At 52.0% G+C, this 128,649-nt stretch overlaps 2 protein-coding genes and 1 non-coding gene across 3 annotated transcripts; 2 read left to right on the top strand and 1 right to left on the bottom strand.

Moving 5' to 3' along the window:
- The first annotated feature begins 2,264 nt into the window (after nucleotides 1-2,264).
- F2RL3 (F2R like thrombin or trypsin receptor 3) lies at nucleotides 2,265-3,694 on the top strand. Its single transcript, XM_068981431.1, is given in 3 exon segments — nucleotides 2,265-2,383; nucleotides 2,650-3,647; nucleotides 3,650-3,694. Coding segments are annotated over 3 exon segments (1,149 nt in total). The 5' UTR covers nucleotides 2,265-2,277.
- A 6,450-nt stretch (nucleotides 3,695-10,144) lies between these two features.
- CPAMD8 (C3 and PZP like alpha-2-macroglobulin domain containing 8) lies at nucleotides 10,145-103,898 on the bottom strand. The gene is made up of 42 exons (XM_068980059.1): nucleotides 103,807-103,898; nucleotides 98,816-98,967; nucleotides 96,885-96,907; nucleotides 91,219-91,384; nucleotides 91,088-91,140; nucleotides 89,201-89,218; nucleotides 88,727-88,781; nucleotides 87,457-87,570; nucleotides 85,779-85,863; nucleotides 84,555-84,663; nucleotides 81,856-82,083; nucleotides 79,399-79,569; nucleotides 76,399-76,527; nucleotides 70,802-70,985; nucleotides 69,223-69,395; nucleotides 68,488-68,637; nucleotides 67,953-68,114; nucleotides 65,658-65,800; nucleotides 61,961-62,023; nucleotides 58,634-58,865; nucleotides 50,519-50,672; nucleotides 49,987-50,117; nucleotides 44,518-44,569; nucleotides 39,170-39,468; nucleotides 38,322-38,547; nucleotides 36,544-36,720; nucleotides 32,475-32,556; nucleotides 23,958-24,114; nucleotides 23,754-23,828; nucleotides 20,076-20,241; nucleotides 18,297-18,383; nucleotides 18,086-18,222; nucleotides 17,533-17,688; nucleotides 17,344-17,406; nucleotides 16,309-16,493; nucleotides 14,033-14,120; nucleotides 13,211-13,285; nucleotides 12,122-12,227; nucleotides 11,923-12,033; nucleotides 10,847-11,056; nucleotides 10,222-10,432; nucleotides 10,145-10,172 (listed from the first exon to the last, which is right to left on the bottom strand). The coding sequence occupies exons 1-42, from the start codon at nucleotides 103,896-103,898 to the stop codon at nucleotides 10,145-10,147; spliced, it is 5,478 nt and encodes a 1,825-aa protein (XP_068836160.1).
- TRNAG-UCC (transfer RNA glycine (anticodon UCC)) lies at nucleotides 15,736-15,808 on the top strand. The gene has a single exon. It is a non-coding gene; the product is annotated as a tRNA-Gly (tRNA).
- Nucleotides 103,899-128,649: the final 24,751 nt, after the last annotated feature.

Genomic DNA, 128,649 nt, shown 5'->3' with positions numbered 1-128,649 from the left:
ACCTGGTGCAAAGAGCTGATTCGTTGGAAAAGACCCTGATGCTAGGAAAGGTTGAAGGCAGGAGAAGGGGACGACAGAGGATGGGATGGTTGGGTGATGTCATCAACTCAACATGAGTTTGGGCAAACTCCGGGAGATAATGAAGGACAGGGAAGCCTGGCGATCTGCAGTCCATGGGATCACGGGGAGTCAAACATGACTGAGTGGCTGAACAACAACATACAGTATTTGTCCTTCCGTGGCTTCACTCAGCACAGTGTCTTTGAATGAAGTCCATCCATGCAGGCTGTGTCGGAATTTCCTTCCTTTTACAGCTACTATTCCGCCTTTTTTTAAGCATAAAAATTTAGTTTTTATGGAAAGTGATGCACAGTGCAGAAAGTTCCAGTAGCACAAAAAAGCACACGGAGAAAAGCAGGCCCCCAAGTCTCTCTCTGAAGGCAGCTGGCCTCCAGCATCCCCCAGGAGGTGCCTCCATGTGGCTCGTCGTCTTTCTGGGACAGCCGCCCTGAACCATCACATGCTGCGTCTGGGGGCCCTCTCCGGTGGTACAGGGCCGTTTCCATGGTGACTAGTGAGGGGAGGGGGAGTTATTTATGGGCACCTCCTACACCCGCCCCCACTGCCGGAAATTTCCCTGTACAGACGTCTTCCTGAGCGTGTGTATCTGCCATAAATTTCTAGACACGGAACTCCTGAGTCAAGCCACCCTCCTCAGGGCGGGGGAGAGCTGCCCTGGCCGCCCCCAGCTTCCCCTGAGCAGGCTTCCTGCTCTCTCCTGGAGGGGCGGCAGGGGGTCCCCATCCCCATTTTCCTGTGTGGTGAGAGTGTCCCCATCGTCACTGGTCACGTATGCTGTGAGACGCAGGCATGGGGCTGAATGTGTCACTGGTGTTGGAGGAAACTGCTCGGAAATGAAGGAGAGGCTCCTGGCTGTGACCCCTGCTCCCGCTGAAGCTCCCCAGGCCTCAGTATCCGCTCCCCCAACTCTGGGGCAAGGACCTCGGCATCTCAGCCTCCAGCTGCACTGACTCTGTCATGGACTGCTTGGTCATTTCCTGGCTGGTCCCCGTGTCCCCAGCTGTGTGGCTAGATTAGGGCTCGCCATACCAGGACACTGTCTCATCCAATCCCCTCTCCAACCCCGAGTTCATTTCTTCTTCCCTCAACCCCACGGCTCCCTCAGGATCCCCCTGCTCCCCGACCTTGCCCCCACCACCGTGGCCCAGCCCTGACCACACAGAGACCAAGAACCCCTAGGGCTGGTCCACCCCACGGTAGGATGGCACAGCCCCTTCTGAGGTCTGGAGGGGGGTCTCATTCAGGAGAGAGGAGCACCTTCCCCTCCCGGTGGGACACGGAGAGGTCTCTGGGGTGAAGGCCCGAAGGGAAGGGGTCTCGGGGTGCTCTCTGGGCTAGCTGGCCACCTCCCTCCAGCTCAGGCACGGCTGTAGCCCCTGGTCACACCTGGGACCCCAGGTGGAGGGTGGGCCCAGGACAGGAGAAGAAGGGGCTTTGAGAAGAGGAAGCAGGTCTCTCCCAGAGAGAGCCGCTGCTGGGCTCCCCTAAGACCCCAGGACTGTACGTGGTCGGCACTGGGGGCTCTGGCTGAAGACCAAAACCTCCTCAATAGTTATCCTCAGCAGACCCCAGGCCACCAGGCCTTCTGCTCTCTCCATCTCCCTCTGCATCTCGCTGGGGGCCTGTGCTGCGTTAGCCAGCATGACGTCAGGCAGCCCCCACAGAGGGCCAGGGGCATTTACGAGGGGTCCACTCCCCTCTTCTGACCTCTGACCTGGTGCCCTGCCTGCCAGAGCTGGGGGTGGGGATTTGGGAGGAGAGGGCTTCAGGAGGGGCCAAGGGCTCTTGACTAGGTGGGGAGGGATGACGTGCAGAGAGCTGGTTCCAAGAAAGGGAGGGACGTGGTTCCAGAGGGCTGGAACCGAGATGTGACCGGCCAGCAAGAAGTGGCCACTTGGCCCCCGGGGGGTTCCTAGGCTGGGCCGGGGCTGGAGGTGGGGGCTGCCGCCTGACACCCCCTCCTCCTCCATCTCACTGGCTGACCATCTAGAGCCAGAGTGAGCCCCGCTGCCCGATCTCCTGAGGCCAGGCCTGGAGCCGCCCACCCACTCGTGAGGACAGGGGCTGGCTTATCTCACACGGCCCTGTTAACTCCTCCACGGGCACTCAGGAAGTTGGGGGTGGGGGTCCAGCCAGGCAGGAAGCCCGAGGTCAGCCAGCCACAGCCCAGAGCAGTGAGCACCCAGCCCCACCAACATGTGGGTACTGTTGCTGCTGTGGCCTCTGGCCCTGGGGTTCAGCTTGGGTGACACCCAGACCCCCATCAGCTATGAGGAGGTGGGGAGCGCAGCAGAAGGCGATGGTGAGTGACCTCGGGCCCTGCCTTGGGGAGGGAGGTTGCCCAGAGCCAGCAAAGGAAAGACAGCGAACTAGGGGTAGGGGGGGAGTCCACAGGAGCTGGGGGTGTCTGTGTCTAGCTCTGTCCCGGGGGCTCCTGAGAACTGGGGCCCACTCTAGTTTCTCAGGAGGTAGCACCATCCAGTCGGGGAACCAGATGAGGGGTCGGTGGGTGGTGGGTGAGGGTGGTGATGCTTCTATCCGCTTCCCTCCGGATCGCTCTCCCCACAGACAGCACACCGAGGCCCCACCCCCGCGGCTTCCCAGGCCAGCCCTGTGCCAATGACAGCAACACTCTGGAGCTCCCTCCCAACTCTCGGGCCCTGCTGCTGGGCTGGGTGCCCACGAGGCTGGTGCCTGCACTCTACGGGCTGGTCCTGGCAGTGGGGCTGCCTGCCAACAGCCTGGCGCTGTGGGTGCTGGCCACACAGGTGCCCCGACTGCCCTCCACCATGCTGCTGATGAACCTGGCGGCCGCTGACCTGCTGCTGGCCCTGGCGCTGCCGCCACGGATTGCCTACCACCTGCGGGGCCAGCGCTGGCCCTTCGGCGAGGCCGCCTGCCGCCTGGACACGGCCGCGCTCTACGGCCACCTGTACGGCTCCCTGTTGCTGCTGGCCGCTGTCAGCCTGGACCGCTACCTGGCTGTGGTGCACCCGCTGCGGGCCCGCACCCTGCGAGGCCAGCGCCTGGCCAGCGGGCTCTGCGTCACAGCCTGGCTGGCGGCGGCTGCCCTGGCGATGCCCCTGGCGCTGCAGCAGCAGACCTTCCGGCTGTCGCGCTCCGACCACGTGCTGTGTCACGACGTGCTGCCCACCGGGGCCCAGGCCTCCTACTGGCGGCCCGCCTTCATCTGCCTGGCGGGGTTCGGCTGCTTCCTGCCGCTGCTGGCCATGGTGCTGAGCTACGGGGCCACTCTGCGCACGCTGGCGGCTGGGGGCCGGCGCTACGGCCACGCGCTGCGGCTGACCGCGCTGGTGCTGGCCTCCGCCGTGGCCCTCTTTGCGCCCAGCAACATGCTGCTGCTGCTGCACTTCTCAAACCCCGGCCCTGATGCCTGGGGGGACCTGTACGCAGCCTACGTGCCCAGCCTGGCGCTCAGCACCCTCAACAGCTGCGTGGACCCCTTCATCTATTACTTCGTGTCTGCCGAGTTCAGGAGCAAGGTGCAGGAGGGGTTGCTCCGCCGGGGACCTGGCACTGCCACGGCCTCCAAGGAGGGCGGCAGCCGGGCGGCAGCCGGGCGACAGGGACCCGGTCCTCCTCGCTCGTGTGACAGGCCCTTCACAGGCTGGATGAACAGGAAGGGAGTCATTCTGGGTTGAATAGGGTCCCCTCCAGATTCACATCCACTGAGAACCTCCCAAGGTGAGCTTATTCGGAAACAGGGTCTTTGCAGGTGTGATTAGCTAGAATGAGATCACACTGGAGTGCAGGGTGGGCCCTAAATCCAATGTGACTGGTGTCCTTATAAGAAGAGGATGCAGAGACACACAGGGAAGAAGGCCACTTGACAGCGGGGGCAGAGGTGGGGTGACGTGGCCCCAAGCAGGCTGCTGGCAGCGACTAGAAGCAGCCAGGGGGCAGCCTGGGGTAGTCTCCCTCAGAGGCCCCGGAGGGAGCAGCGCTGCCTACACCTTAATCTCGGATGTCTAGCCTCCAGAACTGCCAGAGAATAAACTTCTGTTGTTTGAAGCCACCTGGTATGTGGTACTGAGTTATGGAAGCCCCAGGAAAACATGGGGATTCAACGTAGGTTCCTGGGTCTGACCAGCTCCCTTGTGACTGGATCCAAGGTAGGGATGAGGCGAGGCTGATGCGGCCTTAAGACCTGCTGCAGGATCCCACCCAGGAGGGGGCTTGGGCCCCCGACAGCCCTGGCAACCAAGGAGGCTGGGAGCCCTGTTGGCGGTCCTTCTCATCCCCAGAAGCCAGGCTCCGGCTTTGGGATGGGCTTTATGGCTCTGAGGCCCCCCACTCAGCCCCCCAAAGCCTGGCGCAACCCATCATCGGGAGCCATGGGGCTCAGCCTCCCACTGTGACCCTGGTTACCAGACATCACCTCCTGCTCCTCACCTGTGGTCTGATTCCTGTCAGCTCCCCCGTGGAGCGGGTGGATAGGCAACAGGAGGACTTAGGCTGTGCACCCAGGCTCAGGGGGCTGCAGCTTTGCAAAACTCACCCCCCCCACCACCACTTGAAGGCTGCTATGAATCTAGTTGGGGGATACCACATGCGGAGGGGCGATCGCAGCCCCCCCCACATATAACCTGCTGCTCCCCACCCGGACAGGCAGCACGGGGCACGGTGTCGGGAGCCACTGAGGCATCAGCTGTGGGGGTAAGCAAGCCATCCCCAGAGGCAGCGGGAATGGGCATCATTTCTGGGCTCCCCACTGAGTTCATGTCTCAGGTCGGGGGAAGAGTGACCAGCCCCAGGACACACACACATGCTCGCACACATAAGAGGGAGCCTGGGACCGTGTGAGTAATGTCAGTGAAGCATATAGTGTCACTAACCTGGTATGATGACGTACCGGAGTATCCCGAGATGTTACCATTGGGAAAGTTGGGTGAAAGGGTGCGTGAGACCTCTGCTCTGTTGCTATGCTGCTGCTGTTTAGCCGTTCAGTTGTGTCCCACTCTTTGCCACCCCATGGACTGTAGCCACCAGGCTTCTCTGTCCATGGGATTTCCCAGACAAGAATCCTGGAGAGGCTTTCCATGTCCTTCTCCAGGGGATCTTCCTGACCCAAGGACAGAACCTCCATCTCCTGTATTGACAGGCAGGTTCTAAGCCCCCATATTGGAATGATTCTTTACAAATGCACTGAATTTATGATTATCTTGGGGTTTAGGTATTCCAATGCCTCCTCCCCATCCTCCTCGGAAAGGCTGGCCTGTGGATGAAGGGATGGAAGCAAAGGCCCAGATGAGAGCCAGCTTCAGCCGTTGGAGCTGCCCCTCAGCCTCCCCAGCCCACAGGAAGTTCAAGCCTCCCAGGCACTTGAAGCAAATGAGCTTTTATTACACCAGCGGCCTCCATGGCAAGTGGGCAACAGGGCCTTGGCCAAGGGAACTGTAACCTTGTAGGCTGGTGGGGGTCGGGGATCCCCAGGCTGGGCCGCCCGCTCAGGGTCTCTGTGCTGTCCCGAGATGAGCTGTGTGGGCTGAAATAAATACCACCGTGGAGGGAGAAGGCAGGCCAGCAAGGGAGGAGCAGCTCGGAGGCAGGTCTGCGCGCATGGCTTTGGTTGGTCCGGAGCTGGGTCACCCTCCCAGGTTGCTAGTGTGGGTGACAATCCTCCAGGTGGGGCCCCGGGAGAGCAGGGGTTCAAGGGGCGGTGAGGTCCAGAAGCAGGAAGATGAAAGTGCATCTTCTTAGAGCCCAGAACTTCCCCACAGACCCTGGTGCCATCCAGAGCAAACATTCAGGGGGCCCCTGAGGCTAGATGGGGCTGCAGGGACTGTGACAGATCTGGGGCAACTTGGGCTTCGGGTCCTGGGACTCAGCAGCTTGAGTGGCCCAAAGGGAGGCTCGGACTTCTGCATTTTGGAGAAGAGGGGCCTGTTTTGTTTCCGAGTTGCTGACGCTGTGTCCGAGACTTGGCCAGAGTCATGTCCCCTCAGAAACAGGCCTTTGGCCACGAGTCCTTCCCAGAGATGTCCCTTCTCTGGGGAGCAGCGCGTCAGGCTGTGGGAGCTCCTCCAGCTACCCAGCCTGTGGGCTACGGGGTGGGGCGCCTGGAGCTCCAGCTGCAGCTGGGGAGGAGGGGGAAGGGGCCTCCAGCCACCCCACTGACCGTGCTCCCTGCTGAGGTGGGGGCTGGGCCCCCGGGAGGCCCCATCCATCAGGGCAGGTCTCTGCCAGTCCACTTATCGGGTTCAGCTGGCAGCAGGGGTCACCTGGGGTGGGGTCTCCCAGCCCCAAGACAGTCAAGTCTCCTGTCGCTGGCCCTCTTCCAGCAGGCAGAGACCACAGCCTGATCACGTCTTCCAGCTTGGAGTTTTAGGAGGAGAAGCCACTCTGACTGATAGGAGAGAAGGGAAGATGCCTGTGGGCTGCAGGCCTTGGGGAAGGGGCTGTGGACCCCTCCCACGCACTGGCCGCCAAGGGGCACTCAGGATGGCTGCTTCCACCCACTGAGACAGGAGCACCCCCCTGGAATAGAGGTGGGGGTACATGGTCCAGCCAGGCCCCTCACAGTGGCGGGATGGGGTGCTCACTTTCGGTAAGAATGAGCGTAGCTTGCATGGAACCACCATTCAAATCGAGAACGTATCCGTGGAACTCGATCAGCTATGAAAAGCGAGGAACTGCTGATCCGGCACCAGCCGCGGATGGTGGTGTCAGTATTTCACTTTTCTCACTCTATTGAGTGAGAAAAAGCCAATCTCGAAAGGTTACGTACCCCATGATTTTGTTTACAAAGCAGCCCTGAAGTGACAAAATTATAGGGTGGGAGGACAGATGAACGGCTTGGGGGAAAGCAAGGTGGGTGTGGCTATAAAACAGCAGCTAGGGGGATCCTTGAGGTGATGGGCTGTCCAGTAGCTTGACTGTAGTCATGATTACAAAAAACTACAAGTGCTGAAAGGGGCTTCCCTCATAGCCCAGCTGGTCAAGAATCTGCCTGCAATGCAGGAGACCCTGGTTTGATTCCTGGGTCGGGAAAATCCCCTGGAGAAGGGATAGGCTACCCACTCCACTGTTCTTAGGCTTCCCTTGTCTCACCTGGTCAAGAATCAGCCTGCAATGCAGGAGACCTGGGTTCAATCCCTGGGTTGGGGAGATCCTCTGGAGAAGGGAAAAGCTACCCACTCCAGTATTCTGACCTGGAGAATTCCATGGACTGTATAGTCCATGGGGTGGCAAAGAGTCGGTCATGACTGAGCGACTTTCGCTTTCACATGTGTGGGAACTGCAGACTCAACGGCCACTGAATACACGTAAATGCGGTGAAATATGAGTGAGAAGGGCAGGCTGTACTGGTGTCAGTTTCCTGGTATAACACTGTATCTCGAATTCCTGGCCCTGTTACCAGTGAGGGGAACTGGATGAAGGGCGCCTAAAGCTCTCTCTGTTATTTCTTACAACTGCCTGGGAGCCTACGGTCACTTCAGATTTTCAAGTTTAATAAAAATCTCCCCTTCCATAATGAAAATAAAAGCAGATCTGTCTCAGAAGACACTAGAAAGAACGGGCAACACCCGGGAGACTTTAAAGGTGTTGTCATTTAGTCGCTAAGTCATGTCCGAATCTTTTGCGACCCCATGGACTGCAGCCCTCCAGGCTTCTCTGTCCATGGAATTCTCCAGGCAAGAACAGTGGAGTGGGTTGCCGTTTCCTTCTCCTGAGGATTTTCCCCACCCAGGGATTGAACCCGCGCTTCCTGCATTGATAGGTGGATTCTTCACCACTGAGTCACCACTGAACATATGACAATTATAGCACGAGGGACGGGAGGGGATAACACATGGACATAACCAGCTTCAAAGTGGCTACGTTTTGGCGAAATGGTTACCATACTCTCACCAAGTAGGCTGTGAAAAGTTTAAAGATATATATAGTTTGGTTCCTCAGAGCTACCACGATAACCGAATCAAAGTGGAATTCTATAAGATGGTCGGTTAATCCAAAAGAGGGCATGGAGCGGACATCCCTGGTGCTCCAGTGGTTAAGAATCTGCCTGGCAGGGGACATGGCTTCGATCCCTGATCAGGGAACTAAGATTCCACAGGCTGCGGAGCAACTAGGCCCACACACCACCCACCACTGCTGCTGCTGCTGCTGCTGCTGCTGCGTAGCTTCAATCGTGTCTGACTCTGCATGACCCCATAGACAGCAGCCTACCAGGCTCCTGCGTCCCTGGGATTCTCCAGGCAAGAACACTGGAGTGGGGTGCCATTGCCTTCTCCCCACCCACCACTAGAGAGTCCATATGCCATAACTACTGAAGCCCGAGGGCCACAGCTACTGAGCCTTCAAGCCGCAGCTGGAGCCTGAAGAGCTTCCATGCTCTGCAATGAAAGGGCCCCCACGCTGGAACTAAAACCCAATGGAACCAAATAAATGAATAAAAATTTTTGTTTAAATAAATTTGATTAGGAAGGAGAAAAGAAAGGTAGGGTGTGAACTGCAGCAGTAACCCTAAAGCCAGCTCTACCAGTAATTGCATGCGTGTGAACTAAACCCGGTGCCTAGTGCAAGATGGTACACCCTCAAGTCTCCAGGACTTTGGTAAGTCCTGGTAGAAAAGTTTTCCTACTGGTTTGCTGAGTGGGGATATATAAACCAGCATGGGGTGGAGAGACCCTTCCCACCCAGGAAGGCAGGGTTCTGAGGCTTGCCAGTGCAGCCAGCCTACAGGACCTGGCACTTACCTAAGCTGATAGATCATTCTGTTGTTTAAACCACTTGAGTTGAGTTGGCTCAAACCAAACGATTTGCCTCCTCCAGGAAGCCCCTTCCCAGCCTCCCCACACAGAGCTCTCTGGTGACATTTCCTCCATCCTTCCCTCAGGGGAACAGAGATTCTCTCCCTTACCAAACTCCACTTGGGTTCCTCTGAGCTCTTTTTCACCTCAGTCTCAAATTCTAGGCTTCCGTGTTCATCTTGACGCTGTCCAGCTGGAGCAAGAATCTGGCTAATATATCAATTTAGCCGGAACCCCATATCCTCCATATTGATCCCTCTTGATATCTGATTGGGTTCTTCATCCTGCCCTGCTCCGCCCCATCTCTCATGATCTCTCAATCAACCTGGCCTGCCATCAGCAAGAATAAGGTTCAGTCTCTTTAGCTAGAATATCCCCCCTCCACCCCCTATTGTTTCCTCTCAGTAATTTTCCATCCACTGACTCCCCTTCCCCACTCCTTGGCTATGCTTACTATGCTTAGTTGCTCAGTAGTGTCAGACTCTTTGCAACCCCACGGACTGTAGCCTACCAGACTGCTCTGTCCATGGGGATTCTCCAGGCAAGAATACTAGAGTGGGTTGCCATGCCCTCCTCTAGGGGATCTTCCCAACCCAGGGATCAAACCCAGGTCTCCCACGTTGCAGGCAGATTCTTCATCAGCTGAGCCACCAGGGAAGCCCAAGAATACTGGAGTGGGTAGCTTATCCCTTCTCCAGGGGATCTTCTCAACCCAGGAATTAAACCAGGGTCTCCTGCATTGCAGGCAGATTCTTTACCAGCTGGGCTACCAGGGAAGTGCCCCTTGGCTATAAATTTCACCCCCCACCTTTTTTTTTTTTTTTTTTTTGTATTAGATGTGTGTGCTTAGTTGCTTGGCTTAGTCAAGTCCAATTCTTCTTGACCCCGTGGACTGTAGACTGCCAGGCTCCTCTGTCCATGGGATTCTCCAGGCAAGAATACTGGAGTGGGTTGCCATTCCCTTCTCCAGGGGATCTTCCTGACCCAGGGATTGAACCCAGGTCTCCTGCATTGCAGGCAGATTCTTTACCATCTGAGCCAGATGGGTACAATTTTAACCCCACTGCAAGACTCCATAGCACCCCCTCTTGAAAAAAACATTCCTTGCGTCATGAATAACTTATTTAAAAGGGTGAATGGGTCTCAGGGACAGGTCTGTCATGAGGTTCAGTCCTTGGGAGGGCTTCTTAAGCTCACCCTATACATATAGGCTGCTCTCTGATACGCATCGAGTGGATGCAGGTCAAGGGAGAACAGGTTATCCACCTCATCTCCCAAAATCTTGCAGGTCAACCCTCCATCAGCAGCTCCCACTTCCTGCCGGGTTCCACAGTGGAGGGAGACTGGGGGCAGATCCAGCTCTCACCTGTCCTCTGCTTCCTTCTCCAAGTCCACCAACTCATGGCCAGCTGCCAGGCGCCCGGTGTCCAAGGGACCCAAGTCATACTCGTAGCTGTACAAGGCCAAGGCTGGTGTCGGCTGCTCTAGAAGGAAGGACTGAGTCAGTAGGGAAGGCACTGGAGGGGAGAGGATCTGAATGACCAACAGCCCAGGGGGCTTGAGGAAAGATGTGTGACCTAGAGCAACAGATAGGAGGTGAGGTCACAAGATGGGGAAGGGGACACAGAAATCAGAGATGAGGAGACTCAGAAAAGCACCAAGTTGGGATGGGGCTGGAGAAAGACTGATCAAGACGGAGGAGATGCAAAGGGTTCTTGTTGCTAAAACTCTTTAGCGACCCCATGGACTATAGCCCAACATGAGATTTTCCAGGCAAGAATACTGGAGTGGGTTACCATTTCCTCCTCCAGGGGATCATCCCCACCCAGGGATAAAAAACGTGTCTCCTGCATTGCAGGCAAACTCTATCGCTGAGTCACTAAGGAAGCCCAGGGCAAACGGACCCAGGAGATGGCATGATGGAGAAGATGGAGTGATACATTCCGGGACGAGGTGGAGCCCCCGAGGCCGGCCGTGGGGTGGGTCCTCACCAAGCGCGCAGCGGCCAGGGGGCGCGGGCTCCAATCTCACGCGGCTGCGGCAGGCGGCCTCCTGCAGGTGGCAGGCGCTGGCGTAGACAACGCCGTCGGAGCCGCACACCGGGTCCCCGCTGATGCTGCAGGCGCGGGCGCAGCCACAGCGCGTGACTGTCACCCCCTCCTCCGGAACGGCCACGGGACCCCGCTCTTCCGGGGACCAGCCTGGCGGGCGAGGCGAAGTTGTCAGGGCCCTGGGAACTCCAAGCTCCCCACTTGGCCCTCGCCTCTGCCTGGGCCTGGGATGGAGAAGTCCCTAGGGGCCAGAACCACGCTCCGCAGAGTGGAGACAGTGCCCGGGAAGCCCTGAGCCCTGACCTGGTGGAATTTCACGCGAGTATTTGCCTAGTATTTATGAAAACAAAATTTAAAAATAAAACTTTTGAACTAAATGCAACCTAAATTCATTTAAAGAAGTTTGGAAAATAAAGACAAGGGTTCCCAGTAACTCCACTCCGCCCTTCCCTGCCGCCAGTCTGCGCTCACGGCTTGGGTCCCCGCATCTGGCTTGTGGGGGAGGGGAGGCAAGGGCTCCGGCTTCTACGCCCGCCCCTCCCACCCGGCTAGACCCCGCCCCCCCACCCGGCTAGACCCCGCCCCCATCATTGCCCACTCCCGGCCCCGCCCCCTCACCCCTGCCCACACCCACCCTCTAGGCCCCGCCCCTCCTCGCTGCCATCCCCACCAGGCTAGGTCCCGCCCCCTCATCACGGCCCACACCCCCCTCTCCAGGCCCCACCTCTTCATTGCCCGCCGCACCTCGATGGGCTCCGCCCTCATCCAGCTAGGACCCCGCCCCCTTCCTCTGCTCACTCGCACCCCTCGAATCCCTGCTCCTTCCACCCTGCCTGCGCACTTCAACCCCCTCGGCTCAGGACGCACGCCCTTGACCGAGCCAGGCCTTCCTCCTTTTACCACGCTGTACGCTCCCCCGCCTGACGACTCCCTCCAAATGGGCAGCCCTCCCACAGGCCCACGGGTCGTGTTGGGGTGGCGGGTGCTCGGAAGGGGCAGTGGCCTCGCGCACTCACCGGGCCCCTGGGCCAGAGCGCGCTCCACTTCGTTGCACGCAGGCCCCGCGCACAGCTCCCGGGCGAGCGGGCTGCGCGCGCTGACATTGTAGAAGCGCGTGGCTTCGAAGGCTGGGGGACCAAGGGAGAAGGGTGACCAGGTGATGGGTGACAAGGTGAGGGACCGAGCTGGGGTTGCGGGTGGCGGACGTGGGCCTACCAGGCTCATAGTAGTCGTACACCAAGATGGGCAGCGCCGACGTCCTGCCCACGACGTGCTCCCGGAGCGCCCGGAACTGCACGCACGTCAAACACCGGCTGGGGATCTGCAGGGGCGGCGGGCAGGCTCAGGCTTGGCTGGGCCCATTAGGGCTGGAGACTGAGCTTCGGCCTCTGTGCTCTATGATGCCCCAAAGTGTGAACCCAGAACTGGTTGATTGCGGGGTGCCCCGGAGGCGTGAAACAGAAACCCGATCTTATTTCGATTTTGTGGGTTCTTCCACCCACGTGGGAAGTGTCTCAGCTGGTCTTTCATCTCCCACACTCACCATGCCAGATGCCCTTCCTCCCTGTGTGCGTGCGTGTGTGGGTTTGTGTGTGTACATTCACAATCTTGTGCAACCACTGTAGAACTTTTCCATCTAGAAAAATGGTACAGATGAACCTGTTTGCAGGGCAGGAATAGAGATGCAGACGTAGAGAATGGACATGTAGCCACAGAGCGGGAAGAGGAGGGCTGGACGAATTGGGAGACCAGGATTGACATAAATACACTACCATATCTACAGCAGATACTAGTGGGAAGCTCAGCTCAGTGCTCTGTAGTGACCTAGAGGGGTGGGATGGGGGGCAAGGTGGGAGGGAGGTCCATGAGGGAGGGGAGATATGTATACATACAGCTGATTTACTCCCTTGTACAGCAGAAACCAACACAACATTTATCCTCCAGAAAAAAAGAATAAAAGAAACAGCATCTCCATTTGCGCCCACTGCTTATCCCCCCAACCCTGGAAACCACCAGTCTGCTTTCTGTCTGTTCAACTCAGCATGTTTTTGAGACTCAGAAAGTCAGTGCTTCATTTTGACACCTGGATACTATTCCACACCTCTCCTAACTTTTTCCACCAAAGCAAGCTGGCTGGGGCACAGAGCAGGCAGCCGTGCCAACTCCGCATGGACTGACTCTTCCAGTTTCTTTTTTCTTGGTATGAGAGCATTGCCAGAACCATTAACAGGCCATGGCAGCTATGCCCTCACCAACGCGGCTGCTGTGGAGGACTCCACCCACCACTCCCCCAGCCCGCAGTACCTCATCAAAGTAGAAGAGCACTCTGCGGCCAGCCAGCTCGTACCTCTTCAGTGCCACGTGCTTGTCAAGGAGCAGCTGGCAAGGAAGCCAGAGTCAGGATCTGTCCAGCCCCTCTGCCCCCAATACTCTCATCCTCTGAGATCCAAGGGCCCAAGGTGGGCTGGACCCATGAGGAGCCGAGGCCCCAGAGGCTGAAGAGTTTGCCCACAGGCATCCAGCAAGCCCCCATGGGCTGGGCCAGGGGGGTGGCAGCCAGCACCCCTGAGAGGGCATTCAAGGCTGGGTATCACTGTCCTGAGTGCCTGCCTCCACTTCCCTGCCGCAGTCTCCCCCGATCAAGTCCCAGCCCCAGGCCAAGCCCCCGAGGCGCCCACTGAGCCCTGCCACCTGCTCCTGCTTCACCTGCACCATCCACCCCCCACCCCCCTCCAGGGTGCTCCACCCTCCCCACACTGCTGACCTCCTCGGCAAGGCTGCTCCCCCTCTTGGTGACCATCTCCCCGACATGCAAAATGGGGCTGGTCTCTCTTTAAGCGGAGGGTGCTGGCAAGTCTCCCTGGCTCCCCATGTCATTCCCAAAGTGCAAGCATCCTTGGCCGCATGGGTAACAGCACAGATGGCCCAGTGGGTGACACCTTCTGGGGGAGAGACCCAACCCCTCCCCACCTGCACCTCCGCAGTGGCCAGTCTCAGAGCACCAAATTTGCTGGGAGAAAGTAAGGCAAAAACAAAAGCACAACCCCACTTTATGAAGGGCTAGGAATCTGCAACCAGGGCAGGTCCACAGACCCTGCCCGGCCCCACCCACCAGCGCCCCCTCACCTGCTCCAGGCTCTCGACGTCCGCCCGGAACCCTGACAGCAGGGGCACCTCCAGGACCGCCATGTTGGAGGACCCTGCATGCAGCCACCTGTCAATGAAAGGAGACAAAGAAGGGCCCTTGAACTCAAGCCCCTCAGTGGAATTCCTGGTCCGCTCTGTCCCCACAGCCCTCCAGCCTGCCCCGGGTCTGGCTGCACAGACACCCTTGGCGGGGTCACTGGTCATTCCATTTCACGGTTGAAAGACTGAAGCCAAAAGGCCTTGCCAAGTGTTCTTGGCTTGACCTAGGTCAACCCTGAAGGAAATCAACCCTGAATATTCGCTGGAAGGACTGATGCTGAAGCTGAAGGCCCAATACTTTGGCCACCTGATGCGAAGAGCCAACTCATTGGAAAAGTCCCTCGTGCTGGGAAAGATTAAGGGCAAGAGGAGAAGAGGGTGACAGAGGTTGAGATGGTTGGATGGCATCACCGACTCAATGGACATGAGTTTGAGCAAACTCTGGGGGGTATTGACTGGGTGGTGCAGTGGTAAATATTCTGCCTGCCAATGCAGGAGACGCAGGAGGTATGGGTTTGATCCCTGGGTCAGGAAAATCCCCTTGAGAAGGGAATGTCAACCGACTCCAGTATTCTTGCCTGGAGAATCCCATGGACAGAGACGCCTGGTGGGCTACAATCCATAGGGTCACAAAGAGTCAGACACGACTGAGCAACTGAACAACAACCACCGTGCCTCCGGGGTGGGAAACGGCTCTGTGGGGCCACTGAGCCGAGGCTGCTCGCCAGTGCCAGCCCCGTTTCCCCTCCTGTGACATGGGGGAGGCAATGGGTAAATACTGCCTCTAGGGCCTGCTACGTGCCAGGCCCTCCCTGTGCTGGGTACTGGTGACAGGGAGGCTGATATTCAGTGAGGGCCCTGCAGACCATGGGCACAAGGGGATGGGATGACCAGAGCCCCTGGGATGGGCAGAGGAGGCTTCTATGGAGGTGGGGCCTAAGAAATGCCATACCCGGCTGGCACACGGTTAGTTTCTTCCCATCTGAGAAAGGAACAGAGGCGTCCCCAACAGACGTGCCAGGGCCAGTCCAGCTGCTTCTTGTTCCTCCACCCAACTGGATGGTGGGTCACAGCCCTGCTGAGTGGTACCACCCAAGTCTTACCGCGAACCAGAAATGGTTCAGGGACCTGCTACTCTGGGGCTTGGGCCCGGTTGGGCTTGTTCTTCAGAACCTCCCAAGTTGGGGGCGGCCTTGGACACATGAGGGTTAAGAGTTAAGGTTAAGGAAGGTGCCTGGGCAGCTCTGATGGGTTTCAGCTCCATGGCTACCAACCACCTTTGGGTTCCCCCATCATTGCCATGGCAACAAGCATCCTTTGTGGGCAGCTGCGTGCACCCTTACTTCCTGGGGACCCTCTGTGAACTGGTTCTAGGGTCACACCTGGGGCAGGTGGGTCATGTAAGGGCCACAAACAGCCGTCCCTCGCAGCCCCATCTGCCACTGGAGTCTGCGGCACCCATTCAGAATCACTTCCATTTACTCCACTCATCTGTAGCGTAAGCCTTTGATTGCAAAGGGATCCATTTAAAAGACACTCATCTTGAATGAAGATATTAACAGCTACTAACACAACAACCAATAAGGAAACAGGCAGCCCCTACCCATGAATATCTCTCTTTCAGAAAGCCCTGGGTAGGGACTTCCCTGATGGTCCAATGGTTAAGACTCTGCGCTTCCACTGCAGGGGGCACAGGTTAGATCCCTGCTCAGGGAGCTAAGATTCTGCATAAAGTGCGTGGGATGACCAAAATAAAATAGCCCTGGGTTATTTAAATAACTGACTACTTGGGTCACCCTGCCTTCCCCTTCCTGCACCCCAATTACCATTCTTATATTTTAAACTCACCAATAAAGAGTGAATCCACAAAACGTTAGGCACACCCCTCCCCTCAGATTTCAATAAAGGTAGAACCGCCAGTCCACGACTTCTCTCTCTCTACCAGTGACCTCACCGTGTGACTCCCAGGAGAGTCAAGTACCTTTCAGGACCTGTGAGTAAGAAATCTTGTCCTTCATAGCTTCCTGATGGGTGTTGCTGAGGTGTGTCTTGTAATCAGAATAAGGACCACGGGGGCTGGTCAGCTGCAACTTTGGCTCTAGTCGGGGAAACATCTATGGGGCCAAGTAAGACCCCCAGATGTTCCTAGCTGAGAGCATCACTCTACAGAACATCACCCAGGCAGGGGTGCCAGTCAGCGGGGCAGGAGGCCTTACCTGGTGCACACCTCCAGGGTCACCTGGTACTCTTGGTGATGCTGGTCAGCTGCTGGGTCATCATCATCAGCTGAGGAGGCAGGTGAGGGGGGTCGCTGCTGCTCAGCCTCAGGCTCCTGGAGGTTCACAAGCAGCTGGAAGGATGGCTTGGCCACCGGGTCGGGCACATTGTAGGTGACATCAATCTGGGGGATGGGGGAGGACAGAGGCTTAGGGGCCATAGGGGTGGAGAGGGGAAAGACAGGGGCAGGAGAAGGTGGGGGACAGCTAGAACGATGAGGCCAGTGATACTGGTGACAGTCCTGGGCATGGCCATCATTCCCTTTAATCCTGATAGTGTGGGTACAACCATCATCCCATTCTTCCACGTCTCAAGCCCAGGTGTGTCTGCATACCAGGCTCCCTCTCCTTTTAACTACTGTGTTGTCTGGGCTCCATTTTTCAGATGGAGAAGCTGAGGCTACAGGGGTCTCCTGTCTGACTTGCCCTCTGACCACTGACCAAAGCTCAGGAGACCAGTCGGCCCCACCCAGAACACAACTAAATCCTGAGCCTGCTGACTAAGGGGCCTCAGGGAGGGCCAGGCTGAGTCCGGGCTGGGCATCTGCATTCAGACCTGGCTGGGAGAGTAACCTTGAGCCACCAGGCAAGTCCCACAGTGGAGGGTGGAGCAGGGGGCTCTGCTCAGGGTCAGAGACCACCAAAAGGAGAATCAGACGCAGTTTCACCCAGGGGGACGCACTGCCATCCACCTTGGGTTCTGATGGGCAGTGGTGGTGTGGTTTAGTTGCTACGTCATGTCCGACTCTTGCTAGCCCGTGGACTGTAGCCTGCCAGGCTCCTCTGTCCATGGGATCCTCCAGGCAAGAATACTGGAGTGGGTTGCCATTTCCTTCTCCAGCATGGGTGACATCTCAGGGGGCTGACAGGCTGTCTCAGGGTGGTTCTCACACACACAGCCACCCCACCCAGCCTGCCCGGGTACTGAGCCCTCCGGCATCCCCTGGGAGCACTCCCCTTTCCCCGAAGCCTCACCTGCATCAGACAGCAGCCTTCACCCTTGGCACTCACAAACAGCCCCGTGGGGAGGCTGGGGATCTGGGGAGAGAAGGCGCTACAGTTCCCCTCCGCCCACCTGCAGACACACACGGACAGACAGACAGGCAGCGAGGAGGGGCCACTCTCGCCGCCCTGCCCCCCAACCCTGGTCCTGGGAACACACACCGCGGCCATCTGCAGAAGCTTCTGGTTGCCCCTGTGCAGCTCGAAGGTCTCCTGGTAGTCCAGGTTGGTAGAGGCCAGGGAGACGGTGAGGTTGACGTCACCCGCATAGGACAAGATGGCATACTCTGCCAAGGCCTGCAGAGCCACACAGGTGTCCTGGGGACAGAGCCGGAGACCAAAGTCAGCCCCAGAAGGTGCCTCCACCCTGTGCCAGAGGCCTGGCCCAAACTGGGGGTCCCATGGACCCTCACTGAGGCCAGGGACTCATGTGGCTGGAACGGAGAGCAGATCTGGTGTAGACATCCAGAGAACTGGGGACCCCAGGCAGCTGGGGGGCATCTCCCCTGAAGGAGGGGCTGGTCCCTACCCCAGAGCCTGCCGCATCCATCCCTCAGCCCCATCTTCCCATCCTCTCTTGGACTTCATGCTCCCAGAGGTGCAGGTAAGGAGCCATCCTAAGACTAGACGCACCGGGTAACTTCCTAGAGGGCTCTGAGTCCCGAGCCTAGGCCACCCAGACCTGAGCCCCTCCCTTTGGCTCTGCCTGGAGCACCTGAGTAGAAGAGAAGCCCCCGAGGGCGTTCCGCTGCTGGGACAGCCACTTCACCACGGGCAGGGCGGTGGCCACGTCTCCCAGGAGGGTGTAGGTCAGCAGGGCATAAGCTGTCATTTCCACCTCGGCCGAGACCACTGCAATGGAAGAGGCTGGCTGGGACCCAGGACCCAGGACCCAAAGCAGGCACTGGGGGTGGGGTGGCCAGTACCTGTCTGATAGACCCCATCACTGAAGCTTAGGAACGCATCCTTGTCCACATCCCGGGAACCCGTCAAGCTCCAGTGGGTCACCCCATCTGCAAGGCCAGAACAGATCAAGGCTGGACCCCAGTGGAAGACGGCACCAGGGGAAGATGGCGGAGACAGGAAGGGCCTGGGGGCTGCATCTCAGATCTGCAACGACAGGGTCAAATCCAGCCCCTCCCGCACCCCTGGTTGCTGCTGCTGCCCAGTCACTTCAGTCGCGTCCGACTCTTTGCGACGCCATGGACTGCGGCCCGCCAGCCTCCTCTGTCGATGGGATTCTCCAGGCAAGAACATTGGAATTTGTTGCCATGCTCTCCCTCCAGGGGATCTTCCTGACCCAGAGATTGAACCCATATCTCCTGCGTCTCTGGCACTGCAGGCAGATACTTTACCACTGAGCCCACCGGGGAAGCCCTGGCAGACATTACCAATCCATGGCTGCTTTTCTGAACCCCCAACAGACATCACTAATCAATGGCTACTCTTTTGCATCCCTGGCAGACTTCCTTTATCAATGGTCTCCCTTCTGGCTGGGGTCCTGATGCAGGCCAGGGGTTATTCTCCCTTGGGGCCCAGGAAGTCACTCCCTATTTCCAAAGACACCAAGGATTCTAAGCTCATGTGAGGTATAAAAAGCCCTCAAAACACAGAGAAATCAGCCCTCCTGGCCTCAGATCTTGAGCATTTAGTCCTAAGTTGACACCATCATTCAATTGGGTGTTTTTAGAATTTTGCTTTTTAAATAATTTTTTTTCTTCTTCTTCTTAAGTAGAGAAGGTGAATGGAAGCTTGATCCCAGTGCAGCTGCTGGGGAAGGCCAGAGGGCAGGGGGAGGGGACTGATTCTGGAGACATTCCAAGAAGTCACAGCTTGGTGACTGGGGCTCCCGAAACACAATGCGGAATCATTTTGTAGTTGAGGAGATGGACACCACCAGATGGAAGAGGCTTTCTGAGGTTCACCCAGCAATGGGGGGCAGGGTGGGGTCCGGCTGCAGCCCTCCCATGCCTCCCAGCACTCTGCCTGGGGATGGTTTCTAGGAAGCCGGGGGGATCTTCTACCAGGGATCCCTGAGCACTCTTCTCCCCAGGGGGACTGGGGTAGCATCCTCTGTTTCGTTAGGGAGGAAAATGATGCTCAGGCTCAAGCCACCTTATCAAATGAAGTCACTAGTAGATGCAATAATGAATGAGTAATAAATGAGTAAGGGCTTCCCTGGTGGTTCAGACGATAAAGAATCAGTCTGCAATGCAGGAGACCCAGGTTCGATCCCTGGGTCAAGCAGATCCCCTGGAGAAGAGAAAGGCAACCAACTCCAGCATGTTTGCCTGGAGAATCCCATGGACAGAGGAGCCTGGTGGGATACAGTCTATGAGGCAGCGAAGAGTTGGACACGACTGAGTGACTAACACACACACACATGGACTTCCCTGGTGGCACAGTGGTAAAGCATCTGCCTCCCAACGCCAGAGATGCGGGTTCAACCTCTGTGTGGGGAAGACCCCTGGAGAAGGAAACGGTAAGCCACTCCAGTAGTCTTGCCTGGGAAATCCCCTGGACAGAGGAGCCTGGTGGGCTACAGCCCATGGGTTAGCAAAGGAGTCAGACGCAACTTAGCAACTAAACAACAACAATAAATGTGTAAACAAAACAGAGTGAGCCAAGGACGCCTCCTTAGTTTCAAGCACATGTCCTCTAGCTGCTTCCTGGGGCCTGCTGGGGCGGTGGACAAGGGCACCTACCCTGGGTGATGGCCAGGCTGCGGAGTCTGCGCAGAGCGGCGGGGGCTGCAGGGCTGCGGAGCAGGGTCAGCGCGTAGGCAGTCAGGGCACTGCTGTAGGGGTCCGTAACCAGGGATGCGCTGGACTCCAGGAAGTGTCTGGCTTTGGTAATGGCACCCCTCTCCTCCTGCAGGGTGGGGTGGGGGTGGGGTGGGAAGTGGAGCCCTGGGAGGTTGCTCAGCCTTCACCGTGCAGACCACCCTCCCGAAAGTCCCAGGGGCATGCCTGGGGAAACCACTGGATGGCTTGCAGCCCCTCACTTTGTATACTTCTGGTGCATGATTGCCTACAGCCCCGGCTTTCAAAACCCCATTCCCTTTCGTTTATTAATATGTTGGTGCCAACTTTTTCCAGATGGAGTCTGAGCACTACCACTCAACTCAGAGATACTCGGGAGGAAGCGGGGAGAGCCCTGGCTGCCCTGCCCCATACCACACTATCATCAGGCTGGCTTCCAAGACCTCCCAGCTCAGGCCCACCTCATCCTCCAAGCCTCACCTCAATTGTCACCTCCTCTGAGAAGCCCACCAGCCCTGATCATGCTCCTGCCCCACAGTGTGAGCGGCTGGAGGACAGAAACCAAGTCCATTGTCCAGTGATGGCCTTAGTTCAGAGAAGCTGCCCAGCAATATAGGTTAAATGGAAAAATGAGTGAGTCAAAACATTCATGAATTTAAGGACTTCCCTGGTGGTCCAGTGGCTAAGACTTCACGTTCCCAAGGCAGGGGGCCTGGGTTCAATCCCTGGTCAGGGAACTAGGTCCCACATGCTGCAACTAAGAGATTGCATGCAGCAGTAAAAGATCCCAAAGGCTGCAAAGAGGACTGAAGATCCTGTGTGCCACAAACTAAGACCCAGTGCAGCCAGATAAATAAGTAAATACTGTTTGTTTGTTTGTTTTAAAGTGGACATTTCTTGTCTTGTGGATCTGGAGGCCAGAAGTCTGAGATCAATGTGTTGGCAAGGTCGGTTCCTTCTGAGGGCCACGGGCAGAGGATCCGCTGCAGGCCTCTCTCCTGGGCATCTTCTCCCTGTATCTTCACAGCATCTTCCTTCTCTGTGCCCTAATGTCCTCCTTTTCCCAGGATGCCAGTCATATTGGATGAGTACCCACCCTAAAGTCCGCGTTTTAACATGACTACCTCTACAAAGGCCTTGTCTGCAAATACAATCACATTCTGGAGTCTTGGGGCTGGATCTGTAGCTCCCCTTCATGGATTTGTATCTTGAAGCCTTAACCCCCCGTGATTGCGGTGCAGGGTGGGGTGGGGGGGGGGGCAAGCCGGTGCTTTGGGAGATTATTAGGTTTATTAGATGAGACCAAGAGAGTGGAGCTTCCCTGGTAGCTCAGCTGGTCAAGAATCCGCCTGCAATGCAGGACACCCCAGTTCAATTCCTGGGTCAGGAAGAATACCCACTCCAGTATTCTTGCCTGGAGATTTCCATGGACTGACACACACATGCAAGAGAGTGGAGTCCCTGGAATCTGTTAGACTGCTTATAAGGGAGACCACAGTGGTCTCTCTCTCTCTCTCTCTCTCCTTCTCTCCCCTCAACCTGTCCCACCTCTCTTCATGGTCATACACCAAGAAAAGGCCACACGAAGACACAGAGAGATGACTGACTACAAGTCAGGAAGAGACCCCTCATTAAAAACTGAACTGAAAAAAAAAAAAAAAAAGACTGAATCAACCAGAACACCGACCTTGGACTTTCCAGTCTCTAGAACCATCGGAAATGAACGTCTTCTAGGACACAGAAGCAACCTGAATGCCCACATATGGAGGAATGGGTAAAGGAGATGGGGTGCACATATACAGTGGAATATCACTCAGCCTTCAAAAGGAACATTTGCAGACACGTGGATATACCTAGAGACTGTCACACAAAGCGGGGTTAAGTCAGAAAGACGAAAGCAAATACCGTGTGCTAATACATGTATGTGGAGTCTAGAAAAATGGTGCAGATTAACCTATTTGCAAAGCAGAAACAGAGACACAGTGTAGAGAAGAAATGAATGGACACCAAGGGGCAAAGGGGGGGATGAACTGGGGGGCTGGGATTGACATGTACACACTATTACGTAGGAAACATAACAATGAGAACCTACTGTATAGCACAGAGAACTCTACCCAATGCTCTGGGGACCTAAATGGGGAGGAAATTCAAAAAAGAGGGGACACATGTACATGTGGGCTTCCCAGGTGGCGCTGGTGGTAAAGAACCGGCCTGCCAATGCAGGAGACGTGGGCTCGATCCCTGAGTCACGAAGATCCCCTGGAGGAGGGCACGGCAACCCACTCCAGTATTCTTGCCTGGAGAATCCCGTGGACAGAGGAGCCTGGGCCTACAGTCCATGGGGTCGCAAAGAGTCAGGCACGACTGAAGCCACTCCGCATGCGTGCATATGTATCTGTATAGCTGATTCACTTGCTGTTCAGTAGAAACTAACACAGCACTGTAAGGCAGCTACACTCTGCTGCTGCTGCTAAGTCGCTTCAGTCGCGTCTGACTCTGTGCGACCCCATAGACGGCAGCCCACCAGCCTCCCCTGTCCCTGGGATTCTCCAGGCAAGAACACTGGAGTGGGTTGCCATTTCCTTCTCCAATGCATGAAAGTGAAGGGTGAAAGTGAAGTCGCTCAGTCCTGTCCGACTCTTAATGACCATAAAGGTCTGTTGTTTAAGCCCCTGGTCTGTGGTATTTTGTGACAGCAGCCTGAGCTGACTTAGGAGTTGGGGTTTCGGGCAACCCAGTTCAACCTCTTAACACACGGCAAGTGAGGGGCCCTCTGGGCAAAGCATGTGGGACATGGAGGGTCTCAGGTCACAGCAAACTCTAAACACAGCCGTTACAAATCTGCATTGTGAAGCGGAAAAATCTGAGAAGCGCCACAAATCATAATTCATCATCAGAGGTTTTAGAATTGGCACAGATGTGAGGAATGGTGGAATCGCTAGCCTGGCGGCTGAGATCTGTCTGTCCTGGGAGCTCCCGCTGCAGGGGACATGCCACTCCCACTTGGGACAGCCTCACAGAAGTGACAACAACCCTGGAATTCCTTGGGACATCTAAGTCCTGCTGGGTCCAGTACTAACTGTCCCCAAAGGTTCTAGACCTTTCTCCCCCGAAGCATTCACAAGTTAATTTTTTTTTTTAATTTTTCGGCTGCACTGCATGGCATATGGGATCTTAGTTCCCAACCAAGGATCAAACCCAAGGCCCTGCACCAGGAGCACGGAGTCTTTACCTACAGAACCTCCAGGGAAGTCCCATCCAACATTTTGTACCGGGCTTCCCAAAGCCAGCCCACAGGCCACTGTCCAGAATAACGACTGAGCCTCCAATGATTCTCCAGATGGGGGCTGGGGGCTATGGACAGTCCTGGGAAGGCTCAAACTCAGGGGGACACGCATGCCCCTCATGACTACCGCCAGAATCTCTCATGCATCTGCTTAGGTCACAAGAAGTGGTAAGGTCACAGGAACTGTGACCATTGGAAAGCATGAAAATGTCCCATTAATGAGCAGAAGGAGGACAGCAAGGAAGAAATAGAAGCTGAAGACGGCCAGCCTGGCTGGCAAGGGGAAACTGCTCGCTCGCTCCTCCAGCCCAGCATCTCCCGGGCCCTGCACTTACCTGCGAGGCTGGGTCCACTTCCAAGAGCGCGGCCACCACGTAGGCTGTCAGTGGGACTGTGCCGTGGATCCCACCCTGTAAGAGGATTTGTGGGTCTCACCCCAACCAGAGGGGACAGCCTCCCAACCCCATTGGCTGCAGACAAACCCGGAGAGCAAGCGGAACAAGGCCAGGGCTCCCAGAATAGGCTGAGAGGCTGCTGACCTGAATGTCCTTGTTCAGAATCCTGCCCACTGCCGGGAAGGAGCCGTCTGCCTGCTGCTGCTGGACAATCCAGTCCTTGGCGGCTTCCAGCTCCAGAGGGTCGATGAAGATGAAGCTGCGAGCTTGGGCGAAGGACTTTAGGACAAAGGCCGTGAGCCTGAAACAGGACGGAGTACAGGCTCAGAGAGCCACAGGCTGGGCTGTCCCAAAACAAAGTCACCTCCCATGTGCCCACTGAGGGACTGTGGTACACTTCCCCACATCACCCAAGACTCTGCTTCCTTCTCTGTAAGACACCAGGGCCCAGTCTGCCCTGTTGTGAGCACTTGATGGAAGTGTGTGGGCACCCAGCAGGGCCTGATGATACAGCCTATCTTCCCTGTTAACTCCCTCCCACCTGGGAAGCACCTTTTTCTGAGCCTGTCAAGTGCCCCCCCCCAACCACCACGTGTGAGAGACCTTCCTTGTTGCTCCTCCATAACTATTCCCCAAGAGATCCCCAGTTTTTCTGAGAGATCCCAGGGAAAAACCAGTAATCAGGTACCCTGAACACTCGGGCTCCTCTGTAGCCCTAGTCAGCCACAGCCATGAGCATTCTAGTCCCCAGGTCTGCAAATGGCTTTGGAATGGGCACATGAGGTGATGCCCGGAGCAGCTGCAGCCATTTTGCTACCACAAGGAGAGCAGCCGCTGCGCTGAGGAGGTCCACAGGAACCAAGGGGAAGAACCAGGGGCCCAAGTGCACTGTCAGGCTGCCAGGCTGGCCAGTCCTGGAGACTCCTCAGCTCTGCGGTGTGAACTGATGTTCAGAATTCCTTTTTCAGTCATTTTTATGCTGTTTGCAGCTGAAAACATCCCACAAACCCGTTCAGTCACTCAGTTACCCAGGTCCTGAACGCAGAGTGATCCTACTTCCTTTCTTTACAGGATGAGGTCTTACTTGTTGTCCTCTCAGTATTCACTGAGAAGTCTTCTCAATGCTCAACCCAGGGGTGTCTTCTCAGAGGAAGCCTCCCAGCACTTCCACTAGCACTTAGCACCTCCACTCTTGGATGAGCTGGCTGCTTCTAGACTCCCAGGCCCTCCCTCTGTGTTTACCCTTATCTCTGCAGCCTGTCCCTTGTTTGCCCCACCCCCCAGCCCAACTGTTGCTGCTGCTGCTGCTGCTAAGTCGCTTCAGTCGTGTCCGACTCTGTGCGACCCCATAGATGGCAGCCCACCAGGCTCCCCATCCCTGGGATTCTCCAGGCAAGAACACTGGAGTGGGGTGCCATTTCCTTCTCCAATGCATGAAAGTGAAAAGTGAAAGTGAGGTCGCTCAGTCGTGTCTGACTCTTCGCGACCCCATGGACTGCAGCCTACCAGGCTCCTCCATCCATGGGATGTTCCAGGCAAGAGTACTGGAGTGGGGCGCCATTGCCTTCTCCCCAACTGTTGCTAGTGCACCCTGAATGGGAGATGACGGGGCTGGGGGATGAATGAATGAAAAAAAAAATGAACTCAGAAGAACCACCGGATGGAAACCAGGAAGCCAAGAGGGACACACAGCAGAACGGTCAGCAAGGGAAATGCCCCAACTCAAGATGGAAGAGGAGCCCATCCTCTTCAAAACCTAGTGGTTCCCCTACTTCACACCCATCAGGATGGCCGCTATCAAACAAAAACAAAACAACAGAAGACAGCAAGCGCTGGTGAGGATGCAGGGAAACTGGAACCCTTGCGCACTGCTGGTGGGGATGGAAAATGGTACAGCCACCGTGGGAAACAGTACGGTGATTCCTAAAATATAAAGGAACCTAGAATTATCATGTTGTTGCTGTCAAGTCACCATGTGATGTTAGCTTCTTTTGTGACCCTATGGACTGCAGCCTGCCAGGCTCCTCCTCTAGGCAAGGATACTGGAGTGGGTTGCCATTTCCTTCCTGACCCAGGGATCAAACTGGTGTCTCCTGCACTGGTAAGTAATTTCTTTACCACTGAGCCACCAGAGAAGCCCCAGAATTATCATATGATCCGGCAATTCCACTTCTGGGTATACATCCCAAAGAAATGAAAGCAGGGTCCCCAAGAGATATTTGCACACCCATGCTCCTAGCGGTATTATTCCCAACAGCCAAACTAGAAAAGCAGCCCAGTGCCCACTGACAGATAGATGGACAAGAAAAAGTGGTACTGAGATAGGAGGCAGATGGGCCCCTGCGCTGAGCAGCTGCAGTCAGTAAAATTGAGTACATTGGAGCTTGTTTCCCCCTGACATTTCAAGGAAAAAAGTCAATGGTAGGAGCTGAGCCCTGCTGGAGTGAAAAGATAAGGCGATCACATCTCTCATTCTTGAGGTCAGGAAGTCCTCCCTAGCTGCACATGCATGAAACAGCTCCTAGGGGGTCATAAAGGGAGGAGGCACTAACCCATAACCTCTGCTCCGTCAGGCTTCCAGAGACCCCCTCACTGGAATCCATTGTGGTTAAAAGACTCATGTGCACATCGGGAAGGGCCCTGGGTCAGGACAGATGTGGGAAGTGAAGCATGACTGGCCAGAGGGAAAAAAAACCCGGAAAACTACCCCCATGTAGGTGACTTAAATCACTTCTCTGGCACACTTCCCATCAAGGAGGATGCCCGCATCCTTCTTTGGGTGTGTATTTCTGCTTTGGTTCTGCTCTAAATAAATTGCTTCTTTGTTCTCTTTGCACATACTGTGGCTCCAATAAACTATGCCTGCTTCACAAACTCTCTTTGTGGAATTCTTTCTCCAAAGAAGATGAGGACTGAGGTCTTCTCACCTGCCAACATCAGTATATCCATACAATAGAACATTATTCAGCCTTGAAAAGGGAAGAAATTCTGAAAAATGCTAAAATACGGATGAACATTGAGGACATGATGCTGAGTGGGATAAGCCAATCACAAAAAGGCAGGTACTGTATGATTTCATTTATATGAGGCACTTAGAGTAGCCAGAATCAGAGGCAGAAAGTAGGATGGGGCTTCCAGGGTCTGGGGGGAGGCAAGCATGAGGGGTTAGCACTTAATAGGTATCAGTTCCAGAGAAGGCAATGACACCCCACTCCAGTACTTTTGCCTGGAACATCCCATGGACAGAGAAGCCTGGTAGGCTGCAGTCCATGGGGTCGCTAAGAGTCGGACATGACTGAGCGACTTCACTTTTACTTTTCACTTTCATGCATTGGAGAAGGAAATGGCAACGCACTCCAGTGTTCTTGCCTGGAGAACCCCAGGGACGGGGGAGCCTGGTGGGCTGCCGTCTATGGGTTCACACATAGTCAGACACGACTGAAGTGACTTAGCAGCAGCAGCAGGTATCAGTTCGGTTACTCAGTTGAGTCTGACTTTTTGCGACCCCATGGACTGCAGCACGCCACCCTTGCCTGTCCATCACCAACTCCCGGAGCTTGCTCATAACTCATGTCCATCAAGTTGGTGACGCCATCCAACCATCTCGTCCTCTGTCATCCCCTTCTCCTGCCTTCAATCTTTCCCAGCATCAGGGTCTTTTCCAATGAGTCAGTTCTTCGCATCAGGTGGCCAAAGTATTGGAGCTTCAGCTTCAGCATTAGTCCTTCCAATGAATATTCAGGACTGATTTCCTTTAAGATGGACTGGCTGGATCTCCTTGCAGTCCAAGGGACTCTCAAGAATCTTCTCCAACACCACAGTTTAAAAGCATCAATTCTTTGGTGCTCAGCTTTCTTTATGGTCCAACCCTCACATCCATACATGACTACTGGAAAACCATAGCCTTGACTAGATGGACCTTTATGAGCAAAGTAATGTCTCTGCTTTTTAATGTCCTGTGTTGGTCATAGCTTTTCTTTCAAGGAGCAAGTGTCTTTTAATTTCATGGCTGCAGTCACCATCTGCAGTGATTTTGGAGCCCAAGAAAATAAAGTCTGTCACTGTTTCCATTGTATCCCCATCTATTTGCTATGAAGTGATGGGACTGGATGCCATGATCGTAGTTTTTTGAATGTTGAGTTTTAATAGGTATAGACTTTCAGATTTACAAGATGAAATGAGTTATGAGGATGGATGGTGGTGATGGCTGCATAACAATATGAATGTATTTAATACCACTGAACTGCACACTTAAAATGGTTAAAATGGTAAATTTTATGTTATGTATATTTTAACACAATAAAAAAAAGAAAAAGAAAATCAAGTGACTTCAAGCTCTGTTTCTGCAAATTGTCAAGATCTGAAATATTAACCTTAAAATGTACTCCAAACCTACGAATCAGCTTGTCTTGGTCACTTTCTTTCCCAGATACCCCAAATCCACCCTCTTCCTTACACTCCCACGGCCCCTGTGTCAGCCTGGCACCTCATTGCTCCACCGCCCCCACCAGCCCGACCCTGTCCCATCACATGCTCCGTACACAGCAGCCGGAGGGAAATTTCAAACGCTGCAGGATCCAGACGGAACTTAGTTGCCTCTGCACTGGAAACTGTGAAATTCCCACATTCTGCTACACTGTTCTCCTTACTTTTCCAACTTAAATCACCAACAGGGATAAACAAACTGTGCTACATGCACACAGTTGAATATTATTCAGTAATAAAAAGAAACGCGCTATCAAGCCAGGATAAGACATGGAGGAAGTTCAAGTGCATATTCCTAAGTGAAAGAAGCAATCTGAAAAAGGCTGCATGCTCTATGATTCTAACTCTGTGACATTCTGGAAAAGGCAAAACTACGGAACTAGTGAAAGGACCAGCGGTGGCCAGGGGCTGGGGTAGGGAGGGATGACTATGCAGAGCCCGTGGGATTTTTAGGGCAGAAAATTATTCGGCATGATGCCTTAATGGTGGGTAGGTGACAGGGTACATTTGTCCAAACCCATAAACTATGCGACATGAAGGATGAACCCTAGTGTAAACAACAGGCCTCAGTTAACAATAAGGTAGCAATGCTGGTCCATCAATTATAACAAATGCACGTCATTAATGCAAGATGTTAATACTGGGGGAAACTGCATCTAAGGAAGATGGAAAGTTTGGGAACTCATTCTATCTACTAAAATTTTTCTATGAAACTAGAACTGTTCTAACAAATTAAGTTTGTTCGTTCAATATGCACATAGCCCAGCATGACTCCGGTTACAGCCATGCTTTGCACCAAGCCCTCTTGCTCCCTCTGGAATAACACCCAAACTCCTCTCTTGCTCATTCTGGCCCTGGCACCCTCTCCTCCCTTGTGGCAGGGATCTCATCCTTCCCTGTGCTGCCAGCCACACTGGCCCCCTTCTCGGGCTCAGACTTGTCAGGGCGGCCTCAGGGCCTTTGCACGGGCTGTTCACACCGCCTGGAATCCTCTCCCCTTGGATTTTCATACAGCTGTCCCCCATCTCCTTTGGAAAACCTTTCCTGACCACCCCATATAACTGTGTACCTCATCATACCCTATCCCCTCAACAAGTTTTATTTGCTTTATAGATATGAGAAATTATATACTTGACGTAGTAGCTTTAAACTATATCCACAAATGCCTTGCTTCTTCTCCTTTCAAGCAGTGGAACAGTATAGGCTGTACCTAGTGACTGGATTCATGGGGGTGACAGTATGACTCAGGAAACCAGATGATAAAAGCATGGGGTGCCCTCCTTACTTTCTCTCTTTGATTTTTATTCCAGGGGAAGTCAGCTGCCATGCTGTAAGGACATGTAAGCCACCCTATGGAAGGGTCTTCAGTGAGAAACCCAGGCCCCCTGTCAACTGCCATGGGGGAGGACCGACTGGGAAACAAATGCTCCAGCCCTAGTCAAGCCTTTCGATGACGGCAGCCCCAGCCAACACCATGACTGCAACCTTGGGAGGGTCGCGAGCCAGCAATGCCAGCTAATCCACGCCGGAATTCCTGACCCACGAAACTGAGACAATGAATATTTGTTGTTTTAAATTGCTATGTTTTGGAGGTAACTTGTTACACAGCAGTAGCCAACTATTACATCTCATGAAGGGTCTCTCTCTCTCTCTCTCGGAGGCAGGTACCATGCCTTTCTTGCTCCCTTGGAACTAGAACAATAGCCTGGCAAATATTAAACACTTGGATGAACAAATGAATAAATGAATGAATGCACATTGGATGCACAGGAACCTCTATAACAGAGCCTGAGTTTAAAGGGAGTTGGACTGGATCCCGGACTTCCCACTCAAGTATTTAGGTGGTGCTGGTCTAGTTGCTAAGTCGTGTGCAACTCATGCGACCCCATGGATTGTAGCCTGCCAGGCTCCTCTATCCATGAGATTCTCCAGGCAAGAATACTGGAGTGGGTTGCTATTTCCTTCTCCAGAGGATCTTCCCAACCCAGGAATCAAACCCAGGTCTCCTGAATTGCAGGCAGATCCTCTACTGACTGAGCTTTGCGGGAAGCCTTAAGTATTTAGGGAGTGGTGCTAACAAGGCATCCATCCCAGTGGGTACCTGGCACCATGATGAGCATCCTTACACCCTTATCCCGTTGCCTCCTAGATCCTGGTCTTGAGAGGGATGTGTGGTGAGGAAACAGAAAAGTTGAGCATCTGGTCTAAGGTCACACAGTTCACATAAGACTGAGACTGGGTTTGCTCAGCTCCAGGGTGGATGTCCCGTGTATTGCTGTTGCCCACGTCCTGTGCATCCAGCAACTTTGATCTATGAGGAGGTTTTACAAGGCCAAGGAGGAGAGGCAAACTGCTGGGTGTCACGTTTCCATGACCACAGCAGAATTCATTTTCTCTTGTTCAATGTATGCGAGAACTGTGGGAAGGCGTACACAGATCACAGCTCACTATTTCTGACTGGCGGAGGCCTCTTGGAACTGTCAGGACTTGGCCAGCTTTCAGAGAGTGACTCAATGACTTTAGCCATCCCTGAGAGTGGGTGGGGGCCTCTGCTTGCTAGAGCATGACTGTGGCCTTGCCTCAAGGACTGTCAGCAAGGCAGGGTCCTGGGACAGAAATGGGACAGACTTCTGGGGACTGGGGAGCTGAGCAGGTCACCAAGGCTGGGCCCCTCTGGAGCCAAGTGAGTGACTCTGCACTGCAGTGTGGGCTCAGCCAGCTGTGCCCCTGTGCCCCTGGCCCTGAGCACTGCTGCAAGGACCAGACACTTTCCATGCCCACAGGTGCTGCAGGTGCCATCTAGGTGTGGCACTGAGAAGGAGGCCCCACTAGAAACAGGAAGTTGGGGGCACCCTACTTCCTCAGTAAGCCCCAAAGTGGATGAGGCAAATCCCTGATGATGCCAAGAACTCCTGGGGAATAAGACACAGGTGTACACAGGTCCTCCCTGCCCTAGCTGATCCTGAAAGCCAGAGGAAGCCACCGACAAGGGAAACCTGACCCCAGAATGCGCCTCCTGAACTCTCCAACACAGCCTCAAGGCAGTGGTCTGGCCTCTCCCAGTCCATCCCCTCCTGCTCAGGGTAATCCCATCCCTGGGTCCAGTGGCCTCTGAGGAGGCTCAGAGAACCCAGGACTCATCCACAAGGGGCCAGAAAGCAGGGGTTCAGTTCCTGGGCACTGTGGCAGCAATAGCGGAAGCAGTAACAGTACCAGCCACTGCTTCCAGCTCCACCACACGCAGGCCAGGCAGACACCCCCCCACCCCGCCATCCCAACAAACCTCTAACCCCCAGGCGCTAGGACCATGGCTGTCTCCACTTTCCACACAGGCTCCTCATCACCCGGAAGTGAAAGTGAAGTGAAAGTCGCTCAGCCGTGTCCGACTCTTTGCAACCCCGTGGACAGTAGAGTCCGTGGAATTCTCCAGGCCAGAATACTGGAGCAGGTAGCCGCTCCCTTCTGCAGGGGATCTTCCCAACCCAGGGATCAAACCCAGGCAGAGTCTTTACCAGCTGAGCCACAGGGGAAGCCCACCACCCTAGGGACTGAGAAATAGAATATTTCCTGCCACATCGGTAAACAAGGATGCCACAGCCATCAGCCACTGCAGCCTTCCCAGTGTGAGCTGGTGAGCCCCGAGGGAACTCAGGAGGGAGAACAGCAGCAGCCGTCTAGCAGCCATCAGACTGTAGCCACTCCCTACGGTGAGCCCCGGGGAAAGAAAGCTCGGGAGGCGCAAACACAGGATGCTGGCACTGGCCCCAGATAGCTGCGGTGCATGTGAAAGAAACTGTCTCAGTGAGCCCAGATTCTTGTATCTTCCCACACACAGAAAAGGACTAAATTCCTCAACTTGGGTTTTTTGGTTTTCTTTAATTAATAATAATCTTCTGATGTTCACACACCTGCCCTTTGTTACAAAACTTCTATATAACCCAGCCCCTCCCCTTGCCTCCATGGAGCAGTTCTCTCAGGGTTACTTGAGATGTCTCCCGGGCCTGAAGCCCTAAAAGTTCCTGCCAAATAAAACATAACTCTCAACCTTTAGGTTGCATGTACTTTGTCAGTCGACAGGATCAAGCCCCTGGGGTCCTGGCTATGCTGTGCTGGACATGAGGCTGTGGCTTCACGTGGGGGAACCTCGGTAGCCGTGCCTGGGGAATGAGGACTCACCACATACTCCCCGACTCGTCCCGCTCTCCAAAAGCACTATAGGAGCCATCCTGGTGCCTGTAGGTCAACTGCCTCTGGTAGCCTGTGGGGCAAGAGGGGACAGCACCCTGGTGAATGGCTGGCTGGCCAACAATCTACCCCGGGACCCCCAAAACAATACCACACCCACATGGGGGGGGGTCCCTGAAACTGCCCCATGCACACATCTGAGGTCCTTGAAACTGTCTCACAACACAGCTAGGGTTCTTGAAACTGCCCCCCACCTATAGCTGGGGTCCTTGAAACTATCCCGCATGCACAGCTGGAGGGATTGAAACCTCTAGTTTATTTCTCTTTTGTTTCCTGATATCACCCCTTTATGACTCCTGGTAACACACTGGCCTTCAGTCAGGCCTGGTGGGGTGGGATGGTGAAATGCATTATCTCCAGGCAGGGCGCTTTGCCACACACCCTCACCCACCCCAGGACCTGAAGAGGTTGTTGCTGTATCCACTGGAGCCAGAGCTTGGTTTGCTCAGATCAGCAGGGGATTGAGGAGGACAAGAAGGAGGGAAGTCAGGGGGCTGGGGCCTCCAAAGCAGGGCCAGGCAGTTGGGCTTACTGTGAGGGCAGCAGGGGGCATGAGAGGAGGGGGTGAGGGGGCAGAGGTAGTAGGTGGATTGTGGGGTCTGGAGAGGAAGCAGACACTGGGGAGGCGGGACAGTCTAGGCGACCAAGACATGGGCTTGGACCGGGGGGTGGGGGGCGGGTGGCGACGGGCAGGGAGGGGCTCTGCAATATAGTCAGAGCTGCCTTAACTGAACAAGATGTGAAGAAAAAAAGAATGCAGAGGGCGCTAAACACAGCAGCCTGACCAGCAGGACGCACCGATCTACGTCCATGGAGCCCGGGGAAGAGGGAGCAGGAGCTCAGACTGGGGTGGACACTATCCCCCCCCATCACGTCCACCTGGAACCTCAGAACGTGACCTTACGGGGAATGAGGGTCTTTACAGATGGAATTACACTTCTGAATCGGGCTGTGCCCTAAACCCAATGACTGGTGTCCTCAGAGAAGAGAGGAAAACGACACAGAATCAGAAGGGCTTGTGACGATGGAGGCAGAGGGTGACGTGTGAGCGGACGAAGAGCAGCTGGCGTCACCAGAATCCCGCCAGGACAGTGTCCTGGGATAGCAGCTCCCTCAGAGCCTCCTGACAGAGTCAACATTGTTGACACCTTGATTTCAGTCCTCCAGCCTCCTGAATCATGAGGGAACTGAGACGTGGAACATTTCCTGCCGTATCAGTAACAAGGATGCCGCGGTCATCAGCCACTGCAGCCCTCTAATATGAGCTGGTGAGCCCTGAGAGCGCTCAGGGAGGACGACACTTGCCATCTAGATAGAGTCTACCGGCAGACTGCCACCGCTCCCTGCAGTGAGCCCCAAGGGAGCTCGGGATGTGCAAAACAGGATACTGGCCCCAAAGAGTTGAGATGCACATCAAAGGAATGATTTCCGTGAGCCCAAACTCTTGCATCGTCCCATACAGAGAAAAGCGCTAAATTCCTTAACTTGGAACGTCTGGTTTACTTTAACAATAATCTTTTGATGTTCAGACTACCCGCCCTTTGTTGTAAAACTTCTATGTAACCTGGCGCCTCCCTTCTAGGAGCTGCTCTCTCAGGATTACTGGAGATGCTGTCTCCGGGGCCTGAAGTCCTAAAAATTCCCACCAAGTAAAACATAACTCTCAACTTTAAGGTTGTGAATACTTTTCAAGTGGACAGAATAAAGTCCTACGGATCTACCCTACTCAGTTTGCAGTACTTTGTTATGGCAGCCCAAGGGAACCAACACCAGAGGTGTGTCGGAAAACCAGGGGGTGGGGGTCGATTTGGGGCTTGTTGAGTCTGAAAAGCTGTTGGGAAGAGGGGAGGTCCAGGCTGCCGCTCACCCCTATAGGTCATCACACTCTGGATGGCAGTCAAGGACCTGAGTCTGGATGGGTTCACTGAGGTGTGTGCCTGGCCTTCGGAGGCCAGGGCTAACCCACATCCTAGACTTTCACAACCTGCCAACTTGAGCCTTGCCCCTCCCCCTCCACCACGGACCAAGCAGACTTAAGGTTCCGGGCAGTCTGTGGTCAGCCTTCACAAAGCCAGACCTCTAGCCCATGGCAACCTCTGACTTCTCTTTCCATCTGAGAGTTGCACGTTCATCTTATTTTTCGGCTGTGCCCCATACAGCATGTGGGCTCTTAGTTCCCCAACCAGGGATTGAACCCGTGCCCCTGCAGTGGAAGTGCACAGTCTTAGCTACTGGACCAGCAGGGAAGCCCCTCGGAGAGCTATACATTTTTCATCGTTAAGTTTTTCCTTTCTCATCCATGAGGACAGATGGTTCTAGATCATCGGGACTGCCTTTGGAACATAATAACAGGGGACCACAACAGGCCAGGAGACAGGGACTCCAGATTTGTCTTAGGAATTGAGATTGTCACATGCCACTGTTTCCCCGTCTCACAGGGGCCAGCATCAACTGAGCCAGGCATTCTTGAATCGTTTTCGGTAAATTTCCGTGATTGTGATAGTGGTTTCTCGTCTCTCTCTGGCTTGGACTAGTGCCCTGCCTGCCCCTTGTGCCCCAGTCCAGAGGAGCCTGGGGTCTGAGAAGCCCCCACAACTTGCCCCTGTGAGGTCTTGGGCGCGTTTTCACTCCCAGGAGGCTCACTTTGCTCACCTGGGACACAAGGACCATTAGCACAGGGGCTGCAAGGAGGGAAACCCAGGGCAGCGTGGATGGAGCTGCACATGCCTGGCATGAGGCAGATGCCAGCTTCAGAGCTAGGTTCAGCCTCTCCATGCCTTCCTTTCACTTTGGCTCCAGTGTAAGGACAGAAGCAGAGCCCAGGAGGCCCCAGAATTTTGGTATCAACTGACTTAATGCCCTTGTTACTTGGGAAGGAGACAAAGGCACTGAGAAAAGCAGGTCCTACCCAGGGACACAGAATGGGAATCTCTTACAGAGCTGGGATGCCATCTCCAGCCTTCCCTCCTCCCGCTCCCTGCGAGGCTTAGGCGTGCAGAGGATAATTCAGGGCCCTCAGAGGTCCTGTACCCAACCGCCAAACAGGACTGTTCCTTGCCCAAAGGACTTGATTCATGGCAATGGAAGATGTCCAGTGCTGTGTTATTTATTTATGATGATGCTCACTTCTGTGTTATTTATCTATGAAGATGTTCAGTGTTGTGTTATTCATTTCTAAAGAAGTACAATGGTGTTTGTTTATTTCTGAAGTTCAGTACTGGTGGTTTACTTCTGAAGATGTTCAATGCTGCATTATTTAGGGGGGAAAAAACTGGAAATAAAATAAATAAATAAAACTGGAAATAAGAGGAGAGTTCAGTATGTCATGTTCCATTAACGCATGTGACGAAAACACAATGTAGCCTCCCAAAGTGATTACAAACTAAATCCATCCTAAGACCCAACAGTTTCACCTCACAGAAATTTGGATGAGTTTTCACTAAGTATGCAAAGAGGACAATTACCGACAGTACCATTCTAAAAGCCCTGAGTTGCAAATTGCTCCAAAGCCCATCTGCAGACATGCCGACTGCTGTCTCCACATAGTAATGGAGGTGAATGGACAACAGCTCCCCAAAGCCCAGTGGATGAATCTTATGCACACAGGACAGGGTTGAGGGGAGGCATGCCACAGGATGCTGTGTTATGAGACACCAAGAACAGCAAAGCTAACCTGTGCTCCTGGAGGGCAGAGGAGAGCCAGCATGATGGGAAGCTTATAGGGGTTTATTTTCTTCCCCAAATGTTTTTATAATGCTATTATATTGCTCTGGTTGTTCAGGAAAATTTACATTTTTAGAAGATGCTCTTCCTCTCCCCATGGCTGATTACCAGCAATCAGATCGGTTTCCCAACAGGTGCAGACGCCAGGCTCCGACTGACAGGGGCCAGATCAGGCCACCCAGACTGGCCTCTTTCAACATCTTTGCCTTCTTCCCTATCCTCTGCCCGTGGCATGTGGGCTGCGCCCAGTGTGTCCCAGGCTACTGCGCCCAAGTACCTTGCACTAGGTGGTCAGTGGTCTCCCTCTCCACCTCAGGGCTGAGCTGCCGGGTTTTCTGGAGATACTTCAAGACAAAGACATTAGGTGCAAAATGAATCATATTCTGCTCTCCGCAGCCGAAGGGAAGCCGGAGGAGGTTGCTGAGATGGTTCAGAGTTGGCCCCATGACGTCTCCTGGTGAGAAGGAAGAGGACGAATGGGCTGAGGACTGGCCTCATTCAATGCCCTGGCATTGTCCTAGGGACGACTTTCCTCAGAGGGAGCCCACCCCTGGCCTAACACCAGCCTCCCATTATCTGACTGCCAGGGCTGCCCTCTGAGACTGGGAGGCATCCTTGCCCATCCAGCCTGCTTGATCTCTTGGCCTTGGTGGACACTTGCTGGCCTTATCTTACATGCTTCCCTCCCTTCTTTAGTTGCAACTCAGGTGTTCTTTCTACCTTCTCATTATGCTCTTATTAGTAAACGCTTTTTCCTTTCTAGATTTTTAAATAGGTGCCGTTGAGACTATACATTTTCCTCTTAGCACAAATTTGGCTGCATCCCACAAACGTTAAGATGTCAATCCAGTCATTTGACTCCATTCCACATATTTTTTCTGACTTCCAATATGAAATGCGGTTTTCTCTTTAACCACGAGTATTGGGGTTTTTCATAAAGCTTTCTTATATGTGTGGTATTGTTGGTGTGCTTTTGAAAGTTCTTTTCTCCTGTTATTTCTGACTTACTGTGCTCTCATCCCTCAGTACCCTGTCCCCTCTCCCTGGCCTTTATGCCCCCAAATACTGCTGATACACTTCCTGGACCCCCTGCCGACTGCGCCTCCCTCCCTCCCTCTGCCCACTGAGGCTGCTGCTGTTCCTGCGGCCTCCTCCTGTGGCGGGGCCTGGCTGGCTACTTTCTCGCCGCCTTTTTCCGGGTTTTCCAGTTCTTTGCTACACTGCCATCCTGCTGCGCTGAAGCCACTGGCTGGCACACAGTTACCTGCCTGCATCTCCTCTCCATCCCTGCCCGTCTGTCTTCTCCCCTATGCCTATCACCTCAAGCTGGGCCATCATCCCCAGGGCCACATCTGAGTTGATTTCATGCTTCAGAAATCATAAACTCCAGCATCCTCTGACCCGGTGACAACCGCCAAGCTGCCCCAGGCCCCAGGGCTTCCGTCCTCTGATGTCACAGAGACCCAAGACCCCTCCTTCGTGTCTGTCTGCCTCTTCCTGGCCTTTCACGCCCTCCCCACCCTCCAGTTTCCAGCACTAGATGGGTCACATAGTCCCCACTTTCCACTCCTGTGCCTGGGCCACAGGGGACAATTCAGTGCTCAAGAAGTCCCTGGCCACAGCCTCTCACCCCTGCTCAGTAAGCGCTCTAAGCATTTGAAATGGTCCTGCCCCTCTCACCTGGACCCCCAGAGCCCCCACCCACCACCCCATACCTGGCTAACTTCACCTGGCCTTTCAGCCTGCTTGTATATCACCCCAGACACACTGCCCTCATGAAGTTCACCACACACCCCTCGGGGTCACCCCACAGAGGGCAAGGACCTGCCTCTTCCGCCAGACTTGAGCCCCCAAAGGACAGGCTTGGGGTCACCTCTGAGTCTGGCCCCAGCACCCAACACAGAGAAGACACTGGAAGTTGCTTGCCGGTCAGGCGAGTGGGTGTGTGGCTAAAAGCCCCAAAGGCACATGCCCCCCGCAAAACCCAGAATGAGAATGAACCGGAGGTGACACTTGCCCCCATCCTCCCCAAGCAAGGCTGCAGGGCAGACACACCTATGATGGAGGCGGCGGCGCGCTCAGACCCGGGGATGGCGCTGTGCGGGACCCCCAGGGTGAAGGCTTCGCTGTAGCTCTCATCTGCTTCCACCTTCCTCCAGATGCGGAACTCACCCACAGAACCCCAGCCAGTGGAGAAACCGATGAACTGGACCTCTGGCGGTTTGGGGAGGGTCCAGGCCATGATGACGGATTCATTGGATGGCTCTGGACCATGGCCAACCTGGAAGAAGAGGCCAAGGCTGCTGGGTGCTGGCAGGAAGCAGGCAGCTAGGTTCAGACATGGTCAGAGGCCTTGGCCACATTCACGGGGTGGGGTGGGATTCTCAAGGCATCAGCAATGAGAGAAACTAGAAACCACACTGTTCGTTGAACACCCAACAGAGACACAAGTGGGGCATCTGCAGGTTCCAAAGTCACTGGGCTCCCTGGAACCTTTGCATATGTAGCTCCCTCTGCTTGAAACAGCCTCTGCTTCAGTTTGCCTGGCGAACTCCTATTCATACTTCAAAACACCACCTGGCTATACCCCTCCTCTAGGAAGCTGTTCACACCTACTTCTTTTCTTTCCTTTGCTTGGCCCAGAAAGTATCCCGAGTCCTCATCTTACCTGCTCATACCCACTCCCTTTCTCCCTGGCCTCCCAGATCCCTGGGCACCTTCTCTGCCACAGCTCTCACTAGTGTTTTTGGAAGCAACGCCAAGTAGACTATAAGCAATTTGAGGGCTGCCTCGAGTTTTCCCCCTCTCTTCCCGCCTTGCTATCTCATCACATAGATCAGGAAGCCACAAGTGCCAGAGGACCAGGTGGTTCCCATGCCCGCCCCAGGCAAACCCAGTCATGCCTGGATGAGCCCGCTGTGCCAGCTGATCCAGAATGTTCTGAACTCATCCCAGGAGAGGATCTTGGCCGTGGGTGTGCTGGCCACCGGCTCACCCATCTTGCTGGTGGAAATCCAGGACCTGGTGTTCTGGTCCCCGCCCAGAACAATCTCGATCATGCCCGCTGTGTCCTGGGGCCCTGGGGACAAGGCCACGCGGGCATCGTTGTGGGCTCGCACGGCCACGTCGAAACGGGTGAGGCGCAGTGGCCGCTGCACGTACTGGAACTCGTACTTGTTGGGCGTGGAGATGTGAACTCTCTCTGGACAGAGGGAAGGAGATGAGGTGTTGAGGGGGCACCAGAAGCATCCTTCCTCCCCCTGCCCGTGCCCAGAGCTGAGCATCGGGACCTCAGGGGAGTGGTCCCCGTGTGGCTCCCCATGAAGCTGCAGGAAGCACGGTGGAGTGGAGCGGGTGTGATGACCTCTTTGTCAATAGAGCACAGAAGATGAAACACTCACAGAGATAAATCCTACGAAAGATGGGCAAGACCCGTACGCTGGGAACTACAAAATGCTGCTGAAACTAAAGATGCGAATCAGTGGAGAGCTAGACTGTGTTCGTGGGTTGGAAAATAATATTATGAAGACGTTAATTACCCCCCAAACTGATCTATAGATTCGATGTAATCCCAATCAAAATCCCAGCAGGGTCTTTTGAAGAAATTGCAAAGCTGATTTCAAAATTTATGTGGAAACTCAAGGATCCAAAAGAGTCAAAACAACTTTGATAAACAAGAAGGACTCACACCATCTGACACTGAGACTTACTCTAAAGCTATGGCAATCACAAGAGGGTTGCATCGGTGTCATTGCAGACAAATGCTCCATGGAACAGAAGAAGGAGTCCAGAAACGGACCCATACATGTATAAACAACTGATTTTCAACAAAGTTGCAAAAGCAATTCAACAGCAAAAGTCCTCAACAAATGATGTTAGAATAATGAACTCTCCAGATGAAGAAAAAGGAACGCTGATCCATACCTTGCATGGGCTCCAAGAGTTAACTTGAAATGGATTATTTTGAAATGGATTAAAATCTAAAAACTATAAAACTTTGGGAAGAAACTGTAGGAGTGGGCAAAGATATCTTAGCTACAACAAGAAAATATAATCCATAAAAGGAAAAAGTGATAAGCATCATTAAAATGAAAGCCTTCTGCTCTTTAAAAGACACTATTAAGATAATGAAAAGATACAGATGGGGAGAAATATTTTTGCAAAGCATTCATCTGATAAAGGACTTGTACCCAGAATACATTTTTAAATACTCTCCAAAACCAAATACAAATAAACAATTCAACTTTTAAAAAGCTAAAAGATCAGACCAGACACTTCACCCCTGCAAAAAATATTGATAGCAAATAAGCATATGAAAAGGTGCTTAATATCATGAGTCATGATGGAAATGCAAATTAAAACCATAGTGAGATACCACTAGATACCTATTAGAATGACTAAAATTACACAGACCATACCAAGTGTTGCTAAGAATGGGGCAGAACTGGCTTATCCAGTGCCTGTGGGAATGCAAAATAGTACTGTCATTTTGGGAAATGGTTTGACAGCTTCTTAAAAAGTTAAAAAACATACTTACTATATGCGTTAGCTATTCCACTTCTAGGTATCGATTCAAGAGAAAGGAAAACACATTACCACTCCCCTACTTTTTGTCTCTAGGATATTGACTACTCTAGAGAGATCATATAAGTGGAATCATACAGTATTTGTACACATGCCTTTTTAAAGATTTATTAGGGGGTGCATTTTAGAAGTCTTTATTGAATTTTACAGTATTGTTCCCATTCTAAGTTCTGGTTTCCTGTCTGCAAGGCATGTGGGACCTTAGGTCTCTGACCAGGGATTGAAGCCAAACCCCCTGCATTGGAAGGCAAAGTCTGTCCTAATCACTGGACTGCCAGGGAAGTCCTCATGCAGTGACTTTTAAAAATGTTTTTAATTTAAAATTTACTGAGATAATTATAGACTCATATGTGACTCTGCGTGTGTGCTTGCTAAGCTGCTTCAGTCATGTCCAACTCTTTGCAACCTATGGACTGTAGCCCTCCAGGCTCCTCTGTTCATGGAATTCTCCATGCAAAAATACTGGAGTGGGTTGCCATGCCCTCCTCCAGAGGATCTTCCAGACCCAGGGATCGAACCTTATGATTCCTGCATTGGGAGGCAAGTTCTTTACCCCTAGCACCACCGGAAAGCCCATATGTGACTCTAGGAAATAGCAAAGAGAAATCTTTGACCCAGTTTCCCCAAAGGTAGCATCTCGCAAAATTCTAGTATACTGTCATTACCAGGATACTGGTACTCTTAGAATCCCTTGATCTCATTCAGATTTCTCCAATTCTATTTGTGTGGGATCCCTCTTGTTGAACTTTTATCACCAGACTCACACCCTTTCTCCCCACCCCAACAACCACTAATATGACCACCATCTCTAAAATCTTGTCATTTTGACAATATTATAAAAAGGACCATTTATGTATTCTTTTAGGACTAATTTTTTTTTTTTTTACTCAATCCCCTTCATTTCAGTTGCTGCATATTATCAATAGTGTCTTTCTCTTTATCTCTGGTTCATACTCTGACATATGGACAGACCACAGTTTGCTTAACCCTTTACCCATGGAAGGACATCTAGGGTGTTTTCAGTTTGCGCTGTACACAGTCAGACACGACTGAGCGACCCCATGGACTGTAGCCCACCAGGCTCCTCTGCCCGTGGCATTCTCCAGGCGAGAATACTGGAGTGGGTCGCCATGCCCTCCTCCAGGGGATCTTCCCAACCCAGGATCGAACCCAGGTCTCCTGCACTGCAGGCAGAATCTTTACCGTCTGAGCTCCCAGCTGATATGAACATTTGTATACAGGTTTTGGCATGAGTGTAAGTCTTCGTTTCTCTGAAGAAATGCCTTAGAGTATAATTGCTAGTGGGTATGCTGACAGCATGTTGTTTTTTTAAGTCATCAAACTGTTCTAAGAAACCACAGGGGCTGTACCACTCTACATTCCCACCAGCAATGTATGATAGACCCAACTTGTCCACATCCTGGCCACCTTTTCACGTTGTCACTACTTTTTACTCATTCGGATAACTTACTGCATTTCAATTTGCACTTCTCTAAGAGCTTCCCTGGTAGCTTGGTGGTAAAGAATCCACCTGCCAGTGCAGGGGACATGGGTTCAATCCCTGATCCAGGGAGATCCCACATGCTACAGAGCAACTAAGCCTGTGTGTCAGAGAGGGGAACAGGCAGGAAGGCTAGGGGTACCCAAGAGGAGGAAATAGGTTGCACGTGTCAGGCGTGTCTTTTCTCTCTCTTCAGTGGCAGGAAGAAACAAACTACAAGTGTCAGACTTTTTTTCCTTCTCTATACAAAATTAAAAGGAGGTTTCTTTTACAATTCTGTGTTGCCAGGATGACGCCTGGTTCCACCTGAACTTAACTTTTCTCAAACCTTGAGCTAACCAATGCATTTTTCTTACAGAAATGTTTTTCTTAAGTTGCATTAATGAACTATGTATCTACCTGAGACTCTGCCTTTCTTCAAGCTGGTTCTGCCTAAGACTCAGAACTGATAATGGTTCAACAAACCAGCATGTTTTACTTATGGAAATGTTCTCTTAAGCTATGTTAATGAAACTGTGTATTTGCTTGGAAACCTGCCTTTCTTCAAGATTCATGTCAATTGTTTTATGGCTCAGGATGATTCACCTTGTGCGATGTTATCTCAAAATTTATGTGGTGGGTGAGGGGTCTGGTGCAACTTAGTTTCGAGACATTTCCTTTCTTTAATTAGCAGCTTGCGAATAGGTATATAACTTCTTGCTATAAACGAGCAAGGGGGCACTCTTTCTGCCCTCTTCTGATGCCTGTGTCAGAAGCTTTCTCTATCTCTTTTCTACTTTAATAAAATTTTATTACACAAAAGCTCTGAACAGCCTCACCGCTGGACCTGGATCAAATTCCTCTCCCCGGAAGGCCAAGGACCCCAGCGTCGTTCATGGCTCACAGCAGCAACCTTTCACCACAGCTACTGAGCCTGTGCCCTAGAGCCCGTGAGCCGCAGCTACTAAAGCTCCCTTCCCCAGACCATCAGTCCCTCCCTCGCAACAGGATAGGCCACCACCATGAAAAGCCAGCACACCACAACTAGAGAGGAGCCCCTGCTCACCACAACTACAGAGGAGCCCACTCAGCAATGGAGACTCAGCACAGCTAAAAATAAAGTGCAAGTCACTCAGTCGTGTCCTACTCTTGGTGACCCCATGGACTGTCCATGGAATTCTCCAGGCCAGAATACTGAAGTGGGTAGCCTTTCCCTTCTCCAGGGGATCTTCTCAACCCAGGGACTGAACCCAGGTCTCCCGCATTGCAGGCGGATTCTCTACCAGCTGAGCCACAAGGAAGTCCCCCAAAATAAAGTCATATAATTATTTACAAAATCATTTGAGCATATATGTGATGTCTTGCTATCTACTGAAAAGAGGGGAAGGGGGATGCCAAAAGGAAGCCTGGGTCCAGAGTGTGATGTGACTGCCTTGGCAATAGGGAGGTGGCACACCTAGGGGCTGGCATCACCTGGGGATTCCATCTCAGATCCTCTGCTCTGCCCCTTGGCAAAACCTGCCAGATGAGCGTCCAGTGCCAGGCCCAGCCCAAGCTCCAAAGTGGAGGGCTCTTTGAGCCGGGGTTGGATGGGGTAGGGTCAGACCCTCCCATAGGCAGCTCAGGCTCACGTTCCTCCCGGCACTGACATGGCCCCACCAAGGCAGAGGCATGCAAGTGTCTTTCTGTGGCCACTCCACTCACCGGGCATTTCGTACCCATTTCCAGATCACGAGCAGGCCCAATGTCAATTTCCGGGGATCAGGGTGGACCCCAGATCTCACACTTCCCGGAACCTGTCTTAATTTCTCACATCCTTCTCTGCTACCCCTGGGCTCTGGGTCACTCTCATTCTCCCAGCTTTCCCATGTTGTGACTCTAAGACCTCCCTTCCCCAGACCATCAGTCCCTCCCTCGGGACTCCAACTTCCACAGCCCCTTCCCCTGACGGCAATCTCTTTTCTCGTTGGCACCTGCAGTCAACCATCATGACGTGCTTACTTCCTGCCTGGCAGAAGCCCAGTCCTCACTCTGCCTTACATGTGTCCCTAGCTGGGACATTTCAGTAGCTTTGCTGTGGTGTCCCCAGCCCCAAGGCAGGACGGGTGTCCACTTGGCAGCAACGAAGTTGCAACAGTGTAGGTGTAAGGGCCAAAGTCTTTGGCAGGGTGGGCGTGGGAGACTCACCGTTGGGACAGAAGAAAGCGCTGTAGGTGTATGATCGGGGGGCTCCTTCAGGCTGAAACAGAGAAATGGGGAGAACTGAGCACCAGTGGAGGCAGTCACTGCACGGGCCGCTGTCCCACGGCTGCAGACGCGGAGCTGCAGAGTCTGGACCCCGCAGGACGATGCCACAAGGGCACAGAGATGGACCCAGGCTCCTACCTCCTGTGTGCAGACGGGGAAACTGAGGCTCGCTTCCCTTTCCCCCGGCTCTAGTCAAACTCATCAACCACACCTAGAGTGATCAGGCTTCTCACATCCCCGCCCCAACCTCCTGACCACTCCTTCCACCCAGATCCCAGCCCGGCTTCTCCCCTCTGGGTAAAGAACACAATGACTCAAAGGCTGCCAGGATCCGAGGCCCCGTCTGGCCTGTAAGAGCGCTGAGAACGGGGCTCCCAGGCCTGCCAAAGACGGGGGTCTCTGTCCCACCGTCCAGTCTCTGTCTCCTGTCCCTCACGCTCCTGCCCCCACCCCTTCTACGACATCACCCAGTAGGCAGGTGGCTTGTTCTCTTCAAAGGGAGCACTCAAGAACTTCCCTCGTGGTTCACCAGTTGAGAATCCGCCTGCCAATGCAGGAGACACAGGTTCCAGCTCTGATCTGGGAAGATTACGCAGGCCGCGGAGCAGCTAAACCCGTGCACCACAGCTCCCGAGCCAGCGCTCTGGAGCCCATGCACCGCGACAAGAGAAGCTGCCGAACGAGAAGCCCGGCCACTGCAGCTAGAGAAAGCCCGTGCGCAGCAACAAAGGCCCGGCACAGCCAAAAATGAACAATGTTTTTAAAAAGGGGGAGCACTCGAAATTTAATTTAACACCTTGCGGGGCTTCACCTGACCCGTGGGATTCCAACTTTTCCAGGTCTCCTTTCGCATTGTCAGCAGACTGGTGAGCTGGGGGCATTTGAGGTCAGACCTTAAAGGGTTAATCTTTGACCACTGCAGCCAGACATCCTCCTGGGGTCCCAATTTCTCCCACTGTGACGGTTCACTTTATTTGTCAACTCCAGACATCTGATCAAACGTTACTTCTGGGCATGCCTGTGAGGGCATCTCTTAAAAGAGCCAGCATTTGAATGGATGGACTGTGATGCCAATGGCCCTCCCCAGAGTGGGTAACCCCCAAACACTCCACTGAGGGTCCAAATACAACAAAAGGCGGAAGAGGGATGAATCCTCTCTCTGCCAGCCAGTCTTTGAGTTGGAGCATCGATCTTCTCTGCCCTTGACGCTCCTGGTTCTGTGGATTTCTCAGCCTCCATGATCGATTTCTCAGCCTCCATGACCTTGTAAGCTTCGCAGGTGGCGCTAGTGGTAAAGAAACTGCCTGCCAGTGCACAAGATGTAAGAGACACGGGTTCGATCCCTGGGTCGGGAAGATCCCCCGGAGAAGGTCATGGCAACCCACTCCAGTATTCTTGCCTGGAGAATCCCATGGACGGAGAAGCCTGGTGGGCTACAGTCCATGGGGTCGGAAAGAGTCGGACACAACGGAAGCAACTTAGCACACGTGATCGTGTAAGCCAACTGCTTATAATAAATCTCTTTCTAGAAGAGATTTATGTCCTGCTGGTTCTGTTTCTCCAGAGAACCCTAATCCACCCACTGCTGGCTGGGTGACCCAGGGCCACTCACTTAACTTCCCTGGGCCTCTATTTGTTATCATTGGAAGGACTGATGCCGAAGCTGAAACTCCAATACTTTGGCCACCTGATGCAAAGAACTGACTCATTGGAAAAGACCTTGATGCTGGGAAAGATTGAAGGTGGGAGGAGAAGGGGACGACAGAGGATGAGATGGTTGGATGGCATCACCGACTCTATGAACATGAGTGTGAGCAAGCTCCGGGAGTTGGTGATGGACAGGGAGGCCTGGCGTGCTGCAGTCCATGGGGTCACAAAGAGTCGGACATGACTGAGTGACTGAACTGAACTGAACTGAAGATGGAAGTGATGAAGGCATTGACCTTGATGTGAGGGTTAGGTGTACTTCAGACAGGGCTGGCGCCTTCTCGGTGCTACTGAACAGTCAGTTCTTGTTAGATCTTCTCATTGCCCTCCCTCCACCCCCTGCCCCCAGTCCTCTGCAGATGCTGCAAAGATGGGCATCATCCATCCAGGGATGACGAGTCCAGGAGGCACCTGTCTGGATCACATCCACTTCCCGCTATCAACCCGCCTCACGCACACAAGCCACAACCAGATGTCCCCACTGAGCAACTAGTTGACAAATCTTCAGCAAAATGGCCCATGGCTGGCACCAAGAGGCCAAGCACACCCTTGTGGATGACACCAACTGGACTGTCATCTCACACCCAGCACACCTGACATGGAGTCTGCAGGCTATCTGCTCAGCCACAGGCTCCAAGGTGAGCCCCCAAGGTTCTGCTTGGGCATCAGCAACCCCCTTACCAGTCTATCAGCTCAGTCTCTTGTTGGCAAAGAGGTTGTCACTGGACAGGGCCTGGCCATTGTAAACCCATGATAGCTATACAGTCATAAAAATGATTCACAACTCAGATGTCTACCGATGGGTGAACAGATACAGTGGAACATTACACGCCATGAAAAGGGATGAGGCACTGATACCTGCTACAATACAGGAGTTATATGTGGGGAAAGAGAGTCATCAGTAGGGCTAATACGAATATGAAAACAGTAGATTGTAGATACGGCTTCCCTGGTGGCTCAGCAGTAAAGACTCTGCCTGCGATGCGGGAGACATGCGAAGACCCCCTGGAGGAGGAAGTGGCAACCCACTCCAGGATTCTTGCCTGGAAAATCCCATGGAACAGAGGAGCCTGGCGGGCTACAGTCTGTGGGTTTGCAAGAGTCAGATACGACTGAGCGACTAAACTACCACACCATGTAAGCAGACCTCAAAAACACCATGCTAAGTGAAAGAAGCCAGAGAGGAAAGCCCACAGAGTGTATGATTCCATTTACACTCAATGTTCACAACAAGTAGATTCAGAGACAGCCTCTGAACCCTTCCTTTGGCGCTGAGCGTGGCCCCTGACCATCCAGGGTCTCCCGGACACACCCCCACCCCAGCATAGCCTTTGAAATAGCCAGTGGGGCTGCTCCTGGCCACTCAGCCCTATCTCCTCTCCCAGCTTAACTCAGAGGGGACTCTGGTGCCAGCCTCTTGCCTTCACGCTGCCCTGGCTTTTAGCTGATCCTGGCTTCCAATCTCCTTTGCCTCTGTGCTTGAGCCAGCTCCCAGTCAGGTTCCAAAACAAGGTCCCTGCGAAATGTCACTTTTCTTATCTCTGGCAGGACTTTTCTGCAACCTTATAGGACAATAACAGTGCTTCATTCTTGCCTGTTCTAGGGATTTATCATTCTGCATATTTCACATACATGGGATGGTACACTACGCAATCTTCGGTGTCTGGCTTCTTTCACTCAGCATAATGTTTTCAAGGTTCGTCTACATTGGAGCACAAATCGGTGCTTCATTGCTTTTCATGACTGAGTAATGTTCCATGATATTGCGAAACTGTATCCCCTTGCACCATGTTTATTGATTCATCAGCTGATGGACATTTCCTAAAACGGAAAAAGCATCCCTGGCTTAGGTCCAGGATCCCCCAGTTGAGCATTATAAATGCCTGGATGACAGCAGCTCCCATTTCTGTAGCACTCAGGCCAGGAACTCAAGAGATGCCTTCCACACACTCTCTCATTTAACTGCCCAGCAGTTCCCATTTGAACTCAAGGCTGTCACTCCAGAGCCCAACTCTGGCCAAGAGGGCAGACCCCCTTTCACTCCTGTGAGGCCTGTGAGGCTCTCCTCACGGCTCTGAATTATGTCGGCCTTCTTTTCGATTCTGTGAACTCCACTGAGACATGGTGGGGTGATCAAAGGCTCTCCAGCAAAAGTTCGAAAGGTCATAATCCCCTGAGCCAGCTGGGTTGCCGGGCGGGATGGCAGTGGCCCCTCTTCCACTTGACCCAGCACTCATGACGGTGCAGCCATCACCTCCTCCCTATCACGTGCCTCTCAGGAATGGCCTTTCTGTTGTATTCGGCCTCCAACCCGGTAGGTGGCATGTGACGTCTGGTCAGGGTCCATCGTGTAATACAGCGAGTGAACCGTGCACCCAGAGTTCCATGGTGGGACAAGATGGGAGAAGCCGCGCACCCAGCACTCCCTGTTGCATCAGTCTATTTCTTTAATTCATGCTCCAGTCTTTGCATTGACATTTCAGGGCTTCTGAGGGCTACATCATACTTCCCGTCTCCCAGAGCTGAGTGTATATCGCTGGACCAGCGGATGCTGCAGACATTGGATACAGCTGAGCAGTGTGAGTGGAAGGAACAGGAGAATCCTTCTCTGTGCATCTTAGAAATTCTTCTTGCAGAGGAAAGAGACAAGAGCTCCAGGCCTCCAGGTCAAAAGGAGGGCAGGCTGTGGCTCAGGAGTGTGCACAGGGCTTTGCAGCGGGTCACCGGGGATTTCTGCATTTCCTGTCGAGGCCATCCCATTCCTGTTGGCTCGTGGAGATCGTATGCCTCATCCGATGACACACGGGTCCCTGAGGACTCCATCACGTCATGTCAACAAAGCTGCAGCAATGACCCGTCCGCCTCTGGGAGTTCCGTCCAGCTCGCACATGACTCCTGGTGCTGATGGAAACCATTTGCGCTCAGCCCCACCAGGACCGCAGTGGAGGGAGGGCAGCTGTTTGCAGCTGGGCCACTCGGGAGGGGCAACACTCCGGGCTTCAGCCCTTCAGCGGGGCTGCCGCGTGCTCTCCAAGCAGCAATAAACAGGAGTCTGACCAGAGCTCTGGGCTCTAATGCATCTGAGCAGCCCAGAAAAGATGGGGCATCATTGTTCCCACAAGCCCAGCATTGTGAGATGAGATGCCACGTGCGTTCTCCAACCTCCCCCACGCTGTGGGGTGAGTGTGAGCACCCAATCCTTCAGAGCAGACTGGGAATCACAAGACACTCAATGAGCCCCAAGGACAAGTGGCAGATCCCAGATTCACAGCTGAGAGGGGAGGCGAGGCGGGGGGCGGTGGTGGTCTGGGCGCCCCGGCTGGAGGCTCTGCGTCCTTCCCGCGCAGGCATTCCAAGGACAGCCCTCCAAATGCCGGCTCACAGTCTCTACAATTGTCTATGATGAACGGGCAGCCAGGAGAGAAAGGCACGCCACCCTCCACTGCGATCGACCCCGGGAGTCAGGAGGACACTTCCCCGCAGCCTTTGAGAGCCCCACATCACCGCACCAACGCCTGTTCGGCGGCTTGAAGAGGGGATGGCTGCCACGGTCCTTCAGCCCCAGGCCCCAGAGCAGGACTGGTGGGGGCTGAGTGCAAATGGCTTCCCCTGGCTCGGGGAAGGCCCGCACACCCCAGCCCCTACCTCACCGGGGAGCCAATCAGGCCCTGGCAAGTACCTCGAGCAAGGACACGGGCTTACCTCGACCATCACACTGCGCCGGATGTGGTCCCTTCCGATGGGGACCCTTCTGTCAGCGTAATTCTCCTCTGGGGGTCTGACGGGCTTCCCATCCCGGCAGCAGCTCGTTTCTCTGTAAGCCAGAGCTTTGGCTGCGGAGATTTGAGTACTCGGTGCTGGTTCTCAAAACAGGACCCCATCCGGCGCTCTTCTGCCCCCCACTCTTGTCACAGGCTTCCCAGATATGCATGCACACATATGTGTGCGCATGATGCATGCTGCATGTATGTGAGTGCATAGATATGCATGAGTGCACACGTGTGCAAGTGTGAGTGCATGCTACGTTGGTGGGGCACTTTAAGAGCCTGGCTTCCCCCAGATGTGGCCCCCTACCTCCTGGTCACTCTGGACTGATCCAGACTCCCGCAGTAGCTCTCTTGTCCCTCAACCTCATGTTCTGCCCTACTGACCCTTCCCCCATGCCTGGATTCAGCACCTGGACCCCTTGGTGTCCTGGAGAGGAGAGATGCCCCAATAAGCACGTGGACCTCACCTGTGATGTTGCTGAGACCCAGGTCGCCAAAGGACAGAACCACCCACGTGGGCTCCGTCTCCCCGGAGGCCACACACGTCTTCTTGGTCAGATGGCGTTTGCCAGGATGTCCGACAAACTGGATGCCCTTGGGAACTGAGATCTTCACGTAGACCTGGAGAGGGGGTCAAGCATCCATGGTACCCAGAATCTGCACACCCTCCCAGCACGCCTCGCTGCCCACTACACTCCGTCCACCCTGGCAGCCTTCTCCCCAAACCACGCTCTCCATGAGAAACCCCCTTTGCATTTCTTATCAGAACCAACTACTCGGGCTTCCCTGGTGGTCCAGTGGTTAAGAATCCGCCTTGCAATGCAGGGGACACCAGCTCGATTCCTGGTCTGGGAAGATCCCACGTGACGCGGAGCAATTAAGCCTGCGTGCTGCAATTACTGGGCCCACCTGCAGCAACTGCTGAAGCCCTTGTGCTCTAGGGCCTGTAGTCTGCGCTGAGAGGCCAGCATCCTGCCGCTAGAGAGCAGCCCCTGCTCTTCCCAACTAGAGAAAGTCCACAAGCAGCAATGAAGACCCAGCACAACCAAACATAAGTAAATGTTAAGAAAAAAAAGAACCGACTCCTCAACATTGTCCTGCTGGGAGCCCCCTGCTTCCCTCAATCCCCCACACCCTCACTGGTCCAGCTCCCCTTGGAGACCAAGGTCGATTCAAGGGCTGCTTATCCAGCTCCAATCCTCCCCAGCCAAGGGATAAGAGAGGCCACTCCACACACAGGCCTCACAAAGCACTTCCTCTGACCCTCTCTCCAACCATGGAGGTCCACTGCATCCTAACAGAGCTTGGTGTACACACGTGCGTGCGTATGTGTGTGTGCCATGCATGCGTGCACCTCTGTGTGCACATCTACATGTGTAGCAGGCATGGCACTGCCAGACGTGTGAGTGCACGCATGTAAAGACAAGCGTCTCTGCACATGTGTGCAAGCATACCTATCTACACGCGTGTGTGCACACCACGTATCTATCTACGTGCATGTTGTGTGTACAAGTGTTTATACCCCTCGACCTACAACATGCTTTTTGCTCCGCATTGACTTGTCCAACCAGTAGACACACAGCACCTAGTGGGTTCAGGCGCCCTCCTAGGAATTCAAGAGACAGATCTGAGCAAGACACATGAGTGACGCCTGAGCCTCAGTGCACCTAAGTCACACATACAGTCAAATGCGTACAAGGAAGCTTTACAGCAGCAAGTGTGACAAGTGTTTGAATACGGCCTACGGGCAGGCCCAGCCAGACCTGAATGAGAACGGTTGGTCCATTTGGGGGTTCCTCCATCCCCCTCAAGACACCATTCTTCCAGAAAGTTCTTCCAGGGAGGAAAGAAGAAATTCAAGCATCAAGTATTGATGTAATCCATTTTCTGGGTCCTGGGAGGAACTAACTGTCCAGGCTGAAGGGTGGGATCGGCCTGTTTTCCTGGAACCTCCAGACCAGCACGAGGGAAGTGTGAGTGTTAGTTGCTCAGGCGTGTCTGACTCTTTGTGACCCCAGGGACTGTAACCCACCAGGGTCCTTGTCCATGGGGCTCTCCTGTTCCTAAAATTGAACACATGGACACACCTGTTGCCCAGCAAGGATGCCTTCTTCCAGCCAACAGGCCAGCCACCAGGGCATGATCAGAGCTGGAATGGGTACCTGGGGGCCTGCCTGCAGTCCAGGAGAGAGCTTCCCTCGGGGGCCAGCCTGATTAGGAACCAGCCTACACTTATTCCAGCTTTTTGAGACTGGAATCCTATTCCTCCTAACCAGGTGTGGTCAGTCACTCAGTCGTGTCCACCTCTCCATCTCTGAGACCCCCATGGACTGCAGCCCACCCAGATCCTCTGTCCACGGGATTCTCCAGGCAAGAATAGTGGAGTGGGTTGCCATGTCCTTCTTCCCAACCCAGGGATGGAACTGCATCTCCTGCATCTCATCTCCTGCATTAGCAGGCAGATTCTTTACCACTGAGCAGTGGGAAGCCCCCTCCCAGTGATAAACCACATAAAAAGGGTGAATGAAGGCTTCCCTGGTGGTCCAGTGGTTAAGAATCTGCCTTGCAATGCAAAGGACCCCAGGTCCATCCCTGGTCCAGGAAGACCCCATAAGCTGCTGGGCTTTTAGCCTCTCTACCACAGCTACTGAGCCCACCCACCTAGAGCCTATGCTTTGCAACGGGAGTGGCCGCCACAGGGAGAAGCCTGCACATTGCAGTTAGAAAGTAGCTCCCACTGGCCATAACGAGAGAAAGCCTGCCCACAACAACGAAGGTGCAGCCCAGCCGAAAAAAAGAGATGAATGATAAAGCTCTGAGTGTTAGGGCCCTGCTCCCAGCTTATTGCCCTGAGCCCTTCACCTGTCTTCCTCGACCCTCTCTGGGCCACCCACGGCCACGCTGTGGTTGTTGCTGCAGCGGTTCTCACTCAGACTAATGCACAAACCTCCTTCTTTCTCGCATTCCCAACCAGAGCCTGAAATCCAGCCGGACTGTGTCACAGGCAGCTCTTGGGACAGGCCAACCTGCCTTCTGTCCCTGTCACTTGCGTATACTGTTCCCTCTTCCAGGAATGCCCTTCCAGGCCCAGTGCCCAGCTTAAACATCACCCAGAGACTTCTCTGCATTCAGAGAAACCAATCCTTTTCAGGGTTTTCTTGGTTCCCTGTAGGCATATAATTTTTTTTTTTTTTTTTAATCTCAGAGCATAGGCTTGTGAGATCTTAGTTCCTGGACCAGGGATCAAACCTGTGCCCCCTTCAGTTGGAAACATAGAGTCCTAACCACTGGACCACTGGGGAATTCCCGACACCTAATTCTAACACAGATCTGCCCCTCAGTCCCTGGGGGACCTTGAACATAATGCTTCTCTGAGCTTCCCATATGGGAATAATACCAGCACGGACAAAGTAAGTGATTAAATAGCTAATCCCACTAGGGGACTGTAAGCAGAAAAAATACAGGAGACCCCGTAAGTTAACAATTACTCAAGAAAGTAGGGTTGCTTAACCACAAAACCAAGCCGACTTGCTTAGCAACAAAACCAGGCAACAGAAGCACAAGGCATGCCCCCAAGCAATAAAACAATGGCGGCATGAAACCCACATCCTGCCCAGTGAGCTCACTAAGTCAGGACATGCTCTCTGCACACATAAAAAAACAATTTGTGGACTCAGCTTGACCATGTAGGGACAAGAAAACTCCCTTGGCCAACCTGAAGGGGGCGCTGATGATGGAAGCATGCCGTTTACTTCAAGGATGACAGACTTCGCCCCCTCCCGACTTTTCCTTTGATTATAAAACTGTAGGCCAGTAAGTCCTTGGGGCATGGCACTCTCTTGTCTGCCTGCCTGTAAGCCTCACAAGCGTCCTATTCTAATAAATCACTTCATCTCTATCACTTCGCCGCTCACTGAGTTCTTTCTGCACTGAGACATAATGGGCATGCTACTGGAGCTCGCCAGAGGCCCCCAAACAACATCAAACCATTTCAGCGCAGCCACAGCTCCTCCTCTCCCAGCCCTTCTATGCACTGGATAATAGCACAGGGAAAACCGTGCACCCAGCGCCGGACACAGAGATGTGTGCCCAAGAAAACCGAGTCAGCAGCGTCAGAAGTGCAGGTTGAGCTCAGGCAGATCTCACATCCTGGGCACTCGGGTCTTCAGATTCCTGCACATAGCCCGGCAAACTTCGGGGACCTGGGTGACTGCTTTTGAGTGAATGAATTTGAATCACTAACATCTTTTTACACCTGGGAATTCCTTTCTGGTAGCCTCTGGATGTTCCATTTCTATTCTAGAGCTGTGCTGACCATTTTTTTCCTACTTGGGATTTTCTTTCCATTAAAGACCCAAGAGAGGAGAAATTTCTATGTGACGGTACATGATCTGTGGTTATTCCATAGTGTCAAATACGCATCAGAAAGCCCAATGCAAATACCAGCCTCAAAACTGGGCCCAGGCCACAGCATGGGAGGGGTCCTTAACTGGCCTCGAGGCCATTATAAGGCATTCCATGCAGTATGTTCTTGGGCTGATTTAACTATTCAGTGGAGGTATAGCATTTACAAAGGAAAAAAGGAGTAAAGGATTTCATGTAAGTTCAAGGTCACCCTTTGAGCCAAGAGTCAGAGGCTCAGAACAATGCTGTCCCCACTCTGGACCAGGCTCAGAAACGGCTCTGACACAGCATCTATGCTCAGACTCACAAAGGAGCCTGAAACCTGCTCCCTGCCCCTGGGGTGAGGGGCGGGCAAGTAGATTTCTCACACCCAGATAAGGAAACAAAGCCGCCTAGTGAATGGAACAAGCTGCAGTCCAGAGGGTCTTCTGGAGAGTGAGGCGAGGACGTGCTGAAACTGTAGCTGAGGGATGGGAGTTCTGCCAGCCTCCTACTCAGGACTTCCATCCCCAGCAGCCTTGACACTTTTCAGGTGGCAAATTCCAATCACCCCAGAAAGCCCTGTTTTTCAGGAAAAGTGGGTAGTGGTTGGATAAAATCTCTTGCTTCCTGGTGACCTTGGCCTGGGGCTGCAACTCACATCTCTGCCCTTGGTGGGAAATGTGCCAGCAGCCTTGGGAGGCCCCATTCACATGGGCAGGGCCAGGATGAGGTCAGCTGCCTCCCTGGGCTGGCTAGGGCGAGCCTGAGACCTGCAGCCCCACCTCCATGCTGACCTGCAGACAGCAGGCTTGCTTCCAGCTGGACCCCGGGCCCTGCCCCCAACTGACTCGTCCAACTGTAGCCTCGGCTCCCAATCCCCATCCCTGAGGGCTGCCCCTAACCCTGGGAGCCCACCTCCATTCTCTTCCTCTCACTCACCAGCCGACGTCCAGGCTGAGATGGTACACAAAGGATTACAGAGGTGGAGGAGGGCGCCTCTGCCCTCTTGCAGCCACGCTGAGGCTCAGCCCCCAAACGCTCCTTCCCCATCCCGCCCCCACCTGATCCTGGTCCTCACGGCTCCCTCCGCGTTGTCTGCCATCCCTCCTCATCATCGGGTCGGAAATCACCAAGCCCACCTCCTTGGGGTAGTGCTTATGGGTTGCGTTGTGTCCCTCCAGTAAGACATGTTGAAGTCCTGGCACTTCCCTGGTGGTCCAGTGGCTAAGACTCTGCTCCCAATGCAGGGGGCCTGGGTTCAATCCCTGGTCAGGGAACTAGATTTCCACATGCCGCAACTAAGAGCTCACATGCTGCACCGAGGGCTCACGCGCTGCACCGAGGGCTCACGCGCTGCACCGAGAGCTCACACGCTGCACTGAGAGACGCTGCACCGAGGGCTCACACGCTTCACCGAGGGCTCGCGCTGCACCGAGGGCTCACGCGCTGCACCGAGGGCTCACACGCTGCACCGAGAGCTCACACGCTGTACTGAGAGCTCACACTGAGAGACGCTGCACGCCAAAACCGAAGAATCCACACGTGTGTGTGCGCTCAGTCATGTTTGACTCTTTGCAGCCCCATGGACTATGGCCCTCCAGGCTCCCCTGTCCATGGGATTCTTCAGGCAAGAATTCTGGAGTGGCTTGACATTTCCTCCTCCAGGGGATCTTCCCAACCCAGGGAGAGAACCCGAGTCTCTCATGTCGCCTGCATTGGCAGGCAGATTCTTTATCACTGAGCCACCAGGGAAGCCCAAAGAACCCACGTGCCACAACGGAAAGACCCCGCCTGTTGCAACTAAGACCTGGCACAGCCAAATAAATAAATTTAAAAGTTTAAAAAGCATGTTGAAGTACTAACCTTGGTACCTGTAAATGTGACCTCATTAGGAACTACGGTCTCAGCAGATGTCATCAAGTTCCAAGGAGGTCACTGCATCAAGCCTGCAATGCGGGAGACCGAGGTTCGATCCCTGGATTGGGAAGATCCCCTGGAGAAGGGAATGGCAACCCACTCCAGTATTGTTTGAAGAATTCCATGGACAGAGGAGCCTGGCAGGCTACAGTCCAGGGGGGGCTGAAGTGAGTTGGATACAACTGGGCGACTAACACTTATACTTTTTCTAATCCAACAAGACAGGGGCTCTTCTAAGAGGAAATTTGGACACAGAGTCTGTGCAGAGAAGGAGGATGATGTAAAGAAGATACACAGCGAGAAGAAGGCCATGGGAAGACTGAGGCAGAGACTGGAACAAGGCCGCCACAAGCCAAGAGAACGCCAAGGATTGTGGGCAGCTCCCAGAAGCCAGGAGAGAGGTCAAGGACAGGCCATCTCTCAGAGCCTCCTTCTGGAGGAAGCCAGCCCTGTCCATACTTCGACCTTGGACTCCAGCCTCCAGAACTGTGAGAGAATACATTTGCATTGTTTTAGGCCGCCCAGTTTCTGCTACTTTGTTACAGCAGCCACGAGAAACTGATACAGTAGCCTTTCCACCTCCTCTGAGGAGTCACCTCCCCCGCCATTGTACGCACCCTGCAGACCCTGGGACCCCGAGAGTTGGAATAGTACCGACAAGGTCCGTGGGACATCCACAATCACCATTCTCAGCAGCTATATGGACTGATCCATTTACCCCTTTATCCACCCGTAAGACTCCCGTCTGCTTGACGTTTGTAGAAACTGACACACCAACAGGTGGAATAACATGGACAAGTTCAATCAGTGTTTTTCAGTAGAAATTGAGATTGAGAGTGCCTGCTCTGGGGGCCACCGGGATTCCTCACTTCTGTGCTGGGGTCGGCACGTGTGTGCATGCTAAGTCGCTTCAATCAAGTCCGACTCTGCGACCCCATGGACTGCAGCCTACAGGCTCCTCTGTCCGTGGGGATTCTCCAGGCAAGAATACTGGAGCGGGTTGCCATGCCCTCCTCCAGGGATCTCCCCAACCCAGGGGTTGAACCCATGTCTGTTACGTCTCCTGCATTGGCAGCTGGGTTCGTTACCACTGGCCCCACCTGGGAAGCCCACAACCCAACCTAAATCCAATCCATCACCTGTTTCTGTAAGGCCAGGCAGCTAATGGTTTCTACTTTTTTTTTTCTTTTTTTAATGATTGGGATGAAGAAGGGAAACTTAAAAAAAAAAAAAAAGAATGGTGGTCCAGCGTTTAAGAATCCACCAGAGTTTCCAGGTGGCACTAGTGGGAAAGAATCCTCCTGCCAATGCTCGAGATGCCAGAGACATTTGTTCAATCCCTGGAGGGGGAAGATTCCCCTGGAGGAGGAAATGGCAACCCACTCCAGTATTCTTGCCTGGGAAGTTCCATGGACAGAGGAGCCTGGTGGGCTGCAGTCCACGGGGTCACAGAGTCAGCCACAGTTGAGCACACACACACACATGCATGTTGCAATGCAGGGGACACGGGTTCGACCCCTGGTCAGGGACCTAAGATCCCACATGCTGAGGAGCAGCCAAGCCCACAGCTATAGCGTCCATCCGCTGCAATGAAAGATCCCGCATAATGCAAGGAAGACCCTGCGTGTGGCAACTAAGACCCAACGCAGCCAAATAAACACACTAAGAGGAATCACATTCTTTGATGCATGAAAGTTAAATGAAACTCAAACTTCAAGTGTCCAGAAATAAAGGTTTATGGGGAAACGGCCAGGCCCATTCACGGGCATGTTCTCTGTGACTGCCTTCAAGCACAATGGCCAAGTTGAGCAACTGCAACAGGGACCCTCTGGCTGGCAAAGACTGAAATATTTACTATCTAGCCCTTTACAGAGAAGGTTTGCTGACCCCCAACTCCACGTCATTGCATATGACACTCATCGCCCCCAAAGCCCTGAGGGTCCCGGAGTCAAGGACAGTGGCTCCATCTCATCTGTCAACCTCCAACCTCACCATACACTCCCACCCACAGCCTGCCCAGGCTTAGACGGCGGGTGAAGCAGGACCTGATCCATCCAGCCCCTGCTTCGCTAATATCACAGATGCTAACCCCAGAGCCCTCCTAGATGATTCCACCTCGCCCTGCCTACCCAACATCACAGGTACTGTGCCCCTCAACCCCAACCCCCTCCAAAGGACCACAACTCTCCCTGCCTCCCGACATCAAGGATGCCGCCCCCTCCCCGCCTCCCCGCCAGCTGGCAACAGGAAAGGCTGTATATGGAGGGCGGTTCTGGTACCTCAGCACAGGTGTCCAGGTAGTTGTAAATGCTGAGTGGGGTCTTGGCCTGTTCCCCACGGACCACGTAGGGGGGCAGCATGAAGTCTACGAAGAAAGGCTTGAAGGTCTTCAGCAGAGTGGGCTCAGCAATGCCCAGGCCCCTCCTGGGGGACAGACCCACCGCCTCGCCCACCCAGCTGGTGATGGAGTCAGGGACCTGCACGCTGAGTGTCTCCTCGCCAGATGGATCACTGCAGAAAGAAGGGCAACCGTGAGCTGTTATCTGGGGCTGTGCTGCAGCAGCCCAGTGGGAACTGAGGAATCCAGCGACATGGCCTTGGGTTTTTGAGATGCCTGGCTGTTCCTCTCTCCTCTACCTGCACTCTCCATCCCCTTCCCAGAAGCTTGACCCAGGTGGCCTCACTGGGTAACGGGACACTGTCCTGCAGGATCTGGGCATCTATCCTTGCCTCTGTGAGGGTCACAGGTATCACCATGGCAGCAATTCAAGCTCAGCATCTTCCATTTGGAAGAACTTTCATCAGCTCTGGATGGTCTTGGCCAATTGTTCTGTGCATGCCGAGTGCCAGCCAGCCAGCTTGCCAGCCAGCCAGCCACCCACCCTCCCCAAGGAACATCCACACTTCCTGGCCTGGCTTCCTTGTCCCATACGCGCCTGTGGAGCCATGCTCCCTGTTTGTGTGATTTTTCAAGCCTGCCGAGACCATTACACAAGCTGCACCTGGGACTAAGGAGAGTGAATCAGTGATCAAACTCTCCCCCAAAAGGGAAGCACTGGATGTGATGGCTTCACTGGTAAATTCTCTTCAACATTTAAAGAATTCTCGTGCACTGCTGGTGGGAATGTCAAATGGTGCAGCCACTTCAGAAAACCATATGGTGACTTCTCAAAATATTAAATACAGAATTACCATAAGATCCAGCAACTCCACTTCTGGGTATATACCCCAAAGAATTGAAAACAGGGTCTCGAAGACATATGTGCACACCAATATTCAAATAAGGATTATTCATAATAACCAACAGATGGAAGCAACCTAAGTGTCAACCAAAGGCTGAATGGATACACAAAACGTGGTCCATCCAGCAACTTCCTTGATGGTCCAGCGGTCAAGATTCTGAGCTTCCACTGTGGAGAGCCCAGGTTCCATACCCAGTTGGGGAACTAAGATCCCACAAGGTGCACAGTGAGACCATAAAAAAAAATTTTTTAACGGGGTCCATCCATACAGTGGAACATTATTCAGCCTTAAGAAGAAAGGAAATTTTGATACATGCCACGATGTGGATGCACTTAGAGAACATCATGCTAAGTGAAATGCTGCTGCTGCTAAGTCACTTCAGTCGTGTCCGACTCTGTGTGACCCCATAGACGGCAGCCCACCAGGCTCCCCCATAAGGACAAATGTATGATTCCACGTATATGAGGTCCCTAGAGCAGTAAGATTCACAGAGACAAAAAGAAGAGTGGATGCCAGGGCCTGGAAGGAGGGAGGGATGGGACTTAGTATTTAATGGGCACATGGTTTCAGTTTTGCAAGATGAGAAGTGTTTTGGGGATGGGTGGTGGTAATGGTAGCACAATGATATAAACGCTGTTAACGCCACTGAGCTGCACCCCTAAAAACAATTAAGATGGTACATTTTATATTAATGTTATATTACAAATTTTTAAAATTAGGGGGAAAAAAAAAGAGCTAACCAATCCTTGCCTGGGCCCAGCAAGAACCTCCTCCTTAGTCTCAGATCCACACTCTCCGACTCACCCGTGCTCAAGCCAACAGAGGGAGAGAGAACACCTCCAATGCCAAATGCCTCCCAGCAATGCTCTGGGGCTCTCCACACCTACCATCACAGCACACTCGGCCTTCACACTCCCTGCCTCCTCCTCTCAGCCCCTTCTGCCTCTCCGATGCCCCAACTCTTGCCCACATGGGTCCCACCTCCTGGACTCCTTTACTCCTTTCTTGTTTATCCTGTGGGATTCAGCTTGGGCTCCACCTGCCCTGCAAGTCTCTCCAGCTTCCCTGAAGGGTCCCGCCACTTCCTCCCAAGCCCCGGCCCCAGCCCTCCATGAGAACACCGGCCCTACTGAAGCATGAAGGCTTTAAGGGCATAAAACATAAATTCTATGAGTGAGGAGACTCTACCTGCCTTGTTCAAGGTGCCATTCTTGGCACCAAAACACTACTCTGCCTAAAACATCACCCTGCACACAGAAAGCAGACACATGTCTACTTTCTGTACAGCTCTGTTGATGGACAGACAGCACATCTTAAATACGGACTCCCATTACAAAATGCAATGATCAGCAACCTGGGCTTCCCTGGTGGTCCAATGGGCAAGAATCTGCCTGCCAATTTCAGGGAACAGAGGTTCGAGCCCTACTTCGGGAGCATCCCTAGTTCGGGCCATGGGGCAACTAAGCTCATGTACAACTACGGAGCCCAAGCACTTGGGCCCTGCACTGTGCAACAAGAGAAGCTGTCACAATGAGAAGCTGGCACTGCAACTAGAGAGTGACCCTCTCGCAGCAGCAAAGACCCAGCCAAAAATAAAGATAAAAAATAAAAACTTAAAAAAAAAAATCAGCATCTGTTCTGACCAGCAGGGAAGACTGCCCATAATGGGGACACAATCAGAGAGGGCAGCCTGAGAAACCCCCGCGTGTGTGCTTGGTTCTGGGCTGAGCGTGTGCCATGGCGTTGCCTGCTGAGAAGGGGACCCCAGCTCAGCAGTACGTCCTCCCACTGGCCCACCCACTGGCCCCCGGGGTCTGAACTTTCCTGCCTAACTGGTTTCCCAGGGCAGGTCACCACTACCTTCTGACACTAAGCACCGAAAGAAAAAAGCCAATTGCAACTGGCAAGAATTTGGCACAGCGCTGCTGCTTCAAGGCTAATGAAAAGAGAAAACAATGTAGAAAGGAAATATGCTGAGAAAAGCAGCCTGTTTGGCGGGCAGGAGCCCAAGGCCCCTGAGGAGTGGGGAAGGGGGTGGGTGGGTGGAACTGAGTTCGTGTTTCAGGGAACTGTAATCATTTTAATGAGCTCGTTATATAAACACAGTGGATAGAGTTACCCCAAGAGGGAGTTGTAAGAGGCACGAAGCCCTCGCATTTCATATTTCACGGGCAGATGTCCGAGGCTGCACTGGGATTTGGGGCTGACTTCATAGCTTTGCGTTTTATGTGTTAGAAAAGGATGCCCAATGGCTTACTCAGATGTTGGTGTCCAATCTCCAGGCAAACCCACTGGGAACAATCTTTCATGAGTCCCTTTGAGTCAGCCCACAAAGGCAGTGAAGGAAAGAAATCTTACTGTACCTGATGTTGAGACAGTGCCAAACCCATGTTTCAGGGAAGAAGGTCCTTTTCCTCTTCTCTGCTCTACGAAAATTTTTTTAAAAAGAAATGATTAAAGTTCCATAACTTTAATTCTGTTACTTGGTAAGTTAACATTCTACTTGATTAGGCTATAATATGTTCATTCTCTTACCCAACATGTTAATATGTTACACGGTTTATTTAATTCTCTTACCTGGAAAGGTTAGCATTCTATTTTACAAGGACTTGACATGTTAATTCTTTCACCTGGCAGAATTTTAATCAACAGTCTACTTGATTACAGCTAGAAAAGTGGGGCATAGAAGGCTTGGCAGAGAGTGGTGCCTCACTTAGAAGGCACCTGAACTTAGAAGGTAAGAAGGGCCACAGGGACCACCCCGAGTTCTCTCCTTTGTAAATTTCCTTCCCTGGGTTTACCATGTTTTTCTGCATCACTACATGGAATTCTTCCCTCTCCCTCACTTCCTCTGTGCTTTCACTGTTTTAGTTTTTTTTTTATTAAAGGATAGTTGATTTACAATGCTGTGTACATTTAGATTCTGACGTACACCAAGTGATTCAATTATATATATATGTGCGTGGGGGTGTGTGTATTCTTTTTCACATGCTTTCATTCTTGGTTTATCCTCAGAAGCCTCAGAGCCCACATTCCTCAGGGACTGTCCTATTCTTTAAAAAATAATATTAACAAGCCCTACTTGACATTTGGCAAATCTTCTCAAGATTAAAAATGCACATATCCCTTTCAACCTGCAGTTGCCTCTCTGAAGGGTGAACACTGAAATTAACCACAGACACATGTGCAAAGACAGTGTGCTTAACTGAAGCACTGTGAGAATTAACTAACAGCCAGAATCTTCACCAACGGGGCATTGGGTTTACCAAACGATGGTACATTCACACAACAGAATGTTACACGTCAGTGTAAAGGGGTGAGGTAAGCACACATGTACTGATACCAAATGGTCTCTAAGGTTCATTGTTGACTTAAAAAAGGAAGGTAGAGAACAGTACTAGAGTATTCTCCCATTGTGTGTGTGTGTGTTTTTAAGTCCTGTGTATACACATTGGAAAAGACCCTGATGCTAGGAAAGACTGAAAGCAAAAGAAGAAGAGGGCAGCAGAGGATGAGATGGTTAGACAGCATCACTTGACTCAAAGGACATGAACTTGAGCAAACTCCAGGAGACAGTGGAGGACAGGGAAGCCTGGTGTGCTGCAGTCCGTGGGTTGCAGAGAGTCAGATGGGTTGCAGAGAGTCAGACACGACTGAGCGATGGAACAACAAATTTACACAGAAAATTTCTAAAAGGATAGTTAAGGAATTAGTAAGCATTTTTACCTCTTAGAAGGGAAAGGAGGATACACCCTTTCATACTCTTTGAAAAAGGAATACACCCTTTGTATATATGAAAGGATACACCCTTTCATACTCTTTGAAAAAAGTTTAACCACATGCGTATGATTAAGAAAAATACCTCGTCTTCAGAATAAGCATGCATTGCGTGTGTTAGTCACTCAGTCATGTCCGACTCTTTGCGACCCCATGGACTGTACCCGGCCAGGCTCCTCTGTCCATGGGATTCTCCAGGCAAGAATACTGGAGTGGGTTGCCATTCCCTTCTCCAGGAAGGATGCATTATCCAATTACAAAAAGGCACAGACACTTGCTTTTTAAGGCCTTTATTATGCCTTTCTGCACTGGAATTTACAACTGCCTTTGTGGTTTGGGGTTTAGAGACTGCTTGCAGACCCGCTACAGGCCAAGTTCTCAGGAGGCATGCACATGGGAGGCTCCAGGTCCCCAGAGAAGTGTCTGGCTGAGGGATGCCCAGGGGCCAATATTCCACCTCCCTCATTCAGCCACATCCTGGAAACGCCTTCGTGTGCCTCCAGCATACCATAGGGGGAACCTGATCTGTCCATGCCATGATGTGGAGTTTGAAAACTAGGACCCTCCTGGGGTTATCACACTCCTGCTAAATGTTTGACTCAGGCAGGAAGAAGCTGGAGGGTTCAGGTACCCAGGAAGCACCGCAGAGGAGGCTAGGGGATTGGGAAGGCTCAATCCTTCCCAAGCATTTGGGACTGGGGCAGAAAAGGGTTTGAAAGAAGACTATCACAGATAGCCAACCCAGGGCAGGGCAGATCCTTTCGGTCACTTGTGGCTCAGAGCAAGGACTGAGGAGTCTGGGTGCCACCCTCAAGGTCTCCAAAGAGACCCAGTTACTGAGGCACTGATGACCACCAGACCCCATGCCTGGCCCACTTGGTTCTGTGCCTCTCATTGGATAAGCTGGCAAGAGAGGGTACATCCAAGGGCCTGCCTCCCCTCTCCCAGCTTATGCACCCTTACATCCAGAGGAAGAGAGAAGCGGCAAGGTCTTCAAAACACCCTCTCCCTTCCCTAGTTGGCTGGCTGGGACCTGGAGTTGAGGAGCTAGTGGGAGAGCCGGAGAGAACAAAGAAGGTGGGAAGGAAGACAGTGAGAGACGGAGGAACGTAAGAGGGGTACAAAGCGGGAGACAGGGGAGAAGACGAGACATCACCTCCCAGGGAACAATGCTTTCCATTCGAGACAAAGGCACAAATCCCAGGGGGAGATGGGAGCTCTTTTCTCTCAGTAAGTGATAAGTTAGCAAACAGACAAGGAAATGAACATGAGCGAGGACGTGGAGGATTTGGGTACCACCGTCAAAAGTACACATTAGAGACTCCTATGCCCAATGACAGGGGCTTGGATATTCTTTTCAAGTAGATGTGAGCATCTACAGAACTGACCATATAGACAGTCTCTAAAATAAAAACCAGGCAATGGATATCATAGAGGTCATGAGTGTGGGCCACAAGGGATATCATAGAGGTCATGTTTGTGGGCCACAAGGGATATCACACAGACAGTGTTCACTGGCCACATTGCCCATCTGACCCACATTTATAAAACACATAAAGGTAGCAATTTTAAAAATTACTTGAAAACTGAAGACATATCTAGGCAAGTCACAGCTCAAAAAGGTAACTGTTCCGCAAGTTACAACCTATTTGGAACCCAGCAGTAATGGAAACACTTCCTAGCACAAGTCAGATGCAGCCAAAGCAATACTCTGAGGAAAATTCATAACCTTCAAAAGGCTTAAATGCTTGAGTTAAAATTTAAAAAAAGGCTGAAAACTAATTACTTTGGTGTCTAACTCCTCAAGATAAAGAGTCAGAGGGGAAAGCGAAAGAGAGAGGAAGTAAAGGAAGGAGGAAACGGTGGGAGGGAGAAAGGGCTGTAGAGAGAATTTTCTAAGCAGAGTCTCCGAATGAGAGGATCAAACTCCAGCTACCCATCCTGCCCCAGTTCTTCTGTCCCCAGGCAGATCTACTCCCCGCGACACCTTCTCTCTTCTGCACCCCCAAACCTCCAAACTCAAGCGCGTGGGTGGGGGCGAGAACGGGGGCGGGGGGCCGGGAGACTCAAAGTGCCTAGTGCTGCCACCTGCTGGGCCAGTAGGGACTCTGGCCCCCTGGGGACACTGGACAATGTCTGAAGATGGTTTGGGTTGTCGCACCCAGAAGAAGGGGGGTGTTATTGGCATCTGGTTGGTCACAGGCTGGCCCCATCACAGAAAATGACCCAGCCTCAAATGCCACCATGAGTTTACACAACCCTACTCAAGGCAATGGCAATTACCTGGGGGGCTGTCTGGAGGACACGGCTGCCATCAGGCTCCCTGTGTGGGGCTGGAAGGCGGGGACAGCCTCGTCAGTGTACAAGCCGCCATCCTGCCGGTGGTTTAGGCTCACCAGGTCTGTCATCACCACCAGGCCCGTTTCCTAGGCAACAGACAACGCCCAGCCACAGTAGGGAAGTGGATACGCTGGCTCCAGAAGCCACCGGCCCAACACCACTGCTGCGTAGCCCTGGGGGAGTCAGTCCTCTCTCTAGGCTTGGCGACACGGACCAAGAGGGACGTGAGACCAAGTGACCACCAAGGGCACAACAGAGTTGGGGTCAGAATGTCTGTGGGCTGGGCTCTAAAGGCCACATCTCTCAGTTCCGTTACGAACTGTCTAAAACCGTGGGCAGATCCGTGGTTGCCAAGGGCTGGGGGAGGGTAGATAGGGTGTGACTGCTGATGGGGCCAGGATCTCCTTTTGGGGTGTTCTGGAGCTAGACAGAGGTGCTGGCTTGCACAACACTGTGAATGTACTAAATGCTGCTGAATTGTTCACTTTAAAATGGGTTAATTGTGGCTTCCCTGGCAGTCCAGTGGTTAAGACTCTGTGCTTCCAGCTCAGTGGGGCACAGGTTCAATCCCTGGTTAGGGAACTAAGATCCCACATGATGCCCAGCACAGCCAAAAAAATAAAGAAAGAATACATTTTTTTAAATGGGTCAAATGTCTGCTATGTGAATTTCACCTCAATTTAAAAAAAAAATCAATTGGTACAGTGCCTAATCCAGACCCAGAGCCAATGACTGTGAGTTTCAATTATTACTGTTGTAATATACGTATATATTTAATGGGCTTCCTGGGTACCTCAGCAGTAAAGAATCCACCAGCAATGCAAGAGATGCCATTTGATCTCTGGGTTGGGAAGATCCTCTGGAGGAGGGTATGGCAACCCACTCCAGTATTCTTTCCTGGAGAATCCCATAGACAGAGGAGCCTGGTGACCTACAGTCTGCAGGGTTGCAAAGAGTCACACAGGACTGCAGTGATTGAGCACACAGGCGCACACGCATTTGCTATAGCAACACGCTAAGCGTGGCACCAAGGCGGTGGGTCTGCAGGTGTTTACTAATTTATTCAACTTTCTATAGCTTTGGAAATTTTCTATAGTGAAAATGGGAGGAAAGCAATGCCTTTTTTTCTTTTTTGGCTGTGCCATGCAGTTTGTGGGATCTTAGTTCAATGGCACCCCACTCCGGTACTCTTCCTGGAAAGTCCCATGGATGGAGGAGCCTGGTGGGCTGAGATCTATGGAGTCGCTAAGAGTTGGACACGACTGAGCGACTTCACTTTGAATTTTCCCTTTCATCCATTGGAGAGGGAAATGGCAACCCACTCTGGTATTCTGGCCTGGAGAATCCCAGGGATGGGGGAGCCTGGTGGGCTGCTGTCTATGGGGTCGCACAGAGTTGGACACGACTGAAGCGACTTAGCAGCAGCGGTAGTTCCCCAACCTGGGCCCTCGACAGTGAAAGTTTGGAGTACTAACCACTGGACCACCATGGAATTCCCAAGGATGCCTTTTAAATGATTTAAAAATGGGGATGAAAAGTGCCCTCACGCATTCAAGGGGAGACCGCCAGAATGCTCATGTGGGCTGAAATGACGCTTGGGTCTACTGCACCCCCAGCAGCCCCCTGGTCCCTGGAGCCAGGAAGGAAGGGGCTGGATGAGAGCTATAAACGCCAGCAAGGGTAAGGCTGCCACCTGGCAACACAGCACCTGCACATGCCGTGAAGGTGTGCACGCATGCTGTCTGCTTCTGTCGTGTCCAACTCTGCAGCCCTGTGGACTCTGCCTGCCAGGCTCCTCTGCCCATGGATCTTCCAGGGAAGAAAACGAGTTGGTTGCCATTTCCTCCTTCTGGAGACCTTCCCGATCCAGGGATCACACTCCCGTCTCTATGTGTCCTGGACTGGTAGGCGGGTTCTTTACCACTAGCCCCACATGGGAAGACCCTGTGAAGGTTTTCCTTCCACCAAAGCATTTTCAAGGTCATCGCTCCAGAACGATGTTCTAGTTTGCTCCAGAACAAAGTTGAGGTTATCAATGAACACTCATTCTGCTCTCATCTGTTTTGCAAATTGGGAAGGTTTGCATCCAAGCTTCCACTGGGGAGAATCAAAAAGATTCTGTAGCACTCAGAGTTTGGAAACTTCCACCCTGACCCAGCTCTGTACCCTGAGACCCTTTGTTTCAGAGGAAGAAGAGCTCAGAAGGGGATGATGGGGTTCAAGACCACCTCTCCTTACAGCAAAGGCAAACCCGGAATCCTTGGTGATGCCCCAAGGCCACAGGAAGACAGAGGAGCGCCGGCGTCGTCGGGCCGTGAGCCCAGTCCACCAGAAGGGTCCATCCTCCCTGGACACCCCAAAGATATCAGAAACATCATAATCTTCTAATTCCCGGAAAACCTACAGGCAGAAGGCAACAGGGACTGGTCAAATGAGGGTTTCTTTTCAACCCCAACTGGTCTTGCATGCTCCCATCTCAATCTTCTCTCACATGGATCACTGGGAACCAATCTTAGAGGAGACAAGAGTTGGGACATTAACCCATTTTAAAGATGGGCAAACTGGGGCTGAAGAGGTGGGACCCAGACAATGTCACATTGGATTTGACTCCAAGATCTTTCAACTATACCCAAGCAACAACAGGGGTGGGGTTTGCTGAGAATGAACCCAGCAGAGAGAGAGAAGCTGGGTTTATATGGATTGTGTTCAGTTAATGAAAAGGAAGAGACCTCCTGCAAGTGCCAGAATGCAGTGTCCGAGGGCCCCAGTTCACCTGGGCGGGAGTCAGCCGAAACCCAGACCTGAGCAGGTAAACGCTCTTGTCAACTGCAGCAACACACACACAGCTGCCCCTCGCAGCCTTGAGCCGCAGGTCGACGACTTCCCCGGGTTGGGTCTCATTTGCTGAATATGTCAGTGAAACCTGGACCCAAACACAGCAGAAGAATCAGGAGCTTGGCCAAACTCTCCAGACCTACCCACCCTTTCCACCCTCCTAAGAGAGTCAGGAGCCTGGCTTTGCCACCCAGTTGAGGACAAGGGCGGAGGGTTGGGTGACAAGAACTAGGCTGGTACAACTGGTACATTCTGTGCAGAAGATGGGAGTGGGGAGGGGTGGGGAGACAGGAGGCGGCAGAGGACATGTTGCAGCCAGTTTTGGAGGGTGCATGGTGAGGGCAAAGGAGGCTGAACCAAGTTTGGGGGACATAAGTGGTGTCCCTTAAGTTTGGAGCCCAGCAGGGAAAGAGAACACTGCCCACTTTTCCTGTGTGTATGAATGCAATTCCATCTGGGTGACTTCTGGAGGATCTCCCAGTCAAGATGCAACTAAGATTTCCTTTATTCCCAAAGGCAGGACAGTGCTTACAAGTCCTGCCTGTCACATCGCCTGGAGTCTGACCGGTGACTGTCCACAGTCCACCCCAGCCTCGACATCCTGGAGCCTCCAGCCCCGATGACGCTTACCTATCCTCCCCTCCCTCCCTCAGTTTGGTTCCCAGCGCCCTACCTGGTTTTCAAAGAAGGTCTCAACAGTAAACTGGAGGCTGTCAGCCACCCCTTCTCCATTCTCTCTGACATAGAAGACTAGCAAGCGGCCCAGGGGGACCATGCTGGGGGTCACGGCGAGCTGGAGAGAGGTCATGCACACACTGACCTCTGCTGCTGGGGCCGGAGGAGGCTCTAAGGTAAGTGAGGAGAGACGTGAAAATGCAGCAGCTCACAGTAGGACCAGCGATGCCCCAGTTGCCCAGCTTTACCTTGGGGGTTACCATGGGGTGTAGCACAAGGAGGTGCCAGCCCAGGCTAGGCCCAAGGCAAGTACTCCATGGATACTCACGTTCCCTGTTATTTCACCCAGAAAGGATGACAAACCCAAGAGAATGTGGGTGCACAATGTCAAATGCACTCATCAGGCCAGTGGCTCTCAACCAGGGCAATGCTGACTGCCAGGGGACATTTGGTAATTTTGGTTGTCGCAGCTTGGGGGTGTTACTGGCATCTAGTGGGTAGGAGCCAAGAATGCTATTCAACACCCTAAAATGCACAGAACAGCTCCACAGAGAGTAAGCTGGCCCCAAACATAGTAGTTCTGAGGGTAAGAAAGTGGCTTAGAATCAGAGAGACTGTCTACCTGTCTCCCTATCTATCATCTGTCTATCCATCCAACCATCCATTCACCCATCCATGGGTTTATCTATCCATCCATCTATCAATTTATCTATTGATGCTTCTATTTATCTATCCATGAAACTGTTCATCCATCCACGACTGTCTATCCACCTATCAATTTATCTATTGATGATTCTACAGATGAATCTATTTATCCACTTATCCATCCATGGGGTCACAGAGAGTGGGACACAACAGAGCAACTTTCACTTTTACTTTCACTTTTTCATCCATCCGTGACTCTATTATCCACCTATTTATCTATTGATGGTTCTATCTATGAATCTATCATCATCTATCTCTGTGATTCTTACCCAGGAGTCACTTTCCCCGCTAGATACATTGGCAATATCAGGAGACATTTTAGGTTGGCATACTGTGTGTAGGTGGATTGCCACTGGTATCTAATGGGTGGAGACCACTGGATGTTGCTCAGCACCCTAGAGCGCACAGCACGGCCCCCATCACAAAGAATACCCTGAAAGTGTCCACGGTCCTTAGTCTGGGGATCCTGCTTTGGGCAGAGAGGCTGTGAAGAGGAGAGGGATGGGAAGACCCAGAGGAGAAGACGGGTCTTGTGAGGAGCATGTGGCATCGAGGAAAGTGGGGAGAAGGACTCCTTAATGGGGAATCAGTCTGGAAAAAAGCAGAAGGGGGTTGGCAGAAGGCAGCATAGCATAGTGTGGACCTGCTCAGGGGCCCAGCCCATGGCAGCCTCAAGAGGAGCTGCCTCCAGCAGCTGGTCACTGCCCACCCTCCTGGTCCCGGTCCAGTCTTGCCTGGGGAATGTGCCCTTCACCCTGAAGCAGGCTCCCCTCCTGGGTGCATTCTGCTTACCAAGCCTTGCTGGGATGCCCATCCCAGTCTCAACGGTTCAGAAGGAAGAACAGGAACCTCCAGCCTGAGGATGAGCTCACCTGTCTCAGAAAGGTGCATTAAGCGAATGGGTTTCTCCAGGGCTGCCCGCTTGCTTCTCTGCTGGGTGACGTGGGCAGGCTGCTGGCCTGAGAGCACGATGTTGCCCCTCGCAGCCACCTCGTAGTACAAGGTGAAATTGCAGGGACACGTGGACTTCACAGGGAAATAGGCATCCTCCCCAACCTGTGGGAGACATGCAAGCATGGGGAGCCCTGCCTGGCACCCACAGAACAGCACGGATGCCACAGCTCACCCTAGGGAGAAGGCCACTCTGGGGCCACAAGGAGACCAGGAGAGCTGGGGAGGAGCACTGGCCTCAGAGCAGAATGCTCAGTGTCTGTCCCTGGCTGCGACTACATCATCATAGCAACCCCAGCTGATGCTCTGAAAATGGAGCTGTGGTGTGGGTAAAATGTCATAAAGGCATGGAAGCTCTCAGTGAGTGCCATGTAGCAAGTAACTGAACCTAGCCTCCAAAGAGGACTGGTCCTCTTTGGCCACTGCTCCTGGGAGTGATCTCGAAGGCCTTGAAACGTTCTGCCTGATGAGTCTTTGTTTATCTAGGGTCTGGGACCACACCAGATACTAACAATATAATTTATGGTGGGGACCTTGGGCCACACTATATAAGTTTGGAAGGATTAATCCTTCCTATGGAAGGATTAAGACTGGGGCCAGCCAGGCAGGTAGTCAGCCATGTCTATGTGACTGACCCCCAACCAAAACCCTGGACACTGAGGCTCAGGTGAGCATCCCTGGTTGGCAGTACACCACGCACGTAATCACACATCATTACTGGCAGAGTAACACTATCCTTGACTCTGTGGGGAAAGGACAACTGGAAGTTCACATTCAGAATTCATCTGGCCCCTGCCTTTATGATCCTCTTGCCTTGCCTGATTTTAATCTGTATCATTCACTGTATTAAACTGTAACTGTGAGTATGACAGCTTTCAGAGATTCTGTGAATCCCTCTAGAGACTAAAGAAACTGAAGGTGATTTGAGGACCCTCAAATTCAGCAATTGGTGTCAGGTGGGCGGATGGTCTTGGGGACTATTCCCTAACTTCACAGGTGCAAGTGCTGGCGGTGGGCTGAAACTTCTCACTGGATAGACACTAATGAGCCAGGTTCTATCATAATCCCCAAGTTTCCAGAGTGGGGAAACTGAAGCTTGGTCCATTCTCAACATTAGTGAGTTGTAGGAAGAGGATTCAAACCCCAAAGGGCAGATGCCAGAGCCCCATGCTTAGCCTCCAAGCTGCCCTCGTTCCTTGTGTTACAGCCAAAGTTTCCCAGGTCCTGTGACCTCCCCAAGGGCTTAGAGCATGACCATATCCCACACTGAGGCAACAAGCTGCATGAGAAGTCTTCCTCTGGGTCTTTACCCCAGAGGTTCCCTCCTATGCTCTATGATTTACAATTCATGACTCTCCCCAAACATCTGGGCCACCCTGAATGCTCAGAGGAGGGGTGGTGAGTGGTGAGTATCATTCTTGCTGTGGGTCCTTGCGTAAGTCATTTCACCTCTCTGATCCTCAGTTTCCCCATCTGTAACATACGGTTAAATCTCCTGGAGAGAAGGTCCTGAGGATCCAATGAGATGATAAATGTAAGAATGAATATATTATTCTCAACACTGAACCTGTTCACTGTGAGTGGCTAATAAATGTCATTCTACCTCCCACTGAAGAAGAGAACTTACTTGTTTAAGGAGCTGGCCCAAAGGTGCTCCCACAGCCAAATTTGGGGAATTGGAACAGCGGAAAGAAAAGTGAACCTTTAGAGAATGTCAGGGTCTTGAAAGACAAGGCAAGATCGAGAAACCATCAGACTGGAGGACAGAAGCGCAAGGCAAGATCCTGCATGGGATCCTGGACCAAAAAAAAAAAAAAAAAGGAATCCCTGGAAAAACTAGGGAGATCAAAATAAAGTCCAGAGTTTAGTTAACAGTCATCTCCAGTGCTCATTCCTTAGTTTTCACAATTGTACCATGGTTTGTACATGAGATGATAACATTAGAAGGAAGTGTGAGCGGCCTTTTTTTGCCAAATGCAAAGGCCGATTCTAAAATTCATACGGAAACACAAAGGATCCAGCATTAACCAAAACAATCTTGGAAAAAGAACAAAGTTGTAAGACTCACACTTGCCCATTTCAAAAATCATCTTCAAGACACTGTGGTCCTGGCATAACGACAGACATACAGATCAACAGGACAGAACTGAGAGTCCAGCAATAATCATCTGTGGCAAACTGATTCTCAACAAGGGTGCCGAGATCATTTGATGAGGAAAGAGTAGTCTTTCCTACAGATGATTCTGGAACAACTAGATCTCCAGATGCAAAAGAATGAAGTTGAGCCCTACCCTCACACCATATAAAAAAATTAACTCAAATGGTTCAAAGACTTACATGGAAGAGCTGAAACTATACAACTCTTAGAAGAAAGCACAGAGGTAAACTCTCTTGACCTTGGGTTTGGTAATGAATGGTGTCTGTGAGATAGGCACCAAAAGCAAAGCAACAAAATAATAAATAAATCGGATTTCACCCGAAGGTAAACATCTTTGTTGCATCAAAGGACACTATCAAGATAGTGAAAAGACAACACACAGAACGGGACAAAATGCTTTCGTGTCATATATCTGTTAAGGGTGGAGTGTCCACAATATATAAATTACTTTCACAAAAACAAAAAGCAAACAACACTTAAAAAATTTAAAACACTAAGGGAAGCTAGAGGGAGGATATAGAGGGACTCTGCACTGTATGAGCAACTCTTCCGTAACTCTAAAATTATTTCAAAATTTAAAAAGAAAAAAAAAGGAAGCATGATGGTAACCGATTATAACAGAGTGGACACTTTTTTAGAGGTATAGAAGACAATAGGCACTCTAAAAAACAATCACACAACTAAAATACTGGTGGAGAAAGTTCCTTACAGAGGAACGCCACCTAGTAAGTGCAAAAGGGATGCAAGAATCGTAATGCATAAATCAGAATCTTCATCATGAAGCCCCAAAGTGATAACTGATTATAGCAAGAACATCAAAGATGCTAAAGGCGAGACTTCCTCAGCAGTCCAATGGTTAAGACTGTGTGTGTCCACTGAAGGAGGCGTGGATTTGATCCCTGGAAGGGGAACTAAGATCCTGCATGCCATAAGGCACACCCCACTCCAAAAAAGATGAAAAAAGCATTGGGCGAAAGGTTGCTGAGGGTCAGAACACTGTGGCAGGGGCCTCAGCGTCACCCAGATTATTTATTAGCCTCGCCTGCAGAAGGAACGAGCTGGTAGGAGCTAGACTGGGACCAAGGATAAGATCAGCTTCAGCAAGGGTGGGGCTGCCCAAAACTCTGCCTTCTAACAGAACGTGACAAAAGCAGCATGTGCATAGTAATATTACCAAAACAAGCCTTCAACCTGAATCTCACTCGGAATGTGGGGTAATCTACAAGACCACAGGCTTGGATTCTTTATAAAAGTCACGGTGATGTAAAGGCTCCAGCTCAGGAGTGCTTACAGACACAGAAGAGCAAATGCAGCATAGAAATGGATCCTGAATAAAATGCATGCGCGCACACACACACACACAGGTGAGCACACACAGGCACACTCACACACACGGGTGAGCACACACAGGCACACTCACACACACGGGTGAGCACACACAGGCACACTCACACGGGTGCACACGACTATGCAGACAAGCATGGGTGTGAATCCACACTATAGACACACTGTATCCTGAGGACACCTTTGAAAATCTGACGACTGCCGGTGAATTAAACAACATGATTGAGTTAGTACAATTTTCTTAGATAGAATGACTGAAAATCAGGTTGAAGAATGTCTTTAAGACTCAAGAATTTAAGAGGGAAGTATCAAGATATCTGTAACTTACTTGCAAATGCTGCAGCCAAAAAAAGTGGAGAGAAATGGATGAATGGGTGAGTGAATGGATGGGTAGATGGATGGGTAAGTAGAAGATGGGTGGATGGATGGATGGGTGGGTGGATGGATGGGTGGGTGGGTGGATGGGTGGGTGGATGGGTGGGTGGGTGGATGGGTGGGTGGGTGGGTGGGTGGATGGGTGGGTGGGTGGGTGGGTGGATGGGTGGGTGGGTGGATGGGTGGGTGGATGGGTGGGTGGATGGATGGGTGGGTGGATGGATGGGTGAGAAGATGAGAGGATGGGTGGATGGGTGGATGGATGGATAGATGGGTGAGTAGATGGATGGATGGATAGGTGGGTGAGTGGATGGGTGGGTAGATGGATGGAGCAAAATATCAATTCATAAATCTAGGTGGAAGGCACATGGTTATTATACTATTTTTTCTATTTCTCTCTAAATTTGTAAATATCTTCCTTATAATGACACCCACACAAAAATCTGCTTTGGTTTGAGATGTTGGGAAAAACACAAGGAAAGAGCACAAGCTTTGTTCTTCTCATGAACTAACCCTATGGCATCAGAGTCACCCTGAAAAACTGGGGTGACAGCCCCCATTTGCAGAGCAGCTCCTCACTGCACATCCCCTGGTGCTGGAGGAAAGGAAGAGGACCCCGACACAGAGCCTGGACTGGACCAAGCACAGCCACTCTTGCCTCAAATTCATACTCAGGGCCACTCAATGACAGTCTGGGACAGGGAGAGTGGGTGCCTGCTGATCTGACTCAGACAAGACAGAGGTGTCCCTCCCAGGGGGAATTCTGCAGCCCTGCCAAGTCCTTGCCTCCTGGGAACATGGGTCCCGGCAGCTGGGACACAGGACTCCTTCCTGTCCACACGGGAAGGCAGCCAACGCCAGCCTCCCCACGCTGCACCGCTGGTTGAACAGCATTAAAACCAGAACAGCGTGTTGAGCCAAGTTGGGCACGATCTCAGTGGAATTTCTCATTCTCATAACCCCCACAGAGGGCCACTCAGCCCTGGCGCACAGACTGCATCCCAGGGACCCCTTGAAGACTGAGGTCTCGGCAGCACCCCTAGGGTAGGGAGTGTCAGAGGCTTACGGGGCTGGTAGGGTCTGGGAGCCCCATCATCAAGTGGCTTCCACAAGAGACAGTACTGGCGAGCCTGTCACCACCCACAGCAGCGGGGCTTAGCCCTCTGTGCTCTCAATTAGGAGCAATAACAGTGTGCTTTATAAAACACGCGTGCAGGCTTGTGTGCCTGCTAAGTCGTTTAAGTCACGTCCAACTCATTGTGACCCCATGGACTGTAGCCCACCAGGCTCCTCAGTCCATGGGATTCTCCAGGCAAGAATACTGGAGTGGGTTGCCATTTCCTCCTCCAGGGGATCTTCCCACCCCAGAGACCTAAGCCAGGTCTCCAGCACTGCAGGCAGATTCGCTACTGTCTGAGCCACCAGGGAAACCCTATCACTTACATATGGACTCTAAAAACTAAAACAAATGAACGAACATGACAAAACAGAAACACACTCAATAAATAGAGAAAAAACCAGCGGTTACCAGTGCGGAGAGAGAAGGGAGGAGAAGCGCGCGCAGGTCCCCTGCAGGCACGTGTGTGCTGCTTGCCTCCTGGGCCCCTCCTGCCTGGGGAAGGGTGCACCTGAAAGCCTTACCTGCAGGGGATGGGAGGGCGGCTGCAGCTGCAGGTAGCACTGGCTGGGGGAGTACCAGCTGCTGAGCGAGAGGTAGCTGGGCAGGTACTGGGCCCCCACGGGCTTTCCACTGAGTGCTGTCACCTTGGTCTGAAGAAGACAGGGTACTCGGTCAAGGCTTGGAGGCTTGGTGTAGGAAGGGGGGTCCTGGGGATGCTTTGACCTGCCCTGCTCTGCAGCAAGACCCTCTCATGCTCCCATTTCCCTCTGGAGAAGCTCCCCTCCCCAATTCTCAGAGAACGGGGATCCTGTGTGGCGAGCTCGTTCTCTCCCATCTCCATAGGAAGCAAGCGTCAAAGACGGGCCACAGGGTGCTGGGGGCTGGCTCAGTCAGGGGTGGGTGGCCCACATGGCCGCTGAGAGGCAGTTCCATCACGGGCATATTAAGGACCCCCGTCCTGGGCTTGCCGGCAGCCCCAGGGGGCTTCTCGGAGGATCTAGCCTGCTTCGGAAGTGAGCATAGGGAAGGTGGCGGTCAGGAACGGGGGCAGTCAAGCTGGACTGCGTCCCTGGGGCTCTGGATGCAGCTCCGCCTGGAGCCCTCGGACCCCTCTCTGAGCAGCCCAGGGACTGGCAGGTACACTCCCTTTGCTCCTTTGGGAGTTTAAACCTGCTGCCTTCACTTGCCGCTAGAAGAATGCAGTTAACACAGGGAAGATGCCAGAAGCAGGGTATGGGGCAGGGGGGTGTCTAAGACCTCTGTGTGACACAGAATAAAGAAGCTGGCCTGCCTTCATCCCAGTTACTGGGAGATAGCCTCTAAACCCCTGGGATTCCCCAGGAGGGAGTGTCTTTGTTACTCACCGAGGGTCCTGATAATCTGTGCTAAGGAGCAGTTCAAGACGGGGACAGCCAAGCCAGAAAGACCGACCATGAGGTTAGAGGGTAGGGGCTTTGAACCACGTGATGCGGTGTCAAGTTGACCTCAGGAGAGGGGAGATGGCTAGAGACTGAGCTCAGTGATGGGGCCAATGATAGATCAGTCAAGCCTGTGTAGTGAAATCCCAGTGAAAGCTGGGGGCCCTGAAGGTGAGTGGGCATCAGATTGGCAGAGCTTGCTGAATGTGTTGTCGGGAGGGCGAGGTGTCCCAGATCCACAGGGACAGCACACAAAGCGATCCATTTGGGACCCTCCAGCTCTCGTCCTATACGCGTGTGTATCTCTCTTTGGTTGGTCCTAATTTATAGAGAAAGTTGCGAAGAGAATAGATCTGGTGTGCCCAGTCCCTCAGTAGTGTCTGACTCTTTGTGGCCCCATGGACTGTAGCCTGCCAGACTCCTCTGTCCATGGAATTCTCCAGGCAAGAGTACTGGAGTGGGTTGCCATTTCCTCCTCCAGGGGACCTTCCCCCAGATGCAGGGACTGAACCTGCATCTCTTGTGTCTCCTGCGCTGGAAGCCAGGTTCTTCACCACTAGCACTATCACAGATCTTATAGGTTCTCATCACAAGAAAAAAAAAAAGTGTAACTATGTATGGCAATCTGACACACTGTGGTGTCATTTCATGTACATACAGATATTGAATCATTACACTGAAGGCAATGACTATGTTACATGTCAATTATATATAGAGAGAGACATATATATGTCAACTAAAAGTAAAGTTTAAAATTCATCCTTCTTTGTAAGAAAATAATTAATTAAAGACCTTTTCTTAGGCAGTATTTGGTCACAGAAATAGACTGTCTTTCTATTAAAGTGACATTTTTGGGAAATGCTGATTTTTGGTTATGTATCTATGCAAGACAAAATTATTCCGCTAATTCTAGTATTTGGAGTCACTTGGGGAGTTTTGCTGCCACCTAATTCTTAGAAGACTAACGGAAATTAAAGGGGTGTCTTTTAGTCATTCAAAAATCTGTACTTGTTAGGTCCTGGGGTAGTTGGAACCCCAAATTTGTAGCCAGTTGGTTAAAACTGTTGGTGGCTCGGAGACCTCTGGCTGTTAAAAATCTTTAAGGACGTGCTGCCCACAGGGGACACAGTGATCCCAAGTGTCCTCGGCTCCCCCCTACACACTGATTCTCAGTTGCCCCTGTCTCCACCACGCCAATGTCCGTGGGGCCACCATGCCCGTCAGCCATAGAGACGAGGGCTGGGACGTCCTCTCTGTTACTCCTGCTCCTCCCGCCCCTGACAAGGGGGCACCAGGTCCTGCCACTTCTGCCCCCACAGCCCCGTCATCGTCTCCCACCTGCCCACCTGTGTCCTCACCCAGACACCCCCCCCCCAGCTATGGGCACTGGAGTGGGGTGTGCGTGTGTGCGTGTTCGGTCACGTCCAATTGTGCAGCCCCAAGGACTGTAGCCAGCCGCACTCCTCTGTCCACAGGATTTCCCAGGCAAGCATACTAGAGTGAGCTGCCATTTCCTCCTCCAGGGGATCTTCCTGACCCAGGGATTGAAGCCTTGTGTCTCCTGCATTGGCAGGCAGACTCTTTACTACTGTGCCATTTGGGAAGGCCTCTGGAGTGGGGAGAGGTTATAAAATCAGACCCTTCAGCCCATCTGACTCTGACACTGCCTTCTGGGTGGACCCTAAGCAACATCCCTTGACGTAAGGGGAAGCCCCACTGGCTCCCTCCTCCACATCTTCCTGCGATGGTTCGGCCAGCTGGGCATTGCAGAACCTAATTATACTATGGTTGCAGTTCTCTGGGCCTCTGCATATGTTGTTCCACCTTCCAGGAAGCAGCCTGGCTGAACACCCCCTGGTCAGGAGTCCACCTGGGAGGATCCTTTGTGGGGAGCCAGACACCCTGACCCCTTCTCATCATCCTGCCTCACTCTGGGGTGTTTGGTTTATCTGACCCCCTGGCCGGCTCTCCCATCAGACTGTGAACTCACTCACGGCAGGGGCAGGACCCAGGACGACTGACCCAGTGCCTGAGCGTGGCCTGGAGGAGGGACCAAACCCATGTCTGCTGGCTGAATGACAAGGCTCTAGATGACTCACTCACCTCCAGCCACACATGCTGGGCTGACACAGGGATGGAGGGGATTTCAAACTCCACCAGCCCACCCTGGGACACAGACTCCACGGTGTAGATGTTGTCCTTCGGCGTCAGTTCTGCCCTGATCTGGACGGTCACTCCCTCTGCTGGGCTACCATCCGGGTACGACAGCTCCACCTGGAGTGGGTCACCAAGGAATCAGTATGGTTAGGCTGGTGACACCCCCCAAACTGATCTACAGACTCAGCCCAATCCCCCAGCAGAATCGCACCCAGCTTCCTTGCAGCAATTGACGATTCGATGCTAAAATTCACAGGAAACTGTAAGGGGCCCCAAATAGCCAAAGCAATCCTGTTAAAGAATCAAGAACTCATACATCCAATTTCAAAACTTCTACAAAGGTGCAATAGTGAAGACGCTGCACTTGTTGGAACTGTGAAGACGCTGCACTTGTTGGAACTCGTATGAGGACAGGTGTGAAAACTGATGAATCAGAATCGACGGTCCAGAAATAAGTCCAGCCATCTATAGCCAACTGATTATCAAAAAAGATCAAAATGTGGTGAAGGGGAATCCCCTGGCAGGTTCAGTGGTTAGGGGTCCTCCCTCTCACTGCAGGGGGCACGTGTTCAATCCCTGGTCAGGGAACTAAAATCCCGCATGGCACATGGCATCGCAAAAGAAAAGGATTACAGTCAATTGATTTTTGACAAGGGTGCCAAGACCATTCGATGGGAAAACAACAATTCCTTCAACAAATGGTTCTGGGACAACTGGGTCTCCAAATGCAAAAGAATGAAGCTGAACCCCTACCTTACACCACATGCCAAAATTAACTCGAAATGAATCAGAGACCCAAATGCAATGGCTATAACTACAAAATACTTAGAAGATAACACAGGGGAAAGCTTTTTGGACCTTGGACTTGGTAGAGAAGTCACAAGGCACAAATCACCAGCCATTTACCTGGTGCCACAGCCAGGAAGGAATAGGGAAGCAGTTCCATGTGACTCTTAGACCTCACTCATTCCGGCAGGTAGAAAAGGCAGTCAGAGAGAGGGGTTCAAAAGACATGGATGTTGTGAAGAAATATGATCAGTGGTTCTAGAAAGATCCTGGAGCACCTCTCAGCTGTGCAGGTATCTGGTGATGGGGTGACCAGTTCTGTTCTTCTTCTTTTTATGTGGACCATTTTTAGTCTTTATGGAATTTGTTAATAGTATTGTTTCTGTTTTCTGTTTTGGTTTTGGCCACAAGGCATGTGGGATCTTAGCTCCCCAGCCAGGGACTGAACCCTCACCCCCTGCATTTGAAGGCGGAGTTCTAACCACTGGACTGCCAGGCTATTCCCAGCTCCATTCTTTAATGCAGATATGAAACGAGTGCTGAGTTGCTTCAGTCGTGTCCGACTCTTTGCGACCCTATGGACTGTAGCCTGCCAGGCTCCTCTGTCCATGAGGATTCTCCAGGTGAGAATATTGGAGGGGGTTGCCATGCCCTCCTTCAGGGGATCTTCCCGACGCAGGGATTGAACCCACGTCTCTTGGGTCTCCTGCGTTGGCAGGCGGGTTCTTTACCACTAGCGCCACCTGGGAAGCCCCTCGTGCAGAGAGTGGATAATTTCCTGGGTGTAGGTGAAACACTCCCCTTTCACTGAATGGAGAGCCCCCAGTCCATTCATACATATTCCGTATGGTGCCTTAGCCGGGACCCTCAAATCCAGGGGCACGCGAGCCATGCCTCTGCGTGTGGGACAGAGAGCTGAGGGTGGGGGCTGAGATCTCATCACGGAGGAGGGAAGGGAGGTCCCAGAGCAGAGCAGGAGAAGCAGGAACAACATGAAGACAGGCCTCCAGGATCCTGTGGGTGACCCACGGGACGCAAAAGGGAAGAGGGGTGTGGATACCGGGCAGAGGCAAGGGTCACCCTGGGGTGACACAAGGCTCCACTGGTCTTGCCCTCCCTTCCCCCCAAGTTCCAATTGAAACCAGACGCCCCAGTTCAGCATCTCGAATCTCTATAGTCATCTCAAATTTTACTGTGTAGAAAAACGGTGGAGTGGGTGGAAGGGAGGCAGGGGCTTGTTCTAAATGCCACTCCCTACAAGGGAGCTGAATCAGACTGTCTCAGAGACGGGGGTCTGCCTTTTATGGACTTAGTAGTTAAGTCATCTAGACATAAAGTCAACCCAATTAAGGAAGGCGACACCATCGTGGAACAGATTAAATAAGTGGATACATAGCATCAGGTTTAGCGCTCTAGGTTCGGAAAGGTCTAACTATGCACAGCAAAGAGCTCCTTAACCCCGAGGGCGAAAGGGATTTTCAACCACATCACAGCTGCAGGGCCCATGGAATGCACTGCAGGGGTTACACAGTGGTCCTCAGGCAGGAGGTAGGGTGGGAGGCGGCACAGAGCCTGTGACCTTGACAGGCCCTGCTGGGCACCATGCCTGGGGCTTACCTTCCCCACATAGGACAGCCCCGGCTTAAACTGTTTCCTCGTGTCCTTGGAGTACCGGATGTCCACCAGCTGCCTCTGGACCGGAGTGGAGTCGTCAAAGGCCACCTGATGGCTCCCATCGGCAGCAGTCACCATGGCCCAGATGCTGATGGTGCCCCGGAAGTGCTCGGGGACGTCGGCCGGAATCATGTCCTTCACACAGATGCTGAAGACCTGGGACCCATGGATCTGGAGGTAGGAGACACACAGGTCGTGCTCAGCCGGAGCTGAGCGGCTTTGAGAGATGACTCACAAACACACAGCTCAAGTAGGTGCCCCTCTGGCCGCCTGGAGGACCAGGGGGACACTCGACGACCCATCCATTCTATGCCGTGCATCCCTGCATGGAGGCTGAGTCCCCGGCTGGATATGCATCGTCTTCTAGGAGGAGAGAGGTCGGCTCTTCAGGCAGAAGCTGAAACAACCCCTTGGGCCAGACTGCAAGGTGGGGACTTGAACCCGGTCAGCCACACGCTAGAGCGCTGGTTCCCCTCCCGCGCCCAGGGTGCAGAACCCCCCCCCAATCAACTCCTATCTCAGGACTGCTCCCAGGGGCAAATAATCCATGTCTGTAAACAGCTGTGGAGCAAATTACTCAGTAAAGAGAACGTTAAGACAAGAGCCACCGGGGCAGCTTCTAGGGAGAATGGCTAGGATCACAAGGGCACGAGCACCAGGCACAGAGGAGGTGAGAGGCCACAGTGTCCGCTCCACAGAAGAGAAGCCACAGGGACACAGAGACAGGATGCATCCCGGGGGCAAAGGCACGAGGAAGTTGGTTTGGGTGGAGGCAGAGAGGAGGTGGGGATGACAGGACTCAGAGCCCCAGAATCTCCAGGACTGCTTGTATATGTTGCGTAGTGGCACGCACATCGTGGAGTTGTAAGTTGAAGAAAAATAAAAACCAGATTATGAAATTTTACATGCAAGGGGATGTGAAATTATGTAGCCACTTTAGAAAAAAAAAATCTGGGAGTTCCTCAAACAACTCAATGTAGTCACCACTCAGAGACTGAACATCCAGGTGGAGACTAATTGGAAAAGACCCTGATCCTGCAAAAGATTGAGGGCAGAAGGAGAAGGGAGCAACAGAGGATGAGATGGTTGGAAAGCATCACCAACTCAATGGACATGAGTTTGAACAAACTCTGGCAGACAGTGAAGGACAGAGAAAACCTGGAGTGCTACAGTCTATGGGGTTGCAAAGAGTTGGACATGACTTAGCGACTGAACAAGTATAGGAAAAAATAACTCTGACTCAAGATCTGCAGGCACCAGTGTAGAAAGCCAACCCATTGTCAGCTCTCCATACCCACAAGTTCCACACCCACAGATTCAACCAACTTCGAAGAGTTTCTGTGTGAGGCTGGTTGAATCCTGGGATGCAGAACCTGCAGACATGGGAGAGCCAGCTGTATCTATAAGTCAGACTTGTAAGAAGTCAGACCTCTATCTCTATAGCAACCCAGCAATAACCCCTATTACAATCAGCCCCAAATGGCCAGGACTTAATAACTGACTATTTCCCTGATTTTTGCCCCCACTTCCATCTTAGAAACAATTGCTGTTGTTTAGTCACTAAGTTGTGTCTGATTCTTTGCAACCCCATGGACTGCAGCACACCAGGCTTCCCTGTCCTTCACCATCTCCCAGAGTTTGCTCAAACTCATGTCCATTGAATCGGTGAGCCATCCAACCATCTCGTCCTCTGTCATCTCCTTCTCCTCCTGCCTTCAATCTTTCCCAGCACCATGATCTTTTCTAACGAGTTGGCTCTTCACATCAAGTGGCCAAAGTACTGGAGCTTCAGCTTCAGCATCAGCCTTTCCAGTGAATATTCAGGGTTGATTTCCTTTAGGATTGCCTGGTTTGATCTCTCTGCAGTCCAAGAAACAATTGGAAAAAGTCAAATATGCACCCCTCATGAATTACATTGGATGCCTGCTTCTAGTTACCCACCCATGACTTCCACATGCCAACAGCCTCCCTTCATGGCACATCAGAAGCCTTTTCCCTTTTTCACTATAAATCTTCCCCATTTCTCCACCTGCCTTTTGAGTCTCTGCCAAACACAAGTGATGGTGGCTGACTCCCTTGCTGCAAGCTGTGAATAAAGATCCTTTGTTTGTTCTTATTCCGGTGATCATATTTAATTCAAACCATAGAACTCAGGAATTCCAAACCCAAGAGATACATCACAGAAAAATAAACATGTGTTCCTAGCATTATCCATCAAAAGTCAAGAAGCCGCAATAACTTGTGGGACTGCCCTGGTGGTCCAGTGGTTAAGACTCAGTGTGTCCACTCCAGGGGCATAAATAGTACCTTCTGTATGGATATCTGAATTGCATGTTATGTGAATTATGTCTCAATAAAACTTTTCCTTTCCCTTTACCTACAATAACATCCTAAGAAGAAAGACATCAAAATAGCAGTGCTGGCTATGTCTGCCTATCAGAGGACAAGTCAACTTTATTATTTCTTTTTGATATGTTCTAGCCTCTATGTTCAGCCTGTAAGAATTTTATCATCAGGAAAATTCCCACCATACAAACTGTTCTGGAAGGTAAAATAAAATGGATGATCACAGAGCCGAAGCCAAGAGCAGGCGCTGTGGGAAGGGACCTACTGGGTGACAGCTTGAGGTTCCTGCTCCTCACCTTGGTGGCCCTAAGGATGGGGCGCCCCACCTCCTGGCTGTAGTACCCCACACCATTCACAGTCATGTTGACGGTTAAAGTCCCCGAGACAGGTTTCCCAAAGGTATACCTGGAACAAAAGGACAAAGAGTAGTTAAGTTTCGCAAGCAGGTGCCCAGAGGATAGTGGGGAGGGGTCAGTCTCAAAGGCCCGGAGATCCTCTACACCAAGCCTCATGGCGGACAGAAAAAGAGACCGAGGGTCAGAGAGGAACTCTGGACTCAAAGAAGCCGGGTATGTGAGACAACTGTCGAGGGGGGGCACACGCTGGAGTAAGGCAGAACAGAGGATCGAGCAATCGTAAGCAACAGGAAGGCCTGGCTAGGCTTAAGGGCCCAAGGAGTTCAACTTTGAGCCAGGGATCTGATTTCTTTGAGCTTCTGTTTCCTCACGGAGAATGAGTAAGCCATCTTCTCAAGAATGTAGGTGAAAGACTTAAATGTATGTATGTCACGCCTGATGCAGTGGAGACAACTGCTTACTGGGACACAGAAGCAAGACAGGAGCAAAACTGGAAAGAAAAAAAAAAAAACGCCCAGAATTTTTACAGTATTTTCTGGACTATAAAATGCGCGTGTATCCAGCGCGCCCTTGGATTTTTTTTCAGGGAAGAAGCGCAAAGGAGACGTCTCAGCCACAACCTCCGGCAGGTGGCAGAGCTGGGGCGGGAACACGGCCACGTAGAGCCCTCCCAGGGGACAGAACGGAATAGCGCCTCTTGACACCCTTTGGTTGACCCTCACGTCGAGCTCTGTCAACAGCCTGGTCATTAGAGTCGCAAAGAGTCGGACACAACTGAGCGACTGAACAACAAGCGCTCAAAAATATCCCTCTGGGGTCAGCCCACCCGCCACGGACGCCGTATGCGAGGGGGAAAGCGGCATTGCTGAAGTGGGGTGTGCCCTGCGGAGGGGCGTGCCCTAGGGGCAGGGCGTGTTCTGGGGGTGTGTCCTGGGGGCGGGGCGTGTCCTGGGGCGGGGGGGGGGGGGCTCTTATTGGGGAGGGGCAAGTACCAGGGGAAGAGCAAGTCCAAGGAGGAAAGAATGTGCCCGGAGGAGGTGTGACTCCTAGGGGAGAAGCATGCCTGGGAGGCGGGGCGGGGGTGTCCTGGGTGGGGCGGGCCGTCCTGGGTGGGGCAGGCCCACGGTATGAAAGGCTCGATTATAGTGGCCGCCTCCTTCTCACCTGGCTTGCACAGTGCCGGTTTCACATGTGTCCAGGTCCCGGATATACGCGGGTGGGTCAATAAGAAGCTCAAACTTTGGCAGCACTGAAGGGAGAGAGCAGAGAGGAAGGAGGCAGGGTGGCTTCCATCACCAGAGTGGCTCCAGAAGGATGCTGGAGGTGAAGACAGCAAACTGAACTGCCGGGCCTCACTGCTGACATCACGGGAATCCACACTACACCTTGCTGAGCACCGGCAGCTCTCTGGGGATTTTGTGGGCCACATTTACTTTCCATCTTTGAGGGACCAACACGCTGTTTTTCTCAGGGGACCATATCTCATCAGTTTTAGGCCATCTGCATTGAGTGTAGCCAATTCCAGCCCTTCCCAGGGGTGCAGCAGTAGCCAGGCTTCTGGACCAGTTATGGGCATCCTAAGGGTGCTTGTGGCTGGAGACAGTCCCTCTCTGCTGCCCTGGGCACACCCGCCCATCTCATCACCTTGCTCAGCCCACAGAGACATGGACACCGGGGAGCAGAACAGAGAGAACATGAAGACTCTGGTCCTTAGAGCTTGTTACCTGAGCCTGTAAAGCCCTTTTCTTGTGCTCACTGAGTCTGCACCAGGCTTCCGTTGCTTGCAACTTATAACCCTCTCCTGTATGGCTTTTCCTTTCAAGACCTTCTTCATGAAAGGAAGAGAAACCCTTGATCCCCTAAGGGAGAATTTAAGCAAGAATTTAATTTAAGAATTTAAGAAGCCACAGTATGTGACTCTGGCCCAGGTGCACTCCCCGGCTCTTGTTCCTTAATGACTCTCTTAGCCTCAGTTACACCATCTGTAAAATAGAGATACCTCATAGGTTCAGGATGAGAATGAAAGAAGAAAAGGAAATGACAGGCTTAAAAAGGAAGGCCATTCTGACACATGCTGCAACATGGATGAACCCTGAGGCATTATGCTCCATGAGATAAGTCATTCACAAAAGGACCAATATTATGATTCTGCTTATATGAGGTCACATAATTTACCATGATTTATTTTGAAAGGACATGACAGTGTCCTTCTCTGGTGGTCCAGTGGTTAAGACTGTGCTTCAAAGGCTGGAGGTGAGGTTTCAATCCCTGGTTGGTGATCAAAGATCCCACATGCCATGTGGCGTGGCCAAAAAAAAAAAAAATCATAAGAAGGATATGAGAGGGGCTTCCCTGGTGGCTCAGTGGTAAAGAATCCGCCTGCCAATGCAGGAGACACAGGTTCGATCTCTGATGCGGGTAGATCCCACATGCTGCGGAGCAACTAAGCTCACGTGCTACAACTACTGAGCCTGTGCTCTAGAGCCTGGGAGCCACGGCTACTGAGCCCATGTACTGCAGCTACTGAGCCCGCATGCCCTGGAGCCCGTGTTCAGCAACAAGCGAAGCCACAATGAGAAGCCCAGGCACCGCAACTGGAGAGGAGCCCCTGCTCATCCCAACCAGAGAAGAGCCCGCGTGCAGCAAGGAAGACCCGGCACAGCCACAGATAAATAACACATAAAAAGACACGACAAAGGCCCGGCCCCCTTCGCGCCTGCCCCGACTGAGCCCCCAGTAAATGAGGCTCCTGCCGTCTCCTCTTCCTTATTATCTGTGTCGTCACTGGGACTGTGGATCCCCCAGGTCTGAAATCTTAAGAGCCTAAGATTCTCCAACTTACCATACTTCTGAACTTCAAAGGACCTGTTGTACACGTGGCCTTGCATTTCGACAAAAACGAACCATTCTCCGAGTACCGGCTGGTCAGACAAGGGGAAGGTCATGTTGGTGATGCCTGTGTGAAGAGAGACTCCCCCTCATCCTGGGGCAATTGCGTGGGCAGAAAGCCCAGCATCCGGTGGTGAGGTGCCCTGGGAACCTGGCCTCTCCCCCTCCCCGCACGGCCCCTCAGGGAAGCTCAAGGCCACCCCGAAGCTGGCACGGGTTTGTGCAGAGCCAGCACCTCCTCCATAGACTAAGTTGGGGAAGCAGGGAGAGGCCGCACTTAGGGTTCCTGGGGGAGCCCTGAGGCCAAAGCCAAGTGCAAACCATGAGCCAAATGAACCAGGGAAACAGGCCACCCAGCTGCTCCACTCTGCTCCACCTGAGTCATTCCCTCGGGGACAGAGGGTCGCACAAGCCCTGTTCCTACTCGGCAGCCTTCCCCAGGCATCTCAGAATCAAGAAGAGGGACATGGAGAGGGGTCAAGGCCAGGCCAGGGGATCTGGAGGTGTGTGTGATGTTGCACCAACCACCAGGACGCACCATGTTGGCTGGAGGCCCATACTCTGCGTTTGACTCACAGAGGACTCAGGGCTCTGCCGTGTTTATGCGTCTCCCAGGTGGAGGTGTACAACTGTTCACAGTCTCCCCAAATCCCTGCTACACTTCCGTTAGGGCCAAAGCACAAAAGGAGATGTCAGTTACATGGCCCTTGTGGTCACAGGCATGCGTGCCTGCTGAGTCGCTCAGTTGTGTCTGACTCTTTTACAGCCCCATGGACTATAGCCTGCCACGCTCCTCTGACCATGGGATTTCCCCGGCAAGAATACTGGAGAGGGTTGCCATTTCCTTCTCCAGGAGATCACTGTCATAGAGAAAGAAAAAAAAAAAAAAAGCCAGTTCCTCAGCCAAAGCAAAGCCTTCTGACTCCTAGCTGGAAAAGAAACGTCTTGTGTTGGGTGGAGGGTGAAGACGAGGAAGATCTGTAGCGGGAAGAAGGGAGGGGTGCCAACAAACAAGGCCCTGATATTCCAGAAAGGTCCCAATTTATGGGAGGAGCCTCAGTTGGGATCCCAGAGACAGAAAGGTGGGCAGAGGGTCCCATGCTCCAGGAAAGGCGTGGCAGGTGTCGAGGCAGAGCACATCCTATTTTCCTGGAAGCTTTATCACATCTGCCACCCAAAGGTGCAGCCCCCAAACCACAGAAGGAATGAGAAGAGAGATGTACCACAGCACAAGGGCTCCAAGTGTCTCCATTCCATCATCCGCGAGCCTCGGGGGTCCTGCAAGATGACACACACAATAAGCTCAGGTCAGCCCACGTGTGCCTGGCACGCACGAGGACCTTCCAAGCCCCTCTCTAGGACAGGACACGCGTCAAGGCAGGTCCCAAGATTAGCTATTTATGACGAGCAAACGGAAGCTCGGGGCATAGAAGGGACATGTCTGAAGACAAGAGGCCAGAAGAGGTCATCCTGACTCCCCATCTAGGGAGGTGCTTGAAAATCGACAGAGATGGGCAGACGCGCACTCAGCTTATCCCAGGGTTGAGTCAGGGACAGGGCTGGACCCGGTCTCAGCCTGTGGGGCACCGGGGCAGGCAGGGATCAACCCAGAGGGGGAGTAGTGCACAAAGACAGACCAGGTCTTGCAGAGAGTAGGCTGTTCCCAAGCCAGAGCTGCAGAGGGGCAGGACACTCACCAGGATGTAAGCTTCCAGCTGCAAATGAGACAGACAGAGGCCATAAGCAAGCCCTCCTGAAAGACCGGCGCCCTCTGTACATGCTGAGTGTTCATCCCTTGGGACAGGCTCAGGTGCCGTAATGGGTTGAATGATGCCCCCTACTCCTCCCCAAATTCAAATGTGATGTCCTCAGCCTCAATTCTCAGAACGAGTCTATATTTGGAGATGGGTCTTTATGGTGGAGATTTCAAGGTCCCTAGCATAGGTCCTGGGCTCTCCTGGTGGCTCAGTGGCAAAGAATCCGCATGCCAATGCAGGAGACGTAGGTTCAACCCCTGGATGGGGAAGGAAATAGCAACCCACTCCAGGATTCTTGCCTGGAAAACCCCGTGGAAGAGCCTGTTGGGCTACAGTCCATGGGGTCACAAAGGGGAAGACACAACTGAGTGACTAAACAGTGACAAAGCATAGGTCCCAATCCAACAGGACTTGTGTCATAAGAAAGGAAAACTTGGAAACAGATGGGAATGAAGGGAGGGCAAAACAAAGACAAAGAGAGAAGATGTCCAGTTACAAGCCTAGGAGGGAGGCCTGGAAGAGATTCTTCACTCACGGTCCTTGCTGTTGTTGTTCAGACGCTCAGTCGTGTCTCTCTGCGGCCCCATGAACTGCAGCACGCCAGGCTGCCCTGTCCTTCACTATCTCCCAGAGTTTGCTCAAGTTCATGTCCATTGAGTCAATGATGCTACTATCTAACCATCTCATCCTCTGCTGCTCTCTTCCCTTGCCTTCAGTCTTTCCCAGCATCAGGGTCTTTTCCAATGAGTTGGCTCTTCATGTCAGGAGACCAAAGTATTGGAGCTTTAGCTTCAGCATCAGTCCTTGCAATGAATATTCAGGGTTGATTTCCTTTAGGATTGACTGGTTTGATCTCCATGCAATCCAAGGAACTCTCAAGAGTCTTCTCCAGCACCATAATTGCAAAGCGTCAGTTCTGTGCTCAGCCTTCTTTATGTCCAGTTCTTACATCACATGGCTCTTGGAAGGAATCAATTCTACTCACACCCTGATCTTAGACTTCTAGCCTCCAGAACTGGGAAAGAATGCATTTCTGCCCTGTAAGTCGCCCAGCAAGCTCACGCGGTTGCCAATGGCAATGAGGGTGGCTGAGCCCCATTTAGTGGTCTCTGTTCTTTGCTCCTGATCACAGCCCTGCCCTCCCTCGCAGACTCCTCCTCCACACCCCAACAAGGACAACTCCTCCAAGCAGCCCTCGCAGGTGGCAATTGGGTTGTTTCTAGGGATGCGATGTTCCTTTAAGGCCTGGGATGCACGCTTTTATCTCTGAACCTCCAGCACCAGCCTGGAGTCTGGCTTCCAGCTGGTGCCCATCATTGCCAAACTGAACACGCCACACTGGCTCCAGGGAAGGACAACTGCTTGCACACCTGTGCCCCCTGAACCCAACGACACGTTCTGCTGGGTCCCATGCGTGGCTGACACTGTGCACGTGGATACAGCCCCATCAGCTCGGGGGTGTCCATATCAGAGGCACCGGGAACCTTTGCACTTTGAATTCAATGTCCTGTGATTTATCCTTCTTGGACTTCACCCAGTTCAGGCCCTCAACCAACCTCCAGAGAAAAACAGGCAGCTGCCCGTATGGAGGACCACTGGCGACCGTGGGGAACTCTGGAGGAAGCACTTCCACTAACGCCCTTGCCCCTCTCTGTCACACAGACCTCCCTCCTGGCTCCCCTAGCGGATGTGGAACCCTGGGAAGAAATCAAGAATGCAGGTAGAAATTGGAAGAGGCAGGAGGAAGGCAAGTTGTAGATGATGGCCCTGGCCAGGCTGGACCCCGGTGGGTGAGTCTGGGCACATGGTTTTAGAAGCCGATCTCACCTTTTCGCTGGTGGGCCTCAGGTCTGGGGTGACGGTGAAGATGCTGATGAGCACTGGAAGAAAGGAGAGAGGGGTGTGGCAGCTCCCATCCACAGCCGGCCCTCCCCCCGCAGCCCACGCTGGCCACCCACCTCGGTGCTTGGGTCTGTACACCGGCTTGTCAGTCTGAATGAATACGGAGGCTCCCCGGCTGTCCACGGTCACCGAAGTTTGGTTGTGGAAGAGGGAGCCCTCCTCCACCCGCCAGTCACGGCCCCACACCTTCAGGAGGGCCTGGCCCCGGAGGCCCGTGGGTACCTGCAGGCAGAGCATGGAGCTTTGGGCAGGGAGTGTCACCCTGGAAGGGATCCAGGTATTGAGTAAGCAGGATGGAGGTCTAAGTCAGGGGAGCACACCCAGGGGTGATTGTTCCCCCCCAGGGAACACTTGGCAGTTTCTGGAGACATTTTTAGGTGTCATAGTTGCAGGGAGTGGGTGCTACTGGTGTCTGGTGGGTGAAGGTCAGGGATGCTGTTCAAGACCCTGAGATGCAGAGGACGGCCCCACAGCAAGGAATGATCCGGCCCCAAATGTCAGCGCTACCAAGACTGAGAAATGCTGGTCCACCTTGACATGACAGGCCTTCTCTCCTGGCACTGCAAGCTTGCAAAAACATTCTTAGCCCTGTAGAATTAGCCTTGGAGTTACCATAAGGGCTATGTAGAACATCCTACCCAAATACAGTCCTCGCTGGTGAGTTGGAAAGAGGTGGCGATGGAGACCCCAGCCCCTTCGTTTACACGTATGCTGACTCCTTGTGACCCCACGGACTGTGACCTGCCAGGCCCCTGGAAATGGGTTGCCATTTCCTTCTCCAGGGGATCTTCCCGACCTAGGGACCAGACCCATGTCACCCGCATTGGTGGGCAGCTTCTTTACCACTGATCCACCTGGGAAGCTTCGTATGTATAAATACGTGGTACATCACATAGTTTTTATATGTCATATATATAAATAATGTATGTGTCTCTGCTTTGTCTCACCACACACACATTATCCAATCCCATTTATATGAAATGTCCAGGGCAGGCTAATCCATAGAGACAGAAAGCAGGTCAGTGGGCACCAGGGGCTGGAGGGAGCTGGGAAGTGGTGATAGCAAATGGGGATGGGGTTTCCTTTTAGGGTGACAAAATAGTTCCCTACCCTGGAACTAGATGGGGGTGGGGATCGCACAACACTGTGATGTGCTAAACGCCACTGAACTGTCCACTTTCAGACGGTTAAAGTAGGGGGATTCCCTGATGGTCCAGTGGTTAGAACTTGGTGCTGTCACTGCCAAGGGCCCGGGTTCAATCTCTGGTCCAGAAACTAAGATCCCACAGGTCTCACAGCATGGCCAAAAAAACAAAAAAAATTTTTTAATAATAAATTAAACAGTTAAAGTGGTTAAAAAAATTATTTTTTGCCACCTTAGACAGATAAAACAATAATAACAAAGCTCCACTGCAGTCTTAAGGATTTGCCCAGGAGTTCACATTTTTCTTGGGCAAAATTTCCAACGTTCTAGGGATGGAAGCCTCCCTATATAATGCCTTTTTTTTTTTAAGTAATGAGCGGAACAGCCATGCATGTGAGTCGTAACCTATAGAAGCCCCTTTTGTGGTTAAAGCGAACGAAAGTCATGGCTCCCCGGGTGTGGCCAAGCACCGTGTATGCGATGCCGGGTGGGCAGCCAGCGGCCAGCAGTCCACACTGTGAGCCACACGAACCACCAGTCCCTAAGACCATCCAAACGCGGGGTGTTCCTCTTGTGGTTGTCAGCAGCCCCGTGTGGTCCCTCAAAGGGTGAAAAGACCCTTGTCACCATCACTGGGAACCCCTCTAAGTGGACTGCTGAATTATCGGACCATCCTCACGCCAGTGTGCCCACCTGGTGGATGAGGGCGAGGTGTGGCAGGGCCTTCTGCGTTCCTCCAGCGCCTTTCTCAGGCTGCCCCTCTTGTCTGCTGTGAACATCATCTGAGACACCCTCCCTGCCTGCCCACCTGCCACCCTCAGGAGGCCGCACCTCAGGACGGTTGGGTCCCTCCTAACAGCAGTTGATCTTCAGGACCAACCCGAGGATAATCCTCTCGCTCTGACCCCAAAATCCTTACCTGCTTCTGTTTCTGGAAACCTCTCAGCACTGGCCAAAGACCTTCATGCAACGAGGGAAGATTCTCAGGCCACCCAGGGGAGTGGGCATGGACAGGTAGGAGGGAGCTGGTGGGGGATGTCGGGGGGCTGTGTGCCAACAGGTGCAGGGACCAAGAAGCTGCCCCTGAGAACAGAAAGGATCAAATGTGACCCTTGGGGACATGCAGTGAACCTGCCCCAGGTCTCGAAAGCCACAGAGCCACCATTTTCATTTAAAATCTCAACTTTAAGAGGCAGGCTTCCCTGGTGGCTCAGACAATAAAGAATCTGCCTGCAATGCAGGAGACCCAAGTTCAATCTCTGGGTTGGGAAGACCCCCTGGAGAAGGGAATGGCACCCTACTCCAGTATTCTTGCCTGGAGAATTCCATGGACAGAGGAGGCTGGTGGGCTACAGTCCATGGGGTTGCAGAGTCAGACATGACTGAGCGACTAACACTTTCACTACCTGCCAACCACCAGAGGTCTTTCTAGAATGTTCTAAACTGAGTTGATCCCCTTCCCCACCCCTGACCTCCATCATTCACCTTCACTCCTTCAGCATCAGTGACAGCCAAGGACTTGGGGCTGAGATCCAAGGAGGGGAGACGGCCAGGCAAAGCTGGTGCTGTGCCTCCAGCTGAGGGTGAAGGTTGGGGGCCTGGGGTCCGGCTAAAGCACAAGGCTCCCTGAGACTGCCTACCCGCAGCCTGAGGAGGGCTGTGTGGAGGAGCCAGTTCTACCGCAGGCCTGTCCACCACCCAGATTAACGCCCAGCACCCCGCCCCTCCAGGCCAGGGAGGCCGGTGGGGCTCTGGGTGTGGGTCCCAGACTCCCAGACTCCGTGGGCATGCAAAACTCATCCTGGGAGAGAAGCCACCAGACTCACTGGACCCTCTGAGTTTCCAGCACATCATAGTGCCGATGAGTGATCACGACTATAAAGACACGATACACAACAGACCCCATGGATGGTGGTGACAGGCACCAGGTTCCTCTCTGAAATGGAAACCACCCGATGCAGAGGAATTCGGGTCATGGCCGATTCCACAGACGGGGGATCTAACTCCCACTATTTATTGGGGCTCTTAGCTGGCTCCACTCCGGGCCACTGGCTGCCTTACTTTGCCTCCTTCCTGTCCCAGGACCTTTGCACTGGCTATTCGCTCCACCTGGAATGCCCTCCCCCACATGTCGCTTCCTGCCAGTTTCAGCTCAGAAGGGCCCTCCTGCCATATAAAATGTGATTCTAGATTCTGCCCCGACTCCTCAGCATCCTCTTTCCCTGACATATTTTAAAATAAAACAGGACACTTGCTAGTCTCTGAAGTGATCACATTTATGTAATTGGGGGCTTCCTGTCTGACCCACCCCTTTACCCACCACCAGTGAGGCTGGAGGCTGAGAGCAAGGAATGTGTCCAACTTCATGCTTGGGATTTAATGGGTCTTGGTTACACAGATGCATGGGTTAAGTCTGAAAAACTGGAATACAACATCACGAGGTTTTAGGCATGTTTGCCTGAAAGTCCCATTAAAGACCTCTTATTGCCATCCTCACTGCACAGGTGAGAAGACGAGGCACAGACTGGGCAGGTTACCCAGTGGTAACCCTGGGTCCCACAGCACTGGTTTCTAAAATGTGTCCCTGGAAGCACTCAGGTCCCCAAGGCAGGCAGGGCAGGGGGGGTGGGTGGGGTAATGGGTGGAAGGGGCAGGTCCAACACCCACAGGAGCAGCTTCTCTCATGTCTGCTGCCCAGACGGTGTTTCCACAGAGCAGACTTTCTCAACCTCAGAACTACTGATGTTTAGGACTGAGTCATCCTCTGCAGGGGTGGGGATGGGAGCGTCTGTCTCTCTAAGGTGTTGAGCAGCATCTCTGGCCTCCACCCAGGATCTAGCCTGTGAAGAGTGCCTTCTTAAGTGCCGTTGGGCAGTCAGGGACAGCACATAATCTTAACCCTGTCAGGACAGCCTTGCTTTCTTTCTTTTTTTCTAAGGAGTAGTATGCTTTACTAACGGGCCTCCCAGGTGCCGCTAGTGGCAAAGAACCTGCCTGCAAATGCAGCAATTGTGACAGGCTCGGGTTCAATCCCTGGGTTGGGAAGATCCCCTGGAGGAGGGCATGGAAACCCACTCCAGTATTCTTGCCTGGAGACCCCATGGGCGGAGGAGCCTGGTGGGATACGGTCCATAGCATCACAAAGAGCTGGACACGACTGAAGCAACTTAGCAAGCACACATGCTTTATTAAAAGTACTTCTCTAAATAAAATATACAAGGCTTCCTTTTTTTTTCCTAAGTAGTTCATCTATCAGTGGATATGACAGCCCCACTTGCTGATTCAAAAGAAGCAGATCTGCTCACAGGAAGCCAGCAAGGGTGGCTCTAGCCTATTTATCCTGAGCTTTCCAAATGCTGACGTCTGGCTGGTTCATTCTCAGTAGAGGGGCCGTCCTGTGCATTTTAGAATGTTGACCAGCATCTCTGGTCTCTACTCCTTAGAAGCCAGTAGCAACCCCCATTCCTGCTCCCCAAGTTGTGAAAACCAAAATTGTCTTGGGACATTGCAAGCATCAGCCCCCTCCACCTGGAGGGAACTCTAGAGAAAGAATTCTATTCTAACATTAACAATAGAGCAGGAAGAAAACTGCCCCATGGCAACGAGACGCTAATGATGCATCCCATACCTTGGAAGAGGAATCGCCTAGGACTTCGTTATAATAACTGGGGAAGGGCACAGGGGAGGGGCCATTATAATTGAGAACAAGTCTCTATTTAGCCCATCCTTTCAGGACTCCTTGGAGCATCTGGTAAGCGTTAAGGATGAGCTAACCCAGAAAATGCCGACAATTTCAAGGCTTACGATCGCCTTGAAATCCAAGGACTCAAGTTAAAAAGTCCATGTCAGAGAATGACCTACATGCAGTTTGATATGTCAAATAATTTTAAAATAATAATATTCTGTGTCAACAAGGCTGCAGGAAATCTGATCTCTAATGTATAGCCGGTGATGCCGCGCACACACACTGCTGAGTCTTCTAAGACAAAACAGGACCCAGCAAGAGCCTTGGATCCTGATCTGATAGTTCTTCTTTCGGGGTGTTCAGCCTAAGGCAGGCATCCAGAAAGTTAATATAGTTTCATGCACAAATATGCTCTCAACTTTTGGATTACATTATCAAAATCCTGAAAACAAGAAAAAAAATCTAAGCATGTACAACTGTGTGTGTGAGGGCGGGGGGTGTTAGTAAATTAGTATATAAAAGAGACGCAGTGGGATGCTATTTACAATAGGAGGCAAATTATAATTATAGGGATGTGGAAACATGGAAGTATGTTTATGCAACATGTTGAGAGAAAATAGCAGGGAAGACAACAGACCCTTTAATTGCGACTATGAAAGAAAATGTCTTTATGTGAACAAAGATTTATGGGAAACATAAAAATGTAAAAAGCAGGAGGCATGAGATTATGGGTGGGTTTTCTCCTTTTCTAATCTTTCTTTCCCTTTGTTATTTATTTTTAACATCACCATTAATGATTTTTCTCACAACGCATGCAACTTCTCTTGTTCCATTCCAACTCAATTCTTTATTCCCAAGGGAGGGCTTCTGATTTTAAAAATTCACAGGCTTACCTTGAGTTTGAGGGTTCCTTTATCTAAAATATGAAAATAAAATGAAAACAGTTACATCAGGAGCTGTGTTTTTCTGCCCCCTTGAGACGCAGCCTTACAAACAAGGGTTTTCTCAACCCAGAGGGACTTTCTGTGGACAAACACACACCCTGGGTCATGCTGGTCTGGCCTGGGCTGGGTTGGGACTGGCAGAAATGAGAGGTTTCCTCCAAGCTGGCGAGTACTGAAGACCAGAGGAGATGGACAAAGCCGAGCTATTCAGGGGAAGGTTGGCCAGCCTGCATACTTAATTCACTGCACCCCGGCCCTTGCCCAAGGTAAGCTGTGAAGGGAGCAAAGAGAAAACTCCATGGGAGAGGACCAAGGAGAGGGTGGAGAGAGAGGAGTCTGAGGTCCCCAGTGGACCTTACTCCAATGCATCTAACTAGACTCCCATCAACCTCTCTCTTCTACCCAAATGACTCATTTGTTGTCTGACACTTGTCTGGGCTCTCTGGCCTCTAGGACTAGCTGGAATCTACTGGTTTTGCCTTCCAGTGTCCATTCTCTGCTTTCTTGGAGGAGCCAACTGCCCAGCTCCTAGTGGGGCACTGCTCATCTCTCCTGAGGCTCTATGCAAATCTACACAAGATCTCCTCTTAGTTATAGCAATTTGTTTAGGGTTGAGCATATGGCCTAAAATGGGCCAATCAGCATGGTCCACCTGGTCACAGGGATTGGGTCTGAGTTGAGCACATGACCCAAAATGGGCCAATCAGCATAGACCTTCCCTCTGGTCACAGGGATTGGTTCAGGATTGAGCACATGACCCAACCTGGGCCAATTAGAGGGAATCCCAGAAGTTTCCCAGAGATTCTGGAACTGCTAGTCCCCCGGAGCTTTGGGGAGTAACAGGTACCTCCAGAAGTAGAGCCAGGAGGCTGGCCCACTGATGCCAAAGGACTTTTCCAGTTACGAAGAGCCCATAAACTCTCTGTGCTGACAAAGTGTTAGTCACTCAGTTGTGTCCGACTCTTTGCAATCCCATAGACTGTAGCCCACCAGGCTCCTTGGTGGCGACCACAGTAAAGAATCTGTCTGCAATGCAGGAGACCCAGGTTGGATCCCTGGGTCAGGAAGATCCCCTGGAAAAGGGAATGGCAACCCACTCCAGTATTCTTGCCTGGAGACTTCCATAGACAGAAGAGCCCGGTGGGCTACAGTCCATGGGGTTGCAAAAGGCCAGATACGACTGAGCGACTGAAGCCAGCCGGATTTGGGTTTCAGGATTGGCCCCTGGAGTCAGGACAGCCTGCACTCCTTCCCCGCTCCCCTGGGAAACAGGGGCTGCCTTATTGGCCTTGGAGACCTGACATCCTCTCTCGGTATCTCCTGTGGCCGCACCTCATTCTGTATGATGAATGAGTTACCTGCTCAGCTAGACTTTAGGCCCTGTGGCTGGAACCTGCTCTCCACACCTCTGTCCAGGGGGCCAGCAACACTGTTATCTGCAGTTTACGGAGGAAAGTAGAGCAGCAACTGACTAAGGGGCCTAAACGCAACTCAGTGGCAGGCTGGCTGTGAGCCAGGTCTGAATCCAACATCTCAGGGGTGCTAGAAGCTCACAAAAAGGTCTGAAAAGGTCACAGGTTCCCTCTGGGCCCTCTCCACCTCCAGCCAAAGCTGACTTGAAAGGGTGCCCAACTCTACCCAGATGGGCACCCACTGAACCTGAGCTGCTGAGGAACAAGCACCTTGATTTTCCAGACTGGACAGGGGACTGCCCCTCCTGGGCCTTACTCTCTCCATCTGTAAAGTGGGGAGAAGACAACCTGCCCTCCTTCCCCTGACGGTGTTCCGGGGCAGAGTGGGAAGAAGCCGACGCTGCCTGATCCCTTAAGGCCACTCTGCAGAGGGAGAAGAAGGCCCCATCAGGCACCCCAGGGACCTACCCTGGATGGCTCCCTGGCTCTGCGCCACTGCCTTGCCCAGGGCTACCAGCTGAGCCTGGACCATGACTTCCCTGGGGGAGTTAAAGATGGTCACACTGATGGCTTCCTCCACTCCGGAGCGGAAGACAGAGGGTGCAGCGATCAAATAGCCCCTGCGGAAGAGGAGAACGTCAGTGAAAGCCGAAGGCTTCTGACCCATTCCTAGTCTCAGGGTCACCTGGCTGAATTAGGGTGCAACCTGGGTGGACTCCCACCTAAGCCTGACCACACCCTGATGGCACTGTCACTTTATGGGTCTATGTCCCCTACCAACCTGTGAACTCCTTAAGGCTTGTTCACCTCTGACGTCTCCCCTAGTAGTTAAGAATCCAGTTTCTCCGGATCTACCTAGCACCATACTCCCTCTTTGATCTCGACATCTCAGCCTCTGGACTTTTTTTCTCAGCTTCTTCTGCCACAGGACCTTTGTGCATGCCGCACCCACAAGCTAAAATATTCTCCCCCGGAGGCTCAGTAACTGGCAGGATCCCACAGGGTCAAAACCACCCCAAGAGAAGTGGTAACATCTCTCATTTACAGAGTCAGAAATTAAGCCCCAGAGAAGCCAAATCACGAGCCTAAGTCAGTGAGAGATTAGGATACAAAACCAGGCAGCTCTAGAACGTAGTGGAAAGAAGCAAGGAGCCACTTGCGACACAAAACTAGTGTTGAACTAGTATAAGAATAAGACCCTGAACACAAACTAAATGGCCTGGAACAGGAAAAGCACCGTGAACAGTGAAATCAAAACAGTTCTCTCTTTCTGAAAAGTCCTCAGTTTGACCGAGGACTTTTCTGGAAGAAAGGTGTCCTTATCCTGTTTTCCAGATGGGAAAGCTAACGTTGCAGATGGAGAAGGAACACCCACCAGATCGCACAGCCAGGCGGGCTCTCTTAGGGCACCTGACCTGGAGGCCTAGCTCCTCCCCACCTCCTGCTATTTTGCAGCATTTGCTGGAAAATCACAAAGGCTCATCCGAAACCACACGACCCGCTCCTGCTGCAATGGCAAACGCTGAGAGCCTGGCAGCACAATCCCAACGGTGCAGAACTATAGCCAGCAGGGACTCACCCGGTGACCCAGTGATTAACAATCTGCCTTCCAATGCAGGGAACGTGGATTCGATCCCCGGCTGGGGAACTGGGACCCCACATGTCCTAGGGCAACTAATTAGAGACACCTGCCATTTGCCACAACTAGAAAACCCTGCGTGTTGCAATGAAGCTCCTGCCTGCTGCAAAGCAGCTATGCTCCAATATAAGTCAAAAAACAAAAATAAAAAACCCTACAGGTACCAGAAGGAAACAGGAAAAAGGGGAAAACAGTGGGCCAAACATTGAGATCAGGAGAGATTTTCTATTTCTCAAGATCTTTTTTGGGAAAAAACCTCAGGTCCACACACAGAAAGAGGCATTTAGACTCTTACCACACACCACACGGGCTTCCCTGGTAGCTCAGACAGTAAGGAATCTGCCTGCAATGCAAGAGACCTGGGTTCCATCCCTGGGTGGGGAAGATCCCCTGGAGGAGGGCATGGCAACTTGCTCCAGTATTCTTGTCTGAAGAATTCCATGAACAGAGGAGCCTGGCGGGCTACAGGCCATAGAGTCGCAAAGAGTCAGACATGACTGAGCAAACTCTTTCACATACTACATGCTAAGGGGTCCGTGGAGACATGTACTATATACATGTACATACTATAGTACATGTACTGTAGGACTCTGGCACCGAAAAGTGTGTGCAAAGACCCTACTTTCGTGGGTGCACTGCCCAGCAGTGAATGGACCTAGTAATGACCCTGGGGTCCCATGATCTGTTTGACCTCAGCACCAAGAAGTACCTGCAATGGCTGGGCTCCTGTGCGCAGTGTTCGGCCTCAGCCGTGGACAGAGCATGCCCTGATCCTGTGGATAGAGCTGTGGCAGCTGGAGCATGCAGTGCCCCTGGGTTTCACGGATGTTTTGTCCAGATCCAGCACTGATGGCCATGTGTACTGACCCCACATCCCATATGTCCTATCTGACTCCAGCACCGCACAGAGCATGCAGTGATACTGGCATGGACAGGGGCTGTCTCGAGCTTCATATGTGATGGGCAGCACCTGGCTCCAGCACTGACCAGCAGGTGCAGTGACCGTGGTCTGGCCTCAGCAGTGCACAAGGGCATGCGATGGTCCTGAGTTATGATCCTGAGTACGGTACAGTTATGTACCGTCTGGAGCACAGTCACCCCAGGTGTGGACTATCTAACTCCAGTGTGGACTGTCACCTGTGTGTCCTGTCCCACTGCCATCTGGGAATACGGCCACCTTCAGGACAGAGTGTGTCCAGCTCCCAGACGACTCCCAGGCCCTCTCACACGGCACCTGCTGAGTGTGGAAGAGCACTTGAGCAATTTGCCTGTTCATTTTCCTTGGGACTTCTTTTTTTTGGGGGGAGGGGACTTCTTTTTTTTTTAATGTTTATTATCTATTTATTTGGCTGCATTGGGTCTTAATTGTGGCACTCAGGATCTAGTTCCATGACCAGGGATCAAACCCAGGCCCCCTGCATTGGGAGCATGGACTCGTAGCCACTGGACCACCAGGGAAGTCCCTCCTTGCACACTTCTAAACCCCTTATCCAGATCTGAGTTAGCATCTTCACCCAAAGGTGCAAAGAACCTGACGGAACTAGATTAACTTTCCCTGTGCCTCAGGAGTTGCAACTGATGAAGCGTTTGCCCGTCGATCCCTATCTCCCTGATATGCCCTGACAGCTGGGCTGATCCTGGCTTCTCATCCATTGCTCTTGGAAGGTCCCATCCTGAGAAAGGTGGTATTTGGCAAAGCGTAGACAGTACAGATCTTACAACAGTATGCAAACCCACGGAGCTTTCTGGCACCAGGCATTGCTGCTGCTGCTGCCGCCAAGTTGCTTTAGCCGTGTCCGACTCTGTGCAACCCCACAGATAGCAGCCCACCAGGCTCCCCCGTCCCTGGGATTCTCCAGGCAAGAACACTGGAGTGGGTTGCCATTTCCTTCTCCAATGCATGAAAGTGAAAAGTCAAAGTGAAGTCGCTCAGTCGTGTCCAACTCTTAGTGACCCCATGGACTGCAGCCCACCAGGCTCCTCCGTCCATGGGGTTTTCCAGACAAGAGTACTGGAGTGGGGTGCCATTGCCTTCTCCAGCACCAGGCATTCCTCACACAAAAATCACATGGATCAGAGAAGCAGATATCTGGGGCTATTCCTAAAATGGGATCCTTTGGGCTGATGGGTCACAGCTCTGGCTTATAGCCAGAACTAATCTGGAACCCCAGGTTGGTCACTGCATGTCTCCCATGAGGCTCCATTCCTCTCACAGTAGGTAAGATCCGCCCCCCTCCCCCCCCCCCCAAGGGAAACTTTAGTCAGAGGCGAGCATTCCTGAGAATGGTTTAAAGCTCTGCAACTCGGGGACTCTGAGCTTGGTCCTTAGAAGGCGGGGTCTCTCATGGAGGGCAGGGTCATGCTTCGCAGTGGAGGGCTGTCCTGTGCATAGTAACATCCCTGCCTTCAACCCAGTAGATTCCAACAGCATATCTCCCTCTAGATGGTGGTGGTGGTGGTTTAGTCACTAAGTTGCATCCGACTCTTGCAACCCCATGGACTGAGGCCCACCAGGCTCCCATGTCCACGTGACTTCCCAGGCAAGAATACTGGAGTGGGTAGCCATTTCTTTCTCCAGGGGATCTTCCTCACCCAGGGACTGAACCTGGGTCTCCCAGGTGGTGCTAGCGGTAAAGAACCTGCTTGCCTAATGCAGGAGACATAAGAGATGCGGGTTCCATGTCTGGGCTGGGAAGATTCCCTGGAGGAGGGCATGGCGATTCACTCCAGCATTCTCGCCTGGAGAATCCCCATGGACGGAGAAGGCTGGTGGGCAGCAGTCCATGCGGTCGCCAAGAGTCGAATATGACTGAAGCGACTTAGCATGCAGGCACACTCCTGCGTTTCAGGCTGATTCTTTACCAACTCAGGCAGGTACTAGGGAAGCCCTCCCTCTTGATGTGACAACCCAAAATACCCCTGGACGTTGCTGAATGACCCCAGGGAGACAAAAATCGCCCCTCAGCTGGAAACGGCTATCCTAAAGGAGCAAGCTTTGCAAGCATCAGGTCAAAAGTTTGCTGGGTTCCAATTTCACGGGGCCCAAGGGAGGTAATCCCAAGGCTCGAATTGCAGTTTGGTGTCTTACTTTTCAAAGCCTTGAATCAGAGGAGGAGCACTGGAGGTGCCCCCGCCCACCTCGGCTCACTGTTGACCTGTTTTCTGGGAACTCCTATACAAGCGCTGTTTGAACAAGGCTCATAAAGGCAGGGCTGGACTAAAGGCTGAGCCTGGGCAGCTGGAGGCAGGCTCCCTGAGCCCACAACCCCCCGCAGGGCTCACCCAAACTTGGCAGGTCTGGGACTAGTCCCTGTGAAGCCAACTCATGGGCAATTCTCCTTAGCAGCTAGTGAATTCCCCTCCTCACTGTGTCGGCTCACCAGAAGTAAACTTCAAGAAAAATGTGGAAGCAAAACAAACACTTCCTCCCCCTGAGCCACGCCCTCCCAAGGAAAACGAACAGTAGGTCTCTCCTTCCATTTCTCAGCCAAGATACGCACCTCTTACCTTCAAGCAACGGATAACTTGAAATTGCCACCCAAGAAGCCAGCTCTGGTCACACCAAGGGGGCGAGGTGAGATAGGGATGGCCTCTCCGCCTTAGCTCTGGGGAGTCCCAGGACCTTCCCGGGGGCGCTTCTGAAGTCTCAGGCTGCCCCTTTTCCAGTCCTACTCGTGGGGCTAGCGGGGGTCAAGACTCAGGTCCCGCCCAGCTCGGAGGCTGTGTGGCCTTGGACAGGTCGCTGAACCTCTCTGAGCCAGACCCCGCGTCCCCCACCCCGAGAAGGCAGCCAGCCTTCTCTCGCCCCGGGGCTACTCACGGGGCCTGGGGCTGCTCAGCGCGCACGCCGTCCCGCGGCGACAGCAGCAGCAGCAAGAGCCGGAGCAGCGGCCCGAGCTGGGCGCCCCACATTTTCCGGCTCCGCGGGGGCGCCGCGCCGGGGGAGGGGGCCTGGCCGGGGCCAGGCCAGGGCCGGGGTCCGAGCGCGGCGGTGCCCGCTTCGCCGCCGGGGGCCCTTTGTTCGCAGCCCCCGCGCCGTGCGCCTGGCGCCATGCGCCCCCACTCAGCGCCCGGCCAGGCTGGGGCAGCCGGCGACCAGCCCCCTCCCCGGACCCGCCTCGTCCCCAGGCCCGCCCCTGCCCGGACCCGCCCCGCTCACCCCCTCCCGGTCTCCGGCCCCGCCCCCTCTCCGGACCCATCCGCCCACCCACCGACTCTCCCCGTCTCTCCTGGGACCCTCCCCGCCCTCTACCCGGATGCACCCCAAGACCTAGCCCATTCTGTCCCCCTCATCGGACCTGACCTGTCCTCCTCGTCGCACCCCCCGACTCAGCCCCGTTCTCTCTCCGGACGCGCCCCCTCCCTGGATGTCTCCCTTTCTACTGCCTCCCCGCATCCCCCTACCCCAGGGACCAGCCCCGCCGCACCCCACGCGGGGGCCGCCGTGTCTCCGGGCCCCTGCACCCCACACCCTGCAGGGCCCCCCACCTGCCCCTGCCTTGACCGGGCAACCTGTTCAGTGTGCACACAGGAGGGGCTGAGCTCTGGGGAAACTGAGGCCGGCCAAGGGAGGAAACTTCCAGACCTGCAGCTGCCTCCAGACATCAGCCTGTTGGTCCTTTCCCCACCTCCTCCATCCACAGATGCCCTAGACCAGGCCCCTCCCTCTCTGGGCTTCACTTTCCCCTCTGGCAAACAGCAGGGGTGAGCGGGGACCCCCTCCTTCTCTGAGAGCAGGGTGCCCCCTCCTGCCCCTCCCAGGGTGCCCTCACTGTTGTAGTTCCTCTGCCTGGGGCACTTCCCTTTCATACCATACCCAAGGTCTGCAAACTTTTCCAGGCGTCTCTCTAAGCGGGACCCCTGCAGCTGTCAGGACCTTACTTCTAGTACTCTAGAACTGACCACGTGCCCCTCCTGCCCCAAATCCTCCAGGCTCTCGGTTTATCGAGGCCAAGAAGTCCAAACCAGGGGTTGCCCTGGTGGCTCCCACCTCGCCCGAGTTCCTGGATGCCCTGTGCCACCCTGTGCAGACCCCCACTGCTTGCAGACCCCCACTGCTCTTTCCCTTTGTCTCCGCTTTTGCCTGCCTGACTCCTGCGGCTTCCAGAAGCTTCCCTTGCACCCTCCCTGCCCCCCAGGCATAGTGGGTCCTCCAGGCAGTCTGTCCCACCAGTCCATTCCACAAGCCTTGGTCACCCGGTGAGCACCAAGAGGGCAGGCAGTGGGGGCTTCAGGAGAGGTAGGACCTGCTGCCGCGGATGGTGGAAGGGGCTGTGCAGGGGCCAGAATGGACCAGAGGGCGAAAGGGGCAGCAGCAACGCTGAGAGACCAGGAGGAGTTGCCCGCCTCCTGTCCCAGCCACGCTGGCACCAAGCAGGGCCATCTAGTGAAATCCTTTTAATTCACATCTGCCCACCCCTCCACACCTCCCCTGGCGTGTGTGCTAAGTCACTTCAGTCCTGTCCGACTCTTTGCGACCCTATGGACTGTAGCCTGCAAGGCTCTTCTGTCCCTGGGATTTCCCAGGCAAGGATACTGGAGCAGGGTAGTCATGCCCTCCTCCGGGGGATCTTCCTGACCCAGAGATTGAACCAGAGTCTCCTGAGACTCCTGCATTGCAGGCGGATTCTCTAGCACTGCGCCAGCCATCCGGGGAAGCCCACGCCTTCCCCTTCTCCTCCATAAACCAGGCTCCTCTCCCCAGTCTTGAGGCCAGCCTCCTGCCCCTCCATGTGCTCCCTCCTCCACTGGGCTCTGGTCACACACGCCTCTGGGGCTCCATGGACCCTAAACTCACTGCCACCACCACCCCACCCAGCCTAGGTGCCCGCTGCCCCTTCTTCCTGGGGTCTTCTTCCTCCTGGCATCCCATAGCCACCTGTCCTCCTTCCACCTTCAGGGGGACCTCTACCGTCCCTCCTTCCCAGACTGCCTGTCCCATAAGGCCTCAGATTTCAGGTACTGCCTATGCAGGTCCCCCAAAGCAGAGCTGAGTTCACTGCTCTCGCCGTATCTGGCCCCCACTTGGCAAGAGAGGCTATACCCCACCTGGCTGCTTTCCCTGGCAGCCAAACCAGCTGCCCCCCACCCAATCTTAGCTAGCAGACTTCTCTTTCTTGGTTTTCTCTCTCTTTTTTTGGCCACACCACCTGACTTTTAGGATCTTAGTTTCCTGATCAGGGAATATGCCCACAGCAGTGAAAGTGCAGAGTCCCAACCACTGGACAGCCAGGGAATCCCCTCACTTTATTATCCAGATAAGCTGATCATGCCCTCCTGAGGAAAGCAGGGGCACCCCGCCCTCTTGTTACTGCGAAGCCTGCCTCCCACAGCCTCTGGCGGTCCACTCAGTTCCCAAGCGCAACCCCCACGTGGTCCTGCATGACTGGCTGTGTCTTCCCTCCACCCCGCCCAGAGCTGTGAATATGCGTAACTAACAGACTGCTCTCCATCTCACCTGTTCAGTGTTGGGTGTTTCGTGTTTGGCTGCCTTATACTATTTAGCGTGAGGCATCCTCTGTCGGCAGAGACATCACTTTGCCGACAAAGGTCCATATAGTTAAAGCTGTGGTTTTTCCAGTAGTCATATACAGTTGTGAGAGTTGGAACATAGAGAAGACTGAGCGCCAAAGAATTGATGCTTTCGAACTGTGGTGTTGGAGAAGACTCTTGAGAGCCCCTTGGACAGCAAGGACATCAAACCAGTCAATCTTAAAGGAAATCAACCCTGAATATTCATTGGAAGGGCTGATGCCGAAGCTGAAGCTCCACTACTTTGGCCACCTGGTGAGAAGAACCAACTTATTGGGAAAGACCCTGATGCTGGGAAAGATTGAAGGTGGGAGGAGAAGGGGAGGACAGAGGACGAGATGGCTGGATGGCATCACCGACTCAATGGACATGAGTTTGAGCAAGCTCTGGGAGATGGTGAAGGACAGGGAAGCCTGGTGTGCTGCAGTCCGTGAGCTGGACACGACTTAGCGACTGAACAGCAATCCTCCCTTCACTAACGGGGAGAATAGGAAGCGGGCACCACACCACTGTGCCCTCGACATCCAGCCCTCAGCATCGCTCTGTGGCACCCAGTACAGAAGCCGTGACCTTATTATCCCAGTGAACCTGCTTTCCTGTCTGACTCCTCTGGGGCCTGAGCACCACTCGCTGCTGGATGCTGGGCCCCTGGGTGGGAGCGGGCATCAGTACACACATGTGACCGCCTCCCTGCCCCCGTGACCGGCACTGGGGCACTGTGAAGAGTCCCACACTGACACATTTCCAGCACTTGAGTGAGCCACTGGGTAACAGACCCATGTGTGCTGCAGTCCATGGGTTTGCAAAGAGTTGGACACAACAGAGAGACTGAACAACAGCAACTACTAAGAATTAATTTATACCAACTTTCTATTAAAAATCCATATTAAAAATAAAAGCGATCTGTGCAAAAGTTATCAGTTCTTCATTATTTCACTACATCATACTATTCTCTGTGCTCTTGGGAGTATCCTTGACCTTTGAATCTGTTGGTGAAAAGACTCTCTAATGATGACACGTCTCTTCTCACGTAGTGACTTCCTCCTGGCAGCTTGAAGCTGGCCATGGGGGGAGTACAGCCAATTCTGCCCTAAAAGCTTGTTTTGAAAACAAAAATTTGTTCCAACACAATGGATGCATAAGGGAAAGATTTGAACATAATTTGATGGAATGTGGTACTGCTAATGCAGGATTTGGTCTGCGAGAAACCTGGAGTGAATGCAGGAAACAGCACCATGCTGACCACAGCCACGTGGGAATCTACAAACCACACACACACACACACACACACACACACACACAAACCCTCCACATCGACACTGCCTGAGCTGTTAGGAGCTACCCTGCCCAGCTCCGTTTTCATTTCAGAAAACCTCTTCCTAGTACTGCACAGTGGCCCACAGTCTGCAACCTTCCCACATCACAGCCACGTGCAAACCTCAGATCTTTCCCAAGGTCAAGCGCCATATGCGCTGTAGTTAAAGCATGTCATTTCGTAGCCATTTAATGAGTGTACAACAGTGATATCAGTAAATGCCTATCTTTTTTCAATGCGTCGCTGATACGGTTTTTGATGGTGGCGTCCTGCCTCCTTTTTCCCATGAGCCCTGTGGTTGGTGTGAAGAACGTGGTCATTTTCAAGCATGTATCAGGGCAGAACTGGCTGCGTTTACCCCACTGGAAGAGATCGTTAAATAGGTCCCAGTGCACCAGCAAGGAGTGGCGTGGCGATCTGGGTCTGGGTGTGGGTGGGAGGACAAGACAGACAGTCCAATTGTAAGAAGTAGCCAGCAGGCCCTGGGCCTACCAAGCACCCAGCAGTCAGGACAAGGCATCTGAGGAGCTCACCGCTGGCAGAAGATAGGGGCTCAGCACCTAATGGCCAGTCCCTCCAAGCCAGAGGGGGAACAAGGCAGGAGCAGCTGTGGTGAGCGACATTTGCTGCCCAGGAGGACACAGCCAGGTCATCACCTGTGGTGTGGCCAGTGATGTTAATGAAGCTGAAACTGCGTGTGACCCTTGACCCTGGCTGGAAGGACACAGATGCTTCAAGGTGACCTGGCCAAGAACTTCCACAGTTGTATTATTCAGGGGCGGTGAAAAGTGAGAAGCAGCATGTGTGTCCATCCAGGGGATGAAGGACGAACCGATAAAGGAAGGAGGGGTCATGGGTGATTCCCACATATCAGGGAAGATCAGGGATGGGGTCAGGGGAGAAGAGTTACCAGGGAGAGGGATGCAGGAAGGCTATTTCAGCAAGACCCAAGCATGTTCACCTCCCGCTGCCTGGGGAGCAGGAGCCTGGAGGGGAGGGAAGGGTGACTGGGGGGATCTTCCCACACCTGTGTGATGTCATTCACCCTGTGTCTGCTATGCTCCCAGCGTGTGAGGACTAGGGGTGCTGGCTCGACAAGCAGAGGCCTCTCCATCTGGTTAGTGTGAGCTCCCTCCCAGGGCGGACTTTGAGGAAGGATCCCGAGAAAGATATACAAATGGCAGACAAGTGCATGAAAAGATATTTTAAGACTGGGTTGTCATGATATAAATTTATGTCATCTGTAAATTTATGAAGAATCATTGATCTGTATGCTGAACACGGGTAAATTTGATGGCATGTCAACGATATCTCAATAGAGCAATGATGGCATATGGAAATACATGCAAATACACTTGTTGGCATACATATTTCCGAAAAGCAAACAATGTGCTTTGGGAATACCCACACTGGCAGGTCTTGGCTTTTTCTCCCTCCCTCTCTGACTCTGTATTTCCAGCATCTCACAGACGCCCCAAACAGCTCAATTCCACTTTGCAGTTGAATTAGTAAAGATCAGTAACGAGAAGGTGGATTTCACACACCCGACCTTAAGATGGTCAGTCCAGGGCTCAGCAGAGGTCAAGGCAAACACTAAGGACAAGATCTCTGCCGTGCAGATTCCCCAAAGCCAGCTCCCCCAATGCTGCGTATGTGCATGCTGTGTCCTGCTCTTTTGCATCGTGAAAATGTCCAAGCAATTTCACAGCAGTGTAGAGAGCAGATGCACGTTGGCAGAGGGCTTTCCGGTTGTTATTTGCAGTTCCAGTCCACGGCAGAAGTGAATGCTGTTTGCAGATGCAACAACCACTTCTGGGGTCTTTATTAGTGTCCTGTAGCTGCTGTAACATAAGACCACAGACCAGGTGGCTTAAACAGCAAGAATTTATTCCCTCACCGTTCTGGCAGTCTGAAATCTGAAAATAAAAGTGTTGGCACAGTTGGTTCCTTCTGAAGACTGGAGAATATATTCCTTGCCTCTCTCCCAGATTTTAGTGGCTGTTGGCAATCTTTTGTGCACCTTGGCTTGTTGATATATTGCTCCAGTTGGTATGGATACCAGGGTCCTTGGACTCTTTGGTGTGTGTGTTCAGTCGCTTCAGTCGTGTTCAGCTCTTTGTGACCCTATGGACTGGAGCCCACCAGGTTCCTCTGTCAGTGGGATTCTCCAGGCAAGAATACTGGAATGGGTTGCCATACCCTCCTCCAGGGGACCTTCCATCCTAGGGATCAAACCCGCATCTCTCACATCTACACTGGCAGATCGGTTCCTTCCCAGTGCCATCTGCGAATCCCTTTGGACTGTTAAATCAATAGAAATTGGTAAGAGGCCAGAAATTCAGGCAAGATTGCAGTACAAGGAAGTGAGAACAGGAAACAGGTGCTGAAATTCCCTTGATTGTCCAGCGGTTAAGAATCCACCTTGCAATGCAGGGCATGCAGGTTAAATCCCTGGTTGGGGAGCTAGGATCCCACGTGCATCAGGGCAACTAAGGCCATGTGCCTCAGCTAGAGAGTCCATGTACCGCAAACAAAGATCCTGACTGCAGCAACTAAGACCCGATGAAGACAAATAAATAAATATTTTTTAAAAAAATTTTTAAGAAGAAAGAAACAGATGCCTTTGCTCACTCTCTGAGATGGGAGTTGAGATAGTTCCTTAGGTGGGTGTGGGGGCAGATCAGTAGGTTGGGCAGGAGGTGTAGCTCAGGTGGCTGCCCACCCCCTTCTTGGTGCTGGGCGCAGGGATCATGTGCAGTACTCTGCTTTTGCCCCGCGCACCTCAGAAGAGGCAATTGGTTTGTAGCCTTTTTGTATCTTATTGTGCATGTGCTGTGCTGTGCTAAGTTGCTTTAGTGTCCGACTCTTTGCGACCCCACGGGCTGTAGCCTGCCAGGCTCCTGTGGCCATGGAATTTTCCAGGCAAGAATACTAGAGTGGATTGCCATTTTCTCCTCCAGGGGATCTTCCCAACCCAGCGACTGAACCTGAGTTTCTTGCCTCTTGCACTGGCAGGCAGATTCTGTCTTTACCACTGCACCCCCTGGGGAAGCCAAAAGGAAGTTCCCGATTTCCCTCCTCTCATGAGAGCACCAGTCCTATCGGATCGAGGGCCCACCCTAATCCAGGATGACCTCATCTTAACTAATTACATTTGCAAACACCCAAATGCATTTGGATTTATGACTCAAATAAGATCGTATTCTGAGATTCTGGGTGGACATGAATTATAGGCGGGTCCTATTCATCCTAATACAGGGGCCTGTCAGCAAATAATCTAAAGTGATTTCTTAGGCACTGCCTAGGAAGGGAATAATAGCTATATAAGTTGAAGTGTGTGCCTAAGTTCAGTTCGTCACTTCCTTGGCCTAAGTTAGGTTTGGCCCCACTGGGTCATTCTGATAGCCTCAGAGTCCAGATCGCAGCAAGTGAAGGGCTGGGTCTGGGTGGGGGCTTGGAGTCAGACCTAGGGGTCCCAACCCAGCTCCACATCTGGGGCAGTGCTGATCAATCTGGACTTGGTTTTCCTTGTCCATCACACAGGGATAGTCATAACCCCACCCTCCTACATGCTGCTTAAGACTAAGCAAGACTATGGTGTGTGCAGAAAGCTCAGCTCTGGGCCTTGCTCAGGGACCGCACCCAGGAAATCAGAGCTGTTTCTTGGCTCCTCTTCCCTGTGCACCCACTTCTAGGTCTCCATCCAAAATCTGGAATCCGGAGAATGTGGGCCTCATGCCAGCAGCAGTATCTCATCCTGGCTAATGATGACGGCTGAAACATTGGGTCAGTCATGAGCTGCAGCCCAAGAGGGGTACTAGGATTCAGTGAGCATTCCTGCAGAGAAGAGGGTCCCATTGAACCTTGTGACCTGAGAAGCCTTCCCGCTCACCCTCTCCCAGTTCCCTCTGCCACCCTATGTTCCCCTAGAAGGTTCTAGAGTCCATCCAAATTGGGAGTAGGTTTTGTCTGCACTGTGGATGCCTGTGACACCATGACAAGTCTAGCTAGGCTTTCCTCTGTCCTCTTCCTGCCCGCACGCATTAACAAAACAAGGATTCCCTCCCCTTGAGGACTAAAGTCAAGACCAAGGTCATCTCCTGCTGCTCCAGCCTCCACCAGGCCAGGTCCACTGCCCAACCTCTGCTCAGGCTGTGTCCACAGACAGCAGGGCCCCCCTCCAGCTCTCTGCGTGGCCGTCTCCTCCTGGCTAGTCTCTAAGTCTCAGCTTAAACATCATCTCTTCCAAGGGGACCTCCTAACCTGAAAGGGCCCCCTAGTCTTGTTCTGTCCTAAGGCCTTGTTACCAGGTGGATATCTGCAATATCGAGAGACATAAAGATCACTATTTTAACCATTTTTCAAGTGCCATTTAGTACATTCACAACACTGCATAAGCATCACCTCTATCTAATTCCAGAACATCTTGTCACTCTGCAAAGAGACCCTGTGTGCATTAAGTAGTCATACCCCATCCCCGCCCCACCCCACGCCCCCGGCCCTTGGCAACCACTAATCTGCTTTTCTATTTCTGTAGATTTGTTTCTTAGTCCAAGCTCACTCTGCTTGCCACATAAGCCAGTAAGTTGGCAGACAAGGTGTTAAGGCGAGTAGTTCAGTTCAGTTCAGTCGCTCAGTCGTGTCTGACTCTTTGTGACCCCATGAATCGCAGCACGCCAGGCCTCCCTGTCCATCACCAACTCCCGGAGTTCACTCAGACTCATGTCCATTGAGTCAGTGATGCCATCCAGCCACCTCATCCTCGGTCGTCCCCTTCTCCTCCTGCCCCCAGTCCCTCCCAGCATCAGAGTCTTTTCCAATGAGTCAACTCTTCGCATGAGGTGGCCAAAGTACTGGAGTTTCAGCTTTAGCATCATTCCTTCCAAAGAACTCCCAGGGCTGATCTCCTTTAGAATGGACTGGTTGGATCTCCTTGCAGTCCAAGGGACCCTCAAGAGTCTTCTCCAACACCACAGTTCAAAAGCATCAATTTTTCGGCGCTCAGCCTTCTTCACAGTCCAACTCTCACATCCATACATGACTATTGGATAAACCATAGCCTTGACTAGACGGACCTTAGTTGGCAAAGTAATGTCTCTACTTTTGAATATGCTATCTAGGTTGGTCATAACTTTTCTTCCAAGGAGAAAGCGTCTTTTAATTTCATGGCTGCAGTCACCATCTGCAGTGATTTTGGAGCCCCCCAAAATAAAGTCTGCCACTGTTTCCACTGTTTCCCCATCTATTTCCCATGAAGTGGTGGAACCAGATGCCATGATCTTTGTTTTCTGAATGTTGAGCTTTAAGCCAACTTTTTGTCTCTCCACTTTCACTTTCATCAAGAGGCTTTTTAGTTCCTCTTTACTTTCTGCCATAAGGGTGGTGTCATCTGCATATCTGAGGTTATTGACATTTCTCCCGGCAATCTTGATTCCAGCTTGTGTTTCTGAGGCGAGTAATAGCAACTTTATTCAGAAAATCAGCAGACCGAGACGATGGCAGACTAATGTCTCAAAATAACCATCATACTGAGGTCTGGATGCCAGTTTCTTTCACAGAACACAGAGGGGGAAGCAGTGAGGAAGTAAAGTTTAACAAGGTGTTAATCTTGCAAATATCTCCTGGACTGGCCAGGCTTGAGGAGGGGATGTGTTCATTTCTTTCTTCCAGCCATTCACAGGTGAACAGAATCAGAATGTTTCCCTGAACTAAGACACTTTAGTTTAACATTCAGGCAGAGAGGAAGGTTTCTCCAGGCAAGACATTATGTGTAGACAGTATCCTTTTACTGAGAAAAAGTAATGGGAAACTAAAGGTTAAAGTAACAGATCCAACCTGAAGTCAGGTTTTATTCTTCCCTATAGGAGAAGGAAATGGCACCCCACTCCAGTACTCTTGCCTGGAAAATCCCATGGACAGAGAAGCCTGGTAGGCTGCAGTCCATGAGGTTGCTAAGAGTCGGACACAACTGAGCGACTTCACTTTCAATTTTCACTTTCATGCATTGGAGAAGGAAATGGCAACCCACTCCAGTGTTCTTGCCTGGAGAATCCCAGGGACGGGGGAGCCTGGTGGGCTGCTGTCTATGGGGTCACACAGAGTCGGACAGGACTGAAGTGACTTAGCAGCATAGCAGATTTGTCTGTTCTGGACATTTAGTATAAATGGAATCACAGACTATGTGACCTTTGATGTGTAGCTTCTTTCACTTAGAATAATGTCTTTAAGATTCATCCATGCTGTAGCATGAATCAAGTCTTCATTCTTTTTTAATGGCTGAATAATATTCCACTTATATGGACATGCCACAGTTTGTTTATCCATCCATTGGTTAGTGAACATTTGGGTTGTTTACACCTTTTGGCAATGGTGAATGTTCATAGTTTGGCTATGAACACTCATGTGCAAGGTTTTTTAACACTTGTTTTCAATCCTTTGAGCCTGTACCTAGTAGTGGAATAGCTGGATCATGGGGTAATTGTTTCACTTTTTGAGACCACCAAACTGTTTTCCAGAGCAGTCACACCAATTTACAGTCCCACCAACAGTACACAAGGATTGCAGTTTCTCCACATCCCTGACAATACTTATTAATGTCAAACTTTTTGACTCTGGCCATCCTGGTAGGTGTGAGGAGGTATATCATTGTGGTTTTGATTTGCATTTCCATTATAACTCAGATTTTGTCTAAAGAGTGGGGGGCGGGCAAAGGGAAAGTGCCAAGCATGGATGTGAACATCTAGTTGTGGTTTTTAAGAAGCTCCAATGGGGACTTCCCCAATGGCCCAGTGATTAAGACTCTGTGCTTCCACTGTAGGGGACACAATTTCAGTCCCTGGTCAGGGAACTGAGATCCTGCATGCTGCATGGTGTGACCAAAAAGAGAGAGAGAGAGAGAGATGGCTCTGATAAGAGGAAGGACCTTTGAGAATCAAGAGAGAGAGCAGAGAGACCAACGTAGGGCTTTGCAACATTTTGCCTCTCACCAAATGTACCCAAGTTCTGGCCAGGATTTGGTGGGACATGCAGGAAACAGAGAGAAGGACAAGCCTGTCTAGTCTGAACTTCTGCCACTCACCAGCCGGGTAATTTCGTGGGCCATCCTGGAGGGCAGATTCTGACCCCACAGGGTCTGTTGAAGAGACTGACCAGACAACACAATGTGATGGTGTCCAGCCCACAGTTGGTTGGACACTCATGTGCATCCCCTCTGTGCCCACTCGCAGCTCCTGTAGCCCCTCAGCCCAGAACAGGGTGGGCATCCCATTGTCAGAAAATGGCTTCGGTTGCAAGCCACCTGCTTTTCCAAAGCCAGTGAAGGATTGGGAGCTGGTTCCTGAGAAGAACAGTGGTCCAGGTGCAGCACCTCAGTGCTGGGCAACAAACCTTTCAGAGCTCCCACTTAGACTCGCGAAAGAGAAGGTCTAACTGTAGAAAGCCAGTCAGGGCAACTCTAAGGCTTTATTCCAGGATTTCTCTGTCCCAGCACTGCTGACATTTGGGGCCAGATTATTCTTTGCCATGGTCTGTCTATGATATTCTTGGTCTTCCGTGGTAGCTCAGATGGTAAAGAATCCACCTGCAATGCAGGAAACCTGGGTTCGATCTCTGGGTTGAGAAGATCCCCTGGAGGAGGGCATGGTAACCCACTCCAGTATTCTCGCCTGGAGAATCCCCATGGACAGAGGAGCCTGGTGGGCTACAGTCCATAGGGTGACAGAGATTCAGACACAAATGAGTGACTAAGCGCAAGCAAACCCAGCAGATGCCAATAAAACCACCCCCAGTTGAGAATCACTGGTTTAGAAGATCCCCAGCTTTTCACTTTGCAAACCAAATTCTTGGTATTTGCACAAAATACCCATTTCCCAAGAAAACCATGTTTGGAAAGACGCCATCATACTACGAGTTCTATCAAGTAATGATTCATAGCCCATTTTTATCAGCTGTCACTCACTGAGAGAATCAGTGGAATAGATTATCTACTAATCAGCTGAGACAGGTAATGGGAACCCAGAAGTGCCCTTTGTCACCCACCATGGAGATAACTGGTTCAGGCAGGATCATAATAGATGCTAACGATGATGATAGGAGGGTGGAAGGAACAGGGGATTGGTGTAGACACAGAGGATTTGCCCACAGAATACCTGCCAGTGGCAAAAGGGAACACAGGGCCTTGCGGTGGAGACCCTTGGTGTCAAAGTGTGAAATTAGGAGGCAGAAGACCACCCTCACTTCTGACACCAAGTGCAAATGGCATCACTAACTCAACAGGTGTGAGTCTGCGCAGGTTACAGGAGTCAGTGATGGACAGGGAAGCCTGGTGTGTTGCAGTCCATGGGGTCACAAAGAGTTGGATACGAGTGAGCAACTGAGTTGAACGGAAGACCTCCCTCAGGTTCAATAATTTTCTAGAAGGATTCACAGAACTCACTGAAAGTTGTTATATATGCCAGTGAAAGGATATAGGTTAAAATCAGCCAAGAGAAGAGAAGAGTCTAGAAGAAATCTAGGCATGGGCTTCCAGAAGTTCCCCCACCCAGTGCAATCAGCAAAGAGTTATGCTCCTGGCAATCTGTGACATCACACATGGTGTCCTGCCAACCAGAGATGCTCACTCATCGTCCAGAGTTTTCATTGGAGGTCCAAGGTCAACTGCCAATGTGCCTGACCTTTAGTCTCCAGGCCACCTGGGGGTCAACCTGAGACCACACAGCCCGAGGGCCCCATCGTAAATTAGATTATTTGGTGTGGCCCAAGTTTCCAGGTAAACAAACACACTCTTCTCAGGCAGAATATCCCAGAGGTTTAGAGGGCATGTCCCAAGAGCCAATAGCAACGTCCAGACTCTCTTTGAATTGGGTTCAATTCTTTACTACACACAAGATAACACCCAGTGAAGGGACCAGATGACAGGGGAGCCTCCTGATGCAGTATCCTGAGAAGAATACATCATTGATTCTGTGGTTCTGCCAAGAATATGGGGGCCTGACTCTGGACATAGGGTCTACTCATAGCTCCAGGTTGAGAGTCATCTATAGACTGAAAGGTGTGTGTGTTTCTTTTTCCCAGCAACTTTATTGAGATATAATTCACACACCATACAATTTGACCATTTAAAGTGTCCAATTCAATGGTGTTTTTAGTATATATACTATAGTGTATACACATATATATGTGTGTACTTCCCCAGGGGCTCGGCAGTAAAAATGCTGCAGTGCAGGAGACGCAGATGTGGGTTCCGTCCCTGGGCTGGGAAGATCCCCTGGAGGTGGACATGGCAGCCCACTCAAGTATTCTTGCCTGGAGAATCCCACGGACAGAGGAGCCTGTGGCTACAGTCCAGTGGGTTGCAAAGAGTTGGACGCAACTAAAGTGACTGAGCATGCAGGCACACGTTTGTGTTAAGTGTCATCGTAGGCATTCAGAGAACATTTTTGTGATCTCAAAAAGAAATCCCATACCCTTTGGCTATCATACCACCCCTCCATCCTCTTCCCACACTAAGCAACCACTCAACTGTCTTCTGTCTCTATTAAAACCCTATTCTTTAGGACTTCCTTGAAGGTCTAGTGGTTAAGAATCCATCTGCCAAGGCGGACGACATGGGTTTGATCCCTGGTGGGGGAAGATCCCACATGCTGCAAAGCAACTAAGCCCTTGAGATGCAGCTCCTGAGCCTGAAAGCTGTGATTACTGAAGCCTGCAAGCCTGGAGCTCATGCTTCGCAAGAGAAGCCACACACCACAGTTAGAGAGTAGCCCGCCCTTGCCGTAACTGGAGAAAGCCCACGGGAAGCAACCAAGACCCAGCGCACCAAAAATAAATAAATTAGAAAAAATTTTTTTAAATTCTATTCTTTTAAACCATCAGGACCATGAAGGGAAAGGAAAGACTGAGAAATGTTCAGTGTTCTAACTAAAGGGTCAGCTGGAGTCCAGACAGCACCTGGAGACTGCCTAGCGGCGCCACTCTAGTGTAACGGTGGACTCATGCAGCGGCAAGTGGGTTTTGTCGGAGAGTGTCCTTGTTTGTGGGATAGTGTCAGGTGAGTGGGAGCATAGGTGTCAACTGCTCGGGGATGATCCAGAAAATAAATCACTATGATGAGTGGAGATCTAGAAAGCAAGGGACTGGGGGCAAACATGATCAAATGTCCACCTTCAGGGAATCCATCTGAAAGGAAGTTCTTTGGTTCTTTGCCATTTTTCTGTAATTTCTGGAATTATTTCAAAAGAAATTATAAAAAAGATTTAAATTTTATTTAATTAAAGTTATTGAAAAATTTTTTAATCATTTAAATTTTTATTTTTCTTTAATTATTAAAAAATATTTTTTTAAAAATTTGACCACATCTTTACGAAATATATTAATATTACTTTTTCTCTCTTTCATTTTTCACATACATTTGCAATCATTGCAAATTGTATCACTACCATATAGCATTTCTTGTTTTCTTTTTTTTTTTAATTTATAGATTTTTTTTTTTTTAACAGCTTTAAGTTTCCAGAACAGTACACTGGAAAGCTCACAGTTCCCCTTGCAACAATTTTCCCCATTATTAACATCTTGCACTGGGGTGGCACATTTGTTAACAACTGAGGAATATGAATATTGATGTATTACTACTTATGTCTGCAGTTTATAGTAGGGTGGTGTACATTCTATTTTCAGAAAGTGTGTGCTGAGTCGCTCAGTCATGTCCTACTCTTTGCCATCCCATGGACTGTAGCCTACCAGGCTCCTCTGTCCATAGAATTTTCCAAGCAAGATTACTGGAATGGGTTGTCATTCCCTCCTCTAGAGAATCCTCCCAACCCAGGGATCAAGCCCCAGTTTCTTGCATCTCCTGCATTGGCAGGTGGATTCTTTACCACCTCACCACCTGGGAAATCCACGCTATGGGTTTTCACAAATGTATGGTGTCATATATCTACAATTGCATGATCCGCTGGACTGTGAAGAAGGCTGAGCGCCGAAGAATTGATGCTTTTGAACTGTGGTGTTGGAGAAGACTCGTGAGAGTGCCTTGGACTGCAAGGAGATCCAACCAGTCCATTCTGAAGGAGATCAGCCCTGGGATTTCTTTGGAAGGAATGATGCTAAAGCTGAAACTCCAGTACTTTGGCCACCTCATGCGAAGAGTTGACTCATTGGAAAAGACTCTGATGCTGGGAGAGATTGGGGGCAGGAGGAGAAGGGGATGACAGAGGATGAGATGGCTGGATGGCATCACTGACTCGATGGACATGAGTCTGAATGAACTCCGGGAGTTGGTGATAGACAGGGAGGCCTGGCGTGCGATTCATGGGGTCGCAGGGTCGGACACGACTGAGCGACTGAACTGAGCTGAAGATTAGTACATTCTTTTTCCATTATAAAAAGAAAGAGAAAGAGAGGGAAAGAGGGAAGGAAGAAGGGAAGGAGGAAAATCTAGGTCAGTCTCCTGGCCTTTCCCCTTCTTGCCTTCGCCCCAGCCATCATCCCCTCCTGCCCACCATCAAACGGTGAGCTCCACAACAGAGGGGAGAGGGAGGGGGTGTGACCTGGTCACCCTGCCCCTCGCAGAATACGATCTGGGACAGGAGCCCCCGTCCCAACCCCTCCTGAGTCCTCTATCCCCAGAGATCCCTCAGCCTAGCACCTCACTTGGCAGACTCACTATCCATTTTATTTCAGATATGATGCTAAAATCACAAGAAACCAAAGAAAATAGATTAAACTTTTGTGCATCAAAGACTATCAAGGAAGACTTCCCTGGCAGTCCAGTGGTTAAGACTCCACTTGCAATGCAGGGGGCACATGTTTGATGCCTAGTCGGGGAACTAAGACCCCACGTGCCATGCAATGCAGGGTGGAGAGTGACCTATCCAGAAAGTAAAAAGACAACACGAATCGGGATGAAATATTTGCAGACAGTATAGCTGATGAGGGATCAATGCCAGAATATATACATATTTAAAAAAAAAACTCATAACTCAGCAATAGCCAGAAAAGGACAAACAACCTCACTGAAAAATAGGCAAAGGACTTGAATAGACATTCCTTCAAAGATGAAGCACAAATGACCAATTAGCACATGACAAGTTGCCCTAACTCTCTAGTCACCAAAGAAATGAAAATCAGAACCACAATGAGATACCTCCTTGAACCTGTCAGGACGGCTACTATCAAAGCGGTAGAAACTAACAAGTGTCGAGGAGGACATGGGGAAACTGGAATACCTGTCCACTGCTGGTGGGAATTTAAAATCGTGTGGTAGCTGTGGAAAACAGTCTGGCAATTCCTCTATAAGATAAACACAGAATGAGCATAGTACTCAGCAATTCTACTTGTATATACATATGTGTGTGTGTGTGTGTGTGTGTGTGTGTGTGTGTGTGTGCTTCCCATGTAGCACTAGTGGTAAAGAACCTGCCTGCCAATGCAGGAGACAAGAGACAAGGGTTTGATCCCTGGATCAGGAAGATCCCGTGGAGGAGGGCATGGCAACCCACTCCACTATTCTTGCCTGGAGAATCATGGACAGAGGAGCCTGTGGGGCTATAGTTCATAGGGTCTCAGAGACCGAAGACACTTAGCATGCGTACATATATGTGTGTGTGTGTATATATATATATATGTATGTACGTATATAAATATATACCTGGGAGATTTGATGATATGGACTCAGATAATTGTACAAACACAACCACAACAGCACCAGTCACAATGGCCAAAAGGTGGAAACAGCCCAAATGTCCATCAGTGGGTAACGAAATGATGAATGAATAAACAAAATGTGGTCCATTCATACAACGGAACATTACTCAGCCATAAAAAAGGGATGACACACTGACATGAACTTGATGAACTGGCTGAACTTGAAAAACACCATGCTGAGAGGAGGAAGCCAGACACAAAACAGACAGACAGTGTATGATTCTATTTATGCGAAATATCCAGAAAAGACAAATCCACAGAGACACAGTTTATATTATTAGTTATGGATAGTTAATCATAATATGGGGTCCCAGGTCCTATATTATTATACTAGGGTCCTCATACCTGCTGCCACTCTTCAACTAAAGAGGCTTAGCTTGATGAGGGGAAAGATGTATTTTATGAAGAAACTTCTATAGCACATTTTGTGGGGTGCTTTATTGGCATGACCAATAAAATCTAATATTTTCATGACTTTTGATAGCTATTTGTTGGATGTTAAAAGAGAACCTTGAGAAGTTTTGTTCTCTTTGCAGTCACATTAAAATAAAAACATTTTTTAAAAAATGGGTGAAATGTATGAAATCTCTCACTAAAGCAGTTACTCAAGAAAATGAAGCTCCATATATCCTTCTAATTCTCTGTATATTCATTCTATTAATGTTATTGAAATTCCCACTAAAAATCATCAACTTAAAAAAATAATTGTAATATATGGAACCTAGTTCTGTACTTCCAAGTCTCCTGGAAATGTGTTATCATGCTTTCATAATTTAGAAAAATAAAAATAAGCCCCAGGCATGATCTTCGGCCGGAGGGTGGCAGGGTCTGGGGCTGGTGGCCGCCCTCTGGCCCTGCATGCCTCTTGGGCAGCAACCTGAAGCCCCACACGGCGCTGCTGAATTTGCTTTGAAAATATGGACCTAAAAGTCTATCCTGGCTCTGCGTCCCTGTGCTGGGAATGGCTTCTGTCCACCCCCACCCTCGGCCCCCTCCACGGGAGGCCACAGTTTTTCTCCATCGTGCTGTTCCAAGAGTGACAGGGTGTGCTTGCTTTGGTGGGAAAATAGGCTGAGATTTCAGCATCACTGGAATCTGGACAGGCCACTGTGCCGAGCAGGAGAGCTGGCTCTGGGCCAGCAGGGCTCTGCAGACACAGGAGACCCTTAGGAAGTGAAAGCCCCAAGGCAGGAGAAGGGATTTCCTCTCTAGCTCCGGTCGTGCATCGGGCAGGGGGTGGGAGACCTCCATTCACAGAGCCTGGGCACCTTTTCCCACCCACATCCACTGGGCACCCTGCCGGGGCGGGGGTGAGGGGAAGTGAGGTAGGCAGGCACACCTTGACCTTGGCAACAGGGACAGACGCCCTGGGGAGGAGGTCGTGCTGGAAATTTGATTGCTGGCTGCTTTCAGGACTCAAGGGAAGTTACTGCTAATGGGTACTGGGGCAGGGTAGTGAAAAAATGTTCTAGAACCAGACAGAGATGAGAGTTGTGCAACATCTTGAATATACTAAATGAAACTGAATTGTTCCCTTTAAAATGGTTACCTTTATGGTATGTGTGAATCTCACCTCCATAAAAGAAAAGAGAAGGGGCTTCCCTGGTGGTCCAGTGGTTAAGAAGACACCCCACAGTATTCAGAGAAGGCCAGTTCAGAGATTTTATTTCCTGTGGGTACCTTTTAATAAAGAAGGACAAGCAGGAACAGTGTATCTTTAGAGTACATGCAAAACAGAAGTGTCTGATTACAAATAATTTTGGAAAAAAAAGTGAAAGTCGCTCAGTCGTCCGACTCTTCGCAACCCCATGAACTAGTCCACGGAATTCTCCAGGCCAGAATACTGGAGTCAGTACCCTTTTCCTTCTTCAGGGGATCGAACCCAGGCCTCCCACATTGCAGGCGGATTCTTTACCACCTGAGCCACCAGGGAAGCCCAAGAATACTGGAGTGGGTAGCCCATCCCTTCTCCAGTGGATCTTCCTGACCCAGGAATCGAACCAGGGTCTCCTGCATTGCAGGCGGATTATTTACCAACTGAGCTATCAAAGAAAAAAAAAAGTCTGTCCTGAAATGTGGGGGATGTGGGTTCAAACCTTGGTCGGGGAACTAAGAGCTCACATTGTGTGCAGCAACTAAGCCTGCTCGACACAACAGCTGAACCCCTGTGCTCTGGTCTCTGTACCACAGTGAAAAATCCCATATGATGCAAGGAAGATGCTGCATGCTGCAAACAAGACCCGAGGCAGCCAAATAAGTGTTTTTTAAAAAAACATAGAAGACAAAGAAAGAGAAAAGAGGAAAAAAAGAGAGAGAGAGAAAAGATGGGAAAGAAAAAAAAAAATGCATCTTGCTGCTAAGGAACCCAGAACACTCAGCATGGCCAGGATTCCAGAGGGTCTTGATTTTGAAAAATAAAAAATTCAAATTGAGATATAGTGGAGTCATTCTGCCTTATGCATAAGTTAACTTGAATTTTATGCTAATAAACTAGCCTGTTCGTGGCCTATCATAGGTACACTGTGTGTGCTCAGTTGCTCAGTTGTGTCTGACTCTTTGCGACCCCATGGACTGTAGCCTGCCAGGCTCCTCTGTCCGTGGGATTCTCCAGGCAAGAGCATTGGAGCGGAGTGCCATTTCCTCCTCCAGAGGACCTTCCCCACCCAGGAACTGAACCCTCATCTCCTTCGTCTCCTGCATTGGCAGGCGGATTCTTTACCAGTAGTGTCGCCTGGGAAGCTCACATACATTGTACATCTGCTTTATTTATTTAAGGAAAGGCCACGTTGACCAGAAGTAAAGAATGTCCATGATAGAAAATAAAGATTAAATGCCCCTTCTCCTGGAATGACAATGCTAGTCCTCCTTTGATGATAAGACTCCCTTCCCAGGTGCCAGGCCATGCCTACTCACTGTGTACGTGCCAGCCTGTTCTTTATTTTGAACCACTAAAGAAATGTAATCCTAACTTGTTTCATGTTTTTTGTTCTTTCAAGATATAAAAACTGTGCTGAAAACCCTGCTTCTCCCAAGCAGCTTCTCAGAGGAATCTGGAAAGATGACTTCTGAGCTGGTCCTTAGTCTGGCTCAAATAAAACTCTTTCCTATTCTTATTATGCACAGAGCAGACGTCCTGGGGAGCAAGTGAATTTTGGAGCCAGACGGAAGTTCAAATTCTGACCCTTGCATTTACCAGCTGTGTAACCTGGGAGAAGCTGAGTCTTTTAATTACCTCGGCTGTCAAGTGGAGATCACAACACTTCCTTTCAGACCAATTTGGGGATTAAAACTCAATTTGCCGATTCAGCTCACTGGGACCTTGTCTGGCATGTAGAAAGCACTTGATAGAAAGGAGTCATGTTCACCCAGTGGAACACAATCCCTGAGGCAATGAAAAGGAAAGATCGGCTGACACACGCAATGACGTGGACAAATCTCAGAAGAATAATGCTGATTGAAAGAAGACAGAGAGCACATATTATAGAGTTCCACTTATAGCAAATGCAGACTGTAGTGACCCAAAGTGGCTGCTTGAGAAAGAAGGGGAGGGACAGGCAGGAGGCATTAGCGAGTGTTCTGTTGTTTTCTAGTTATTACACTTTTCACTTTCATGCATTGGAGAAGGAAATGGCAACCCACTCCAGTGTTCTTGCCTGGAGAATCCCAAGGACGGGAGAGCCTGGTGGGCTGCTGTCTATGGGGTCGCACAGAGTCGGACACGACTGAAACGACTTAGCAGCAGCAGCAGCAGCAGCAGCAACAACAAGAAATAGATACCTGTTCTTCATCCCCAGTTTCGGGAACACAGCTCCTAAAACCGCTGTTATTTCCTAAGTGATAAGAGCAACAGGAGCATATTTTGCTGAAAATATTTGGTTTCAGTCCCGTTTTTGAAATAGAGAAGTGTCTTTTATTGTTTACACCCTTTTCTTTAAAAAAGAATGATGTCAGATTTTTAAAAATTCTGTGTATATTTACGGCTGTGCTGAGTCTTGGTTGCTGCACAGCAGGCTTCCTCTAGTTGTGGGGGTGGGGAGCTTTGCTTCTCTTTGCGACGGCTTCTCTAGCTGCTGAGCACAGGCTCTAGGCTTCAGTAGCTGCAGTACGTGGGCTCAGCAGTTACGGCTCTTGGCTCTAGAGCACAGGGTCAGTAGTTGTGGTGCTAGGGCTTAGTTGTTCTGTGTGCAGGAGTTGTGGCGTGTGGGCCTAATTGCTCTGCAGCAAGTGGAATCTCCTCGGACCAGGAATTGAACCCGTGTCCCCTGCACTGGCAGGTGGATCCTTATCCACTGGACCACTAGGGAAATCCTAAAATAATCCCTTTTCAATCATGCCTGAATTTCAGGTGCTGAGATGACCTCTGCAAAGCACCTGAGGATGAGGGCTGGCTGCCTGGGAAGTGAACCAAGTGATTAGAGAGTTGGATCTTTCGGTTCCACTGGGAAATGAACCAAGTGATTAGAGAGTCAGATCTTTTGGTTCCACTGTCTTTGACCTCCAGGGAGAGGAGAAGGACTGGACATGGACACTGAGTTGCTAAAAGCCAACGACGAGTCAGTCGTGCCTATGTCGTGGAGCCTCCATAGAAACCAGACGGGCAGGGTTCAGAGGGCTCCTGGGTTGGTGAACACGTGGAGGTGCTGGAACAGTGACGTGTCTGGAGGGAGCACGGAAGCGCCACGCTCCTTCCCACAAACCTTGCCCTGTGTGTCTCCTCTGTCTGGCTGTCCCTGAGTCCCATACTTTATTAAAAACAAACAAACAAAAACAGTAACAACAAGGAATGTTCTCTCCTGAGCTCTGTGAGCCATTCTAGCAAATGGTTGAAGCCAAGAAAGGGATCTTTGAAATCCATGGTGTATTTCAGGTCTTCCAGAAGTCCTGGAGGCCCGGCCTTGGCCCTGGCATGGAAACTGGGGACGGTCTTGTGCGACTGAGTGCTCTACTGTGGGGTTTACACTAACTCCGGGGAGTTAGCGTTGAATCATACTGCGGACGGACTGGTGGTGGCCAAGGGGCAGGGCGTTGGGGGTGGTGTGGAACAGGAGGTTGAGGTTAGCAGATGTAAGCTTTTTTAAAATATATATATATATATATATATTTATTTGGCTGCGCCAGATCTCAGTTGTGGCATGTAGGGTCTTTTCTTTTCTTTTTTTTCAGTTGCAGCATATGGGATGTAGTTCCCCGATTAGAGATCGAATCTGGGCCCCCTGAATTGGAAGCATGCTATCTTAGCCACTGGACCACCAGGGAAATCTCAAATATAAAGTTGAATTTATAAGATGGATAAAAAATAAAGTCCTACTCTACAGTACAGGGAACTATATTCAATATCCTATGATAAACCATAATGGAAAATAATGTTTTAAAATGAGCGTATGTTCCCTGCTGGCTCAGAGAAGCCACCGCAATGAGAAGCCCACACCACGACAAAGAGTAGCCCCCACTCACTGCAGCTAGAGAGGAGTCCTCGAGGCAACAGAGATCCAGTGCAGCAGAAGAAGTAATTAATTAAAAGTTTAAATGGCTAACTAAGAAAACAACAGCTAAATACTTCACATACGTGCAGTATGTCAGGTATACCTCAGTCAATCTGCTTATAAAACTAGAAACATATTTTGGGGGATGTTTAGAACACACATAATTTTATTTGTTGCTGTCTCATCTTCTGCTTAAGTGTTTAAAATTATTTTAATTATTGGAAAATGTTAGCTATATTCCGTTATATTTTTAAAACAGGGAACACATCCCTGGGGATCCTGTAGGTAAGACTCTACACTCGACCACATTTCTCCGACAGGTGGCATGGATTTGGGTTTGGTTCCTGGTCAGGGACCTAATATCCCACATGCTGCACAGCCACAGTCAAAAGTAAAAATTAAAGATGCGTTAAAAATGGAGACACAGGAGAATGGGATGCAGGGCCAAGACTTTGCAAGGAAGCAGAAGCATCTCAGAGCTAGCAGGACAAAGGGGTCTGCAGTGTACATTTGGACTCTGTCCACTTTGGGTTTGGGAGAATCCAGCTGTCCCAGGTGCTCCTGTGTGCCACAGAAATGGCACACATGGTCCTGTCGACAGGAAGGAGCTCCTGTCCACTCCAAGTGGCGTGAGGAAATGGTGAGGGGACGTGTCCAGTTGCCATCTTGGGGTGGAGGGACCCAGAGATCAAGCCAGGCTCCTCTCCTGGCCCAACAGGGTCCATCCCATCTCCCCGGAGCTGGAGGGAAGGAACAGGCAGGCAGTCCCCAGGCAAGCCACATCTGGCCCATCAGCTGTCAGGTCAGCTGTGGCAGAATCCATGCGGCCTTGAGGGCCTGCAGGGATGTCACCTGCACTTCTGAGCACCCGTTGCAGCCTCACTGCTCCAGCCTCACGTTCCAGCAGAAATGTCTGGTTGGATGTCCCCAGAATCATTTCCTGGAAACCCCAGTTTGCTGGGTTTTCATTTTCAGAGCAAAAGACACACCCTTCATCATCATCAGACACTCGACCCTCTCCCTTGGGGCCTGAACACAGCCGCATTGTCACTGGGTAGACCCCTGGCATCCCCAGCAGGCTGCCTGCGTTGAGCCAGGGGGGCTCATATTGATGCACCATCTGTACCCCTGCGGCTCCTTCTCATCTTCCAGGTACTGTCCGGGTGCTTTAGCATTGTTGTGGGTTCATTAACAAGATGGCAGCAGTCAGGCTCTCTCACCCCACCCTCTCGCACACTCTCGCCCCCTGTTCCGTAAACAATGACTTTGCACGGTAGTGCCGTGGCTGAGATCTCTTATGGCACCGCATACGCGCGGCACAAGGTGCTCGCTTGGTCCCGAGCTGCTTTGTGTGGTGTGCCTGTATGGACTTCACCGTGAAAGCGCTGGCTGCTGCTGCACTGGGGCTGCACTGCAGCAACATCACGGTTCTGTTATATGAGATTACGTTATAGCTACATTACGGTTATGTTAGGGCTTCCCTTGTAGCTGAGTCCGTAAAGAATCTGCCTGCAATGCAGGAGACCCGGGCTCGATTCCTAGGTTGGGAAGATCCCCTAGAGAAGGAAATGGCAACCCACTCCAGTATTCTCACCTGGAGAATCCCGTGGGCAGAGGAGCTTGGGAGGCTACAGTCCATGGGATCGCAAGAGTCGGGCAGGACTTAGCGACTAAACCACCACCACCATGGTTATGTTATGGTTGCTGCGTCAGCCAGGAGAGAGGCTGTGTTATGGCTGCCGTGCCGTGTCTGCAGTTTCTACAGCTCCTCAAGTCTCCTTCCAGCCTCTTAGCTTGTGTCTTGCCTACCCTGGGTTCAGCGAATAGTGTAACCATCAGGACAACTGGTGTCATGAACAGGATCAGCAATACAGTTGCTAAGCCCCTCCTGGGGGACTCCCCCAACCGGGTGACTATGCCTCCGAATGAGTCCCCGTAACGTGTGCTGTGTGCACCTGCCCACCACATCACCAAGGACTACGCATCTTCAGGAAGATCGCCATGCAGGGGCACTGCATCTGTCCTGGGAAGAGTGGAGGGCATCACCTGCAGCCCTTCTTACCAGCACCAGAGCCCTCGGCATGGCCCAGGGTCAGACTCCTCTAGGCACTGGCATCTAGGTGGTCGGCACCGTTGTCTGTCCCCTGGACTTCGACCTGGGCTTAATCATTCATTCTTGGAAGATCCTGAGAAGTGAGAGCAGGAATCCGCCTCAGATGGCATCCCTGCTCTTAAGTTTGATGGAGGAGAAAACTGAGGGCCAGACCATCCAGCCCCATATGGGCATCCTGGCTGGTTCTCCCTTCTGGGCAAACAGGCTGGAAATAAAAAGTGCCACTGTGAATGCCCTGGCCCTGCCAGTCAGGCTGTTTCTGTCCTGGGGAAGATGCCAGCTCAGTGCCAGGAAAGTTCTGGACACACCCTGGGCCAGGAAGGAACTAAAGAGTCACCAGACCACCAGCAGTTCCAGGTACCCACTCCTCTGTGGGTGGGCTCACCTCGCTGTGCAGGAGACCGAGTCTGTAGGGGGCAGAGCCCTGGGCCAACAGCACCTCTGACACAGTCCCCAGTTGGGTGGACAGAGACACGGCCCCTTGGGTGAAGTGGGCAGGTGCAGACAGCTTCCAGATGA

This window comes from Capricornis sumatraensis, chromosome 9, assembly GCF_032405125.1.
Source record: "Capricornis sumatraensis isolate serow.1 chromosome 9, serow.2, whole genome shotgun sequence".
Lineage (NCBI taxonomy): Eukaryota > Metazoa > Chordata > Mammalia > Artiodactyla > Bovidae > Capricornis > Capricornis sumatraensis.
The sequence above is the reverse complement of the archived record's forward strand: the minus strand, read 5'-3'. Positions and strand labels throughout refer to the sequence as shown.

Excerpts from the sequence above, each read along its gene's own strand:
- CPAMD8 (XM_068980059.1), bottom strand. The coding sequence starts at position 103,898 with ATGTGGGGCGCCCAGCTCGGGCCGCTGCTCCGGCTCTTGCTGCTGCTG. Across the intron at positions 68,638-69,222 it reads AGACCTTCTTTGAAAACCAG|GTTTCACTGACATATTCAGC; the intron begins GTAGGGCGCTGG and ends GTTTGGGTCCAG. Across the intron at positions 12,228-13,210 it reads TGCTCTTCTACTTTGATGAG|ATCCCCAGCCGGTGTTTGAC; the intron begins GTACTGCGGGCT and ends CCGCCCCTGCAG.